Source organism: Vipera ursinii (genome assembly GCF_947247035.1).
Source record: "Vipera ursinii genome assembly, chromosome: 4".
Classification (NCBI taxonomy): Eukaryota; Metazoa; Chordata; class Lepidosauria; order Squamata; family Viperidae; genus Vipera; species Vipera ursinii.
The window spans coordinates 51766793-51910971 of record NC_139514.1 but is presented as its reverse complement, the minus strand read 5'-3'; the positions used below and the strand labels follow the sequence as shown (position 1 = coordinate 51910971).

At 44.0% G+C, this 144179-nt stretch overlaps 5 protein-coding genes and 1 long non-coding RNA gene across 7 annotated transcripts; 4 read left to right on the top strand and 2 right to left on the bottom strand.

Moving 5' to 3' along the window:
• Positions 1–37340: 37340 nt before the first annotated feature.
• Positions 37341–38447, top strand: LOC310640521 (protein FAM243B-like). Its single transcript, XM_083362821.1, has one exon. The coding sequence runs from the start codon at positions 37652–37654 to the stop codon at positions 38408–38410; it is 759 nt and encodes a 252-aa protein (XP_083218947.1). The 5' UTR covers positions 37341–37651; the 3' UTR covers positions 38411–38447.
• Positions 38448–38742: 295 nt separating this feature from the next.
• Positions 38743–43942, bottom strand: LOC310640006. 2 transcript variants are annotated; one of them, XR_014492450.1, is made up of 3 exons: positions 43829–43942; positions 42883–43060; positions 38743–40090 (listed from the first exon to the last, which is right to left on the bottom strand). It is a non-coding gene; the product is annotated as an uncharacterized lncRNA (long non-coding RNA). The 2 variants fall into 2 exon arrangements; XR_014492451.1 differs by lacking the exon at positions 38743–40090 and adding an exon at positions 41899–42625.
• A 31225-nt stretch (positions 43943–75167) lies between these two features.
• Positions 75168–84337, top strand: LOC310639522 (WD repeat-containing protein 73-like; the record flags this gene model as incomplete). Its single annotated transcript, XM_083361272.1, has 10 exons — positions 75168–75173; positions 77723–77790; positions 78253–78320; positions 79915–80079; positions 80856–81091; positions 81942–82031; positions 82326–82397; positions 82662–82740; positions 82905–83216; positions 83781–84337. 10 exons carry the CDS (start codon positions 75168–75170, stop codon positions 84020–84022), a joined length of 1338 nt encoding a protein of 445 aa, XP_083217398.1. The 3' UTR covers positions 84023–84337.
• Positions 84338–84913: 576 nt separating this feature from the next.
• LOC310639521 (uncharacterized protein) lies at positions 84914–90772 on the bottom strand (the record flags this gene model as incomplete). Its single annotated transcript, XM_083361271.1, has 4 exons — positions 84914–85874; positions 88385–88785; positions 88931–89123; positions 90649–90772. 4 exons carry the CDS (start codon positions 90770–90772, stop codon positions 85018–85020), a joined length of 1575 nt encoding a protein of 524 aa, XP_083217397.1. The 3' UTR covers positions 84914–85017.
• Positions 90773–90795: 23 nt separating this feature from the next.
• LOC310639520 (WD repeat-containing protein 73-like) lies at positions 90796–114438 on the top strand. Its single transcript, XM_083361270.1, has 9 exons — positions 90796–90872; positions 93096–93163; positions 94044–94132; positions 96339–96427; positions 104850–104917; positions 106555–106719; positions 107400–107469; positions 107598–107716; positions 113905–114438. Exons 1-9 carry the CDS (start codon positions 90814–90816, stop codon positions 114144–114146), a joined length of 969 nt encoding a protein of 322 aa, XP_083217396.1. The 5' UTR covers positions 90796–90813; the 3' UTR covers positions 114147–114438.
• Positions 114439–118788: 4350 nt separating this feature from the next.
• Positions 118789–130526, top strand: LOC310639519 (uncharacterized protein; the record flags this gene model as incomplete). Its single annotated transcript, XM_083361269.1, has 11 exons — positions 118789–118810; positions 119261–119592; positions 120055–120159; positions 121125–121252; positions 121581–121835; positions 124066–124133; positions 125015–125103; positions 127359–127447; positions 127819–127886; positions 129319–129483; positions 130258–130526. The coding sequence occupies 11 exons, from the start codon at positions 118789–118791 to the stop codon at positions 130500–130502; spliced, it is 1566 nt and encodes a 521-aa protein (XP_083217395.1). The 3' UTR covers positions 130503–130526.
• Positions 130527–144179: the final 13653 nt, after the last annotated feature.

The following is a 144179-nucleotide window of genomic DNA, read 5'->3' as shown; positions in this document are numbered from 1 at the left end:
GTCTTAATATCGTACCATGATATCCAAGTAATCGCACTGATCAGTTGATAACAATATACGCTTTCAAGAGATTTAAAAATTTTTAGAACAGCATATGCCCACAATGTAAGAAAAACATGATTCATTTTTTCAAATTTGCAAAATAAAAAATGGGTTTCATTTTGTGTGAGCACCATCTGCTGGTGGTATGAAAAGGCAACTGCCGAATGTAACATCATCATTATCATCCAAACTGCTGGTAGCAGATGTTTATTTATTCGTTCACTCATTTCAATGTATGTGGTTGCCCATTAAAAACTCTGGGCAGTTAATTTAAAGCTAAATTTTAGAAAATCAATAACAATAATTATAAATGTACATATAGTAGCAGCTGAGGTCAACAACAATCGCTACAAATAACCAGGGCTTTTTTTCTCATAGAACGCTCAGAACGGAGTTCCGGCACCTTTTTTGGATGGAACCTTGTAGGATAGCCAAGGTGGGTTGTATGACATGTGTAAGTTCCGGCACCTTTTTCTTTTACAAAAAAAGCACTGCAAATAACATCCATCTTATGGGCTCCATTGACCTCCCAATCCCCACACTTAGGAAAATAGCCAAAGTCTTTCTCAAATGCTGGCAGAGTTCTGGCCTGCTGAATCTTGAAATTATGATGTTCCAGAAAAACAGGCACTGCAACAGAAAAGGCCCGCTTCCTAAATCCCACCAAGTGACATTCCTTGATAAACAAGAGTTGAACCGATACTTACGGAGGGGAGCTGAATTTCTTTCTGATATAGGAGTCATAACTAGATAGACCTTTCCCACAGACATGCTTGAGTAGTCATTATATGCATGTTGACATTAGTAAAACGTATTTTAATGGTGCTGTGTCACTGAAGATATCACCTATGAAAAAGCAACGTTCAATGTATAGCTTGGAAAAAGTCATATTTTTCTTTGAGTGATTAATGTAACTGAAAGGGAATAACCAGAATTTTAATTTTTACGTAGAAAAGTTAGGCTACATATCAGTCAGGAAGCTAAATTGGAACTTTGCAGAAAAATTCTGACTTGATCTAGTTATAATAAAGTCTGTTACACAATCACATGACACAATCACAAGATCCATATTACAAAATACATTCTAGGACCTTCTTTTGGGGAGGAAGAAATCTCAGCAGGCCTTCTTAAAATACCATGGTCAGAGGTCTTTGCTACAGTGTGTGCTGGACCATCCCATAGTACTAAAATCAATCGACTTGTGCTCCTGATGGATTTTCCCCCCCCTTTCATCCCTTCATGAAGGAAAGAACACACAAGCCACAGATGGCTGTAGTGAAGAGGCAGAAGCACTGGAAACTTACAGCATTTTATCTTATAAGAGTTTTTATTGAATTTTATAGGGTTAGGAAGAGGACATGACCAGGGTAAGGATCAGGATTTGGGATGGGGTTGGGTTCGGGATTGGGGTAGGAACAGGGTTGGGAACAACATTGGGGTTGCTCCCCAATAACATTTTCAAGCTTTAGCAAACAGACTATTGTCCGGGTACATATGTTCAATTAACACTAATTAATATAACAGTAAATAGCTATAATATATATGCTAAATGATAATCATATACGGTATCAATTTGTCAATACATATCATTTTCCTTACTAATATATATTCGAAATAACATATCACATTCATTTCTCGCTAGTTCGCTTTCCTAGCCATTGGTAAAATTTATCCCATGTTTTAAAATAAATTGAATCCTCTTTCTGTTTAATCTCTAAAGTTAATCTGTCCATTTCTGCACATTCTAAAATTTTCTTGATTAAAATCTCAATTGGTAGGTTTTCATTTTTCCAATATTGGGCAAATGCTATTCTCGCTGCTGTCAATACATGCAATATTAGATACTCATTCTCTTTCTCATACTTAGCTCCTAATATTCCTGTTGTGTATATAGTTAGGGGAGTGGTTTCCACTCAGCGGGAAACCAGCGTGCATTCATTGGCTGCAACGTTCCGGCGGGAGATTCTAAGCCGGGGATTGGTTACGTTTGAATGGGAGTTAGTATTTAAGGCAGGGGTCAACGGCTGCTAGCCAGTTGACCCATGTGAGTTCCAATAAACGTTACTTGTCTGACATCGCTGTCTCCGCTCGTCATTCCGGACTTAACAGTGGCGACGAAGGTGGTATAGACGGCAGAACAGCGAAAAGAACCGCGGAAAGCCGACAGAGCGAAAAGCGGGAAATTTGAACCACAGTCAACCGTGCAGCAAGCGAATTCAACAACAGAATGGCACAAGTTGGCTCCCTGAAGGAGTTTGACCCCAACTACCCTGAAGACTGGGAAGAATATGTAGGACAAGTCGAGGGGTACATGCTGGTCAACGGGATCATGGAGGACAGGAAGAAGGCGGCGGCGCTCCTGACCATCAGCGGCACTCCGGTTTACCGGGTGGCCGTTGGCCTGTGCCAACCCCTGCCGGTCTCCAGCGTATCGTACGCCGACCTGCTGGCCAAACTAAAGGTCCATTTCACCCCTAAATGGTCAGAACTGTTCTGGCGGAGGATATTTGAAAAGAGGAACCAGCGGCCCGGCGAGTCAATACAACAATTTGTGGCGGCAGTCCGAGAAGCAGCTCTGCGCTGTAAGTACGACAATCTCGAGATTCGCATCAGGGACCGAGTGGTTTTGGGGCTACGAGATGAACACTTGCAAAACCAAATCATCTCTAAGCCCACCGGCAACCTCCAAGAAGTATTAGACGAGCTACTCACGTACGAGTCTACAGGCAGACGCGACCCCCCCTACAATAGCATGGCAGCCTCAGGCGAAATAAACCAAGAGAGCCATGTGGACAGTGGGGAGGTGGATTACCAGTGGGAAGCCGAGATTGCCGAAGTAGCCAGAAGGTTTGGGAAGATGGCACCGAGACCACAACGAGCCGAAGGCCCAGACCAGAACAGAAGACAACCTCCAGCGTTTCAACGACCCCAGCGGGACAACACAGCCAGACCCAGAGACCCAGAGACCCGGTGCGGAAGCTGCGGCGGGAACCACCAACGATCTACTTGCCGATTCCGAAACGCCAAATGCCGAGGGTGCAGAAAAACAGGCCACATCCAGGCCATCTGCAGAAGCCGACCGCAAGACAACCGCCTCCATGAGCTCGACACTTGGCCCTCAGGTGAGGTAACCCCCGAACGGAGTGGCGGAGAGACCCACAGGCCTAAGGCACGCACTTCCAACCCAGGGGCGGGGGTGGGGGTCAACCACGTGGGAATCCCTAGACAAAAACGCACCCCTAGAATCAACCACATTGTGAGGCCTAAATTAAAAATCGAAGTCCAACTGCAAGGCGTCCCTTGCAAAATGGAAGTGGACTCGGTATCTATAATCTCTAGGGACACCCTTAAATACATTGAAAACAGAAGCGGCCGGAAAATTCCCCTTAAATCCACCCAATTACAATTAGCTGACTTCCAGAAATCACCCATAGAATTAGTGGGAGAGGCTACCATCAAAGTTAAATATAAGGAGTTTAGTGGAGTATTGACTATTTTAGTCATGGAAGGCCAGAGATCTAGCCTTGTAGGCCTTAACTGGTTCTCGGCCCTAGGTATCTGGGTGGGGGGAATTAACACCATTCAAGCTAAAACCCTGAAATCCGTCTGCGATAATTTCGCAGACATATTCGATGGGTCATTAGGGAGGTACAAGGGACCTCCCATTGGTTTTAATTTAGACCCCGAGGTCAGGCCCATTAGGCTTAAGGCCCGGAGGGTGCCTTTCACCCTCAAACAAAAAATCGAGGCCGAACTAGATAAGCTAGTAGGCCAGGGCGTTTTAGAACCCGTAGAAGGGGGCCTGTGGGAGACACCGATCGTCACACCCCTGAAACCTAACGGGGATGTGAGGATCTGTGCCGACTATAAGGCCACCCTGAACCTAGCTATGAAAAAACATGCTTACCCGGTCCCGACAGTGAAGCAGGTCCTCGCGACGATCCAGGACGGCACCATTTTCGCCAAGCTCGACTTGGCGCAGGCGTATTTGCAACTTACTGTTTCTAAGGAAGCCGCAGAGGCTCAAACGATAGTTACCCACAAGGGGGCGTTCCGCGTTCACAGATTTCAGTTCGGGATAGCTGCAGCTCCAGGCATCTTCCAGGAGGTGATGGAGAGAACCTTGAAGGGCATTCCTGGTGTATGCCCTTACTTCGACGATGTCCTCATCGCTGGAAAAACTGAGGACATCCTAGCTGAGAGGCTAGAACAGGTACTGGGGAAATTTAGGGAGGCAGGATTAAAATTTAAAAAAGATAAGTGTTGCATTGGGGTAAAATCAACAGAATTCTTGGGGTTTAGGATTGATGCTCTAGGCATCCACCCTACAGAAGGGAAAATTAGGGCCATAAAATTAGCTCCAGAACCAAAGAACAAGGCAGAGTTACAAGCTTTCCTAGGCTTAATTAATTTTTATCACACGTTCCTGCCTCACAAAGCAGCTATTGCTGAACCCCTTCATAGACTTTTAGATAGAAAGACCCCCTGGCAGTGGCAACAAAAACATAGGACTAGCTTCCAAACTTTAAAGGACATACTGTCAAGCAATTCTACAGTTACTCACTTTATAGAAAATAAACCCATATTTTTAGCTTGTGATGCATCCCCTTATGGAGTGGGAGCTGTAATCAGCCACATGGATGAGCAGGGCCAACAGAGGCCTATAGCATACTATTCCAGGACCTTAACAAAGGCGGAACGGAATTATGCACAGATTGACAGGGAAGCATTGGCCATAGTGGCAGGTGTAAAAAAGTTCCACGATTATCTGTATGGTAGGGACTTTACCATTTACACTGATCACAAACCCCTGCTAGGGCTATTTACCACTGATAGGCAGACTCCACAAATAATGTCTCCCAGAATGCTAAGATGGTCAATCTTCCTATCTGCCTACACATTCTCAATCAAACACAGGCCGGGCAAGGAGATGGGGCACGCTGATGCCCTCAGCAGGCTACCCTTAGAGGATACCGGTACAGACCCAGCACCTGTGGGACAAATCATGTCTCTACAAGAGCTTTCTGAGTGCCCCCTAACGGCCAGGGACATCGCAGCCGCCACAAGGAAAGACCCCATACTCAGCAGAATAGCAGCATGGGTTCAAGGCGGGTGGCCTAACAAAAGCCCTGACCCCACGTTCACACAATACGTTAGAAGGAAGGATGAACTCTCATCACATGTTGGCTGTCTATTGTGGGGCAATAGGGTTGTCATACCAGAGAGGCATAGACAAACAGTAATTGATGAGTTACATGATGGGCACCCGGGCATTGTGCGTATGAAGGCCCTAGCTAGAAGTCACGTATGGTGGCCAGGGTTAGATACAGCCATAGAGGACAAAGTAGCAGGGTGCTACCAGTGTCAGCGTTCGAGACCTGAGCAGGCACACACAACGGTACACAAATGGGAGGAGGCCAGAAACCTGTGGTCTAGAATCCATATTGACTTCGCTGGCCCCTTCCAGGGCTTCACATTCCTTGTAGTAGTGGATAGCTATTCCCGGTGGTTGGAGGTCGTGCCTGTTAAGTCCATGACGTCAGCAAAAACCATACAGGTCTTACGGGGACTCTTTGCCACTCATGGGTTACCTGACGTAATTGTTTCTGACAATGGGCCACAATTCACATCTAATGAATTTCAGGACTTCCTCAAGGCCAACTGGATTAGACACGCAACTTCAGCACCCTTCCACCCCTCTTCTAACGGTTTGGCAGAACGAAACGTCAGAACAACCAAGGACGCCCTCAGACGAATAATCCACGGGGACTGGCATCAAAGACTGGCTCAGTTCCTGCTGGCCCAGCACACCACACCGTGTGCAGCCACAGGGAAGAGTCCTGCTGAAATGAGGTGGGGAAGGCGATTGATAACGAAATTGGACAGATTACACCCTGACAGACTACCTGCTGAACATGATCCGGTTACCCCAACCAGGTCTTTGAACATTGGGGACATGGTGTGGGCCAGGAATTATGGACAAGGGGATAAATGGGCACAAGGGGTCGTGATTGATAAAACTGGTCCCTTATCTTATTTAATTGAGGGGGAAGGGAATCACCTGATTAGAAGACACATTGATCAGTTAAGGAAAAGGGCCCCTGAAGGGGTACAAGCAAACAAAGAGAGGAAAAACACTACAAACGAATCTTCACCTTCCCCAGCCAGGGGTAACAAACCACCAGGGGAGAAAGGGAGGAGATTACATTTCAGGGCAATTGTAGCAACCCCCCAGAATTGTGAAGCAGGGATTGAAATAGCTCCCCCTGACAGCCCACCAGGGTCATCCAGTCAAGCCAATGCACCACCACCACAACAACAGCCTAATAGGGAGACATCACCTGGGCTGTCCACACACACAACAGGGCCAGAGGTGGTAACCAACAGCGGAACTTCAGAAACCCCAGCGAGTAGTATGGCCAACCGTTATCCTGTCAGGCAACATAAACCCCCTAGTTACCTGAAGGACTATGTTAAATAGTAAATTTCATCCAGGGGGGAAGGGGTGTTGTGTATATAGTTAGGGGAGTGGTTTCCACTCGGCGGGAAACCAGCGTGCATTCATTGGCTGCAACGTTCCGGCGGGAGATTCTAAGCCGGGGATTGGTTACGTTTGAATGGGAGTTAGTATTTAAGGCAGGGGTCAACGGCTGCTAGCCAGTTGACCCATGTGAGTTCCAATAAACGTTACTTGTCTGACATCGCTGTCTCCGCTCGTCATTCTGGACTTAACAATTCCTAACAAAAATAGTTCTGTTTTAAATTCAACCTGTATTTTAGTTATCTTTTCCAACCATGTATGTATCTTAAGCCAGAACTTTTTCACTTTAGGGCATACCCACCAGATATGGTAGTAGGTACCTGGCCTTTGTTTACATTTCCAGCAATTATTTGAAGTATGTTTAAACATTTTAGCTAATCTTACTGGTGTCATATGCCATCTATGAAACATTTTATACAAATTTTCTTTATATGAAACTGCTTTAGTCAATTTAATATTTCTATCCCATAATTTTTGCCAATCTTCCAAATCTATAGAATATCCAAAGTTTTTTGCCCATGTTATCGTTGTATCTTTTATTTGTTCTTCTTCCATCTTCATGTTTAGCAGAAATCTGTAAAGTTTCTTAATCAGGTTTTCGTCTGTTTTTAATAATATTTGATCAAATTCTGTCTGTTCTTTATAAAATCCCATTGTCTTTACATCTTTTCTATATCTTGTTTGAATTTGCAAATATGGCCACCATGCTAAGTCAATACCTTGTTGACGTAAGTCTTGTCTGTCTTTCAATTTTCCTTCCTTATCTAGAAACTTACAGCATTTTAGATATTTGTTCTTTTACAGGTATATGTTCAACATTTATGGAGGCAAACGATATACATTTAGCAGACTAGCATTTTTAGAAACATGTACCCCAAAGTGCTTTGTCTCTATCCTTGCCAAAAACTCTACGTTTATCAGGCAGCCACAGCCAAACATACATTAGTGTACGTATCTGATGCTTCACAGAACACATGAAGTTTCCAGTCTCAGAGCTAAAGAAGATGGAATAGGAAGTGAAGATGAGGTTAGCTGGATAGAGCAAAATGGAGTTGTTTCATGCAGCCAATTAGATCTAGTTCTCTTGGGAGTATCTATCCACTGCTCCACATTCATGGCTGAATGGAGCCAGCATTTCTTCCTGTTGCATAAATGCCGTCAGCCCCCGCCCTTCCTCCCCCATTCTTATTAATCTTACAGATTCTCTGCATCTTTCCTACCCTAGTCTCTCCTGTTCAACATCTACATGAAGCCTCTGGGTGAGATCATTTGTGGTTTTGGAGTTGGGTATCATCAGTATGCTGATGATACCCAGCTTTTTATTTCGACCCCAAACCACCCCAGTGATGCCCTCGACGTGATGTCCCATTGCCTGGAGGCGGTTCGGGTCTGGATGGGGAGGAACAGGCTTCGGCTCAACCCTGACAAGACTGAGTGGCTGTACGTGCCGGCATCTGGGTAAACTCAGAGTATTCCATCTCTTACTGTGGGGGGGGTGAGTTATTACCCCCCGTAGATAGGGCCTGCAACTTGGGAGTCCTCCTAGACTCACAGATTTCTTTAGAAGATCATATAGTAACTGTGACTAGGGGGGGGCCTTGCCCAGATTCGCCTGGTGCACCAGTTGCGGCTCTATCTAGACCGGGATGCCTTGCGTACAGTCACTCATGCGCTCGTGACCTCTCATTTAGACTACTGCAATGCTCTCTACATGGGGCTGCCCTTGAGGACCACTCGGAGGCTCCAACTGGTGCAGAATGCAGCCGCGAGAGTCGTGTTGGGGGTCTCCCGATACTCCCATGTTACACCTCTGCTCCGTGAGCTGCATTGGCTTCCAGTTGCCTTCCGGGTGAGATTCAAGGTGCTGGTAATGATCTTTAAAACCCTACATGGCATGGGTCCGGAGTACCTTAGGAAGCACCTGCGGCCGGCATCAACTTCCCTCCGCCCAGTGCGCTCCCACAGAGAGGGCCTCCTCAGGGTGCCACCGGTCAGAGAGTGCCGACTGGTGACCCCCAGGGGGAGGGCGTTCTCTGTGGGTGCGCCGGATCTGTGGAACCGTTTACCGGTTGAGCTCCGGATGGCTCCCGACCTTCGCTCCTTCCGACGTGATCTAAAGACCTATTTGTTTGAACAAGCCGGCCTGGTCTGATGGGTTTGGGTTTTATCACTGTTTTTATGTAATTTATTTGTTGTATTTGGGCACTATGGTTTAATCTTTTCTTAATTTTTGTATCTCTGTATTTTAGTATTTATTGCCCTGTTCACCGCCCTGAGTCCTTCGGGAGAAGGGCGGTATACAAATTAAATTAAATAAATAAAATAAATAAATAGTCAACAGAATGCAACTGAGCTCACACGTGTGGAACCTTGTTTAAATCAATTCCTTCTCTTTACCTGGGTGGAAAGGGTGCTATCATTGAAGTTCTTGTGGCCTCTCCCATTGAAAACACTCCCCAGCCATTTCCTAACGATCTGCTCACATTGAGGAAGCATTTGGTAATTATTTTGAATTACTGAAATGCAATTTGCCTGCCAAAAGAAATGGCCAGCATGCCTGATCAATCACCATCACACTATTATTTCAAACTAATCCAAAAACTGAAAAAGAAGTGCCTTCAGAGAAGGATATTATTCTGTTTCTGAAACTTACCTTCAGTGAACCATTAGGTGACCTGCTAATTCTTAGCCCCTTTTTCTACAATCAGGATTTATCAGTTTTCGATAAAAGAAATAATCTTGCTTTCCTCTAATATGAAGCAGAAAGATTATGACCACAACACAGAATTATTGATAAGTTCATGGAGGAGAATAAACAGGACAAATTTCCATCTTTTTAAAAAACGGATTAAGAATATTTACAAGCGGTGAAGCGCTCCGACCCTCTGCCTTCGACCCAAGGTTCTGGGAGCGGGGATGTGCAGCCACCTGAGCTCCGACTGGTGTACCTAAATGCCAGGTCCGTTGCTAATAAGGCTCCCCTCGTCCGGGATCTAGTCGAGGGTGAGCAAGCGGACCTGGCTTGCATCACGGAAACCTGGTTGGGCCCAGAGGGTGGTATCCCCCTGGTTGACCTTTGCCCACCAGGCTTCCGGGTGCTACACCGGCCTCGGAATCAGGGCAGGGGTGGGGGAGTGGCTGTGGTTATGAGGGAGACCTTATGTCCGCAGGAGGCCACCGTTCCTCAGATAGTCGGGTGTGAATCTCTCTTATTGAGGTTTGGTCCTAGGGCGCAGTTGGGCTTGCTGCTTGCGTACCTTTCGCCTAGTCGCGTAGCAGCAGCCCTGCCTGAGCTTCTCGATATCCTCTCAGGGCTGGTGATTGAGTTTCCCAAACTTATGGTTTTGGGAGACTTCAATCTACCATCCCTGGGAGGAGTATCTGAGTTAGCTCAGGAGTTCATGGCTTCCATGACGGCCATGGACCTGACGCAGGTAATTCTTGGACCGACCCATGAGGGAGGTCACACCCTTGACTTGGTTTTTTTATCTGGTCGGTGGTTAGATGATCTTGGTGGGGGCTCCCCAATTGTTATGCCCCTGTCATGGACCGATCATCATCTCCTGCGGCTGGTCTTCCATTTTACCACTCCCCACCGTGGGGTTGTTGAGCCAACTAGATGGTTCCGCCCCAGGCGCTTAATGGACCCTGAGAGGTTTCAGGCAGCGCTGGGGCCCCCACCTGCCTCCTCAGCTCACAACTCGGCAGATGCCTTAGTGGAAGCCTGGGAAAGGACGGCCACGGAGGCACTTGACCGAGTTGTACCCTTGCGGCCCCTGACCCGGCGCAGATCCCAATGGGCTCCATGGTTTTCCGCGGAGCTCCGGGAGATGAAGCGTCGGAGACGGGGCCTAGAGAGCGTCTGGAGGTCCACCCGATCTGAATCCGACCGATTGCGACTAAGAACCCATATTAGGTCTTATCTCGCTGCGATGAGGGTAGCGAGATCTAACTATTTCGCTGCCCTCATCGCGTCCACAGATAATCGCCCGGCCGCCCTGTTTAGGGTGACCCGCTCCCTCCTCAACCAGGAGGTCAGTGGGGATCCCTTGCAGGGGCGTGCCGAGGAATTTAGTCAACATCTGTCGGACAAAATCGCTCGGATTCGGACCGGTTTGGACTCCGACTGGGCAGTATCGGACGATCAGGACACGAGTGATCTTGTCGATGTCATCTGGGAGGAGTTCGATCCTGTGACTCCGGAGGAAGTGGACAGGATCATGGGGAGGCTGAGCTCCACCACATGTTTATTGGACCCGTGCCCTTCCTGGCTGGTTTATGCAGCCCGGGAGGGGACACGAGGCTGGTTCCAGGCGGTTATAGCTGCTTCTTTGAGTGAGGGCAGTTTTCCCGCCGCCTTGAAGGAGGCGGTGGTGAGACCTCTCCTCAAGAAGCCTACCTTGGATCCGGCTGTTTTGAATAACTTTCGTCCGGTCTCCAACCTTCGCTTCCTTGCGAAGGTTCTCGAGAGTGTGGTGGCGCATCAGCTCCCTCTGGTCCTGGATGAAGCGGATTATCTAGACCCGTACCAATCGGGCTTCAGGCCTGGGTACAGCACGGAGACGGCATTGGTCGCGCTGGTGAATGATCTCTGGAGGGCTCGGGACAGAGGATACTCCTCTGTTCTAGTCCTATTAGACCTCTCAGCGGCTTTCGATACCATCGACCATGGTATCTTGCTGCGGCGTCTCAGGGGATTGGGAGTGGGAGGCACGGTTCTTCAGTGGTTCTCCTCCTATCTCCTGGGATGTTCGCAGTCGGTGTTGACGGGGGGCAGAGGTCGACCGCAAGGCCTCTCGCTTGTGGAGTCCCTCAGGTGTCGGTCCTCTCGCCCCTTCTGTTCAACATCTATATGAAACCGCTGGGTGAGATCATTCGTGGTTTTGGAGTTGGGTATCATCAGTATGCTGATGATACCCAACTTTTCATTTCGACCCCAAACCACCCCAGTGATGCCCTCGACGTGATGTCCCGGTGCCTGGAGGCGGTCCGGGTCTGGATGGGGAGGAACAGGCTTCGTCTCAACCCCGACAAGACGGAGTGGCTGTGCGTACCGGCATCCCGGGATATTCAGGATATTCCACCCCTCATTATGGGGGGTGAGTCATTACCTCCTGTAGATAGGGCTCGCAACTTGGGAGTCCTCCTAGATTCACAGCTCTCTTTAGAAGACCATATTGTAGCTGTAACTAGGGGGGCGTTCGCCCAGGTTCGCCTGGTGCGCCAGTTGCGGCCCTATCTAGACCGGGATGCCTTGCGCACGGTCACTCATGCGCTCGTGACCTCTCGTCTTGATTACTGCAACGCTCTCTACATGGGGCTACCCTTGAAGACCACTCGGAGGCTCCAGCTGGCACAGAATGCAGCCGCGAGAGTTGTGTCGGGGGTCTCCCGATACTCCCGTGTTACACCTTTGCTCCGCGAGCTGCATTGGTTGCCGGTTGTCTTCCGGGTGAGGTTCAAGGTGTTGGTAATGACCTACAAAGCCCTCCATGGCATGGGTCCAGAATACCTTGGGGAGCACCTGCAGCCGGCGTCAACTTCCCTCCGCCCAGTACGCTCCCACAGAGAGGGCCTCCTCAGGGTGCCGCCGGTCAAAGAATGCCGACTGGTGGCCCCCAGGGGGAGAGCGTTCTCTGTGGGTGCACCGGACTTATGGAATCATCTTCCGGTAGAGCTCCGGATGGCGCCCGACCTCCGCTCCTTCCGGCGCGACCTTAAAACCCATCTTTTTAAGGAAGCGGGCCTGGCCTGATGGGACGGGGTGGGTTTTGTTATTATGACGTTAATCTTAAATCTGTACTATGGGCATTGTTTAATCATGTTTTAATTATTTTAACTTTTGTATCTGTCTTTTACGTATTGCCCTGTTAACCGCCCTGAGTCTCTTGAGAGAAGGGCGGTATATAAATTAAATAAATAAATAAATAAAATAAATAAATAATTATTCTTAAGAGCAAAAATAATTACCATTCTGAACAATGAGTGTTGTAACTTGGGGATAGAAATGAACTTGTCTGGGATCTGTTGGAGGATAACATTTTTACGTTCCATTACAATAGCTGCCATTACAGAGAAGGGAAACAAACAGCGAGTCTCATGAAAAAAATAGTCCTTGGAACTTTCTGAATGTAGAATAGATGTAAAAAAAAATATTTTTCTTGAAAATATTTCTTGTGGCTTCTTCTGAAGGCAAGCTGATATCTGAAAAAGGAGCAAGCTAACCTGGAATTTCTGAGAAATTCAGCATAGCCTTCTTGGAAGAATACAGTATATCACCAATGCAGAGTATTACTACCGAAAGACCATTATCCCTGATTAGATAGTATAATGCAGACATGTCAAACACAAGGCCCGGGGGCCGGATCCAGCCCGCGAAGTGGTTTCATGCGGCCCGCAAAGCCATCCTGGAAACAGTGAGGGAACGGCCCCCACTGCCTTGGCCCTGGCCGAGACCCTCCTCTTGCCAGAGACCCTCAGATCTGTCCCATTCCTGCCCGGGCCCCCATAGGCACCCTTGATGCGAACGATGTAGAGCTGGCCACGCCCACCCAGTAGGCCATACACACTCTAGCCACGCCCACCCAGTAGGCCACGCCCACCCTGGCCATACCCACCCGGCCTCCTGAGGGCAACCGCAATGCTGATGCGGCCCTCAGTGAAATTGAGTTTGACACCCCTGGTATAATGTGTAAATATGCAGGCAAGTTAAATCATATATTCCTTCAAAGTCAACAATTGCTTTTATGTGCCTTTGCAGTTATATTCAAACTTCAGTTAAGAAATCGAGACAATAACTGAAAAAAGAAACTTAGTGAAGGTTTGTGTTATGGCAAAGAAGCCAGGAAGTTATGTTAATAAATCCAGATCTTGCAACAAGTAGAATCAGTCAGGTATTCTTCTATAATCACCTATTTCCTTGTCTGGAATTTTCATCCGGTGTTTTAATATTTAAAACAATAAATACTATTGTTTTGTTTCATAACCTTTGTATTTTTTTTTTCTGTACCCAGCTTCTCAGTGCAACATTGTGCAATACTTTATTTTCTTTATGTACTATGTTTCTCGAGTTTCTCAAGTCATTCCATTATAATAAAAAAATTGGAAGACATTGTATTTCTTTTTGTGCTCTCTCTCTCTCTCTCTCTCTCTCTCTCTCTCTCTCTCTCTCTCTCTCTCTCTTTCTGTTTTGGCTTTGTTTTCTTTCCTTTTTTGCCTAAATTATTAATGTGTTAGTTTTTAGTATCTCTTTAGTGTAAACAAATAAGTAAGGTTATCTTTTAAAAAAGTTATTCCATATGGATGCAAATGTAAATGCATCTGTTAAAGTTAACTGTAGCTTATGACATAATAAGTATTTTAATCTTCTGATGCCACCAAGCTTGCATTTTGCTATCTCTAATACATTTACTTTATATTATCTTTGACATTTTTTTCCTTGTCAAATTTCTCCAGTATCAAAAGTTAAGAGGTTTCTTTATTAAAGTTATCTCTTATTGGGCATCTGAAAGAAACCTTTCTCTTCACACAGGTAAAATTCTTTACTTTTATTTTATTTTGGTTTTATGCTATTTCTTATCTCGCTCAATATTTTAAAACTTAATAAGCTTAGTGTAAGTTCGAACCCAGGGCTGACTAAATTATTGTGCAGAGCCTAAATTATCTTTCCAAATTCCATTCTTAATCATACATCCTTAATTTTAACTATACAAGTAGATAAGCATCACATCTGCTTCTGGTAACAGATTGCTCAGAGGAGAGTTGGCAAAGAAGTATTTCCTTCAATGAAGTAAGTTAAGAGTAGAGCATAGGATTCTCACTCACCAAACCTAGGACAAGTGAAGTAAGTAGTTTCTGATACTTATTTGGGTTTTGGATTGATTGCAGAGAACAGGATGGGAAGGCAAACAAATACGATTATTTATTTATTTATTTATTTATTTATTTATTTATTTATTTATTTATTTATTTAATTTATATACCGCCCTTCTCCCGAAGGACTCAGGGCAGTGAACAGGGCAATACATCATAAAACAAGATACAAAAATTAAAAATAATTAAACAGCAATGCCCGTAATAAATTAATACCTATTAAAAAGTTAAGATCAATTTATAAAACCCGACCCCTCCCATCAGGCCAGGTCAACTTGTTCAAAAAGGTGGGTTTTAAGATCGCGCCGGAAGGAGCGGAGATCAGGCGCCATCCGGAGCTCGACCGGAAGATGGTTCCATAAATCCGGCACGCCCACAGAGAACGCCCTCCCCCTGGGGGCCACCAGCCGGCATTCTTTGACCGGTGGCACCCTGAGGAGGCCCTCTCTGTGGGAGCATACTGGGCGTAGGGAAGTTGACGCCGGCTGCAGGTGCTCCCCAAGGTATTCCGGACCCATGCCATGTAGAGCTTTGTAGGTCATTACTAACATAATTTACACCTAAATCAGTGATTTCAGAAATGTCTAGACTGAAAGGCTTTACTCCTACCGACAAAACACTGTCCAACTTTAGGTCCAGCATGATGTTTACACTGGTTTGAACACAGCTCAGCAGATGTATTATGATCTGCAAAGTAGTTGACAAAGTAGTTGAACTTTAGAGGAGACAATGAAAATACAAGGGTTAATTAATGATTCTTTGATAGATTTGGTTCAGTTTAGACCACAGGTTTATGCAGGCATGAATTATCAAGTTGGTAATGTAGTATCTTTAGTTACTTTTTAAGGTACTAATCATGTTATGCTTTCATTAACATCCTTAGTCTACCCATAGAAATAGATATCATTACTTCTGATTATTGTTGTTAATCATTTCTAGCCCCATTCTTCAAAGAGCTCTTTTAATATTTTAAAAGTTGTCGCGTTTCATGACATTTTGTAAATTCCAATCTAAGACAAAACCACAGGCAAGGGTTTTTGGCTTTTTGCCTGCAATCTTTAACCCCCTTAAAATCATACAGTCTCTATTCTATGTTATTAGTTTGGTTCAGAAATAAAAATAAATTCACCAGATGTCTTTTCAAATGTCATTCTGAAGATCTTTAATAGCCTTAAAATAGTTAAACAGGCATTTTTTGAAAGTACTTAGAAAGTTAGCAAATGAATTGTTTAAAAGATTCTGCTGTGCTTATGAGCTTGATTATTGTTCCCTATGCCTCCCAGCACTCAAATCTGTGTGGGACCACTGCCCTGCAGTCTCCTTGCAAGGAGTACCTGTTCAAAGTATATGTGGGTGATCTCCCATCCTCTCCTTGTCCAGAGAGGACAAGGTTCTTCAGTCTTTGCCATGGGTATTATCTCTTTTCTTCACGAAGACCTATGTAATTTCCCATGTCTCCACTGGAAATCTTTTCCTTGTTTCTGTTTCTAAATTCAAAGCAGTTACTTAATATTATAAATCTGCACTAAGAATGGTTGGATGGATGGTTGGTTGGATACACAATAATAGTGAAACATTCAACTAGTTCATTCCTAACTACATTTTTGATAGACTGAGCTGATTATGGCTCTTGGAGATATCAAGAATCAAATTGGGGAACTCTGTTTGGGCGAGACATTTTAGTAACTGAGTCCTTCATTTAATGACTTTCAAAATCATCAAAACAAGTTACAATTTATAAGGAATGGCCTTGTACTGTAGCTGAGATGAATTTATTGGCAATAAATAATGTCAATTGAAATATTTAGCTAAGGATGTCACAGTCAAGAATGAAAGCACAAACTCTACCACTCACATTCTGCTTATGATTGCTGTTAAAAATCATGAGAGAGAGAGAGAGAGAGAGGAAGAGAAATAAAGGAAGGAAGGAAGAAAGGAAGGAAGGAAGGAAGGAAGGAAGGAAGGAAGGAAGGAAGGAAGGAAGAAAAAGAAAGAAAGAAAGAAAGAAAGAAAGAAAGAAAGAAAGAAAGAAAGAAAGAAAGAAAGAAAGAAAGAAAGAAAGAAAGAAAGAAAGAAAGTCAGTCAGGGCAAAATACTGATGAAGCACTGATGTCATGTTCATATGATCTTCTAGTATGAAGGTGGTGACTAGGAGAAATATACTGTAGGTAAAATTCCAAAGTTGTCACAAAATTCTGGACAATAGATACATTATTGTTTGTAAAAAACGAGGTTGATTTAACTGAAGCATGCAAAAAGCTGTTTAAGACACTTGTCCCCTTAAGTAATTAATAATAATTGTTAATCTGCTGTTTCAGAATGTTCAAGGTCTTTATTATACAAATGCAAAATCCACAATAATGTAATGAACCCTAATCTATCCTCAGTTTATACTATCATCATCAACATGACGTGGGGAAAAAGTGGTGATAGGCTGAATTTATCTTGAAATTAAAAACTCTGAATGGTCAAATGAGGCTCTATTAAAATGTTTTTAAATTTCAATTCAGACTGCTGCAATATAGATAACTAAACTATGATTGATTTGTTTTTGGTTACTGTAATTTCCTATCGGAAACTGTATCATTTAATCACCAAATCCTAGCCAAAAGAAAAATGGTTTGTTTAGACAATCTGAATTGTTAAAACGAAGTACAGAATAATGCTGGCTCTCAGGGTAGATAGAAGGCATTATCATTCAGGAAAAAGAAATTGTTTAGGTGGTTGCAACTCTCATGGAAAATATCTGGGCTTGTATCAGCAAATACTATAATCCGTACTGTTAGTCATGAAATGGGTGTATAAACAAAGTGGTGCAATATACAGTGATACGTGAGGGATATGCTAACACTTAGCCAGATGCATAGCAGGAAAAGTGAGTAACAAGAAAGTGCATCACATCATTACTTCATCTCTGTCTCTTGCAGCAATGCTCCTTTCTTTCTTTTTCTCAGTATTTTGGTCTGAGGTATCAGTAAAAAAACATGAACATACCGTATTTTCCGGCGTATAAGACGACCCGGCGTATAAGACGACCCCCTACTCTTAAGAAGATTTTCAAGGTTTTGTCTTATACGCCGGAAAATACTTACATGCCCTGCCCGTCGCAGAGGAGGCGAAGGCCCGACTGGCCCCGCCGGCCCTCCCGCTGCTCCCGCGCTTCTGCCGGCCCCCGAGGCGCAGCGTTTCCCAGGCGGCAGGCAGCACCGGAGGGCAGCCGCCACCCCGCCACGGCCGGTGCCCCTCCTGCTTCCCCCCCAGGCCTTGAACTTCTCCCATTGGGCGCATGGCGGGGCAGCTCCGCCCGCAGCCTCTTTTTTAGAACTCGTGCGCTTCCCTCTCACCGTCGGCCGAGGCGCGCTCGGCCCGGGCTCCCGGTCCCTCTTCCCGGCCGGCTTCCCGCCCTGCCCTTCATGGAGCTGGACTGGGCATTGGCCGTCCTGCCGCTGCCCCTCAGCGCCGCACTCACGGCGGCTGCCTGCTGGCTCTGCTTCTCCCGTCCTCGGCGGCTCGCACTCCTAGTTGCAGCGCATTGGAGTAAGCGCCGGCAGAGGCTGCTCTTTGGTCACCCGCCGGGAAACTTGCCAAACCGGGAGAGCGACTGCCGCGCCCACGCCCCTCCTGGGACGCCGCGCCTGCCTGCCTCTTAAAGTGCCCACCCTGCATCCCTCTGGCCAAAGCAAAGGCGGCTGATGAGGACACCGACCTCGCTCCACGGGCAGCGGGAAGAGTTGCCACGTCTGGGGACTCCTACTCCTCCTCCTCCTTCCCCCCTCCCGCTGCCCTCTCGCCTCACGAAACAGCCTCTTAGTCCGGCGCGCAGCTCCGATCCCGGCTGCCTGCTGGCTCGTCTCGGTTGCGCTGATGCACACGAGCGGCTGCTTCTCCCGTCCTCGGCAGCTCTTCGGTCACCCGCCAGGAAACTTGCCAAACCGGGAGAGCGACTGCCGTGCCCACGCCCCGCCTGGGACGCCGCGCCTGCCTGCCTCTTAAAGTGCCCACCCTGCATCCCCCTGGCCAAGGCAAAGGCGGCTGATGAGGACACCGACCTTACTCCACGGGCAGCGGGAAGATCTGCCACGTCTGGGGACTCTTCCTCCTCCTCCTCCTTCCCCTCTCCCGCCACCCTCTCGCCTCACGAAATGGCCTTTTAGTCCGGCGCGCAGCTCCGATCCCGGCCACCAGGCTGGCTCGTCTCCGACAGCACCGCCCGGTGGAAGCGCATCCCCGCGGGGGGGGGGGAGAGCGGTGCTGGTGACAGGTGAGTCTGGCGGGCGTGAGGCCCTCCCCTCGGGCCAAGAGCCAACGGGCAGCACCGCCTTCACGTGGGGAGAGCTGCCTGACGCTCCCGCCCAGCCGTGTCCCGGAGCCGTGCCGGAGTTAGCTCAGTTGCGCGGGGCGGCCCAGCTTTGTAAGAACGGGGACGCTCGACTGATTTGTTTTTTTTTCCGGCGTATAAGACGACCCGGCGTATAAGATGACCCCCCAACTTTTGAGAAGATTTTCAGGGGTTAAAAAGTCATCTTATACGCCGGAAAATATGGTATTCATTTACTCTGCGCAAATATAGACACCAAGGCCGAGAGAGCAGTGGTTCATTCAAGTACTATTTTTCCTGTAATGGCACTCAGTCTCCAACTCATCACAGTGCTTGAAGATTTCCAATAGGCAGGAATCATTCTGTATCTGTTTCTAGAAGATAAAGCAAGAAGTAACTTGCTTGTATCCTAAAATCCACCAATGAATCGTATTATTGGAAGGCTTTCTGCAAAACTTCCTCAAGCAATTCATAATTGAATTCACCTCATGGATGCTAGTAGGACTCATGCTTATGAGTAAGCATGCTTAAACAACTGTCACATGACTTTCTTGAATATTTCTTAGAATGAAAGACAAGCCACTCCCCCTTTCTTATGCTCTTTCCACCCAAGGCAATTCAATTCTTGTCATAAGTGTCTCTGTAAGGGCAGTTCTTCACACTTGACAGACTAGCATTGAATGTAAGTATATTACTGTGCGTTTTTTCCACCTGCTCCTTTACTAGATTTATACTTAACTTAGATTTCTTTCAATCTCAAAAAGCAAAAAACACAGACAAAAGAAATATAGTAACTTTTTCTTTCTTTTGCTAGAGATCTTAAATTGATTAATTTTGATTGATAATAAACAAAGATGTTCAAACGTTATATTTATATGGAAAACAATCTAATTTTCTTCATTAAAAAATTGGGAATTTTTGACCATCTTTTGAAAGTTTGTTGTTGTTTAGTGATTCAGTCATGTCTAATTCTTTATGACAAAAGGACATTTCAGCAAGATAGTCTGTCAGTAGCTGTTTCTTTGTGTTCTTGGAAGTGCTTGTTTATTTCACCAATTGTAGCATTGAATCACTTTGTCTTCTGAGGTCTCGTTTTCAATTGCCTTCAGCTTTCCTATCATTAGCATGTTCTCCAGTGGCTGTTGCCTTCGTTTCATGTGTCCCAAAGACTTTCGTTTCTTTATTAGTGTTTCCATGGTAGATTTTAGCTTCACTCCATCTTTTAATAATTTTAAATAATTTATTCTTGTAGCTCAAGGTACTATATTCTTAAGATTGTCTCCAGTTTCACAATTCCAAAGCATCTGTCTTTTTCATCATTCAGTTTTCAACGTGATAAGTTACAATTGAAAAAAAACAGTATTAACAATATGTAGTTTTGTAATCAATATGATATCCCTGCAACCGATCTTTTTTTTTTGTCTTTCTGGTCATTGACTACAATATAACTACCAACAACAGGTGGAACAAAATACAACAGTGTGTGACTAACTCATAGATATAGTCAAAGTAGATCTAATTTTGCCAACTGTGGAAACTCAGTCCTACTGGTCTGATACTAATAACTTTGTATAGAATAAATTGAGGTTGCCAGTTTATTCTATAAATTATTAATTGGAGAGTAATACAATGGGCCCTTCCTTCTTATAAAAATATAGCAAGATATAGACAAGTTTTATTTTATTCTATATCAATAGACAACCATTTAATTCTTTATTTCTGGATATTTCTCTTTGTATCATTTTTTATGATGCAACAAATTTTATTTCCTTATTTCTGGATATTTCTCTTTGTATCATTTTTTATGATGCAACAAATTTTATTTCCAATTTCTCTAGACATGTTTATTACTCTAATTCACTTCATCACATAATCATAATGAATATTGCTTTGATCATATCTGATTATTTTGTTTTCTTTATTCTAAGTTATTATTTTAGGTGTTCATAATCTACATTGTGGTCTTGTTTTTCCTGACTGACTAGAGCTTCCATTTTTGCTTGTAACACGGTATAGATAGATAATTTTATTTTGGGTTTTTCTGTTTTTATTTTCTGTTTTTTCTGAAGATCTTGTGTAATCTTTTAGGTCGATAAGAGGAAAAGTATAGCATCTTTTTTTGGCAGAACTGTATTGGTCTCCTGCTTCCCTTCAAATACCAAGGCCAAATATTCCCATTACTCCAGAAGTTATTTTACTTCCAACTTTAGCATTCCAATGTCCTATAATTACTATGGCATCTTTTCTGGTGTCAATAAGATGCTGCAAGTTATAATAGAATTATTCAGCTTCCACTTCCTCTGTATCTGTGGTTAGACCATACATAGATCACTGTACCAGTGATTAGCTAGCCTTCAATTGGAATTGAGATCATCTATCTTTTCTGTGACTGTATCCAAGCATTTGTACATATTTACCTATTTATATAACCAAACATCTACTCAGAAAACTCTAGGTGGCAATCAGAATTTTTTTTAAAAAAATATCCAAATTTTACAAATCAAAAAAAGAAACATTTGCATACATTTTAACCGTATTTTCCGGCGTATAAGATGACTCGGCGTATAAGACGACCCCCTACTTTTAAGAAGATTTTGAAGGTTTTGTCTTATACGCCGGAAAATACTTACCCGCCGGCCCTCCCGCTGCTCCCGCGCTTCTGCTGGCCCCCGAGGCGCAGCGTTTCCCAGGCGGCAGGCAGCGCCGGAGGGCAGCTGCCACCCCGCCACGGCCGGCGCCCCTCCTGCTTCCCCCCCAGGCCTTGAACTTCTCCCATTCGGCGCAGGGCAGGGCAGCTCCGCCCGCAGCCTCTTTTTTAGAACTCACGTGCCGCTTCCCTCTCACTGTCGGCCGAGGCGTGCTCGGCCCGGGCTCCCGGTCCCTCTTCCCGGCCAGCTTCACGCCCTGCCCCTCATGGAGCTGGCCTGGGCGTGCAGCCTCTCAGTGTGGCTGCTTTTCCTGGGCAGCCTGGCGGTGCGACTCCTGCGCTCCGACCTGTTGCTGAGCCGGCGGCTGCTGCTGCGCATGCGCGTGGGGCTGCTGGCCGTCCTGCAGGCGCTGGGCCAGGCTGTCCTACCGCTGCCCCTCAGCACCGCGCTCACGGCGGCTGCCTGCTGGCTCGTCTCGGCCAGCACCGCCCGGCGGAAGGGCATCCCCGTGGGGGGAAGAGCGGTGCTGGTGACAGGTGCGTCCGGAAGGAAGCCTGAGGCTACAGCTTTCCCAAGTTGCTGCTCCCCAAAAGTTAGGCTCCCCAAGTCTCCTTCCTTCCCTCTTTGCCCCATGCGAGTTTGCTCGAATGTTGCAGCTGCTGGAAGGCCCCGCCAAACAGGAAGCTAAGCCTATACCTTCAGAACTGCAAAAAGCCACATGGTTCCTCACGGGGCTTCCCGGAACAAGGGGCCGGCAGCCGCAGCCCCAAGCCAGGCCGAGAAGAGCGGCAGGCATGGGGGAGGAGTGGGGCCAGAGGGGGAAAGCAGGCCCAGGGGGTGCCGCCCCCGCCCCAGGCCAGGCTCCGGGAGAACCTTCAGCACAGGCACGCCCCTCTCACCTTTGTCCACCAGCCCGCCTCGCTCCCCGGCCTCTCCCAGCGCCTCTGCCGAGCCACTCGCATGGGAAGCACCGCTCGGCTTCACGCAGCCCACCCAGCAGTCCCTGGAGAGGCGCACACACCCCCCCATGAAGGGAAAGGGAAAAAGCGCCTCTCCGCCGCAGCTCCGGGTCCGTGGGCGTGCAGAGGGCGCCGCTCCCTAGCCCACGAGTTACCTACAAAGCTTCGCGTGGGGAGCGCTGCCCGACGCTCCCACCCAGCCGTGTCCCGGAGCCGCGCCGGAGATAGCTCAGTTGCACGGGGCGGCCCGGCTTTGCAAGAAAGTACACTCAACTGATTTGTTTTTTTTTCCGGCGTATAAGACGACCCGGCGTATAAGACAACCCCCCAACTTTTGAGAAGATTTTCAGGGGTTCAAAAGTCATCTTATACGCCGGAAAATACGGTAGTAATAAGAACTACTTTTTTTCTATTATTTTGTTGTCTTCAGTAGGATCTGAGGGATCTGCAGAGGGTTCCTTTGATGGGAATTGGCTAATTCCGATATATTTCAGTTCCTTAATTCCTAGAATGTTGATATGCAATCTTGGCATTTCTGCCTGGACGACATCAAGTCTTCTTTGGTTCATAGTTCTGGCATTCTACTTACCAATGATATATTTGCTTTTGAAACATCGAACTGTCCAAATGCCTCTGGGCACATCACATCTAGATGTCCATTCAGCTTTAGTAACCGTAAAATTATTAGTGCTACTTGCCCTCTACTTTTCCCTAGTTGACTGTTCAATACCTTCCAACACAGAGGATGGCTAATTTCCTAGTATCAGGCTGGCATTGCCTTGGCTGTAAATGTCTATTTGTTTCTTGTTAAAATACTGGAATGGTTGCTATTTCATTCTCCAGGGAAATAAGATATTTACATTACAAACGAGTTCTCTGATAAAAATTGAAGGGGAAAATTTGTCTCCCCATTTATAAAGACTGCAAAGATTTCTGGAATGCTTTTTACTGTGTCATGGCAGGATAACAGATTCTTGAAAGCTGTGCATGTTTCTCTCCATCCCATCTTATACTAAAGAAAATCAAGGCATATTTACTTTGAGGGTTTTTTCCCCCCTCTCATCCTCTTTTTCTCAGAGCTGAGTAATCTTTTCACAAACTGTTCACTTAACAGCTTTGCTCATTCCTTCCCTTTTCTCAAAGTTAGCTCTACATTCTTCCATGGATAGTGAGCTTCTGTAGGGTAGTCAAAAATCTAGATCTCTCCACTCCTAATAAGCACCTTAACCTCTGTGTTATGGAGGCTAGTGGACAATAAGAATATGAAAGTAAAGTGCTGTTTTTGTTAAGCGAGGGCTTTTGAGCCTTTAGTTTCTGAGAGTAAGATATTGCTTTGGGTAAACAAGGACTTAAATATTTAGGCATATTTGAAATATTTGAAAAAAATATCTTGAAAATAAATATCCCTTGACTGGAGCACTGAAATGCTTTTTGAAAATAACACGCTCTGCTTTGAATAAGCCAGTTTATTGAGACAAGAGACCTCCGATCAAATCTGGAAGCAGAGCAGTGCTCCAAGACAGCTCAGCAGCTCAGGTCAAGTCTCTCTGCAGTTGGACCTCCAGCACTCCTTCTTTTCCCCTGTTATCACTTGCTGTAAATAAAACAAAAGCAAAACAAACAGGACCGCCTGGGGTGAGTTTTTAAACATGAAGACTCCTCCAAAATAAAGTCTGCCCCTGTTCTGTCCCAGCCTACGTGAGTCCTTGTTATGCTCACAAGGAGAAATCCCTCTTCCAAGAAACAGGCAGGAACCTCAAGAAAAAAAACAAAACCCTTTTTATTCTCACAGACCTGAGTCAATGTCCAAGGCAAACAAACACACTCCACAGAAACTTGATCCTCAACACAAACGGTTGCCTTCGGCAATCAGCACCTCCCACACCTTCCCTTTTATAATTCAGCCAAGACATGGCTTCCTAATGCCTTCTCCTTTGCCTTTGGAGCCATCCCATTACATTCCTCTGTCCTATTCGCTTCTCTTACCTGCGCTTTTGTGCATCCTGGATTTGTCCCAACTGTTCTTCATCACTGTCCAACTCAGGCTCCCAGCACAGCTGTTTCTCAGCCTGAGCATGAGTAGAGGGGCCAGGCTCCTCGACTGACTGTAAGTCTTGGAGCTCCTCAGAGCCTTCCTCTGACTCAGCTGCCGGATCCACTGGCTGGCAAGGAATCTCAACAGCCCCATCCACAGACAGCAGGTATGCAAATGTGCTTGTCATGATTTGAAATGATAAAAAAATATTGGTGATACTGGGGCTAAGATGCTATTAGGATACCCTGATGTCCTACTGTGTTGATTTTACTTGTTACCAACTATTTGTATCCTGCTTTTCAAAACAATGTTCTTCCCCGTGCAATAGAAACATAATATATGGTTCCTCTCACGGGGCCAATTGATGATCTCACATATGACAGGAAGGATTATATTCAGCTTTTATTTCCATGATTGAAAGTGTTCATGGGAGAGACATATTGGGGAAAGGGACAAATGACTAGCAGACACTGAGAGGGGAAGAATTTTATGAATTTCTTTTTCTTTCCCATCTTTCAATTTCAGGAAAGCTGAATGTAATGCTTATGACAAAGCTTTTCCACTCTAAACTTGGTTTTTGCCACCTCTTTGCATCCTGAAAAAAATTCTTGTACCTCTGATGAGTTAGTCCTCTGATGTTATCTGACCATAATTATCTATTACAAAACTATGCTTAAATTAAGAAATCATCAGGAATGAATTGTAAAACTGCAGTGTCTCATACCCCAATCTACCACGTTTGCAGACTGTAAAGTTGGAGTGAACTTCAGCAGTTTTGAAGGGAACACATCTGGGCAAAATATTCACCACATATAGAATATTTCAATTCCGAACAGCTGTTAATAATTCTTTTCTTCCATTATTCTTTGAACAGAAGAGCTCAGATGGACATCTCACCAAAAATATTGCTCGGGTCCTAAAGTTGATATAATGGATAAGGTATTTACAAGGTGAATTTGGCATAATTATCATTATTGTTCTTGCAGTGGGGTATGGTGTGCCCCCCATTAATTTCATATTATCATCAGTAGCTTGCAACAGTGATGAATTTAATATCTGCTGTGCCAGTGTTGTGGTATCCGTGGGCAGGAAAGTGCCAAAACAAATCAGAGAATGACTCTTCATTGGAAGGCATTCTTGGTTTCTTCCTTCTCCCACCTTCTAGGATTAAGAAGCCAAATCCAGAATTACTGCTATACCAGCTATGGGCATCTGCACATTACAAAAGATGGAGCTTTAATTACATTGTCACTTTTTCCATCTTGACTTTTTTTGACACCTTCTACCCAGATACCATGATTAGGCATTTGAAAAGCAATGCGAGTTTGTCATGGTGGTTAACATAGAAACTTTAGGAACACTAGTAGTTCAGTTTATTTTTTATGATGGGAAGGGAAATGGCATGTGTACATACAACTCAGAGGAGGCAAAGTGAAGCACTGAGTTACTAACAGGTGCTTCACTGGACACAAAGCCAATAAAGCCTTGTCACCAGTCTTATCTGATCAAGGAAACAGTGAAATAAACAAGGCATCTGAAGATGATATAGTTTCTTAAAAGGTTTCTATACCATGTGTCAGACAACTCTGTAAACGTTCTCTGGCTCCTGCATTGTTATGATTGTAGGCATAGTAATGTTCATTTCTGATGACTTAAACCTATGTCATTTTGTTTGTTTCATCTGGAAAACCTTTCCTGGTTCATGAAAATAAATAAATAAGCCTATTAAAAGTAGGTTTCATTATAAGAACTAGGAAGTTTATCTGAAATTTCACAATAATATGGTCACGGCCAAACAATATTATCTTCCTGAAAGCCCAGAGACACCATAAACGCTCAACACATTTTTAATTTGGTTTCCTGAAGCTACTATTTCAGCTGACAAATACCTATAGATTCTATAGTATGTAAAACAGTGGGCTGTGCTGATTTTGTTGACTGTTTCTCTCTTGACAGACACAATACTGTCTCACACCTACATATACACAGAGTAAGTACCAAAAGGGGGGATCATATATGGAAGGGATGGCAACATGTGGATTTTGTAGCTTAAAAAAGCAGCAGAGAGACATGACAAAAGTATGGTAATGTAGGCATAGAAAAGATTGACAGAAAAAAATATTTTTCAGTTAAAGCTAAAGAGGATCATGCAGGACGGAGAAAAAGAACCCCATCACGTACACAGCATTTAAGTAAACTATGCAACGTGTTGTCATCAGATTTGATCCATACCAATTTTGGAAGCTTTAAAAGATGACTAGATCAAGTTCTGAAGACTGTGACTACAATGACTACTAGATCTATGGATCCACAACGTCTCCCAAATCCCAGCAGCCCTCAGTTGCTGGCAATGGAAGTAGATTATCCTCAAGCCCTACTTGTAGGCTTTTTAAATGCAGGAAGGTGCTGGGTCATTAAAGAAGGTAGAAAGCTAACCTAAATGGGTGTTTGATCTGATCCATCAGAGCTCTTAGGTTTATATTCACTCAGAACCATCTCTGTCCCCATCCTTTCACCCTTTTGATCAAAGATCCTATTTTAATTTGGTCTTATCCCCAACACCACTCTTTTCCTCCTCCCAAATTATTCTAACACTTTTACCCAATTGCATGGGAATCTTCTTTCTCCTGTTTACCTGTCCTCCCTCACCTGTTACCATCTCACTCCACCCATTTCCCCTTTCATCCCTCACATACACCATTGGTATCACTGCTCACAAATGACCTGGGGGGGGGAAGAGCAAGTAATGTTCTCAACTGAAGATTCTTCTGGTTGTATGCTCCACAATATAGAGGGTCCGTTTCTCTGACAATTTACTATGGGTACAAAACAAAGATAAACTGTGTGTGTCTGCTGTTGTAATTCTGTGAGTTTTACTATTAAGCAACCCTCATGTATGAAGTGGAAAGCTCACTCCTTCAACTCATGGGACCCAGGATCTGTTTAATATTAATAGGTGCTAGATTCCAGTTGGCTCAATCACAAGCCTCATGCAGAGTAAACACTTCCATTAAAGTGTAATAATACCAAAGGAGGAAGATGAATTGCTAACAAAAGCAGAACTGAATCATCCAGGATGTTCCCACAATTCCTCATGGCCAATGATAACTCATATTTGGATCTCACAAAAGGGATCCAAAATAGTCCATGGAAGGAAATGCTATCCACATTCAAAAGTAAGATTTCACATAGAGTCAGAAGAGCAGATGGTACAAAACAAGTGTGGTGACTAGACAGGAAGAGAGCAGGTGAGACAATTGAATGGAAAAGGAAAGATTCCAACTGGAGCTGCAGTAGTGTATATTGAGCTTGCTGCCTCATTATGATCTCTTTCCAAGGCATCTTTGGCCTGCTGTAAGTCTAACATATTTACTTATTTCCATATGTGGCTTATTTCTTAATAGATATCTTAATATATACAACCATTGGGATTTTTTGGGTAATTCTAAACATAAAATTATATGAGTTTTGCGTTATCCCAATGCACAGATCTCTGGATCTACATACGGCATAAGCTGATATTTGGCTTAAGAATTTTGGTGATGATGAATGAGAAGCATATTATTATCAGGATCAGACAACGTATCCGAAAAACAGGGATATGAGAAATAAACATATCCTATAGTTATTATGAGAGGGACGTGGTGGCTCAGTGGGTTAGGACACTGAGCTTGTCGATCAGAAGGTTGGCACTTTAGCGGGTCGAATCCCGAGTGCCGCGTAACAGAGTGAGCGCCTGTTACTTGTCCCAGCTTCTGCCAACCTAGCAGTTCGAAAGCACGCAAAAATGCAAGTAGAAAAATAGGGACCACTACGGTGGGAAGGTAACAGTGTTCCGTGTGCCTTTGGCATCTAGTCATGCCGGCCACATGACCACAGAGAAGTCCTTGGACAAGTGCTGGCTCTTTGGCTTTGAAACGGAGATGAGCACCGGCCCCTAGAGTTGGAAACAACTAGCACGCATGTGCGGGGCAACCTTTACCTTTACCTTTATAGTTATTATGAAAAAATGGTTTCTCCGTATTAATAAAAAAAGGGGGAGGGGAACCTGTTCGTATCCAAGCACAAAGAAGAAAGTAACCCTTTCCAGGAGTTTTCTATGTTGAGCGATGTGATGGAATGTATCTACAAAGTTGGAGATGGTGTGATGGACTACAATGAAGCAGCCTTTTCCCAGGACGACAGGAACACATTGGGGGGATGGGAAGAACAGAAAGAGAACAGTCCAGAGCTGGATCAAACAAAGAGGGAGAGATTGAGCATAATTATTCCCTAGAATCTCCACAAGTTATGTATGTTAAGAGTTAGAGTAGCATAGGTTTAGTTTGGCAAAATTCCATATATATTGTGTTAGCAAATTGTTGGCTGGCTTGTTCTGTTATTCTTGGGTGTGGCTTGACAGTATTTCTTATTCTAGAAACTAATAGTTTTGCTTATAAATCCAGCTTCTGATGTCACAGAACACAGGAAGACAAATCATTATCATGAATTATGTTAAGTTTCTAGACCCAAGGAGCACTTTGAAATAATTTAATGGTTTCCAACTGGCAGCACAAATTTTGATGAGTCCTCTTTATTTATTACATTTACATAGGTTATAGAGTTTTCCTTAATTTTTGCTCCACAATTGTGTGAAGTAAATTGGACTAGGGCAGGGGTCAGCAACCTGAAACAGTGAAAGAGCCACTTGGAACCGGTTCCCTCACAAAAGGAAAAACTGGGAGCCGCAAAAAATGTGTGCGCATGCGCGTACATGCGCGCATGCGCAGAACAGGGTTTGACGGAAGAGTGGAGCCAAGGTGAGATATGCACCTACCCTGCATATTTGAATTGATTGGTTGAACTTTTTTAGTTCTTTTTTTTTTTTTGGACTGCACATGGGAGAGAGGACTGGGAGCCGCAGGAGACGGCTGAAAGAGCCGCATGCGGCTCCGGAGCCGCGGGTTGCAGACCTGTGGACTAGGGGATAGTAAGTACTTTTGTCATTTTGAAAAAATGCTATCAGACTCTTTCTATTATTTGGCCAGTCACCCAGTTGCTCAATAGTCCAGTTAGGGTTTCAACGTGATCCAGTCATAGATTCTCAATTCTCATATCACACTGCTACTATAACAATATTTGTATCTCATATGCAGCTCCTTGAGAAAAAAATGGTAGAAAAAATATGTTTGTGGGTATTTGGTGTGCTTCTCTTATCCTAAAGGGAAGTAGTCAAAACAAGTGACTGAATATTATTTTGTTTCTTTCCTTTTTTCCTTTTTTTAATTTTTGCAGCTCAGATGACATTATAAAATGAATGTCAACCCCACAGAAGTAAAATCTGTTCTGAAGAGTTTGCTATATATCTATATGCAAGACAGGGAAAGGAAACTGAATTATACAAATCCATCTCTTGTACAGCAGGAAGAAATCTCAGCTTCTCTATACATCCTGATTATTATTGGGTTTTTTGGCTTTCTCCTTTTCTCTATGATGCTCAGCAATATTGTTCTCAGGCAGCGGGAAAACTACATGGACTATCTCTTTCAAGATAAATTTCCAGGAAACAGAAGGATAACTTCCTGCAACGGCATAATGATTAATGTTGAAAAGGGTGTTACAGCAGAAGCTAACATAGATTGCCGGTGACAAAAGACTGACAGTTGCCCAATGGCAGAAATTACAAGCATGAAATCAGTGCAGAAAAATGTATGAAGGTGCAGTGTCATGACCTATTTTTAACTGTGGATTATTTTGTTGCGTCTAAAGCATTAGATCTGATTGCATTAACCTGGTCCATTCCTGGCAAGCCTCATTTGGAGCAACCTTCCTATCTACAGTGCAAGAAAAAACTTGTTTATTTCTAAACTGCATTATAGTTTTCCTATTCTAAGCTCCATTAAGTTTCCACTAATAATTTGGTAATCGAGTTCAAACATGTATGATTTCTTTGCATTCATGTTCATATGCACTTTTATGATGTGTCCTAACTGGAATAAGTAAGCCATCTTCCTTGTTTCTTAATTGTGTGTTTTATGAAGATTTTTGTTCTTGTAGCTGTGTTACGTTGTGCAGACCTCTTCACAACCTAAGAGAAATACATAAAAGCTGAAGGAGTCGAATCAAACAAATGTTCATATTGGATAGAAGGTTAATTCTCCTGCCCTGGTTTGTTCTTGGTCCATTATCCATGGAATCCAGGGCTGCAAATATCCCCTGAAAATCAGCAGTCTCTGAAAATTGTCAAATTGTCATGATTAATGTGATAAAAAAAGAATTGAAATCCATGACTGGAGAATAGGCAGGTTAATTATGCTGAAGTTTAATTAAATTTAAATGGAAACAAACTGAAGCGAAGTTTAGATTCTAACTCATCATTCAACAGCGAAGTGTAGCCCTTGTCAAGGAAACGTTATGCATTCCTGGCATTAAATAATGAATCCAGGACATGTGCTTTGTGTACTAGACATTGTCAAAACAAAGATGGATTGAGAAGTTGATCATTTTTTAATATAGCCCACAATTCTTGTAAATATTTCATTCTAGCGACTGCTTATACATAATAAAGAAGGGGAGGGGAAAAACAATTTTGAAAAGAAAGGATTATAATTAGGCATCATTCTTCTGGCTTAGTGGGTTAGGACGCTGAGCTTGTCGATCAGAAGGTCGGCAGTTTGGTGGGTCGAATCCCGACTGCCGCGTAACAGAGTGAGCGCCTGTTACTCGTCCCAGCTTCTGCCAACCTAGCAGTTCGAAAGCACGTAAAAATGCAAGTAGAAAAATAGGGACCACTACGGTGGGAAGGTAACAGCGTTCCGTGCGCCTTTGGCGTCTAGTCATGCCGGCCACATGACCACGGAGACGTCCTCGGACAAGCGCTGGCTCTTCGGCTTTGAAATGGAGATGAGCACCGGCCCCTAGAGTCGGAAACGACTAGCACGCATGTGCGGGGGAACCTTTACCTTTACTTCCCATAATGTAGATCAGCTTTCTTTCGACATGCTGACTGGGGATAATGGGATTTGTACTCCAACATATCTTCTGGGTAGGAAGTTGGGAAAGAAGGTCCTTTCAGGCATTTTTCTCCAGGAGTAAAATGAGACTCAGTTGAAATCTGCTTTTACCTTCCCTGTTTATCATTTATTCTATTTACTATATTCTTTAAATCCTATAGCCAAGTTCTCTGGAGGAATAAAAACAAAAATAAAAGCATGTGCAGTACAGTAAAATGCAAAATAAAAACACCCATAAACTATGCAGCTGAAAACTGGTCGGTCAAAGATTAAAAACAACATAAATTAAAATGGAATTAAAATATATTTAAAATCCAGTTTAAAAGGCAAAGAAAATGAAAAGATTTCCATCTGGAGTGAAAATGATGCTAGCATGGGTGCCAGGCAAGCCTTTCTAAGAAGAAATTCCATTAATGGAGTTCCACCAGTGAAAACCTTGTCCCTCTTGTAGAGACCCATCTTATGGCTTTTGGTGATGAGACCTGGAGGAGGACCTCAATGGAAAATGGGTAGGTATGTATGGGAAATGGTGCTCCTGATCCCAAATTGTTTAAAGATTAAAAGCAGCACTCTCAATCTGGTCCAGAAATGGACCTGCACCCAGTATAGATAGCAAAGAACCACCATAACCAATTTATTGACCAGTCCCAGGACGCAGTCTAGCCACCTTATTTTGAATTAAAATGTTTCTGAACTGTTTTTAAAGGCAGCCCGTTGTGCAATACGCTGCAATAATCCAATCAGAAGTTACCTGAGTGTGAATAACTATTGTTGAGACTGTCCAGCTAAAGTTGCAGTTGATAAATCATGAATGGCACTCCCTGCCACTGAGCCAATCTGGATCTCTAGTGATAGCAATGGAACTAGGAGTATCCGCCCCTCCCCTTAAATTACGAACATGGTCCTTTAGAGTGCAGATGCTCCCAAGATGGATACGACCCCATTTAGCTGAACTGATGCATCGCCCACAAGCAATATTTCGGACTGAATCCTAGTTCATTGGCCTTCATCCAGTCCATTATCCTGCCTAAGAACTGGTTCAGAATGCTGACTACCTCATCTGCATTGGATGAAAAGGAAAAGTAGAACTAGGTGTGCTCTGCATATTGATGTCACCTTAGCCCACTTCCCTGGATGACCTCTTCTAGCCTGAAACTGGCCTGAAATGGATCTAGATCAGTGATGGCGAAACTTTTAGCGACCGCGTGCTCCAACACCCAAAACCCACTTATGTATCATTGGGTGCCGGGTGGACGTGGCCCATTGGGTGGGCGTGGCTGCAGTGGTAACGGCAGACTGGGTGGGACTAAATAGTTCAATCAATCAATTCCAACTTTGCGAATCTTTTTTTTCCCCCGTGAGAAGTTGAAATTGACTGATTGAACCTTTTTTTAATGAACCTTTATTGTCAAAGTACAACTATGTGTACATTGAGATTAGCTGAGCCTCCCTTTGTGCTCCCAAACCCCAACACACAGTGACAACAAACCCTCCATCTTACTACACCATGTGAACCAACTACACCACACACCGGCCTCCCAAGTCAATTCTGCATAAAATTCACAAAAGTTCACAAAAGTTATTTTTCATTCAAAAGCCCAACAGCCCACGGATAAAAGCTGTTTTTCAGCCTGTTGGTGCTATACTCCTATATCTCCTACCGGATGGTAGGAGAGTAAAGAGATACCGTCCAGGGTGTGAGTCATCCCTGAGAATCTTCCTCACTCTTCCAAGGCAACGAGTCCTGGCGATGTCATCCAGTGGTGTCAGGGGACAGCCCACAATGTCTCGTGCTGTACTCACCACCCTCTGTAATACTTTCCTATCCGCGGCTGTCAGACCAGCATACCAAACCACAATACATACGAGAGGACGCTCTCTATAGTAGACCGGTAAAAGAGGGTCATTAGCCGTTGTTCTACCCTGTTCTTCCGCAAGACCCTGAGAAAGTGAAGCCTCTGTTGGGCTTTTTGCACACGGGAGTGGAGGCCTAAAGCAAAAAGCTTTTATAAAACCCAGCTGAAGGACTAGGACTGGGGCAACGGCGCACATGCCCACAGAGAGGGCTCTGTGTGCCACCTGTGGCACGCATGCCATAGGTTCGCCACCACGGAGCTAGATGAATCAGTTTCAATCAAAAGAGCCTGAAGTGGATGAGCCAGCAGCCATTCAAGCAAATTGCTGTGAAAGGAGTATTGGCCACAGGCATGTAAGTTTTATTCTCTGAGTCCAGATTTGGATTCTTTAGAAATGGCCTGATCACTAATTCTTTAGGGAGGCTAGGACTGATGGAATAAATTTAACACCTGGACATCCCCAACTTGCACGGCCATTTATGGGATAGTGGTCTTTTTTCTCCATCTCTGCTCCTATTCACTCCCCGTCCCAGTGTGTTAAATACTATGAACCTTTAATTTAGACATTTTATACAAATTCCTGTTCATCTCAATAGAATAAGGAACAATCTGTCTTCCATGTTGTTGTTTTTAAATATAAATAACAGAAGTTTCTGAACTCAGTCACATGAAGTATCGATAATCTATATTTTATGTGAACCACGCAAGTAAACAGTGCAGAAATTGGCTGTTGGGCTCTGTCACTGATATAGCCCAAGCAATTAAATCAGAGGATAAAATCAAAAAGTCAGTTCATTGTTCAGAGAGTAGCAAAACTGTATCGTGAAACTATTGTAAGAAGTCCTATTTGTGGGCCCGAAGTTCATACAGATAGGATCACAATGGCGACGGCATAAGGAATGAATAGTACAGTATATTGCAATACAACCATTTTACTGATAGAAAAATGATCCTTGAGATAAGGTGTCATAAAAATATGGGAAGGTTCCGATACAAATAGTCTACTTTTTCTTTGGATGCTTCTACAGTATCTGATGGGAAAATTCAGAAAAGGGCAATGGAAACCTGATATATATATATACGATGACAATGTCAAAAATGTGGGGTTTTTTTCATAGAAACAGCTTATTAACACAGAAATATGGTAAATATTACTGTATTCTTTCTTTCACAGTGGAGACAGCAAATTAAGGCAGTCATTTTGATTTTGACAAGAGTGGTGTTTTCATTCAACATGACGAGCTACTTATGTATTGTTCCTTCATTTCAGATTACAACTTTGCAAGGCTTCTTCCATTTATCTGCCTGTACTTTGCTGCTAGAGTGTACTGCCTGGCAGCTTTATTTATGGGATTCAATCGAGAAATATAAGGGGCCCAGGAACACAGAACCTAGTTAATTGACCTGAAGAGAACAAGTATACCTTTACCACATGTATAAACACATCAGCAATTAGACATCTAATTCCTAAAATTCGTACAATTGTCCCTGTACATTTGACTCTTGCTTTCTGCAACGTAGGCATAGGTTATGGAGCAAGAATCTTTGGGATGGCCAGGGAGACAGGATTCTTTTGCACACTAATTACAAGCAGAAGCTGTGAAAGTCAAACTCAGAGAGTTCAAGAAGCAGAGTTAAGAAGGGTCTATTATCTGAAGCAGCCTTTTTTCAATCTGGCATTCTGAGAGCTACAGAATTATAAAATTCTGGAAGTTGTAGATTCAATGAACCTGGAGAAAGCCAAGTTAAATGCTAGCTAAGACTCAAGGGATCTACAACCAGCCCTACTAGATGATCTGGGCTAGGTGGATTAATAAAGGCAGTAAATAATAAAAGGCAGCTGATCACCAGTTCTATGATAAAGAGCTATAAAATCCATCTTCACCTCATATTAACACTTAAATTAATGCAATAAATATTAACTTTAAAGGTTTTGTTTCGATAATACATTTGTATAATACAAATTGTATTATTAAAACATTTTAATAATACAAAACGCTTGTAATCTGATGGTGTAATTGAAATGTTAGACCTATAGGACATAAGACTCAAAGAATCTCTTAGTTAAAAGTTACCTAAACATGTGAAGGAATGTCTTTTCGTTCAGTGCCACTATAACTTTAGTTTCTGAATACGTCATTAAACAAGGATGACCTGTACAGGAGTTGCAGCATAGTAAGAGGGTAAGAAACCCCAACATTCCATCCTCAATCAGCCTGATGACCTTTAACATTCTGTCTCCTTAACAACGGACTTCCTCAGCATTGTTGCCACTCTTGAAGAAGCCATTTTGCCTAACAATAGAAATAACTGCAAATGTATAGACAAGACCTGCCTAGTTTCCCCCAAATGGCCAGCAAACCAGATCCCTAGGATTTCCCACCATGTAGCTCTCAAACATTTTTGCTTTCTCATTTTTCAGGCTTCCTCATTATTGGAAAACAGGCATGCAATGATTGTTGCAATAAATACGGTTCTTTCTCCTCAGTGTTGGGTTCTGAACGTCTAAATTTTCCACAAGAGTTAGTATTCAAGGTGCCTTTGTGCTTCACAAATGTACCCTATTAATCATTCTTCTATCTTGGAAATATTTTTTCTTTGATGTTCACTTTTATGATAAATTAAGACGTACCAAAGACTCAATTCACTGCGCTTGGTTGAAAAAAATATTCTGAATTTAAGACCACACACCATGTCCTCAAAGGAAAAAGTCAGAAGAAAAAGTGACAAAAGTTCTGAGCATTGCTTAGTAACAGCTGACCTTCAGGCAAATCTTCAGATACGTTCTTGCTTTTCAGCAGGGATGTTTGCAGATGTTTGCACAATCAACCCACTCCTTTCTTACCAACTGTTGCTTCAATTCTTATTAGAAAATGTTAAGATTCTGCCTCATTCCACCCCAATTCAGAGGTCATTGGGGTGTAAAATTTTGGCTTCCTATCAGAATAAGTCATGCTGTTTATTCCAATTTACTTTTTTTGAGATGCACTTCATTTTTCCCATTATACTGGACAACATATTTTTCAAGTTTTGCTTTCTTAATTTGGTGATTATGATATACAAACTGAACCTAAATAGAGTTTCAGAATGACTATCACACAGGAGTCTTGAAAAATATGAAAATAAGTTTGAATGACTATAATGTATTTAATCACATAAAGTTTTTGACATGGTGCATGAGTTCAACATGGCTAAAAGTGTTTTGCTGCTGAATTTCATTTCTATTTAGTTTCCCATGCATCTCACTTCAGTGTCCAACCATGGTAAGTCAGCATTGATGGAATCCTGTTGCCCTGATATCATTTTTCTTTTGTGGTGAAACCTTTCACCATGTTTGTGACTGACAGCCCCTAGATTTCCAGGAAAGAAATCCAAGTGTGAATGCAGAAAATGAAACTTCAGTGACATGTTACACTTCATGGTCTTGTATGCTGTAAGATGTTTGTCAACCGGGTGAACGTAGTTGCCAAGAAAATTCTCAAAAACATTTTTGAATGCTTTCCACACAATTTTCTCTGTCCCCACCAACAGATCTTCGAACTGCCCGTTATTGATGATGTACTGTATCTGATCTTTAGACCAACAAAATGCCCTCCTTAATTTTGGCATCAATTATTCTTGAAAACATTTGTCTCAAATAACAAAAACTTTTATTGCTCATCAGTCCAAGATTTACGTGAAGCAGAAGCAAAAATATCTTTGTCACATCAACAAATGGTTCATGTGCCATGCTTTTCTGTCCCAGAACCAAATTCTTTTGGGGTAGCCATTCCTTTTAATATAATGTGACTCTCTTGCATGTTTGTTCCATTTGTCTATGCAACAACAGTACTCAGTATGTGCAAGTTGCATTCTGTGTAGAAGAGCCACTACTTTTAGAAGTCCACAAATATTTTATTTGTACTCTGTGTATTGGGTGTGCTTTAATAATAGTTCCATATTTTCATGTGTGCAGCATAGCCAACAGATACTGAATAGTGTATATTGCCACTGTATAAAAATGTGCAGACTTCTATAAAATGATACTTGATAAGTTAAATTATAGGTTATTTTCAGCCATATAGGTTATTTAGCAGCCATAAACCTATAAAATACACCGAAAAGAGTTCAGGAAGCAAAATCCTTATTGTCCGTGACACATGAATGCATAATTCAGTTTTTGTTTCATTTTTTTTCTTTTGACGACCCTTTAATCCCTTTATTTGGGGTGGAGTTGGGGCGACTGAATGGAGCTGAGCGTTCCCTGGCCAGATGCCCTTCCTGACACCTTTAGTTTTTGTTTCAGTATTACTAAATAATACAGGCAGTGAAATCCATTATGAGATCATCACTAACCCTGTGCATCATTAGAACTTTCTGTGCAATTCAATTTTGCCAGGAAATCCACGATGCATCGCATTGTAAACCCATTATTAAAACACGTTATTCATCGGAGTTCCCACGATGCCACATCAAGAAAACTATGTCTGCAATATTTGAAAAGCTTAAGAACTCTGCATCTTAATGACTACAAGACTATATTTTTAGGTGAAACTGATCTTTCTGAAAGTCTCATAACAGGAGACAAGTTTCCTTATGAAGATCATCTCAACTGGCCTGTATGGACAGTTGTACATGCTGGCAACAGCCAAGGATGGGTTCCTTGGAGATACAGAGTATATCTAAGGGATGACTTACCCTTAAGGCAACAAGACGAGATGTTTCAAGAATTCTGTGACTTTCTCTCTATTACATATGGAAAGTGTGCCATTGTGGTCAAAGAGAAAAAACGCTTAACGCTGAAGACTGAAGGATCTAACCAGGAGGGGGACACAATCGATCCTCAGGCCATTTCTCACCCAAACTTGTTGAACATCAAACGCTGCCCTGAAATTGCCAGGGCTACAGGTCACGAACTTCTTTCAGTGCCTTTTGATTACAATTACTTGCATCCCATGGATGCTGTCTGGTCATCTTTGAAGTGGTTTATTATCAATAACAGAAAAGACTTTTCTCTGACATCCTTGGAAAGGACCTATTCCTACCAATGCATCCTGTTCAGTGACCTGATTGGGAAAGGAATAGAGGCAACAAGCCCAAACAAATGGAAAATGGCTGTTAACAAAGTGCGGAGATGGGAAAATTACTACTTGGATAGGTTTTCCTGACTTTCTCCAGTCGTTTGTCAAGTAATCTTTGGTTGAAAATAGGGTAATTCATATGACCTAAAATGTAAATTTTCACTTTATAATTCTAGGTCAATGGTGATAATAAAAAGAATAGTTTTAAAGTGACTTTTAGTGTTATAGTATTAGATTCATGTATGCCATTTAAGTGGACAAACAGCTATTTGTAGATATGTTGATACTTTAAGGAGAAAAGGAGAAAAAGAAAAATAAGGCCAGTTATTAAGAATTAAGAAATTAAATTTTCTTAAATTACATTAAATTAAATGATTCAATTAAATAAATTAAGAATTAAGTTACTAACAATTAAGAAAAACAAAGATTTAATCTAATCCATATCCCTAATTTATAAGGATGTACACTTTAATTGGATCACATTGATTCTCATATCTTGTGTTAGAACAAAGTATAAGAGCAAAACATTGATTGGCTCCAATGGAGATAAATTCTAGAATCTTTTCACATTTTGAATAGAAAAGAAATAGTCTAAGTCAGTCAAGAGATAATGGTGGTCACCCCAATAAATAGGTGGGTTTGGGGGAGAAGTATAGTTAAATCTTTGTTTTTTACAGACACTCCTCTCTGAAAACCTTTTCTCTCCCTAAACCTAGTTACCAGTCAGAATTCCTGGCCCTTGGCTGCATTATATTTTAAGCTGATATATTTTGGTCAGATTTCATCCAATGATCACCAAACCTCCAATGCTTTTTGAGGTGATTGAGAGATTTATGGATTTCATATTTCTGGCTCATAAAATGACTACACTGTATTTTTGGTAGTAGTACAATTCAGAAGGATAAAATTAAACAGGAGAGTTCAACCAATGCTAAATAAATCTGTGCTTAAATTTGAAACCATTTTGGTGATGCTCAAGTAATAATCAGCCACGATTATACTCTAGCGATGTAGACATTCAAAACAGCTTCTAAAGAGGTCTTGCAGTTATATCCCTGAAACACAAGTTACAGTAAATATGAATACTGTGGTACAGACTCAGCCTCCAAATAGGATGCATGTATCAGGACACTGGTCACATCCAGAGGAGAGTTCCATGGTTTAAAAAACATAAGGCAAAAAGTAAATCTGTGAGATGTTATACAAGGAAAGCAAATTACAGTTAACACAAATTCTCTCTGAGAAATGAAGTGTTGGGGACTCCAGCCATAGAGCATACCTATTCTGCTAGCATTATCTATTTTAATGGGAGAGAGACAGCAGTATATGTAATATCTGGTTCCTTTTCCCTTTCAGTTGAAAGTGTAGTTTTAAAACCAACAGGTCAGGACCAATCTAATTTATTTATTTTCAGTAGGAGGTATTCATGAGCAACACTGACCAGATTAGGCTGCAAAGAAGAACAGTTTTCCTATTGCATGGCAGAATAATCAATTATCTATTTAACTGGGAGGTATTTAAACAAATGGAAAACAACGTGCAAGATTGCAAATGATACCAGTTTTGCAAAGGAAGATTTTACTGAATAAATAACTGACAATAATATCCTGCTACCATCTGAAACAAAACAACAAAATTAAAATACATTGTTGTCCAAATAAATCTTGATCTTAGGAAATTCATTTCTCCAGCAAAGCTCTCCGTTTCAGTGAAATCTTCAATGCTTCCCAGAAAGGCATCCAAGTCAACTGCCGTATGTCTGAAAATCTGCACACAAAATAGAATGATTCTATTTGCAGCAGTTAGTAAGTCTCCATCTTCTCATGCAAAAAGCAACATGCGAATTGGGAAATTTTGCTTTGATGTCATAGGCTCCTAAGGAACATTGCAATCCCTTACATCACAACTCGTAATGCTACTGTACCTAAGGCCCACCTGACTACTCGGCTGCAACTTTACAGCTCAAATCTCAGCCCACCCTATTCTCTGCATAAAAAAACTTAGGAGTGGAAAGGAAAGATGTGGAGCAGGGGTTTCACTTTTCCTTTTCTTGCTAATTCCTCTCAGCCTACTTTTTACACAACTTGACGTCTTTATTTTGTTTGCAGAAGATAGCGCCAAAGTTTTATAATGTTAAGCCAAAGGGCACAGTCATCCTACCTGGTAGGTTATTTTGAAGTACGCAATCTTTATTCATTTGAAAGATGACAATGTTGGAACTAATCTGGAAGCCGCACGCAAAATGGGTGGAATGTGAGTTGCGCAATCTATTCTCTGTTTGGCTCTCTCCCCCCTTCTTTCCTTCCTTTCTTGTTAGAAAATAAAATCAAGAAAGAAACAGAACATTTTTATCAAAAGCCTGAACTGATTATTGATAGAGGGATTCCAAAATTAGGATAAGTCACTAGGAAATAAAGAGAAAGCCTTATATACTGTACATTAATAATAGGGAGAAAATGCTCAGCCCTAGATTAAGGTCTTACTCTTATAGAGTCTTACTCTAGATGCCATTCTAATCTGATACATGAAGTGTAGTCTTATCTTCAGTGGCTCTCTTGATATGGAATCTGCAGTCCAAGAGGTTCAATTAGCTCCCATTCTCCTTTCTCTCAGACGACACAAAATTCTGCATGCTGCTACTCGCCTTTATTATTTTTCTTAAGTTCAATGTGCAAAATGTAATTTACATTTGAGTTTCAAGATTTGTTTCTCGCTGTTGTTTCAGATTTTGTGATGGAATGTTTTAACACAATATTATTTTGTTTTGAAATGTTTAAAATAAAATAGTTCCAGAAACCTAATATATGAATTTCTAATAGCTACCAGAAGGTGGCACTCAAGTCAGTTTACAAATGCACGTGCCATTTGAGGTTCAGAGCACCATATAACATTTCATAATCGCATTGTTTTCCCAGAAAATAAAATTGTTTTGTGTTCTGAAACTCACCTTTGTAAATCTCCCATTCATATGAGTTCTAAATGCAGCAATTATCATGTATGAAATAATAAAATATGCCAATCAAAAGCACTATAGTAAAAGAAGCCTTACACTAGTCTAAGAGATCATAAATTACTGTTCCTAATTGTCAAGAGTGCTAATCACATCTTTGCACATATTTGAAGGTAAATAGTTGGACAAAGTTGTTCTGTTGTAATAGACTGAGGTCTGTATGTGTCTCTGTGTACTTGTGTGTTAAGTGCACATGGATTCGTGACAAATATTCCATATATAATAAAAGGAATTAATTTCCAGTTCTTTATAACGTCTTGAAATTGCAAAGCTGATTCTTTCATTTTAAAAAGAGTTGGAGCTTTTTCAGCCACATTACAAGGTTGCCCCAAAGAGGCCCAGCAAAATAAGCAGTGCAGCTTATTCAAATAAAATGCCTAACTCAAATATATTCTTCTGGTGCTCCTATTCCAACATGTCTTATGTACCAAGTTAAAGGTTTTAGTTGACATTGTTCCCATAGTAAACCTCCAGATGATAATCCTGGCATAAGCCTTCTACTACAATTGAACAGGAAGACTGGAAGATTGTGACCTGAAAAAGGAGACATATGGTTTTTTTTTTCTGTCTTGGAAAAAGTTTTCTCTTTAATCAAGCAAAGTCAGAGAACAGAAGGTGAAAATGGTGACAGGGTCTTTTTCTCATATTAAATATTCCCATAGCAATGTATTTCTGCCCAGGAAAATAAGAATAACTTAACTTGCTGTACGTATTATTTAAGGGGTGATGGTCATATTTAAAAGGGTGGGAGAATAGGAATTTGCAAGCGTTCCTTCTACTATGACAGTTGAAGTTTTCAAACACCTATCAGACATATAAAATCTAAACTGAAGTTCTAAAGAATTCCGGTAAACTCACCAAGCGTGAAATTATTCAGAGGAATGTGAGTTACAACAACACTCCCACACCTTCAAAGAAAGGCTGGATTCAACAATGAGCCACTGATTGTTTAATTATAGTTTACTGTATATGCTATAACAGCCTGTTCCAACTCATACTACATCGTAAACACCAACCCATTTCTAGCTGCATTTTTATTAAGATAGTATGCTTTTAAATGCATTGGGAAGCTGTATACCACTCAGCTGAAAGCACCTTCAGCCCTGGAACAAATCAAGAATTAATAGGTAGGCATTTGTGTATTGAGGCATGGGGCTGCGTATATGGAGATCACCAACATAAGTCATCCAGGTATTCAGAGCTTTGCAAAAGAGTTGTTTATATTCCCAAGTGCAACACTGTAGAATTCTTTCATGCAGGAAAAGGGGGGGGGGAGAGTCTTCTGACCAATCCTGAAAGCAGAATGGGCCATGTCACTTCATAACTCCCTTCATGCACTGTTTCAATCAATGGGGTGTTCCTCTTAACTCTATTGTTATAAAACAGACATGTCAAACTTGCATCGTCACGTGACGTTGCGCGACGTATGAGCTTTTTCTCCATTGCCCGCAATGGGGTGGGTGCGGTTTCCTGATGACGCGTCTGGCCCCGTGGGCCGGCAGTTTGATACCCCTGTTATAAAATATTATTAATTCCAGTGAAAATATACCTTTAGATCTTCACTTTTCTTTTTTCTCCATTTCTCTTTTCTGCTTTTCTGCTTGTTCCTTTTTCAGCTTCCCTTCAAGTCTTTTCCTTTGATATACTTTTGCCGCAGCAAATGCTAAGCAAAGAATTAATGTTTTAGCAGCTAAAATGTACATTAGTAGTGGAAAATTTTCCAGTGCCTAAAACAGAAAAAAAATCACTTAGTTATTTTAATGTAATAATGTAAACAGAATAGCTAGAAAATGAACATTTGGAGTCTGTAAAACTCAAACTAATTCCTTGAAACAGCTATCATGATTCAGAAGGCCTTCAAAGTCATGGAATAGTTACAACTTTCATCATATTAACAATGTCTTATGAAGATGATCTCAGTTAAAATACTGTACATGCACTTTATAATTAATTTTCTAAACATTCCTTTGCTTCATGAGGGTTAATTTGTGACGGTATGCACAACACACAAGGTTCTTTTAACGTTCCAAATAGGCTCACTAAAAAGATAACCATAGTTAGGGAGCCCCCAGTACAAGTTTTGCTGGCTTTAACATAATCTATTAAAAAAGAACAGAATGATTACGTAGTTCTTTATTCAAAAGGCTACAATTTTTAAAAGTGTAAAAGTAAAACACATGCATCAAACCCAAATCATGTAAACAGATTCTGTTCTGTACAGAACCAGGATAAGCTGACCACACAGATAAAGTACAAGAACACACAATCTGAAGTCTGTAGTTATATGTTGTTGCACAGCCACAGCTAAGAAACAAGATAAAGAGTCCATAGGAAGAATCTGCTATAACCTTTTTACAAAACCATTAAAGTACCAACTGTAGTTTTCTAGATATATAGGCATCCATGTATAAATAAAATACACAGGACTGTTTCTTCCAGACTCACTAAGAAATCGTGAGACCAAAACTTAAGATACAAATTAAAATTTCTCTCACCTTCCAATTCAGGAGCACCATTTTAATTCTGTATCACTGTAATCTTCAGTTTAGGATGTTACAAAGAATGCGGGGCAAATATCTAAGAATGCAGTATTTTTTTTTTAAAAAAAAAGCCACCTGGGGAAGGAAAAGAAGTGACATATTCAAAGAACCCATTTGAACTACAGAAAATAGAAAGTTGCTAGGGGCAAGCTCATCTGCCAAAATAGCTCACTGATTTCTTTCATCAAAATGATGGAATGGGATAGTGCTTGCATTATGACTGTCCAAAACTGCTTCTGTCATCACCTCTGTCCCCCATCCCCTCTGAACACCTAATGTCTAGATGCCTGTTAAAATGGTACAGAATCCCAGGGCACCGACTGCTTATTTCTCTCTGAAAAAATATATCTGCCTTTAGATGAATTGAACCAGAAGATTCTAATGGCCACAAGGCAGTTGCAAAAATTTAAGAAACTGCACTTCCCTTACACTTACAACCACTAACTTGGCCAAAGGGTAAACTACCCATCCTCCAAATTTGGTATATTACCTGTCAAGCTGTCCACAAACTGCTTGGAAGTCAACAACTGGGCTTCAGCTTACCCACCCAATTCTTAGCCAACAGCAATAGTTAAGATGAATTCAATGGGCTCTGGCAGTAAACAAGAGAATGAGAATTGCAGTAATAAAAGATCCATGCTGGAGAATTGGAAAATCCTGTGTGTTAATAATGTGTGGCATGGAATAAAATATACAATAAAGAAAAACTACAACAACAGCAATTGAAAACTGGCAACATTTTCACTATTACATTTGAGAACTTGCCCCATTTATATTGTAGGTTCCATATTCAGGCCCCTATTTTCTGAAACCAAAAAATATTTTTATTCTTGGCTGATTTTTTTTCCATCCTAGAGCAAAAACTCTGAAATGGGCATAGCAATGAGCAAACATATTTTTCTACATTGCTCAGTATTATTTTAAACAATCCTGATTTACCTGAATCAAAGCCCCTTCTGAAAATAAAATTCAAGAATTTACACCAATTTATATTTGAAATACATTAAGGAGTTTAAGAGAAGCTAATTCTAAACATATGATTAATATGTTATATATTTCACCGCAAGTTTATTCCAAAAACATTAATTTATATTTATTTCTAGTGATTTTTCTGTCAACTTCTAGGACTTATTCCCAATTCAAACTATTTCTCTTTATTTTTCATTTTTATTTATATGTCTCTGCCAAAGCCCTATGTGGAAAGCCATTTATTTTTTAAAAAAAAATAAAAATGCATCTGATAAGGTTCTCTAGTGATACAATAATAGAAGTATGATTTATTCATAAAGACTTCCCAGAATTATGTTCTTGATACCCTTAGAATCATGTAGACATACCAAATTCCATATTTATCTTTTTCCTCCTAAATGGGTTGATATGAGATAATTATGAGAACATGGTTTCTTTTCTTATACCTGTAAAGTTTTTCCTAATAAAATAGCAAGATCTAATGCTATGCCAGGACTTTATATTGTTTATTTATTTGGATGATTTTATTTATTTATTTATTTATTTATTTATTTATTTATTTATTTATTTATTTATTTATTTATTTAATTGCATTTATATACCGCCCTTTCCCTGAGGACTCAGGGCGGTTTACAGGGAGTTAAAAATCAACCATACAAAAGTTAAAACCCAATTTTAAAAATATTAAATCAACCCTGTACTATTAAAAACCCCAATTAAAATGAGTGTCTCCTCAGCCTGGGCCCGAGAGCTCAAAGAGACAGGTCTTCAGGCCCTGGCGGAATGATCGGAGGTCGGGAGCAGTCCTCAGCTCCACCAGCAGCTGGTTCCAGAGGGCAGGCGCCCCCACTGAGAAGGCCCTATCCCTGGGTGTCACCCGCCGGCAATCTCTTACCGGCGGGACCCTGAGCAGACCCTCCCTGTGGGAGCGCACTGTGCGAAGGGCGTTTGATGCCGGCAGCAGGTGTTCCCTCAAATACCCCGGACCCAGGCCATGTAGGGCTTTATAGGTGATAACCAGCACCTTGAATTTTACCCGGAAGGCAACCGGAAGCCAATGCAGCTCGCGGAGTAGAGGTGTTACATGGGAGTATCGGGAGACCCCCATTACAACTCACGCGGCCGCATTCTGCACCAGTTGAAGCCTCCGAGTGGACTTCAAGGGCAGCCCCATGTAGAGAGTGTTACAGTAGTCCAAACGGGAGGTCACAAGCGCATGAGTAACTGTGCGTAGGGCGTCTCGGTCCAGATAGGGACGCAACTGGTGCACCAGGCGAACCTGTGAAAAAGCCCCCCTGGTCACGGCTCCTATGTGATCTTCAAAACTGAGCCGTGAATCCAGGAGGATGCCCAAGTTGCGAGCCCTATCAACGGGCGGTAACACCTCACCCCCCATCGTTAGAGGTGGAATAACTTGGTTAACCCGAGATGCCGATATGCACAGCCCCTCAGTCTTGGCGGGATTGAGACGAAGCCTGTTTCTCCCCATCCAGACGTGAACCGCCTCCAGGCACCGGGACATCACGGAGAGGGCATCACTGGGTTGGTTCGGGGTGGAAAGAAAAAGTTGGGTATCATCAGCGTACTGGTGATACCCCACCCCGAAGCCACGAATGATTTATATTTCTGCTCACCTCACAAATGACTCTGAGAGACTTACAGAAAAATCAAGTAAACCAAAAGCAAAATACACAAATGCCATGATATAGCCAAGCCACAACATATTCCAGTGCAGTCATTTCAGAATGTGTTCAATCAAAGTTCTGGCCTAAGGAGATAGGAATCAGGTTTCCAAGATCTTATGAAAAGCTAGCAATGTCAGAGTCATCCAGATTAATTCACAAAGTCCTGTTAATGTAACAACCTGGATAGCCTTCTGAATAATTGATATTTATCTATAAATTAAAGCTATACATTGCTTCAAATTTGATTTTCAAGAGATGTTTCAAAGTATATGGGTACTACTACTATTTAAAGCACCCACACGCTTTCTGGGATATAGATACAGAGAGCAGCTATACAATTAAAAGAAAACAGGCTGTTGTTCAAGCGGCAGTTAATATGTCTTTTTAAAAAAATCTTTCTATTTAAGGCTTTCGGCTGAAATTTAGAATCCAAAATGAAAACACTTCAGGCTAGAAGAAAGAAAGTACTGAAAATATATTGGAAAATATATGTTCATTTTAATTAAAATCAAATTTAGTTTTACTTGTGGGTCCATCAGAGAATGACTTTGGTATGGCTGAGTGCAGCCTACATTCAAAAATTTGTTCAGCTCTTATTACTATGGATAAGACAAATAATCAAATGTTGAAGTTTCCAAAATGTGAAGACCTTGATCATTGGGGCCTGGAATATAAGCCATCAGGATAGTAAATCTCCCATGAGATTCTAATAGGGAGGAAAAAATGGCACAATGTGGATTGGATTATATTACCGTTATATGGAATAAGAGCTGACTGAACAATTGTACCCAATTAGTATACTCCATATCAAACTGTATAGAAACATCAAGTAGCTGTCAATGCTGCTAACATCGGATGTTCTTGCTTTGACAACAGATGGAAATGCATCCATTTTCTCTATTGCTTTTAGAATTAGCTGCTGCTGGGAGGGGGAAAAGGGATGAGAGTCCAGCTAGTCATAACAATAATAACTTAATCGTGGGAACCCAAGGACATTGGGCCCAGAGCTGATAGTGTTTTGGTGGGCTGGAGAGCTGAGCAGAAAGCCCACACTTCAAGCTAATTGGGGAATGTGATTTATGACTGTTTATTGGAGGAGGGAATCGCATTTTGTTACTTTGTATCCAGGGGAGGGGAAATTAGTTTCTGGTTAGTTATGTAGTGCCGATACTTTGTTTCTCGAATAAAAGATTCTTTAAGGTAAACCAGACATGTCAAAGCAGCGACATCACATGACGTCGTGCAACGTATCAGAGCTTTTTCCCCATTGCTGGCAATGGGGTGGGCAGAGTTTCATCATGATGCATCCGGTTCCCAGGCCCGCAGTTTGACACCCCTGAGGTAAACAATGCCTCGAAGTTCTTTTGAAGAGTTTCATCTATCGGAACCATGACATTAGCATATTGAAAGCTCTTTTTTTTTGAGTCCTGTACTATTCAACATATTCTTAAGAAACTTGGATGAATGGTTAGAAAGTATTAAAATTTCTGGTCACACAAAAATTGCGGGATAACAAACACCTAAGAGGCCAGTACCAAGATTCAGGAGGATCTTGATAAACTGGAACAACGGGCATAAGCAAGCAACCTGGACATGCTGCTACCAGTAGTACAGTGAATTTCTACCCTGTGCAGGGAGCTGAACTTCCAAGCCCTTCAATTCTATGGCTCTATGAAGTAATACTGTTATTTATAACACAAGTTGTAGATATCTTTATAGGAGTTCTGGAGTGATATACATGTTTTAATATTCATTTTTGATTCTGTAGCTTGTTAGCTAGTTTAGGCCTATTTCCTTTTAATCCCTGGTTTTTTATTTTTTTAAAGAATTGATTTAGTTTAACTCTCACCCAACACTATGTGCAAATTTCCATATAAGGATGTAATATACTAAACTGATCTGATCATTTAATTTAGCTATAGCACATATATTTGCCCTCATAGTTTGATATTCTCCGTCCTGTTTTAATCTGTATAACAGTTCATTCTCTTGGATTTGCAAGACATCCAGAACCATAAACTAGTTATATGTGCTGAATTTTTAAGATGTGATCAGCTACTTTATGGTTCTGTGTGATTTTCAAATTGTTCACGCTAAAAACCCAATGTGATTAACTCATTTGTTAATAGGCACAGAATTGCAAATTTAGACTGCGAGAATGTAAATATTTTAATCCAGGTTAATCGGTAACACAAAATACAAAGTTTCATTGTAAAATTGACATTTATTTCCTAAGAATTCCATAAAATAAACAGAATTGTAGTCCTGAGAACATTTTCAGTATAATTTTCTACATTCAGAAGTCTATTGATTCCTTTACTCCTCCCAAAACTTTAACCACACCACTATGAAACATGAGATAAACGCTAGTTATGAAACATGAGATAAACGCTAGTTATTTCCGGAGAAAACTACTCGGCCTGGTCCGGCTTGCAACATACTCCACTATCTAAAACGATGATTCGAAAAACGGTTAAACCTATGCAAGTCGGAAACAAAGATAACTTCTCTTATGTCTGCCGTGTCTGTATTGTGCAACTGAATTCCACGCATGCTGGTTCAAACTACGTGCCGTGGTGTTCAACAGGTTAACTCCAAATGCAGAGATTCTGAATTGCAGATCAAAGAATTTACAAATCATTGCTCTTACTGTAATGTGTTGTTGTTGTTGTTAGCTGCGAAGTCGTGTCCGACTCATCGCGACCCTATGGACAACATTCCTCCAGGCCTTACTGTAATGTAAAGGTTTTACAAAATGAAACATAAGGTGCACAGCACCGTCCCTTTTCATGACATGCTGCTTAAGTCAGCCTTTCTGGTAAATTAGTCTAACAACGCTGTGTAATTTGTTATGCAAAAGCTACAGTACCTTAATAGCGAGGAGCCATTAAACACAGAAAACTACTAGCGCCTACGACTCCCAAAACCCTTGCTGTTACGGCGTCCAATACGTCAGCAAAGGGGGGGGGAAACCGTAGCGTTTAACCCTTCCGATACTACTACTACGAGGGGAATGAGATTTACTATTCAACTCACTACGTGGGCATGCTGATACACAGAGAGCAATGGACTTGATCTTCCGATGTACTAAATCTACATTGCATGGCTCCAGAAAAACAAACTTTTTTTCTGTAAGATCTAGGCCACTGTTTTCTATTCCCTCTATTTTCACACTCTTCTGTCCACAGATATTTCCGTAACTATCGTATCCTGAAACCAATCTTGCAGCTGCTCCAGTAGCTATTGAGAAGCCACAAATAAAATCCATGCCAATGCAAAAGAGAATGAACAGCAAAAGCCATGGGATATCTGTGCAACTGCGATCCTCCAGAGGCTTCCACTCTCGTTTCGAACTCTGAGAGGCGGCGCTCCCGCAGCAGCCCATGGCGGGCTCGGGGCTAGGTCTCTGTCGCGAGCTCCAGGCATCCAAGCGCCGCGGTCTCCCAGGGCAACGGCGGCAGCGAGGCGACGGGAGAGGAAGGGAAGGAAGCATAGTATCTTAAACTTGTGGAGAGACAGTCCATCCATTCAGTCAGATTTACTATTCGAATCATGATAAAAGAAAAGACTCCCCCGTTTACTACCACCGGTATTGAAGGTAGAAGCACGTTCTCTACTTCTCTCTTAACAGAGTAACAGAACAGAATAACACAGTTGGAAGGGACTTTGTAAGTCATCTAGTCCAACTCCCTACTCAAGCAGAAGACCCTATAGCAGGGGTAGGCAACCTCGGCTCGTTTATGACTCATGGACTTCAACTCCCAGAATTCCTGAGTCAGCTGACTCAGGAATTCTGGGAGTTGAAGTCCATGAGTCATAAAAGAGCCGAGGTTTTCTACCCCTGGGTTAAGACAAAGGCCTCAGAGAGGGAGAAATGGATTTTTGAGAAGGGAGAGATTTTCTGTCTCTCTCTCTTAAATCCTACTTTCCCACCCCACTGATCCTGTCAGTGACGGGGGAAATTATTCCTGAGTTATGCCTCTGCTCTTAAAACAATATAAAAGCGGCACTGGAGAGGAGGAAACAAAAGGCAAGAGCATCAGATAGTTCTTATATTAGCACAAGCAGGGCTTTTTTTGTCATAGAATACCCAGAATGGAGTTCCGGCACCTTTTTTGGATGGAACCTTGTAGGGTAGGCAAGGTGGGTTGTATGACATGGGTGAGTTCCGGCACCTTTTTCTTTTACAAAAAAAGCACTGAGCACAAGGGATATTAATTTTCAATGCTGCCTTATTATTTATTCATGCAGAGGTACAATGACCACGTTTTCTTGGAAAAAGCAAAGGACAAGACTGAAAAGGGCAAATTTGAAGGAGGTCGTGAGAATAAAAAAAATATTTAGATTTATAACTTCGCTTTACAAAGGAAAATTCAAGCGCAAAACCCAGGAAAATCAATAATTACATAATTCTGGGAGTTGAAGTCCACGAGTCATAAAAGAGCCAAGGTTGCCTACCCGTGAACTAAAAAGGTAAAGGTAAAGGTTCCCCCGCACATGCGTGCTAGTCGTTTCCGACTCTAGGGGCCGGTGCTCATCTCCGTTTCAAAGCCAAAGAGCCAGCACTTGTCCGAGGACGTCTCCGTGGTCATGTGGCCGGCATGACTAGACGCCAAAGGCGCACGGAACGCTGTTACCTTCCCACCGTAGTGGTCTCTATTTTTGTGGTCTCTACCTTGTGCTTTCGAACTGCTAGGTTGGCAGAAGCTGGGACGAATAACAGGCGTTCACCCTGCTACCTTCTGATCAACAAGCTCAGCGTCCTAACCCACTGAGCCACCGCGTCCCTTACCCGTGAACTAGACATACCCAATTCCAGCAACCTTTCCTTATAGGTTTTAGCCTCCAGTCCCCTGATCATCTTTGTTGTTTTAAATGCCAACAACTGAGCAGCTGGGATGGAGGGAAAAGGACCTGGGAAGGGGGGGGAGAACCAAACGGCCACTAACACCTTGTTCCAAAAAAAACCAACCCCCAACAACCCCAAAACAAAACAACCCCATCTGGTTGGCAACGGCTTTGCTCCCAGGACGCGTCAGGCAGAAATGCAACAGGCGCCAACTTTCCCCTCGCCACCTCCCCTGCGCGAGCGAAACGACACCCATTCAAGCGTCCAGGTGTAACAAGACTACGTCCTCGACTTACGACTACGACAGGTGTTACTTTTACCACCACCCACCCACCCACACACGTCCCCCCAATCTCCATACGGTCCCAACCCGGGCCTGGAAGGGAGAGGCGGGCGAGGCACTCACTTTGCAGAGCCCACTCGGCGGCCAGGCACAAAGTCAGCCAAGCGAGTCGGACCCGCGGTCGGCCAGGCTGCGGGCGGTCGAAAGGCCTCATCAGAAAGCGGGGAAACGCCGCTAGGGTTCATTCAGACGATCCTACCGGGCGGACCTGGCAGAAATAACGGGTCGGGTCGGGAGGGATGCGGGAATTATTATTTTTTTTCCCCACCCCTCTCCCAAGATCTGCTCCCGCGTCGGCATGGAGATGGCAGAAGAAGCCCGTCTGCGGCGCCGGAGAGGCTCCATGCGCAACCAGCGTTCCTGGCCGCGGCTCTTCCCTTTCCTCCTGGAACTCTGCAACTGTCATAAATATGAACCAGTTGTCAAGCATCTCAACATAAATCACGTGACCACGGGGATGCTGCAACAGTCATAGATGTGAAAAACAGTCATAAGTCCCTTTTTCCAATGCTGTTGTAACTTCAAACAGTCACTAAACAAACTGTTGTAAGTCGAAGACTACCTGTGAGTCTGTTATGGTGGCTTGGCTGTTGCATTATGGTTTTATTGTTATTTATTGTTGTTGTTTTTGACTTTGCTTTCAATGTTGTGATTGGAAATTTTGATATTTACCGTATATAGCCACTGTCCTGGACAAAACCCAGGAATACAGTACATCGGTAAGATGGCTCCCAAAATGGTGTTGAGAATAAGCCTGAGACAGCAGCAGACATGGGAGGAAGATCAAGCAGGAGAAGAGCCACAGCAAGGCATGAGATATACCATCCACAGACAGCTGAGGTGGCAGACATTAGGAAATCCCACCACTGGCCAGGCAGATGGTGGAGGGCAGGGCAACCATGCAGTGGCATCAGGGGCGGGAGCAGAAGCAGGGGGCGGGGCAGCAGTGTGAGGGATCGGGGCAGTAGCGGCCCTCCACAACAGTCCCAGTTCCTCATGTGGCCCCTTGAGAAAATTAACTGCCCACCCTCGGTTGAAGAGTAAAAACTAAAACAAGAACACCTAAACAGTGCAGAAAAGCTCCAAGACACAGAGAGAGACATTAAAAATCCTAGATAAGCTAGAATATAAGAGTTATTGCCCAAGTATATCAAGTGAGTTTCATTTCTACACATCTAATAAGTATGCAGTGACAGACAGGAAAGAGTGTAGTGAGATACGGGAGGGGAAAGGCGATCAGAAACAGCTTATCTCGATTCTGATGTGAGGATAATGAATCATGCCTTTTTCCACAGTGTATGTATGAGGAGACCACCGGAAGAAATCTCAAACCATAAGACTATTTCAGCAATGCGCATTATAAAACTGTTTTCAGGAATGGGGTTATTGACATGGACTCTACAGAGACTCATGAACAAGAAGACTTCCAGGTGTCTATTCATTGTTTCAATACCCCCACCCCCCGCCCCCATTAGTTTAAGAATCTTTTAAAATCTTTACCAACAAGGAGAGACAAAGCAAAGCCAGCTGGAGCTTGAACCCACACCAGTCCTTTTGAAGGGAGGTAGACAATTTCAGCCGTGCCATTGATATAGGCTCCTCCAACCTAGGTTGCTGAAAGAAACCGAGAAAAGGGAAAATAATAATAATAATAATAATAATAATAATAATAATAATAATAATAATAATAATAATAATAATAATAATAATAATAATTTTATTTGTATACCGCCCTTCTCCTGAAGGACTCAGGGCGGTGAACAGGGCAAACATATAAAAGTACAAAGATACAAAAGTTAAAAAGAATTAAACACAATGCCCAAGCTAAAACAAAAGATAAATATATTAAAAAGAACAATAAAATCCCAACCCATCCCCCATCAGGCCAGGCCGGCTTGTTCGAACAAATGAAGTTAATGAAAGATACATGGATAATGGGACTTCCAGTTTGCCGCCACGGCCACCGTGGACGTTTGGATGGCAAGCTCCGTCTTCCACGTCTGATTCCGCATCGCTGGAGGACCTTGGAAAGGGTTGAAAGTCGCCCTGCAGGGGTGACCAGCAAGGAGGGAATCCCAGCTTGATTGCGGGTGGGCAGTAGCCCTTCCACTTGATCCGGGACAGCCCTCCAAACCGGTGGACAGAAGACCGGCCATAGAAATATGGCCCATCACTAGGCTGCTGACAGCTGAAGTCAAATTTACCATCAGGCACCTACAAAGCAGCACGGATGAGACTGGGTGAGATCTACCTCTCTTCAATCCTACTTATTTTTTTTTACCTGTATAAGTTGCCCAAAGTATTTTTGCCCCTGTAAGAGAGGGAAGGGAGATTCTATCCCACCCTCTAAAAACAACGGCGACTGACTATCCAGGGGAGTGTAAAACATTGCAAGAATAACCTGATTCTAACTGTACTAAAAGATTTTTTATTCTTATTGAAGATCTGGATTTCTACCTGCAAAAAAGAAGTAAAATTGGAAAAAGGATTATAAAAAATTCAGACTTAAAAAACACACAACCTAAATGGTATGGGTGACATCTTGTGGCTAAACCTGATATTACAATTTGTTATACAGACTTGGCTCAAGACTTGGTTCGATGCCCAGATTATAGATACCGTATTTTCCGGTGTATAAGACGACTTTTTAACCCATGAAAATCGTCTCAAAAGTTGGGGGTCTTCTTATACGCCGGGTCGTCTTATACGCCAGAAAATACTATTCACCTCTCTGATCTGCAGTCCCCGGCAACGCACTCTGAAGCCGCCTCCCAGCCAGCATGTCGCCGCCAAACTTCCCAGCCCACACCGTGTCTAGGCACTGCAGCCCGGATGGGTCTGGTCCCGGTCAAGGACGCCGCGGAGCCTGCTGGCACCGGGCGAGACCCGGCAGTGTTGTCCTGCGTGCGCGCGTGCTAGCCAGCTGCCGGGAGATCTCCATGGCAGCGTCGGACGGTCAGAAGAAGCAGCCGACGCACGGAAGGCAGGCTCACGACGAGTTGAGGTGGTCCTGCGTCTGTGGCGTGCAGGGATGGCAGGGGTGGCTCCCGTAGTGAGGGAGGCATGTCCATGGGGAGACGGGTGAGGCCCGTGCGGCGTGCTGTGAAGAGGGGCCCCGCTGAATGTCACGCCCGTAGGCCGCGACAGACAGTAGGAAGGGAGCACCTTTGCTCCTGCTGAGGCACCGCCTGACCCACGCCGACCGGAAGAATCTCTTGCCTGGTCACAGAGTGCGGAACAGCGGTACTTCGCGCCCCTCTTGCCCGCAGACCATGCAGCAGCCCTCGCCAGCCGGCCTCGGCATGGCCGCCCCAAGCCTGGCTCTCTAGCGTGTCTTCCGGGCCCGCCTGGCCAACCGTCTCCTGGGCGGGGCTTGGCTCCAGACGCGGTGGCTGCTCCGTCTGCAAATGCTATCTCAGCCGAATCGCGCTTGGCCGTGCAGGCTGCCAAAAGGCGGGGACTCAGAGTTCCTGCGGTGGTTGCGGCTTCTGGCGTGCTGTTTGCAGAGTCTGGCCTGGAAGAGCACGTGGCTTTGCACCATTTGCATCAGACGGGGTGAATCTGAATCAGGCTTGTGTCGGACACTTGGCAACTGGCATGTAAGTATTTTCCGGCGTATAAGACGAAAAATCTTGAAAATCTTCTCAAAAGTCAGGGGTCGTCTTATACGCCGGGTCGTCTTATACACTGGAAAATATGGTAAGACTTTTGCAACCTTGACAGGTATCAGCTGAAAGAAGCCCAGCTGTGTTCTATACTCAGTGACAAAATTATTTTCATTCTCTGATTGTAAAGCTTTTAACTTAACAGTCTGATAAGAGAACATGGATGAAGATCAGGAACAGATTCTCTTTATGTTGAAAGCAATTTATGAAACTATTCTTACAGCTACAGATGAAATAAGAATGTCATGCCTCCGTCGGAGCCTGAATCTGCGAAGGAAAATGAGCTGGAACGGGACCCTATGGAGGGTGAGGGAGAGGTGTCTGTGGCTTCAGAGGAATGTGAGGAAGAGCAGGCCAAGGCAGGCCATGGCCTGTCAGGATTGGGACAGGATGAATAGGAGAGACAGAGTTCAGGCGATGAGCAAGGCCCACCCCCTCCTAAGAAGAAGGGAACAATGCAGGCAGGCTCAACTACTTGGGAGGAGAGTCGCCCGCCTCTCTCCACAAGGCATATCTAGAGACTGAGACTTAAGGAGATGCTATGGGGAGATGCATTTGTTGGGAACAAACGCTAATTCCTTGGAGTTTTGTGTATTGTTGCTGACCTCTTGTTCTGTGACTTCTGCTTGGAAACCTAGAAACTCTGACCATTGGACTGACTGACAACATTGCTTGGATGTTCAAAGATCTCAGACTGTATTTTGGCTTCTTTTCTGAAACTGCTCAGGAAAGCTTGTATTCACACAGACTCGTTAGGTTATGGTGTATGTGTCATTCCTTGTTATCTCCGTGGCCTTGAGTAAATTCCTCTTCTAATCAGACTGTTTGTGAAACTGCTTACAGCCAGAGGCGGCTGAAGGTGTGTGTTTCTTCCTTTGGAGGCCTGCCAGAAATGTGGGAGCATTTGGGGAAAATTTGGAGCAATTAAAGGGCAGTTTGCATTGCCAGCTCACTGCATTGGTTCTGAACAAGATGTCAGCCCAGATATACAAACCCAAACTTTGATTACAACTAAAGAATCAACTACACAGAATATAATAGAAGAAGTGGAGCAATTAAATACTATGATAGAAGATTCAATTGATCATCAAACACAGTTAATGGAAAACCTGGAAAAGAGATTGACAACATGGAAAAAGGAAAAGACTTTCTATATAAACCAGAAGAAACCTGAAGATCAAGAAGAACAGACTGAAGGGAAGATAAACATTTCAGGACAACTACATCAAGATGGAAAAATAGAGAAACGATTTGTTAGTCCTTCCAAAAAAATGGCAACCAGATGGCCTTTTCTACTTCAAACAATATATATAATAACACAGGGAGATCTATTGGATGACTTAAAAGCATGGACATGGAAGGCGAGTTGGCAAAGAAAAAAAGCTAGAATAAGGCTGAGGAAAATTGGGGTTTTGATATATTAGTAAGAATTAAAATAGAACATACTCAGATAAGATGAGTACTTTGAATACTAGATTTTGTATGAGCTGAGATAAAGAAAACTTTGGTCATTTAAAAGTATAAATATTAAAAGTTAAACTCAGATATTGATTTGCTTATAAAGGTTGAATGTAAAAGTAATTAAGATATATATATACATATAAGCTAAAATCTATTGATAAATGTAATAAATATGTTTTTACTTAGCTGTTATAATAAAAATTACTAGCTTAAATATGAGATAGTAGACATCAAGAGAAAAAGAGAGGAAGTATTTAATGTTGAAATAAGAGAAAATTTTGGTTACTAAATTTAAGACTTTTGGAAATTAATAGAAAATAAGAATGTTATAGTGTATTCTTAATTAAGTTGATGTAAGATGGTGAGAAATAGAATATATTTAAATAGATAAGACGTGTATTCTGAATGTTAGATTTTGTGATGAATTACGATAAAGGTAATTGTGGTCATTTAAAACTTGGAAATTATAAATGTTAAATTTAAATATTAATGGGAAACTAAAAATTGGGAAAAACTAATTAGGACATTGATTGTCTATAAAGATTGAATGTTAAAATAAGCAGGATATGTACAAACTAAAAATTATTTTTTTTATTGAAAACTTTTACAATACATTTTTGAATACAAACCCCCCTCCCCCTCCCCTCTCCCCAACCCCCCCAACCCTCCCCTCCCCTCCCCCCTCCCCGACTTCCCAGAGCAAAATACAGGGTATAAAAATACAAACAAACATAATCTAAAATATGCAAACAACAATAAAATATTAAATTCTATCGCACTTTTAACTCTTGGTAAAATAACTACAAGCTAGTTATACATCATATATATCCGCTACTTATTCAAATGCTAAATGAAACTTTTTAGTCCCATATTTATTCTGGATGTAATCAATCCATCTTCTCCACTCCACAATGTATCTCTGTTGCGATTGGTCTTTCAAATACGCTGAGATCTTTGCCATTTCCGCCAAGTTAGAAACTTTTAAAGTCCATTCTTCTATAGTCGGCAGTTCTTCCTTCTTCCAATATTGTGCTACTAAAAGCCTCGCTGCCGTAATTAAATTCAACATCAGTGTCCACAACGGTGGTATCTGTAATAATACCCAGTAAAAACAGTTGCGGAGAAAACTTTATCCTTTTCTTGAATATTTTTTGCATGTTCCACCAAATTTTAATCCAAAAAGCTTTAACCTTTTTACAAGTCCACCATATATGAAAATACGTTGCATCCTCACAACCACACCTCCAACATTTGGGCTAGCAGTTCGGATACATACTTGCTAATTTTTTAGGATCTAAATGCCACCTATAAAACATTTTATAAAAATTCTCCCTTAAATTTTACATTTCTAACCCAATCTTTTCCCAAGTATCCATTGTAATGACCTTGAAAATTCTGAGCCCACTTTATCATACAATCTTTAACAAGTTCCATCCCTGAATCAATTCTATCAATGCAATATATATCCTTTTTATATGTGCTTGACCTTGATCTCTAATTTGCTTTACCAAATTTTCATCAATCATTGAAAAACCAGTTTTCTGGTCCTCTTTCCATCTGCCCATACTGAAACCAGGTTTGTACAATCTTCTCTTCTTTTAAAATGTTATATGACTTTAATTGCCATACATTCCTCTCAAAACTTAAAATTTCCTTATATGTAGTCACATTATGTTTAAATCCAACATTTATATTTTCTATTGCATGTTTAGGTATTGCCCAAATAGGTATCTTATAATTTAACTTATGTCTATATTTTTTCCAAACTCGCAACAGAGCATACCTTAAAATATGTATCTTAAACACATTATCCACCTTCTTATCATACAATAAATATGCATGCCATCCAAATAACAAATCATGACCCTCAAGATTTAATAATCTCGCTTGTGTTAAATTAAACCAGTCGCTTATCGCTGACAAAGCAACAGCCTCATAATATAATTTGAAATTAGACATTTTAAGACCACCTCTTTCACGCGTATCTTGCATTATCTTAAATTTAACTCTTGGCTTTTTCCTTGCCCAGATACAAACTAAAAATTATTGACAAACGTAAGAAAGTTATTTTTATTTAATTGATATAATAAGAATTGTATTAGCTTAAACATGAGACAGTAAATACTAAGGGGAAAAGAGAGGAAATACTTAATGTAGTAGCTTGAAACTTGTACTAAAGATATTTGCATGTTATTGAATTATCAATTAGTTCAGCTGCCACGTTGCTTTTTAAATATTTAAATGTAAAATTAGAAAATTAATAAAACTTTTTTTAAAAAAAAGATACATGGATAATTACAGGAAGTCGTTGACTTACGGTACAACCACAATTGTGTCCCAAAGTTTTGTTGCTAAGCAAGGCAGTTGCTAAGTGGATTTTGCTCCATTTTACAACCTTTCTTGCCACAGTTGCTAAGTGAATCAGTGCATTTATTAAGTCAGTAATTGGATTGTTAAGTGAATCTGGCTTCCCCTTTGAATTTGCTTATAAGGAGGTAGCAAAAGGTGGATCACATGATCCACGGACACTGCAACCGTCGTAAGTATGAGTCAGTTGCCATGTGTCGGAATTTTGATTACATGACCTTGGGGATGCTGCAACGGTCGTAAGTGTGAAAAACAGTCATATGTTGCTTTTTGCAGTGCTATTGTAACTTCAAATGGTCACTAAATGAACTGTTGTAAGTTGAGGACTACTTGTACAAGGCAAACATATATTGTTTTAGTCAGTTTGACTTCCCACTAAGAATCATGGACATTTTCATTGGAGACAACTGCTGTTGAAAATTCTTTGGCTTGTACTGGATGGCTCTGCGTTTGAATGATGCAACTTCTGTCATCCACAATTGTTCTTGTTTTTGAAATCAAAATCTTCCTATCATCAGTAACTTTCTGCTCTGTTCATTTTAGACAACTGAATGGACATTATGGGCACTGGGGAAATGCTATTATTTGATCACCAACAAGAGAAAGTGAATTAGATTAGAAAATAACTCTGAAATAATCATTTATTACGATCTGTTATGATTAAGATCTGAACAACACTGTATTTGATAATACCTGTTCTGTAATGTTTCATGCAGCAAGAAAGAAAAATGTGTTTCATACATTCTTAGGGGACACTGCTAGGCTCCATCACTGGAGGCTTTTAAGAAAAGACTGGACAGCCACTTGTCTGGAATGGCGTAGAGTTTCCTGTTTGAGCAGGGGGTTGGACTAGATGACCTCCAAGATCCCTTCCACCTCTGTTTTTCTGTATTTCTGTAAACACACTTATGAGGCAGTAAACCTCAATGCATTAAATCACCTATTATTTACTTAATATGCTTTGCTGCCTTTCAAAGCTATGGCCTTTCCAAAGTGGTTTATTGTGCATTTTAAAAACAAGCCAGCTGAAATTAAATAAAATATCAAGTATATCAAGTATACCCTCAACAGTAGATGTTATGAAATATTTTTTGTTAACATAAGGAAGTTGTAAAAGCCTTTTCAAATGAACATACATGGCATTATCTCTGCTACGGCAAGTATGTGTGCCTGATTTTAGGAATCATTGAAGGAAAAACTTCCTCTTTAATTCCTAAAGCATAAAAAGATAGGGCAAATATTTCCATAAAATTATTTTTTTGCAGCCAGAAGCCATAGAGATGGGTTGCTGACAATATTACAAAACTGAGCAAGATTTGGAAGGACTTGTGGGTGAAGTTAGGCTTTTAAAAAAAAGAAAAATAGAATTGTAACTCCAATCTTATATTCCATAACTTCCATTTTAGCATTCTCATTTAAATTTACCTATCAATTTACCTATCAATTTAGGACCATCTATCTCACTCTTAAATAGTGAAGATGTGGTGGTTTGCTGCCAAATTTAAATAGCAGCACTATGGCTACGGAGTGTGCAAGATGCAAAGCTGGGAATGTGGGCCACAAATGACCCATGGAATGAGGTGAGAACTCTATAAGCCTTTAAAGGGCAATGCCAACTTTTTAACTTGGGTCTTAGAAATGGATAACATTTATTATATCTTCTTATCAAATCTTATGGGACATTAATTTGGACACTGCCCAGAACCCCTCTGAGAGAGAGTGGTTAAGTATGGTAGTTTGATATTTAAATAAATAAATAAAATAAAAATAATTGCATGAACAATTACATCCAGAGAAGGATGCTTACTGTAATGCTGTTGGTATATTTTCCATCTTTCCCTGTTTATCCATTAACTTCTATCTAATGTAACTTTACTTTCTTTGCTCACTGTTTCCTAAGAATACTTTTTTGCATTCTTCCTGCCTGCCAGTCAGTCAGTCATTCTTTCCCAAAGAGATCAAGTAAGTACCACAGACCCTTCTGTTAAGTTGTGGGGTCTGGTGAGCAGGAATGATGACACGAAGCTGAGTACAGGAAAACTCATTCTTTTATTCTTGCTGGAACTGTACTGGGGCTTGGGCCGCAACCAGCCACAATATATAGCCTAGCCCAGACATGTCAAACACAAGGCCCGGGGGCCAGATCCGGCCCGCAAAGTGGTTTCATGTGGCCCGCGAAGCCATCCTGGAAACAGTGAGGGAACGGCTGCCTGCTGCCTTGGCTCCGGCCCGGGCCGTCAGGAGCCAATGTACAATTTTGTGGTGGTCATCTATGCTAAAATACATTCAGTCTTAGCTCCACAAGGCCATCTGGAAACAGTGAGGGACTGGCCCCTGCCGCATCGGCCCCGCACCCTGGGTGCACGCTAGGGAGATATCACCCTTTGTGAGGAATGAAGAAATGCACCATCGCCTGGAAGTGGCCAGCACACGGCCCTGCCTACTTCGGGCAGGCTAGGGACTGGGCAGCGCTGTGTTTCTCTTCAGATTTGTGCCACCTGGCTCAGCCTCTCGGTGCTGTGAGGAGAGGGCCATGTGCTGGCCACTTCCAGGCGATTTCTTCATTCCTCATGAAGGATGACACTTCCCCAGCTGCGTTTCTTGCCTGTTTTTCTCCCTCCCTCATCTCAAATATTTTCCCATCACTCTGTTCTAAGGAAGGAAGGAAGGAAGGAGAGGGAGGGTCTGAGGGAAGTCCTGCCTTAGTCCTTCCCTGCTGCCCTTTCACCATCCCCTTGCCTCTTCCTCCTGGCCTAACCTGAGTGGTCTCCCATCCTATTGCTAAGGAAGCTTTGAATACAAAGCCAGGTCTCCTCACATGGAGAGGAAGTGGGCCTCCCTCTTGACGTTGCCCTCATACCCATCATGAGCAACCTGGCTAAGGAGAGCAAGCACAGCAGCTGGGCACCTCCTTGGGGAAGTGGGGGTGGGCTTAGTGCTGCGGGTGCTTGAGGGCTAGGCTGGGCATTTGACCTCCGCACCACCGTCCAGCCTCCCCCCCCCGCATGGCCTGAGAGGAACAGTGAGGCTCCTCCAGTGGACCATACCTTGGCACTTGCCCCAGTCCCATCTCCTTCTGCCAGAGACCCTCAGATTTGTCCCACTCCTGCCCAGGCCCCCATAGGCACCATTGACGTGAACAATGTAGAGCTGGCCATGCCCACCTAGTAGGTCACACACACACTCCAGCCATGCCCACCCAGTAGGCCATGCCCACCCTGGCCCCACCCGCCTGGCCCCTCAAGGGTAACCGCAATGCTGATGCGGCCCTCAATGAAATTGAGTTTGACACCCCTGGCCTAGCCCCTGGGTGGCAGCCAATAGGTTTGAACCCACGCTTGCCGCCTGGGGCTGACCAATTGCAGGACCGGAGATGGCCTGTCTGGGTTGCCGGAGAGCCGTTAGCTCCTTCAGCAACGCAGGTGGTGTAACACCACATAACACCTTCAATTTCCAGGTTTTTTTTCCTTCAAAAATCCATGGTGATTAAGAATACTGAAGGTTGTTGTTGTTTTTAGGTTGTTTTTAATCAGCTGGGGAGAGTCAGATCGCTCATGACTGAAAGCATGTTGGTCCTAATCCCCAGACTTTGACTAAACCTGTTTTAGCTCATTTTCTGTTGGCACACAACCCCTGCATTCACTTTAAGAGAATAACAGAATAACAGAGTTGGAAGGGACTTTGGAGGTCTTCTAGTCCAGCCCCCTGCTCAAGCAGGGGACTCTGTACCATTCCAGACAAACGGCTGTCCAGTCTCTTCTTAAAAACTTCCAGTGTTGCAGCATTCACCACTTCTGGAGGCAGGTTGTTCCACTGGCTAATTGTTCTGTCAGGAAGTTTCTCCTTAGTTCTAGGTTGCTTCTCTCCTTGACTAGTTTCCATCCGTTGCTTCTTGTCCTGCCTTCGGGTGCTTTGGGGAATAGCTTGACCCCCTCTTCTTTGTGTCAGCCCCTTAGATGTAGGAACACTGCTATCACACCACCCCAGTCCAGAGTAAGGGTTAGAATAAAGGATCTGTTTATCATTTTGAAGCCTTTGTACTTACCAGTTGCTGTGAACAATCCAATGCAAAAATTCATGTGCCTTCCTCCCACCATGGCAACTTCACTGGGCTTCTGGTGTTCCTTCTGTCTGGTTTTCCGAGAAGCCCATATCCCAATAGCTAAAGTCAGGGCATAGAATAAAAGCAGAGCTACTAAGCCGCTGATATTCAAAGCCATTTTTCATAGAATCTCAGGAATGGACTGAAAATGGATCTGGGGAGTAAGCAAGCGACGCTAGCCAGCCAGAAGAGTCTTGTGGAATGATCACTGGCCTTGTACACACCGTGCAGGAGAGCTGTAACCTTGTGATAAAGACAGTTGTTTCCTTACTAGACAAAACAATCTCTCAAGTCTTTAAATGTTAGATAATGATAATTCTTTTGCAGCTGAGTTTAGTGCTCCAAATTCATGTTGTTGTTTTTTTTTTAAAAAATGACATTGTATCCAGCCATAATGGATTTTTTTACTTTTCTTTTTCCATTTTTATTTTTTGGGGGGGGGGGTGTCTTAGTTTCTGATCCATCTGAAATTGCAAATTGTGTTAGGTGCGCAGCAGTTGTCTGCTGTGATCCCCGCACCCCGTTAAATATTTGTAAGAAGCAGCAGTTGTTGGACTGGACCAGCTTAGGTGTATGTGAAAGCATAGACCTTCTTCCAAGTTCTATGCTCCGGTATAGAAAGTTCAAGGAATTAGATCTTGGGTTCACTATTCCAGACTGAAGACTGCAGATCCACCTGACATTGCTCAGGCTGTTCAACCTGTGGAAGATGACTTAGATCTCAAGCTACTGTTTAACACGGGGGTCCTCAACCTTGGCAACTTTAAGACTTGTGGACTTCAACTTCCAGAATTCCTCAGCCACTGGCTGGGAGTTGAAGCCCACAAGTCTTAAAGCTGCCACGGTTGGAGACTCCTGGTTTAACAGGACCAAGTGACTGGCTAGAAGTTTATATTTCAATCTTTCTTCTTTTCAAGTCATTGTGTGTTGTTAAGGACGTTCTCCCTAAGCTGTGCTATTTGGGAGTACCCTTGGACTGACACCTACAACCATCTGAAGTCCCGTTATTGTATTTACACCTGACCCTCTTGCCTTGGTAGAGATTCTTGTTTTATTCAGTGACTCTTAAGTTCTCCCCCCCTTCGCACAGAAAACAAAGAACTATGATTTAAGCCCCACCTAAGACTCTTGAATCACAAACTACACTGTTGCAAGGAGCATTTCCTGTGCCTTATACAGACCTTGACTGGACCTATTTTTTTTTTCACCATGATCACCAATTATCTTAGACTGATAATTTTCTTCATAATATATCCTCCAACCTTGCAGCTTTACCCTCCAAAATTGCAGCTGACAAGATTGCTGGACTACTTTTTTGTTACATATCATTCTTTCACCACCAAACTGCCCATGAAACTGATTGAGGTCTGGACCTTTACTTCTTTTCTTGATATGTTTATTGTGTATCTGAAAGGCAACTTTTGTTTGAAATGTGACTCGTATTTGGACTTGAGGACTTACAACCTAGACCAGAGATGGCAACTATGGTTCCTTTACGACCTGTGGACTCCAACGTCCAGAATTGAATTCAACTCCCATGCTTGTCCAGGAAGTCCATAGGTCATAAAAGGGCCATTGTTGCCTACCCCTGACCTACAGAAACCCCTAAAGACGGTTGGTATTGGATGTGTGGGACTGTTCCTGAGCCAGCCATCTTTAGGGGTTTGTCTAGGTCAGAGGTGGGCAATTATGGCCCTTTTACAACCTGTGGACTTCAAATCCCAGAATTCCTGAGCCAGCATGATAAAGCCAGCTTCTAATAAAGCCTACACAAAGTGATTCAGATGGACTAGATTAGGTTGAAGTTAATGCAAGTCTCACTTGCGAAAACCTCTTTAATAATTTGCTAATAAATTAAAGTGCCAGGCCCTGATGTGTAGGCAATCAGATGACTGGTTGTTGTTTTTCAAAGGCAAATCAAAATCATTCTTAATGACATCACGAGTTCCTCCTAACCTCATTGGCTGGAGGTTGCCATGGCAAGTGTCAACATTTCTGGCATCGCTGATTCTTTTGCACAGCAGCACTGCCAGATCCAGTTCAAAATAACTGGATCAGAAGAAAAGGGACTCAAAAATCATTTATTTAGTATTTATTTCAATAGGGGGCAAGATCAGAAAAGCAGACAATGTCATTGGAGGATCTTTCAGCAACCAATAGGAATCTCTGTCTCCAGATAGAGGAACTGACCGAGAACGTAGCCTACTTGGAGTCTGAAAACCAGGATTTTCTCAAAGACATGGAGCACATCAAAAAGCAGCAGCGATGTCTACGGGAGACAGTGGATGACCTTAAGTCCACAATGGAACACCTGCAGAAAACAGTGGAGGACATCAGAGAAAAGCTGGACCAGGCCAACATGGCGATCCAAGAATTAGCGCTGCAGAACAAGTCTTTGGTGAAAGCCAACGAAGACCTCAACGAGGAAATGCACGAGGCCACCAGCCAAGTGGTTGTCTTCAAAGACGACAAGCCTGGCCAAGAGGACGACCTCGAAGAGATGCGGAACCTTCCGTCAGAGGTTCAAAAGTCCCTGCATAATCTGGAGGACAAACTGGCTGAGGTGGAGCACAGCTTCCATGTGGAGAAAATCCATTCTAGCCAACTGAAGCAGAAAGTTACAGATCTTCAGAAAGTCAGAGAAGACAGGAGGAAGCGCATCAAAGATTTGCAAAAGCAAGAGGATCTCTGCGTGCAGCAGGCCACGTTTGTGCGGCTGGACCAGGAGAACCAGATGCCAGCGGGCGTCCTGACGCATGAACTAGTGGAGGCCAGGCTGGTGGGGGTGGCCGGGGACTGGCCAAAGGAAAGGAAGGTTCTGCATTGGTTATGGACGGCAGCCAAAATTCTGATGATGTTGCTCTTTGGCTGCTGTCTGTTCCTTGGCCTTGTCTTGGCATACAATCACTTTTTTAATCCGCTGTTCATCTCTCACAGCCTTTTGGTGCTCCTCAGTGACCAGAGCATTGACAGACTTGTGCGCCGTTTCTCCCCTTATCTCGAGTGGAGAAATGATGGCCTTTTACCGTTTTGACAAGCAAAAGGAATCCTTTCTCTCCTGTAGTTGTACATATGAAGAACCTTTGTATATGTGTAATATAATAATAATAATAATAATAATAATAATAATAATAATAATAATAATAATAATTTTATTTATATATTTTATTTATATTTTATTTATTTATATATAAAAATATTTATATATTTTTAAATGTAAAATTAGAAAATTAATAAAACTTTTTTTAAAAAAAGATACATGGATAATTACAGGAAGTCGTTGACTTACGGTACAACCACAATTGAGTCCCAAAGTTTTGTTGCTAAGCAAGGCAGTTGCTAAGTGAATTTTGCTCCATTTTACAACCTTTCTTGCCACAGTTGCTAAGTGAATCAGTGCAGTTATTAAGTCAGTAATTGGATTGTTAAGTGAATCTGGCTTCCCCTTTGACTTTGCTTATAAGGAGGTAGCAAAAGGTGGATCACATGATCTACGGACACTGCAACCGTCGTAAGTATGAGTCAGTTGCCATGTGTCTGAATTTTGATTACATGACCTTGGGGATGCTGCAACGGTCGTAAGTGTGAAAAACAGTCATATGTTGCTTTTTGCAGTGCTATTGTAACTTCAAATGGTCACTAAATGAACTGTTGTAAGTTGAGGACTACTTGTACAAGGCAAACATATATTGTTTTAGTCAGTTTGACTTCCCACTAAGAATCATGGACATTTTCATTGGAGACAACTGCTGTTGAAAATTCTTTGGCTTGTACTGGATTGCTCTGCGTTTGAATGATGCAACTTCTGTCATCCACAACTGTTCTTGTTTTTGAAATCAAAATCTTCCTATCATCAGTAACTTTCTGCTCTGTTCATTTTAGACAACTGAATGAACATTATGGGCACTGGGGAAATGCTATTATTTGATCACCAACAAGAGAAAGTGAATTAGATTAGAAAATAACTCTGAAATAATCATTTATTACGATCTGTTATGATTAAGATCTGAACAACACTGTATTTGATAATACCTGTTCTGTAATGTTTCATGAAGCAAGAAAGAAAAATGTGCTTCATACATTCTTAGGAGACACTGCTAGGCTCCATCACTGGAGGCTTTTAAGAAAAGACTGGACAGCCAATTGTCTGGAATGGCGTAGGGTTTCCTGTTTGAGCAGGGGGTTGGACTAGATGACCTCCAAGATCCCTTCCACCTCTGTTTTTCTGTATTTCTGTAAACACACTTATGAGGCAGTAAACCTCAATGCATTAAATCACCTATTATTTACTTAATATGCTTTGCTGCCTTTCAAAGCTATGGCCTTTCCAAAGTGGTTTATTGTGCATTTTAAAAACAAGCCAGCTGAAATTAAATAAAATATCGTATACCCTCAGCAGTAGATGCCATGAAATATTTTTTGTTAACATAAGGAAGTTGTAAAAGCCTTTTCAAATGAACATACATGGCATTATCTCTGCTACGGCAAGTATGTGTGCCTGATTTCATAGTGTAGGAGTCATTGAAGGAAAAACATCCTCTTTAATTCCTGCTGAATTTACAGATTGTAGATTAGGCTTTGGAAAACTAGCCTAAAGCATAAAAATATAGGGCAAATATTTCCATAAAAAAATTTTGCAGCCAGAAGCCATAGAGATGGGTTGCTGACAATATTACAAAACTGAGCAAGATTTGCAAGGACTTGTGGGTGAAGTTAGGCTTTTAAAAAAAAGAAAAATAGAATTGTAACTCCAATCTTATATTTCATAACTTCCATTTTAGCATTCTCATTTAAATTTACCTATCAATTTAGGACCATCTATCTCACTCTTAAATAGTCAAGATGTGGTGGTTTGCTGCCAAATTTAAATAGCAGCACTATGGCTACGGAGTGTGCAAGATGCAAAGCTGGGAATGTGGGTCACAAATGACCCATGGAATGAGGTGAGAACTCTATAAGCCTTTAAAGGGCAATGCCAACTTTTTAACTTGGGTCTTAGAAATGGATAACATTTATTATATCTTCTTATCAAATCTTATGCAACATTAATTTGGACACTGCCCAGAACCCCTCTGAGAGAGAGTGGTTAAGTAGTTTGATATTTAAATAAATAAATAAAATAAAAATAATTGCATGAACAATTACATCCAGAGAAGGATGCTTACTGTAATGCGGTTGGTATATTTTCCATCTTTCCCTGTTTATCCATTAACTTCTACCTAATGTAACTTTACTTTCTTTGCTCACTGTTTCCTAAGAATACTTTTTTGCATTCTTCCTGCCTGCCAGTCAGTCGTTCTTTCCCAAAGAGATCAAGTAAGTACCACAGACCCTTCTGTTAAGTCGTGGGCTCTGGTGAGCAGGAATGATGACACGAAGCTGAGTACAGGAAAACTCATTCTTTCATTCTTGCTGGAACTGTACTGGGGCTTGGGCCGCAACCAGCCACAATATATAGCCTAGCCCCTAGGTGGCAGCCAATAGGTTTGAACCCACGCTTGCCGCCTGGGGCTGACCAATTGCAGGACCGGAGACGGCCTGTCTGGGTTGCTGGAGAGCCGTTAGCTCCTTCAGCAACCCAGGTGGTGTAACACCACAAGCCCAATACATAACACCTTCAATTTCCAGTTTTGTTTTGTTTGTTTTTCAAAAATCCATGGTGATTAAGAATACTGAAGGTTGTTGTTGTTTTTAGGTTGTTTTTAGTCAGCTGGGGAGAGTCAGATCGCTCATGACTGAAAGCATGTTGGTCCTAATCCCCAGACTTTGACTAAACCTGTTTTAGCTCATTTTCTGTTGGCACACCACCCCTGCATTCACTTTAAGAGAATAACAGAATAACAGAGTTGGAAGGGACTTTGGAGTTCTTCTAGTCCAGCCCCCTGCTCAAGCAGGGGACTCTGTACAATTCCGGACAAATGGCTGTCCAGTCTCTTCTTAAAAACTTCCAGTGTTGGAGCATTCACCACTTCTGGAGGCAGGTTGTTCCACTGGATAATTGTTCTGTCAGGAAGTTTCTCCTTAGTTCTAGGTTGCTTCTCTCCTTGACTAGTTTCCATCCGTTGCTTCTTGTCCTGCCTTCGGGTGCTTTGGGGAATAGCTTGACCCCCTCTTCTTTGTGTCAGCCCCTTAGATGTAGGAACACTGCTATCACACCACCCCAGTCCAGAGTAAGGGTTAGAATAAAGGATCTGTTTATCATTTTGAAGCCTTTGTACTTACCAGTTGCTGTGAACAATCCAATGCAAAAATTCATGTGCCTTCCTCCCACCATGGCAACTTCACTGGGCTTCTGGTGTTCCTTCTGTCTGGTTTTCCGAGAAGCCCATATCCCAATAGCTAAAATCAGGGCATAGAGTAAAAGCAGAGCTACTAAGGCGCTGATATTCAAAGCCATTTTTCATAGAATCTCAGGAATGGACTGAAAATGGATCTGGGGAGTAAGCAAGCGACGCTAGCCAGCCAGAAGAGTCTTGTGGAATGATCACTGGCCTTGTACACACCGTGCAGGAGAGCTGTAACCTTGTGATAAAGACAGTTGTTTCCTTACTAGACAAAACAATCTCTCAAGTCTTTAAATATTAGATAATGATAATTCTTTTGCAGCTGAGTTTAGTGCTCCAAATTCATGTTGTTGTTTTTTTAAAAAAATGACATTGTATCCAGCCATAATGGATTTTTTTTCTTTTCTTTTTCCATTTTTTTTTGGGGGGGTCTTAGATTCTGATCCACCTGAAATTGCAAATTGTGTTAGCTTCGCAGCAGTTGTCTGCTGTGATCCCCCCCATTAAATATTTGTAAGAAGCAGCAGTTGTTGGACTGGACCAGCTTAGGTGTATGTGAAAGCATAGACTTTTTCCCAAGTTCTATGCTCTGGTATAGAAAGTTCAAGGAATTAGATCTTGGGTTCACTATTCCAGACTGAAGACTGCAGATCCACCTGACATTGCTCAGGCTGTTCAACCTGTGGCAGATGACTTAGATCTCAAGCTACTGTTTAACACGGGGGTCCTCAACCTTGGCAACTTTAAGACTTGTGGACTTCAACTTCCAGAATTCCTCAGCCACTGGCTGAGGAATTCTGGGAGTTGAAGCCCACAAGTCTTAAAGCTGCCAAGGTTGGAGACTCCTGGTTTAACAGGACCAAGTGACTGGCTAGAAGTTTATATTTCAATCTTTCTTCTTTTCATGTCATTGTGTGTTGTTAAGGACGTTCTCCCTAAGCTGTGCTATTTGGGAGTACCCTTGGACTGACACCTACAACCATCTGAAGTCCCGTTATTGTATTTACACCTGACCCTCTTGCCTTGGTAGAGATTCTTGTTTTATTCAGTGACTCTTAAGTTCTCCCCCCCCCTTTGCACAGAAAACAAAGAACTATGATTTAAGCCCCACCTAAGACTCTTGAATCACAAACTACACTGTTGCAAGGAGCATTTCCTGTGCCTTATACAGACCTTGACTGGACCTATTTTTTTCCCACCATGATCACCAATTATCTTAGACTGATACTTTTCTTCATAATATATCCTCCAACCTTGCAGCTTTACCCTCCAAAATTGCAGCTGACAAGATTTCTGGACTACTTTTTTGTTACATATCATTCTTACACCACCAATCTGCCCTTGAAATGGATTGAGGTCTGGACCTTTACTTCTTTTCTTGATATGTTTATTGTGTATCTCAAAGGCAACTTTTGTTGGAAATGTGACTCGTATTTGGACTTGAGGACTTACAACCTAGACTATAGATGGCAACTATGGTTCCTTTACGACCTGTGGACTTCAACGTCCAGAATTGAATTCAACTCCCATGCTTGTCCAGGAAGTCCATAGGTCATAAAAGGGCCACTGTTGCCTACCCCTGACCTACAGAAACCCCTAAAGACGGTTGGTATTGGATGTGTGGGATTGTTCCTGAGCCAGCCATCTTTAGGGGTTTGTCTAGGTCAAAGGTGGGCAATTATGGCCCTTTTACAACCTGTGGACTTCAAATCCCAGAATTCCTGAGCCAGCATGATAAAGCCAGCTTCTAAGCCTACACAAAGTGATTCAGATTAGGTTGAAGTTAATGCAAGTCTCACTTGCAAAAACCTCTTTAATAATTTGCTAATAAATTAAAGTGCCAGGCCCTGATGTGTAGGCAATCAGATGACTGGTTGTTGTTTTTCAAAGGCAAATCAAAATCATTCTTAATGACATCACGAGTTCCTCCTAACCTCATTGGCTGGAGGTTGCCATGGCAAGTGTCAACATTTCTGGCATCGCTGATTCTTTTGCACAGCAGCACTGCCAGATCCAGTTCAAAATAACTGGATCAGAAGAAAAGGGACTCAAAAATCATTTATTTAGTATTTATTTCAATAGGGGGCAAGATCAGAAAAGCAGACAATGTCATTGGAGGATCTTTCAGCAACCAATAGGAATCTCCGTTTCCAGATAGAGGAACTGACCGAGAACGTAGCCTACTTGGAGTCTGAAAACCAGGATTTTCTCAGAGACAAGGAGCACATCAAAGAGCAGCAGAGATGTCTACGGGAGACAGTGGATGACCTTAAGTCCACAATGGAACACCTGCAGAAAACTGTGGAGGACATCAGAGAAAAGTTGGACCTTGCCAACGCAGTGATCCATGAATTAGCGCTGCAGAACAAGTCTTTGGTGAAAGTTAACAAGGACCTCAATGAGGAAATGCACGAGGCCACCAGCCAAGTGGCCGTCTTCAAAAATGACAAGCCTGCCCACGAGAATGACTTCAGGGAGATGCGGAACCTTCCATCAGAGGTTCAAAAGTCCCTGCGTAATCTGGAGGACAAACTGGCTAAGGTGGAGCACAGCTTCCATGTGGAGAAAATCCATTCTAGCCAACTGAAGGAGAAAGTTACAGATCTTCAGAAAGTCAGAGAAGACAGGAGGAAGAGCATCAAAGATCTGCAAAAGCAAGAGGATCTCTGCGTGCAGCAGGCCACGTTTGTGCGGCTGGACCAGGAGAACCAGATGCCAGCGGGCGTCCTGACGCATGAACTAGTGGAGGCCAGGCTGGTGGGGGTGGCCAGGACCTGGCCAAAGGAAAGGAAGGTTCTGCATTGGTTATGGACGGTAGCCAAAATTCTGATGATGTTGCTCATTGGCTGCTGTCTGTTCCTTGGCCTTGTCTTCGCATACACTCACTTTTTAAATCCGCTGTTCATCTCTCACAGCCTTTTGGTGCTCCTCAGTGACCAGAGCATTGACAGACTTATGCGCCATTTCTCCCCTTATGTCGAGTGGAGAAATAATGGCCTTTTACCGCTTTGACAAGCAAAAGGAATCCTGAATTAGTGGAGGCCAGGCTGGTGGGGGTGGCCGGGGACTGGCCAAAGGAAAGGAAGGCCCGTGTGTACTTATGCTACTTATGCATATGCTACTGGCAGGATCAACCAGGTAGTCTTTTTTTTCTATCATTATGTCTTTCGGCTTTTGATTAATTAAAGAAAATAAAAAATAAACATTAATGAATCCAATGTATTTTCCTTGGGCACTTCTCTCCCTCCGTTGACTTGCTATCTAGTATGCAAGTTAGCAGAGGGGCATACCTGATAACGGAATTTGATGGACAACAAATGTGGACTCTCCAGCGTTGGAAACATATAACCTTCTTTGGGTATAGATCTTCTTTTTTCTATTGTTGGCCTTGTCTTTTTTTTCTATCATTATGTCTTTCGGCTTTTGCTTAATTAAAGAAAATAAAAAATAAACATTAATGAATCCAATGTATTTTCCTTGGGCACTTTTCCAAAGTGAGAGAAGCTGCTGAAACGGGAGCAAATCTGAACCAATTCTTATGGGATCCAATTCACTTAAAGAAACCATATGCTATCTGAAACTGAATGCAGTTAGGGATAGTAAGCGTGCCACGTGTCAGCTGTCCAGAATGTGTGTATGTATGTATGTATGTATGTATGTATGTATGTATGTATGTGTGTGTGTGTATGTGTGTTTGTAAATGGGTGGACTTAACAACAGTTTCAGAAAGCTGTGATATAGCTTCAAAGGAGCAGCAAGTTATCCAGCTTCATGGTCAGTCTTTGGTGAAAAGTTCTCCTATGTCAGCTGGGAGATCCTGGGAGCAGTATTTCATCTGTGCCAGCTGGGGAATTCTGGTAGTGGAAGCCCACGCATCTTCCATCTGCCAAGGTTGAGAAACCCTAAACTAACCAAATGTCTATGACCGTGGTGGTGAACCTATGGCATGCGTGCCACACGCGGCACGCAGAGCCCTCTCTGTGGGCACGCGCACCGTCGCCCCAGTCCTAGGCCTCCAGCTGGGTTTTCTAAAACACAACGAGGCCAGCCGAGGAGAGACGGGCAATCAGTGGTGTCTCTCCAGAGCCGATTCCTGCACACCAGCTCAGCCTCTCTGTCGGGGCCCAGGGGGTCTGAGCCTCTTCCACAGCTCCCAGAATGCCCTGGTGCTGACGGAAGTCCACAAAGAACAGCTGCCCTTTGGCACCACACACCACAGCAGTGACTTCATCCAGGAAGTCCAGACTGGCGATTTTGTCAGGGCTGGTAGAGGCTGTAGATAGAAAGAGGAAAAAGAGCTGAGTTGGGTTATGGGGGAGAATTCTGCCACCTCCCCCACAAAACCTGACTTTGAACCAGTTATGACGAGACAACGGGTTCTAATCTCTCTTTAGGCACGAAAGCCAGCTGGGTGACTTTTGACCAATCACCAGGAGGCTGTGAATTCTAGCTCCGTGTTAGGTGAGAAAACCGGCTAGATGCCTTTGGGCCAATCATCAGGAGGCTCTGAGTTCTAGTCCTGCTTTATGGATGACTTTGGCCTAGTCCAGGGGTAGGTAACCTCGGCTCTTTTATGTCTCAAGGAATTCAACTCCTAGAATTCCTGAATCAGCTATGCTGAGGGGAAAGGGAGAGGTTTCCAAGCTGAGCCATGCTGACTCAGGAATTCTGGGAGTTGAAGTCCACGAGTCATAAAAGAGCCAAGGTTGCCTACCCCTGGCCTAGTCACTCTCTCTCAGCCCAACCCAGCTCAAAGGACTGTTGTGGGGAAAATAGGAGAAAAATGTGTTACATATGTTTGTTCCCATGAGTTACTTATAAAGTAAAAAAGGTGGGATGAAAATCAAAGATACACACATTAAAGTCTATTCATTCTCCTTCCTGTTCCCTTGAATTTAACCTGAGATCAAGAATCAAAAAGAGAAACAGAAATAAGAAAAAAAAACCACAACTAGCATATCTCCCTATTTCTAACCCCTTGGGAAGTTGTGTTTCTAAGAAATGGACCCTCGGGATTTTGCAGAGGGTTTTCAATCAAATTGTCTACCTGCCACCCAAATATTTTGCCCCGATTCAACTTCCATCATTTGGAGATTGCAGATTCTTTGCCCATGGAGGATGCAGGCTTGTTTGGCACAGCTGGTTGCAATTTTGGACCAGGAAGTATCTTCTGTCTTTGTGGGAGAGATGACACTCAGTAGCTTAATCACATCTAGGGTGGAGGAGAGGAAAAAATAAGAATTTCCACAAGACTTAATTTCCATCTACAAGTAGTCCTTGACTTATGAACCCAATTGGGAACCGAACTTCCCTTACTAAGGAAAGTGGTTGTTAAATGAGACACTCAATTTTATGATAATTTTTGCAATGGTTGTTAAGCGAATCAGTGCAATTGTTAAGCAAATCAGATGGTCATTATGCAAATCCATTTCCCACTCCCATTGATTTTGCTTGTCAGAAGCTGCCTGGCAAAGTCATTAATGGCAACCACGTTACCCTGGAGACCCCAAAACTGTTATAAATACACTCCATCCAAATTTTGATCACATGACTTTGGGGTTATGCTGCGATGGCCGTAAAGCCAAGGAACGGTGGTAAATCACTTTAGTGGCACTGTAAATTTGAATGGTCACTAAACAAACCGTTGTAAGTCAAGAACTGCCTGTAGTTTCCAAAGCATCACTTTTCTCCAATCCCTTTTGGAGATTGCAGCTTAGCTTTTTTTTTTTAATCCTGGTTGTTCTACTGGGTGCCTGGCTGAAATCATACTGACATTGAGAAAAGCACCAGTTTCTGAGCACTGGTGAGCTGCACTTTTGTCAAGAATGATAAGGGCGAGGCCAGACGAAAAGCAATTCCTGCTTTCTTTTGTATCCTCAAAGGAGTAGAATGGGAAAGATGTCAGAGGTGAACAAACATCATCCAACATCAGTCTGGAAGAGATGAGCGATGTGCAAAGCTTTCGGGAAGTTTTTTTTCCCCCCATTCAATTTCACCAAACCAGATATTCCTACAAAATTCACACAATTGGCATTGTTTGTGCCAGTGTGTCTCACAGCTAGCTTTGGAGTTCTGGGAATCGAAGTCCACCCAATCTTCAAGTTTCTAAGGCTGAGAAACACTGGTTTATGCTAACAGTTGGGAGAAATTTTTGTTCTGAAGATAGACTCGGCTGTCTTCTTTAGAAAAGCAATGAATTAAATTGTGGGAACGAGAAAACTTTTCATCCTTGTCCCTGCAAACTTTGAGTGGGGTTTAGGCATCCTAAATTTGAAACCCAGTTGGGAATCAGGGGTTTAAAGGAGAATTGTAAAGAAGATTTAAAGCAGCTGATTTCTGAGGCTCTGGAAGGGGTATTGGGCCAGCCAGCATCTGAAATTGAGGGAAATATGGTCAAAATTTTTCGTGTAAATTCATGGATTGCAAGACAGAGGAAGTTACCCAGAGATGTGGTGGTCTATTTTACAAAGAGAGTAATTAGAGATGAAGTCATTCAAGCTGCTTATGATACTAAATTGGTAGTGGCTGAGCAAGAAGTCTTGGTTTTAAAAGATTCCTCCGAAGATTTTAAGGAGAAGGAAAGATTTTGCATTTTTAGTACAGGAACTTAAGAAATGTGATATTAAGTTTAGATGGGAGATTCCAGTTGGACTGGTGGTGACGCACGAAGGTAAAAGACATTGTCTGGTTACTGTGGCCCAGGCACGTGATTTTTATAGCAATGTGTTGAAAGCAACCCCCCTATCATTTTTGGAAGCTGCAAAGGGATACGGCGAGGGAAAGCTTCAAGATGTTGCAGATAGACAGACAGAGGACAATGGTGTTGGAGGGGATCAAGTTACAGTCTCATTGGTTGTTGCAGGAGGCCAGAAGATGACGCGTGCCGCCCTAAGAAGAGTGAGACGAGAGCAAGAGCAAGACCAGCAGAAAGTTATGGAATCTCCAAAGTGTACTTACAGTGAAGCTGTGGGAGGGGCGCGGTCCAAAGAAGTTATGGGGGTCATGTCAGACGTGCTCCAAAAGCTTTGGAGCGTTAAGATTGGTGATTAAATTTTTAAATTAGAATGTCAATGGATTAAATTTATCATAGAGGAGAAAGAAAGTTTTTTTTTTAATATTTAACACAATTTAAGATTGATGTTATTTGCTTGCTAGAAAAGTATATTAGGGTTATGGACTAAAAGTATGTGTTGAACTAAGAATGGGTACGCAAGCTCCTAATTAACAAGTTGTCTTAGAGACTGCCTAAACCTTTTTTTACTCTTTTTATTTGAACTCAAGGATGATCTGGAACTGCGAGACATTTGGCGTGATACATGCAAGAACTATTTTTGATCATAGTTTAGTTTGGTTGGAGATTATTAAGGTTAACAGAGATAGGCACTTTTGGCGTGTAACTGATAATTTGTTTAGAAATTAGAGAAAGGTGGGAGAATGTAAATAGTAGGTGAACGTTTTTTTTCTTTTTTTTTAAATTAATATGAATAAGGACTGGGATTAAGAAATTCTATTTTGAGTAAAGCTCTTTTTCTGTTTTCCTCTTTTTCTTTTTCTTTTATTTTATTTGTAATATTAATATTGTTTGTATTCATTTTATATGAGCTAGAGGGAGATAGAATTAATAGTTTATTGTTGATAACATAGGGGTGCTTATGTTTGTTTTACGATTTTATACCCTGTATTTAGCTCTGGGAAGTGGGGGGGGGAGGAGGGAATGGGGGAGAGGGATAGGGAGGGCTGGATGGGGGTGGGGGAGGGGGCGATTAAAGTCAAAATGTATTGTAAAACTTTTTAAATAAAAAAAAATTTGGCAAGGAAGGTTGTAAAAATGGGGCAAAATTCACTTAACAAATGTTTCATTTAGCAACAGAAATTTTGGCTTCAATTGTGGTTGTAAGTCGAGGACTACCTGTACTTCAAGCAAGAGTTGTTATAGTCTTAATAAAAAGAAACACATCAGTTACATTGCCATAAAATTTTGATAAAGAGTACAGAGAACTGAGGACTTCAAGGCTGCCTCAATTGCCACACATTCCTTCTATGTTTCTTATCTGCTTTCCTCGTATTCATCCTGGTTTAAGGATACCCAGCATGAATCTCCATGGCCCTCTGTGAATTCAACAGACTCCACATCAAGTCTTTCTGGGTCCCCTTCAGAAGGTCACCAAGTCCTCATGTTTCACGGGACAGAAGTAAGACATAATGAAGCAGTTAAGTTGGTTTCCCACTCTTTTCTGAGCTCAAAGCCCAGGTTAACCCGAAATTGTTGCCACATTGTTCACACATTTCTGAATAAGGTTGGCTCGCATGCTAGTGACTCTCTACTGCATCATTGCCTGTGGAATTCATTGCCACAACATCTGAGGATGGTTCCACCTTGGATGGCTTTGAGAGATATGCAACCAAACAAAACCTATGTTGTATCATAGTAGGTCATCTGTGGTGTTCAGGCTAGAGCTGTTTCCACCAACATCCTAACCCACCAACTGTCCAATCCAGCTTAGCTTTTTTTAGAGCAGTGTTTCTCAACATCAGCAACTTTAAGATCGATGGACGACAGCTTCCAGAATTCTGTGTTTTTTGCCCTTCTACTCCATCCATCTCAAAGTGGAATTATCTTCATCACTTGGTTTCTTCTTGATTTGTGCTTTCAGCTTGCTGGTAACCAGTGGCCCACCAGACAGTGCTCTGCAGGTTTGGCGTGTGGAATCAGATGAAACAGGTAGGTGTTCTGTTCCAGCCTACAACCGGCCCTGTTTGAATGTCAGGGACAACCCCTTTTTATAGTCAACAGGCTGGAAAAACCCAACCATATTTATTTACAAAGAAATCAAAAGTTCAAACAAGAGTTAAACAAGAATAACAGACCAGGACTCTAGCAGAAGATCTTCAAACGGTTGCCTTCAGCAACCAGCACCTCCCACACCTTCCCCTTTTATCAGCAATCCCAAGGCGTGGCTTCTCATTGCCTTCTCCTCTCACAGAGTTGCCTCATTGCCTTTCTCTGTTCTGCTCTGCTAGATTGCCTCCTGCACCTAGCGTCCCTGAATAGATTCAGCTGTGAATCATCTTCATCCAATACCTCGTGCTCACACGGCTGAGTCTGATGAGGAACATGACGGGAGGGGCCAGGCTGAGAGTCCTTCAGTGCATCAGAACCTCCCTCTGACACCAAAGGCTCTCCAAACCCCTCCTCCTCCTCCTCTTCAGAATCATCCGACTCGGCTGCCGGAACCACAGGCTGACGCTGAATCACAACAGTATGCTTCCAAGCAACTGCTTTCCTTCCCAACTGGGTTTCAAATTTAGGATGGCCAAACCCCACTCAAGGTTTGCAGGGACAAGGATGAAAAGTTTTCTCATTCCCACAATTTAATTCATTGCTTCTCTAAAGAAGACAGCCGAGTCTATCTTCAGAACAAAAATTTCTTCCAACTGTTAGCATAAACCAGTGTTTCTCAGCCTTAGAAACTTGAAGATTGGGTGGACTTCGATTCCCAGAACTCCAAAGCTAGCTGTGTGGTTTGGTGAAATTGAATGGGGGGGGGGGAAAAAAAACTTCCCGAAAGCTTTGCACATCGCCCATCTCTTCCAGGCTGATGTTGGATGATGTTTGTTCACCCCTGACATCTTTCTCGTTCAACTCCTTTGAGGATACAAAAGAAAGCAGGAATTGCTTTTCGTCTGGCCTCGCCCTTATCATTCTTGACAAAAGTGCAGCTCACCAGTGCTCAGAAACTGGTGCTTTTCAATGTCAGTATGATTTCAGCCAGGCACCCAGTAGAACAACCAGGATTAAAAAAAAAGCTAAGCTGCAATCTCCAAAAGGGAGAGAAATTGGAGAAAAGTGATGCTTTGGAAACTACAGGCAGTTCTTGACTTACAACGGTTTGTTTAGTGACCATTCAAAGTTACAGTGCCACTAAAGTGATTTACGACCGTTCCTTGCCCTTACGGCCATCGCAGCATCCCCAAAGTCACGTGATCAAAATTTGGATGGAGTGTATTTATAAGAGTTTTGGGGTCTCCAGGGTAACGTGGTTGCCATTAATGACTTTGCCAGGCAGCTTCTGACAAGCAAAATCAATGGGAGGGGGAAATGGATTTGCATAATGACCATCTGATTTGCTTAACAATTGTACTGATTTGCTTAACAACCATTGCAAAAATTATCATAAAATTGAGTGTCTCATTTAACAACCACTTTCCTTAGTAAGGGAAGTTCGGTTCCCAATTGGGTTCATAAGTCAAGGACTACTTGTAGATGGAAATTAAGTCTTGTGGAAATTCTTATTTTTTCCTCTCCTCCACCCTAGATGTGATTAAGCTACTGAGTGTCATCTCTCCCACAAAGACAGAAGATACTTCCTGGTCCAAAATTGCAACCAGCTGTGCCAAACAAGCCTGCATCCTCCATGGGCAAAGAATCTGCAATCTCCAAATGATGGAAGCTGAATCGGGGCAAAATCTTTGGGTGGCAGGTAGACAATTTGATTGAAAACCCTCTGCAAAATCCCGAGGGTCCATTTCTTAGAAACACAACTTCCCAAGGGGTTAGAAATAGGGAGATATGCTAGTTGTGGTTTTTTTTTTTCTTATTTCTGTTTCTCTTTTTGATTCTTGATCTCAGGTTAAATTCAAGGGAACAGGAAGGAGAATGAATAGACTTTAATGTGTGTATCTTTGATTTTCATCCCACCTTTTTTACTTTATAAGTAACTCATGGGAACAAACATATGTAACACATTTTTCTCCTATTTTCCCCACAACAGTCCTTTGAGCTGGGTTGGGCTGAGAGAGAGTGACTAGGCCAGGGGTAGGCAACCTTGGCTCTTTTATGACTCGTGGACTTCAACTCCCAGAATTCCTGAGTCAGCATGGCTCAGCTTGGAAACCTCTCCCTTTCCCCTCAGCATAGCTGATTCAGGAATTCTAGGAGTTGAATTCCTTGAGACATAAAAGAGCCGAGGTTGCCTACCCCTGGACTAGGCCAAAGTCATCCATAAAGCAGGACTAGAACTCAGAGCCTCCTGATGATTGGCCCAAAGACATCTAGCTGGTTTTCTCACCTAACGCAGAGCTAGAATTCACAGCCTCCTGGTGATTGGTCAAAAGTCACCCAGCTGGCTTTCGTGCCTAAAGAGAGATTAGAACCCGTTGTCTCGTCATAACTGGTTCAAAGTCAGGTTTTGTGGGGGAGGTGGCAGAATTCTCCCCCATAACCCAACTCAGCTCTTTTTCCTCTTTCGATCTACAGCCTCTGCCAGCCCTGACAAAATCGCCAGTCTGGACTTCCTGGATGAAGTCACTGCTGTGGTGTGTGGTGCCAAAGGGCAGCTGTTCCTTGTGGACTTCCGTCAGCACCAGGGCATTCTGGGAGCTGTGGAAGAGGCTCAGACCCCCTGGGCCCCGACAGAGAGGCTGAGCTGGTGTGCAGGAATCGGCTCTGGAGAGACACCACTGATTGCCCATCTCTCCTCTGCTGGCCTCATTGTGTTTTAGAAAACCCAGCTGGAGGCCTAGGACTGGGGCGACGGTGCGCGTGCCCACAGAGAGGGCTCTGCGTGCCGCGTGTGGCATGCATGCCATAGGTTCACCACCACGGTCATAGACATTTGGTTAGTTTAGGGTTTCTCAACCTTGGCAGATGGAAGATGCGTGGGCTTCCATTACCAGAATTCCCCAGCTGGCACAGATGAACTACTGCTCCCAGGATCTCCCAGCTGACATAGGAGAACTTTTTACCAAAGACTGACCATGAAGCTGGATAACTTGCTGCTCCTTTGAAGCTATATCACAGCTTTCTGAAACTGTTGTTAAGTCCACCCATTTACAAACACACAGACACACACACACACACACACATACATACATACATACATACATACATACATACACACATTCTGGACAGCTGACACGTGGCACGCTTACTATCCCTAACTGCATTCAGTTTCAGATAGCATATGGTTTCTTTAAGTGAATTGGATCCCATAAGAATTGGTTCAGATTTGCTCCCGTTTCAGCAGCTTCTCTCACTTTGGAAAAGTGCCCAAGGAAAATACATTGGATTCATTAATGTTTATTTTTTATTTTCTTTAATTAAGCAAAAGCCGAAAGACATAATGATAGAAAAAAAAGACAAGGCCAACAATAGAAAAAAGAAGATCTATACCCAAAGAAGGTTGTATGTTTCCAACGCTGGAGAGTCCACATTTGTTGTCCATCAAATTCCGTTATCAGGTATGCCCCTCTGCTAACTTGCATACTAGATAGCAAGTCAACGGAGGGAGAGAAGGAATTTCATTTCTCAAAATGGCAAAAGGCCATCGTTTCTCTGTTCAAGATAAGGGGAGAAACGGTGTACAAGTCGGTTAATGCTCTGGTCGCTGAGAAGCATCACAAGTGTCTCAGAGATGAACAGCGGATTAAAAAAGTGAGTGTATGCCATGACAAATAGACAGCAGCCAAACAACAGCAGCATCAGAATTTTGACTGCCATCCACAACCAATGCAGAAACTTCCTTTTCTTTGACCTGTCCCGGGCCACCCCCACCAGCCTGGCCTCCAGTAATTCATGTGTCAGGATGCCCACTGGCATCTGGTTCTCCTGGTCCAGCCGCATAAACGTGGCCTGCTGCACGCAGAGATCCCGTTGGTTCTGCAGATCTTTGATGCGCTTCCTCAGGTTTTCTCTGACTTTCTGCATAGTTGCAACTTTCTCTTTCAGTTGGCCGGACTGGTTTTTTTCCACACAGTAGTTGTGCTCATTCTCAGCCAGTTTGTCCTCCAGATTACGCAGGTACTTTTGAACCTCTGACGGAAGGTTCCGCATCTCCCTGAAGTCATTCTCGTGGGCAGGCTTGTCATTTTTGAAGACGGCCACTTGGCTGGTGGCCTCGTGCATTTCCTCATTGAGGTCCTTGTTAACTTTCACCAAAGACTTGTTCTGCAGAGCTAATTCGTGGATCACTGCGTTGGCAAGGTCCAACTTTTCTCTGATGTCCTCCACAGTTTTCTGCAGGTGTTCCATTGTGGACTTAAGGTCATCCACTGTCTCCCGTAGACATCTCTGCTGCTCTTTGATGTGCTCCTTGTCTCTGAGAAAATCCTGGTTTTCAGACTCCAAGTAGGCTACGTTCTCGGTCAGTTCCTCTATCTGGAGACGGAGATTCCTATTGGTTGCTGAAAGATCCTCCAATGACATTGTCTGCTTTTCTGATCTTGCCCCCTATTGAAATAAATACTAAATAAATGATTTTTGAGTCCCTTTTCTTCTGAACCAGTTATTTTGAACTGGATCTGGCAGTGCTGCTGTGCAAAAGAATCAGCAATGCCAGAAATGTTGACACTTGCCATGGCAACCTCCAGCCAATGAGGTTAGGAGGAACTCATGATGTCATTAAGAATGATTTTGATTTGCCTTTGAAAAACAACAACCAGTCATCTGATTGCCTACACATCAGGGCCTCGGCTGGCCTCGTTGTGTTGACGGACATCAGATACCCCTCCAGCCCCTTGAAAGTGGCCCAGTGCTGCGTTCCCACCCCTAACCTCCGGGGGGCAGATTTCCTGTCCATCAGCTTTGCTCCTGTACTGGGCAACACCATAGCGGTGTCAGGTAAGCTGTGATGGGGCTTCGTTTGGCAAGGCCGCTAGCTGCTTTTGCCGCCATCAGTCTTATGGGGTCTGCAGGGGTGGGTGGTCCAAGGAGCAACCTAAATGAAGCCCCAATGTTCAGAGGGGCTCAGCTGGGTCATGTCACCTGTGGGTCACAGCTTCCTTCTCCTATTGTCCCCATAAGAACAACCCAATGAGGTAGGTTGGGCCGGGAGAGAGGGACTGATCCAAGCTCACCCAACTGGCTTTCATACCTAAAGCGGGACTGGAACTCACAGCCTGCTGATGACTGACTCAAAGTCACCCAGAAGCTTTTTTGCCTAAAGCGGGACCAGAACTCATAATCTCCTGGTTTCTAGGTCAGGACCTTAACCAATAGACCAAATGCTCCCTTTTCTTGATCCCCCCCCCGTAACCCTCTGGGTTGGGACTTTGGGTTTAATAAAGAACATGTTTTTTCACACCCTTTTCCCCTCATGTGCCAGCCCCCCAGCTTCAACCCACCCTTCTGTCTCTGTTCCACTTTTCCAATGAGGCATTTACTTGCATTTCTCATTTCTTCAAGGTTTTGACGGGACCGTTCAGGTCTACAATACAAAGGACTGGGATTCCTCAAGGCAGGAAGCCAAACCGGTATTCATTCACAAAGGACACACCTTTGGCACCCCAGGCAAGGATGGGGGCAGTCCAATGGTCACCACCCACACTTGGCACCCTTGGAAGCCCCAAACATTACTCTCGGCTGCAAGCGATGGATCACTGCACGTGTGGGACTGGTCTGACCTTCGAGCAAGTGAGCCAGTCTGACCCCCTCTGTCTCCCTTGCCTTGGGGAATGTCCTCTGAGGTCCCCTGCAATCCCTTCCCTTCACCACGTATCCTGGAGTCTCTGAATCTAATGATATTTGGGAATAACCTTGGGAGAGAGAAGGAAGAGCTGGATGGCTGAGCATCTCATAGACCAGTGATGGAGAACCTTTTCGAGACCAAACTGCAACCCAAAACCCACTTATGTATCATTGGGTGCCGGGTGGGTGTGACCCATTGGGTGGGCTTGGCCCATTGGGTGGGCATGGCTGCAGTGGTAATGGCAGACTGGGTGGGACTAAAAAGTTCAATCAATTCCAACTTTGCAAGATTTTTTTCCCCCTGAGAGAAGTTGAAATTGATTGATTGAACCTTTTGGGGTTTTTTGCACACAGCGGCAGAGGCCTAAAGCGAAAAGGTTTTAGAAAACCCAGCTGGAGGCCTAGGACTGGGGCGACGGTGCACGTGCCCACAGAGAGGGCTCTGCATGCCACCTGTGGCACGCATGCCATAGGTTCGCCACCACGGTCATAGACATTTGGTTAGTTTAGGGTTTCTCAACCTTGGCAGATGGAAGATGCGTGGGCTTCCACTACCAGAATTCCCCAGCTGGCACAGATGAACTACTGCTCCCAGGATCTCCCAGCTGACATAGGAGAACTTTTCACCAAAGACTGACCATGAAGCCGGATAACTTGCTGCTCCTTTGAAGCTATATCACAGCTTTCTGAAACTGTTGTTAAGTCCACCCATTTACAAACACACAGACACACACACACACATACATACACACACACATTCTGGACAGCTGACACGTGACACGCTTACTATTCCTAACTGCATTCAGTTTCAGATAGCTTATGGTTTCTTTAAGTGAATTGGATCCCATAAGAATTGGTTCAGATTTGCTCCCGTTTAAGCAGCTTCTCTCACTTTGGAAAAGTGCCCAAGGAAAATACATTGGATTCATTAATGTTTATTTTTTATTTTCTTTAATTAAGCAAAAGCCGAAAGACATAATGATAGAAAAAAAAGACAGGGCCAACAATAGAAAAAAAGACTACCTGGTTGATCCTGCCAGTAGCATATGCTTGTCTCAAAGATTAAGCCATGCATGTCTAAGTACACACGGGCCTTCCTTTCCTTTGGCCAGTCCCCGGCCACCCCCACCAGCCTGGCCTCCAGTAGTTCATGCGTCAGGACGCCCGCTGGCATCTGGTTCTCCTGGTCCAGCCGCACAAACGTGGCCTGCTGCACGCAGAGATCCTGTTGGTTTTGCAGATCTTTGATGCGCTTCCTCCTGTCTTCTCTGACTTTCTGAAGATCTGTAACTTTCTCGTTCAGTTGGCTAGAATGGATTTTCTCCACATGGAAGCTGTGCTCCACCTCAGCCAGTTTGTCCCCCAGATTACGCAGGGACCTTTGAACCTCTGACGGAAGGTTCCGCATCTCTTCGAGGTCGTCCTCTTGGCCAGGCTTGTCGTCTTTGAAGACGGCCACTTGGCTGGTGGCCTCGTGCATTTCCTCGTTGAGGTCTTCGTTGGCTTTCACCAAAGACTTGTTCTGCAGCGCTAATTCTTGGATCGCCATGTTGGCCTGGTCCAGCTTTCCTCTGATGTCCTCCACCGTTTTCTGCAGGTGTTCTATTGTGGACTTAAGGTCATTCACTGTGTCCCAGAGAGACTTCTGCTGCCCTTTGATGCATTCCTTGTCTTTGAGAAACATCTGATTCTCAGCATCCAAGCAGGCTAAGGTCCCTCTCAGTTCCTCTACCTGGAGACGGAGACTCTTGTTGGTTGCAGAGAGATCTTCCAGGGGCTCCGTCTGCTTCAGAGTTTTTTCAAGATGCTGGTCTGTTTGAGAAATGGAGACACACAGTCACACCCTCCCCTCAGTCCAGAGGTGATTTTGGGCCATTTCCCCCTCCCGCTCTCTCTCTCTCTCCCTCTCCTTCTCTCTCTCCCTCTTTCTTTCTCCCTCTCTCTCTCTCCCCTCTCCCTCTCTTTCTCCCTCCCTCTCTCTCTCTCTCTCTCCCTCTCTCTCTGTCTCTCTCCTCTCTCTCTCACCCAACCCACTTCACAGGGTTGTTGTGGTGGGGAAAATTGGAGGAGGAAGGAGCATTAGATATTTCACTGCCTTGAGTTATTTATAAAAAATAAAAGTGAGATTAAAAATCTAATAAGTAAATAAAAAATAGTTCAGTCACAAGGGTGAGTTCTTTGGGAAATCCCCAGTGACACTCCAAAGGTAAAACTAATCTTCAAAGACCCTGTTTGTTTGTTTTTCTGCACTTCTTTTCCATCAGGCTGACCTGGACTGACAGGGATTTTAATTATGTTTCTAATTTTTAACTTATTTTAATTTTAAATTTAAATTTATTCTACAGGGGCCATTAATTTAATTTTCTTTTAACTTCTGTATTATTGTATTTTATTGTTGTTAGCCGCCCTGAGTCCTTCGGGACATAGGGCGGCATATAAGTCCCATTAATAAATAAAATAAATAAATAAATAATTGCATCAGGGTGGGGTCGCGGCAACTGAATGGAGCTGAGCATTTACTGCCCGGATGCCTTTCCTGACACCTATGTGGAGCTCACAACAGATATTTTCTCCTTGTGCCGCCTGACCCTAACCCTCTTACGGAGATTTGTACCTTTGCCATTGTGGATGGTGCGATTCAGTCAGAGGTGTGGAGGTTGATCTCAAAGCAGGTGTGACCACTTTTCTGGGGTAATGCTGAACCCCACTTTTCTAATCTCACCCCCTATATAAATAAATATTAAATAAAACAATTTTGCAGTCGCTTTTCTTCTGATCCAGGTATTTTGGACCTGATCTAGCAGTGCTGCTATCCAGAATAGTCAACAATGCTGGAAATGTTGACACTTGCCATGGTCACCCAGCCAATGAGGTTAGGAGGAGCAAGTGATGTCACAAAGAATGACTTTGATTTGGCTTGGACCTGAAATTTGGGGGAAATCAATCCTCTGGTTGCCTTCCCATCAGGGCCTGGCCCATTAATTTTAGTAGCAAACTACTGAGAGGTTTTTGCAAGCGAGGCCTGAATTAGCTTCAACCAAAGCTAGTCAATCTAAATCACTATATTTGGACTTTGGCTTGATAGAGCCATTATTAGAATCAGCTAATTGCCTATTTTGTCAGTTACCCAAAGAAGCTAAAAGGCTAAGAATGAACACATCATGAATAGGAAGTATTAGTGTAGCTCGGGGGTCTCCAAATGTGACAGCTTTAAGACTTGTAGACTTCAACTCCCAGAATTCCTCAGCCAGCTGAGAAATTCTGGGAGTTGAAGTCCGCAAGTCTTAAAGCTGCCAAGCTTAAAGATCCCTGGTGTAGCTGATCGATTGTGAGTTTGTGACTGTGCTGAAGAATTTTGCAAGTGGACCCCAATACAGCTAGCCCTCGGTTTATAGCCATTTGTTTAGTAACCGTCCGAGGTTACAATGGCGCTGAAAAAAGTGACTTAGGATCATTTTTCAAACGATTGTTGTGGCATCCCTGTGGTCATGTGATCAAAATTTGGATGCTTAGCAATTGACATGTATAGTATTTATGACAGTTGCAATGTCTCAGAGTCATGTGATCATTTTTGCGACTTTCTACCATGCAAAGTCAATGGGGAAGCCAGATTCACTTAACAATGGCGGCAGGAAATGTTGTAAAATGGGGCAAAACTCACTTAACAACTGTCTTGCCTAGCAAGAGAAATTTTGGGCTCAGTTATGGACATTAACTCGAGGACTACCTGAACTTAGGGAAGGAAAGGGAAGGTGGCATTTGCGGTCAAGAATGTCCGGGCAAAGATGTGGAGAGAGAAAGCTCAACACTGATCATGTTTTTTTAAAAAAATGCCTAGACCAGGGGTCGGCAACCCAAAAAAGGAAAAGAGCCACTGGGAACCGGTTCCATCACACACACAAAAACGTGGGAGCCGCATGCGTGCGTCCATGCACGCATATGCGCAAAAAACGTCTTGCGCATACGCAAAACGGTTTTTTCTTGGGCATGCGCGGACACCCGCGGTTGCCACCTTCCTGTGTGTGTGATGGAACCGGTTCCCAGTGGCAGCGGCGCCGCACGTGCCGCGGCAGCTCTCCCAAAGAGAGGAGGGTGGCGGCCTGCAAACGGGCTGCGGCGGCTTTCCTCCTCTCTGGGGGAGCTGCCGCGGCACCTTTGCAGGCTGCCGAAGGCGGCAGCTCTGCAGGCGGGCCGCGGCAGCTGTTGCGGCCTATGGGCGCGACATTCGGCAGGGCCCCTCTTCGCAGCACGGCGCGAGGCCCTCACCCCCCCACGGACGCGCCCTCCTCGCCACGGGAGCCACCCCCGCCATCCTCGCACACCACTAGCGCAGGCCCACCTCGTCTTGGGGGCCTGCCCTCCGCACGCCGGCTGCATCCTTCGATCCATCGACACCGCCAGGGAGACTGCCCGGTGTCGGGCTCGACACGCCCGACACCCGGTGAGGCCGCGGAGGGACTCACCGGGCCCCGTGACCAGCTGCCGGCGTCTGTATGCAGCCCCCACGTTACTGCGGCCTTCCACCGACCGGCCGCCGGGACGACCCAGCAGCCACCGGCGCCTCTCTCGATGCCTCAGTAGCCACCGGGGCCTTCCGGCAGGCCGGGGAACAGCCGTGGAAACGCGCAGCCGGCTGACATGACCCAGCGCCGACGCAGTGGGCCGAGGAAGAGCGCAGGGGTGGGGCAGGAGCGAGCGTGCCTGTCCTGCTCCTTTTCTCTTCCTAAGCGGCGTTGCTCAGCGGAGACTGCGGAGACGACATCGGGGCTTGAGATCTCGCTTTCCCCCCCCCTCTTCCTCCCTCTCTCGTGCTTTACACACACACACGCACATACACACAAGAAGAGAGTTCCCCTTCCCCCTTGTACAGGAGTGAAAGGCCCCCCCGAAGGAAGCCCGGCCTCTTCACCGCACCGATCCGCTGAGGAGGTTCTTTCAAGCGGGAGACGGGCAGAGCAAGATAGCCGAAGAAGAGACTCCTCAGACGGCGCCGTCTTTTTCTTCCCCTCCAGCTGCTGGCTCTGAGCCCCAGCTCGCGGGTCTGCCTGGCTTTGCGCGAAGCTTGCCGGGGTCGTTTTGAGATTTACACGTGTCGTTCTCGGGGGGGGGGGAAAGGGGTACCCAACCTATTCCCACCCCCCCCCCCCGTTGAACGAGCCAAGGGAGGGCAAGAGCCTCTGCGGGCAGGGAGGGAGGAGCGGCGAGAAAGGGACGTTTGGGGTCTCTCGCTAATGGGTGTAAGCCGAGCAACCCCGAAAATCGGTTTGAGTAGAAAAGGAGGAGCTTTGGGAGGGAGGGAGGTGAGGTTGGAAAAGCAGGCCGGGCGAAGGAAGGGAGCGGAGGCGGCAGCGGAGAGCCCATCAAGCAGCGCTCTGAGGGAACAGGGGAGCGGGACGAGATCGGGCTTTTGCCCTTCGGCTGAAGGCGAGGCGCTCTCGCCTCTAGTTGCAGACCTGGCAAATGGGGGATAGCCAGAAGTTGCGCGGGGGGGGGGAACGGGGCCCGCTACGAGTCGCTTCAAGCGAGTCGCGGCACTTTGGGGAAAGGCAACTTTTTCCCCCGGCTCCACAAACGAAAAGCGCCGCGCGCCTGAGTCTCAGAGCACGCCTGAAGGGGAAGTGAGAATCCAGGCGACGGGGAGGCCGAGAGTGTGTTTGTGTGTGTTCATTTTCCCCATTTCTCACAACCAGGTCGCAAGGGGTTTTGCCCTCGTTGCCTGTGGACGCGCAGGACAAGTCCTCCGTCCCAGCCACCCTCAAAAAAAAAGTTCCTCCTTAGCCGAGCGCCTCGGGAAACAGCATCGGCGGCAAAGATGGGCGAAGACGAGAGATGTTTCCCCTCATGTAAAACGCCTAGTCTAGTGTTATACTGTGTTCCTCTCGGGCGGCGAGGTGCGGGGGGGGGGGGTGGAAGGAGGGGAAGGGGAATCCATTTTATTTTATTTTAAAGGAAATGTAAGCTTGTCATCAACATCAGGTTTGGAGAGCTGCCTCCGAATGGAAAGTTGCCGGGGCCCGTTACTAAACTCTACATATTGCAGAGCACACATATGTCCACCCCCATAGGGCAACTTCCCCTCACAAATCTTCCCTTCCCTTCCAAGCGGGAGCCCCGCAGCAAACGACCAGTGTCGCCATCCCCAAACAACGCAGTTCTTTGGAGCGATGCGGACAAGTGGAAAGGAAGCCCGGCGGCCGGACCGCGCTCCTGCCCCGCCTCCCCGCTGGCTCCGTCTCTCTCTCTTCCTCCCTCCCTCGGTCATCCCTGGAGGTTTTGAAGAAAAGACTGGACATTCACTTGACTGAAGTGGTATAGGATCTCCCGCTTGAGCAGGGGGCTTGCACTGGAAGACACCCCCCCTCCAAAGGTCCCTTCCAGCTCCGTTCTGACGTGCCCGCGTGTATGGTGCAAATCCAATGCGTTGGGCTGGCTTAAGAGATCAATTTTGCAAGCGAGTAAGTCACTTCTGCACGCAGGCGAAGGTGTCGCGGGAAGGTAAATCTCTGCGAATGTTAGCCCGGACCAGATCGCAAACCCCATCATCCACAGGCAACGCGCTAGCGACACCAGCAGAGCCGCGAAAGACCCGCGGTCTCTGCAGCCCCCGCCTGCCCGGGGACTGGAAGGACCCGAGGGGGCGGAGCGGATGGAGGAAGGGGGCGGAGCTTCAGTGTCCCCGCCTCGGAATTCCCAGGAAGAGGCGACGTCATTCGTTTCGCCGAACGCTCGCGTGGCCGCGGCTGCTTCCGCCATGGAGGAGGAGGAGGAGGAGGAGGAGGAGGAAGCATGGTTGATGGACTCTCTCAGGCTGTGAGTCGCCTTCCCTGGCCCGGAGGGGAAAGACAATTCCCATCCTCCCCAGCCAAGCCTCCTCCCCGACCTGCCCCAGAATGATGGGAGTTCTACCCTCGTGCCTGGGAGGGAGGGAGGGAGGGAGGGGATCCTCGGTGGGTGTGAAGCGCCCCCCCAAGCCTTCCCCTCCCCCATGTCTCCCCCCCCCACACACACACACTCGACTTCAGTCTCTCATTTTAGCCAAGCGGGGTTTCGTTTCCAAATTCGAGCAAAAAGAAAAGAAGAAATAGGGGAGCCGTGATAGCATGTTCCAGTATCTGAGGGGCTGGGCCAGGTTGTTCACCAGAGCACCAGAGGGCAGGACGAGAATCAATGGTTGGAAACTGAGCAAAGAGAGAATTGAGGAGAAACTTCCTAACAGTGAGGACAATTAACCAGTGGAAGAGCTTGCCTCCAGAAATTGTGGGTGCTCCATCACTGGAGATTTTTAAGAAGAGACTAGACAATCACCTGTCCCAGATGGTGTAGGTTCTCCTGCTTGAGCAGGGGGCTGGACTAGAAGACCTCCAAGGTCCCTTTCCATTTCTATTACTCTATTCTATTCTATTCTATTCTATTCTATTCTATTCTATTCTATTCTATTCTATTCTATTCTATTCTATTCTATTCTATTCTATTCATCTTGGATCCCTTTCCGATCCTTTCAATGGGCGATGCATTGAACGCCACCCTGAGAAACAACTGGCTGATGGGAGGGAATGGATGGGGTGGGGCGGGGAGGGGGGGTGTCTGTTCCTGGCTTTGCCATTGCATTAGTCCTTGCGATATCATTGGATTGCTAGACTAATGAATGGGGTGCTTTCAAGGTGCCTCCCACCCACCCCTCCGAACCCCCCCTTTGCCATTGGAGTGGTCAAGCAAAGGTCAGTTGCAAGCCGGCTTTCCCACCAACTGCTAACCTTGACTGGCCATCTTGGTCTGTTTTTTTCTACTCCCAGTCTAGCTTGTTGGCCTTTCCATTCATTATGTGCCTTCAAGTAGATGTCGACCATTAACTACCCCATAGTAGATTTTCTCATGACAAACCAGGTTATGTTGTGGCTTTTCAGTACTGTGTGAACTCAGAAAATGGCTTAATTTGGGGACCTGTTTTAAGTGTTACTTAAAACCACAATAGAGACCAGAATTTCCACTGCTAATCAAATCACTTGTTAAGTGAGTCGAGTTTAGCAATTCACTGCCATAGCTAACTGAATCACCTGTTCCTTAAGCAAATCTGGCTTCCCCTCGTTGATCCTGCTTGTCGGAAGCCAGCTGGGAAGATTGCAAATGAAGATCACATGACCCCCTAGTCAGCACAAAGTCAGTTGCCAAGCACCCTAATTTTGATCACCCACAGGCAAGCTGTTATGGCTGTAAATGTAAGGACCGTCCATAAGTCACTTTTTTTTAATGCCATTGTAACTTTGAAAACACAGGGACGCGGTGGCTCAGTGGGTTAGGACACTGGGCTTGTCAATCAGAAAGTCGGCAGTTTGGCGGGTCGAATCCCGAGTGCCGCATAACAGAGTGAGCGCCTGTTACTCGTCCCAGCTTCTGCCAACCTAGCAGTTCGAAAGCACGTAAAAATGCGAGTAGAAAAATAGGGACACCTACGGTGGGAAGGTAACAGCATTCCGTGCGCCTTTGGCATCTAGTCATGCCGGCCACATGACCACGAAGACGTCCTCGGACAAGCTCTGGCTCTTTGGCTTTGAAATGGAGATGAGCACCGGCCCCTAGAGTCGGAAACGACTAGCACGCATGTGTGGGGGAACCTTTACCTTTACCTTTAACTTTGAAAAGGTTGTTAAATGGTTGTAAGCCAAGGACTATCTGTAGTTACCAGCATGAGTCTTGCCTTGAAGTGCTCCATCTACTGATGATCTTGCTTATTATTGCACTATTCCAGGAGTCTTCAAACCTGGCCCTTTTGTGACCTGTGGACTTCAACTCCCAGAATTCCTCAGCCAGGCACATGTGCCTGGCTGAGGAATTCTGGGAGTTGAAGTCCACAAAGTCATAAAAGGGCCAAGTTTGAAGATCCCTGCACTATTCAGACAACCCCAAGGTTTGCAGGTCCAGGTGATGCTCCCCTGTTCTAGCCTCAAAATGGGAGCATTGCTGTCTTCAGTGGGGCAGACCATTGATTCTTGACCCTTCTAAATATTCCTCCCCCCCCCCTTTCAACTTGCTTAGATACAACGGCCTCCATCTCTTTGAACTTCCCGGGCCCACCAGAGTCATCGAATGGACAGGGGACCAACGTGAGTGACCGTTCATTGCCTTTCAAGGTTTGACCTGGATGAGTTGGGGGCAGCTGCTGTGTGTGGGGGGGGGTTCCTGAGAAGGGTTTTTTTTTCCCAGGGTTCCACATTTCCATGCCATGGAGATGGATCGTGATTTCCTCCACCATCTGCCTCTCTGGTAGAGTAGATCATGAAATGGGATCCCCTTTCTGGGAAGGCTAAGTTGAAAATAATTGCTCCGATGGGCTAGGTAAGAAGAGGGCTTAAAAATGTGGGTTCCCAGTAAGCACAGGTAGTCCTCAACTTACAACCAACACTGGAACCAGAATGAGTGTAGCTAAGAAGGGGTTGTTAAGCGAGCTGGAGTTTATGAACTTTTTTTTGCCATGGATCAGTGGTGGGATTCAGCCGGTTCCCACCACTTTGGCAGAACCGGTAGCTAATTTTTTTGTTGCCCAGGCCCAGAATGGACTTCCAGAAGCGGCATCCACAGAGAGAACCAGTGGTTCACATATTTGAATCCCACCACTGCCATGGTTGTTAAGTGAATCGCTAGTGGTTAAGTAAATTATGTGGTTGTTAAGTGAATCAGGCTTTTACCCATTAACTTTGTGTGTCAGAAACTGGCTGGGAACATTGCAAACGATTATCACGTGATCCCAGGAGCCATAAATATTGCAAATATGTGTGCCCATAGCCAAGCACCCAACTTTTGATCACATGACCGTGGGAATGCTGCGATCATTGTAAGTGGGAGGACAAGTTGTAAGTCACTTTTTTCAGTGCCATTGTAACTTTGGTTCCTAAATGATTGGTTGTAAGTTGAGGACAACTTGCAATGTGGCCACCTTGCCTGATGACATTGCAACACTGAGAATGACTGTGATTCTCTCCCCAGGCATTTGTGTCGCTGGATACGAGAACGGGAGCAGGAACGAAATTTTGCAACTCCTTCTGCCTCCCAGGCTGCTTGCAAAACAAAATAAGGTAGAGACCACACTGGAAAGGTTGTCTGCAAGGTGGCGGCTGCAAAAGGGTCGTGTGGAACTCACCTCCACTAAATGGAGGGACTGCTGTTAACTAAGCTGTTAACTTAGATGGCTTTTTAGGGAGACTGGATGAATTCACCCAGGATAGAAAACCCAATATCTGGATTTGCATTACGGGTAATGCTTGGCAATTGAGCAAGACATTTTCAAGTTAGTTTTGCCCCATTTTACAATGTTTCTTGCCACTGTTGTTAAGTGAATCACTGTCGTTGATAAATTAGTAACGTGGTTGTTAAGTGAATCTGGCTCCCAATAATAATTAGTCCTGTAATTCTATAGTCCAGTGATGGCGAACCTTTTTGACACCGAGTGCCCCAAAAACGCGCCCCGCCCTGCCCACCCACAAGGCCGCCTCCCGCCTCTAAGGCCTAGGCGGCCCTGTAGCACCATGGTGGCCACGCCCTCTGCCCGTGACATGCAGCATCATCTGCGCGCGATGGGGCGTGAGGGCGGAGTCTTGTCCCTGCTGCCCAGGTGCCATGTCCTTGGCTGCACTGCTCCGTGTGGGCCGTGCCTGGGGGCAACTCTCCAATGGGGGGGTTGCTGTTGTGGAGGGGGCCGCGGGGGGAGGCGGGGCTGGGGCGACGGTGCGCATGCCCACAGAGGGCTCTGCATGCTGCCTCTGGCACGTGTGCCATAGGTTCGCCACCACTGCTATAGTCCATATAATGGCTTTGCTTGATTTTCTCTTCTTCCAATAACATTCCCTTTTGCCAACCTTAAATTAATACAGTTCTTATTATTTGAATAAATGACCACTAAATATAAACATTTTCTCATGTTTCTGTAAATAATAGCCACCGGAATATAAAGCTTCTTTTCTCATTGATCATCTTGATTGCCTTGTCATAGATCCTGTTTACAATTTTTTTTAAAAAAAATATAAACCCAGACAACGCGCTGTCTACCAAATATTAAGGAGATTTATCTTAAAAATCAATAAAACATTTAAAAAAAACCAAGAATCTGGCTTCCCCCTTGATTTTGCTTGTCAGAAGGTCGCAAAAGGAGATCGTGTGGCCCTGGGACAGAGCAACGGTCATAAGTGTGAACCAGTTGCCAAGCGTCTGGATTTTGATCACATGATCGTGGGGAAGCTGCAAAGGTCGTAACTGTGAGAAATGGTCCTAAGTCCCTTTTTTTAGTGCCGCCGTAATTCTGAACGGTCACTAAATGTTGTAAGTCGAGGACTACTTGTATATAGGAAGTATCGGAAGACAGAAGTATCACCCCAAGCTTAGCCAGCAACCCAGAGCCTCTTGCCCAAACTGATACTCTCCAAATATGAGGATTACAACTCCCATCATGCTGAATGGTTATTGGACCCGTATGTAGCCCAGGGTAGATATAACAGCTCTCGGGGTCCCCACGGTCACATGATCAAAATTTGGGCACTTGATGATCAGCGTGTATATTTATGACAGTTGCAGCATCCTGGGATCACGCGATTGCCCCTTGCAAACTGCCCAGCTAGTCTTTGACAAGCAGTGGGGGGAAGCCATGTGATTCACTTAACAATGCAGTGATTCACTTAACCACGGCAACAAAGGTAAAACAAGGTGTGACTCATTTGACAACCACCTTGTTTGAAGCATCTAAAAAGTATAAATCATTCCCCACCATTCAGTTAGAACTGAAGAAGTGTCTTGGATGAGAAGCGAAATGTTTTCAAGGCAAAAAAACACACAAGAAAGTCAAGTTGTCTTTTGGAAAAGCCATGCTTAGCAACGCAAATTCTGCTCTCATTCGTGGTCGTAAATCAAGGATTACCTGTACTCAGCTATCCCAGTGGACCAAGAGGGACTCTGCTTCTCTTTCCCACAATCAGCCAAAATCATCTCGATGCTACCAGTAGCCAGAAGCACCAGCAGGGTACAGCCAGTGCAGATGTTAACTTTTTCCTTTTTATTTTATTTATTTTATTTTATTTTATTATTTTATTTTATTTTATTTTATTTATTTATTTATTTTATTATTTTATTTTATTTTATTTTATTATTTTATTTTATTTTATTTATTTTATTTTATTTTATTATTTTATTTTATTTTATTAAAAAGTTGTACCCAATGTTATCTTGCTTTTCTGGTCTGTTTTATTTTCTTTCAATATGATGAGTGGATCCTTGGACTTTTTTTTTTTGCAGGGCTTATGTCCGGAGAGAGATTTCAAGGTTGAAAGGGGTGGAATCTGTGATCGCCCCATCTACAGGCTCAAACACGTCCCGGGAACCAGGTAGGTGATTTAAGAGCCTTGTTGATGACTTGAGTTAGGAATGCCTTGGTAAGGCTACACTTGGAATACAGTATCCAGTTTTGGTCACCACGATGTAAATAAGATGTTGAGACTCTAGAAAGAGTACAGAGAAGAGCAACAAAGATGATTAGGGGACTGGAAACTAAAACATAAGGAACAGCTGCTGGAATTGGGTATGTCTAGTTTAACGAAGAGAAGGACTAGGGGTGACATGATAGCAGTGTTCCACTATCTCAGGGGCTGCCACAAAGAGGAGGGACTCAAGCTGTTCTCCAAAGCTCCCAAAGGCAGGACAAGAAGCAACGGATGGAAACTCATCAAGGAGAGAAGCAACCTAGAACTAAGGAAAAAAATTCCTGACTGTTAGAACAATTAACCAGTGGAACAACCTGCCTCCAGAAGCGGTGAATGCTCCAACACTGGAAGTTTTTAAGAAGAGACTGGACAGCCATTTTGTCGCGGAACAATTAACAGTCTGACCAGAGATGGATGGACAGTGGTTGATCTGCATGGTCAATATCAAAGAAAAGAAATCCAAGACATATTCTATAGTAAAACTTTTAATGAGAAAACAAAAGACCCAGACTGACCACATTCTCTCATGAGGCAGAAGGAGAAAGGTAAAACTGAAACTGAACTTTTTTTTTTAGGCCTGCGCACAAAACAGTTTAAAACGAAAACATTGGCTGGACATAGCTGGAGTCACTATGGTTACAAGATAAGATAAGGTGCAGAGCAGAAAGATGTACAATTAGGAATGAGCGAAGCTGGCAAAACTAAAAAAACATGCAGTGACATCCCCTTCTTTTGTCAGCGAAGCAGAAAATCAGATAAGGCACATCTTCATGCGCAGGTACTCGTGTTGGGCTGTAGGAAGTGGTTTGTTCAGCATATCAGCAATTTGGTCATGTGTAGGCACATACTGCAATTTGACAAAACCTTGTTTAACTGCTTGTCTTATATTTTGGTAACGGATGTCAATGTGTCTAGACCTGGAACCTGTAAAGCGATTCTCAGATATATAGACCACAGATTCGTTGTCCTCCATCACAGTGATTGGTCGAATCGGAGGTTTCCAGATATCTGTGACTAAGGCATCAAACCACGTTAGAGAATTACATGCATCTGAAACACAAGCATACTCAGCTTCTGTAGAAGAACAAGAAACAAAATTCTGTTTACGCACATGCCAGTAAACAGGACATCCATTCAAAAACATCATATAACCTGAAGTGCTTTTACGTGATTTCTTATCAGTTGCCCAATCTGAATCTGCATAACAACATAACTCTGCATAGTCAGTATGTGTGGGTTCTAACAATAACTTCATGTCTTTGGTGTGTTTTAGATATCTCAATAATTTCTTAACACATGTCCAATGAAACTGTTTTGCCTTTCCTACATGTCGTGATAGGACATTAACACTAAGTGCAATGTCAGGTCTAGTCCAACTACTAATATATAGCAGCGACCCAATGACTGAGCGATAAAGTGTTTGATCCTCGAACTCAGGACTCGGTTCATGTGTCAAGTTATGAAAATCAGTTTGCATGGGTATACTCACAGGTTTAGCATCCTTCATGTTGCAGTGATGCAAGAGTTGTTCAATCTTATCTTCCTGTGTAAGACTGAACCCCTTCTGAGTTTTGGTAACTTGAACACCTAAATAAGTGTTAATATGTCCTAAAGACCTCAATGTGAAAAACTGTTGTAAAGCGTTAGCAAAACATTCACTCATCTGCTTATTTGGACCAATATAAACAATATCATCAACATAAACAAGAATTATCTCATATCTATTATCAGATCTTTTTGTAAACACGCATTCATCTGTTTCGGACTTAATAAAGCCCATTGAATTTAGTTTGTCAGAAAGACATAAGTACCACATTAAACCAGACTGTTTCAGACCATAAAGACTTTTGTGTAGAAACCAAGTATCCCCTTCTTGCTGTCGGAAACCTGGAGGACCTTTGACATAAATTTCTTCATCAAGATCAGCGTGTAGATAAGCTGTTTCAACATCAAACTGGAAAACCTCTAGACCAGACATGTCAAACACAAGGCCCGGGGGCCGGATCCGGCCCGCAAAGTGGTTTCATGCGGCCCACGAAGCCATCCTGGAAACAGTGAGGGAACGGCCCCCTCTGCCTTGGCCCTGACCCAGAGACCCTCCTCCTGCCAGAGACCCTCAGATCTGTCCCACTCCTGCCCAGACCCCCACAGGCACCCTTGATGCCAACGATGTAGAGCTGGCCACGCCCACCCAGTAGGCCATATGCACTTTAGCCACGCCCACCCAGTAGGCCACGCCCACCCTGGCCATACTCACCCGGCCCACTGAGGGCAACCGCAATGCTGATGTGGCCCTCAATGAAATTGAGTTTGACACCCCTGCTCTAGACCAAGGATAGTTGCGGTGGCTAAGGCGATTTTCACACTCTCCGTCCGCACTGTGGGTGAATAGGTATTTGTATAGTCCTCAGGATAAAGTTGAGCGAAACCCTGGGCTACAAGTCTGGCCTTGTACAACGACTCACCATTTGGCTTCTTTTTAATTCTGTAGACCCACCGAGTGCCAATAACTTTCTTGTTTGCTGGAGGGTTTGCAGGTGTAAACACCTGAAGTTTCTTTAGACTGTCCATTTCAGCCTGCATTGCCTCAAACCATTTATCTTGCTCTGATTCAGGAAGATGTTTGATTTGTGTGAATGTCTCAGGAGGAAGTGTAACATTACAGATCAAAGGTAAAGGTGCTTTCGTTACTTGCCACGAATACCATTTTGGAGGAATTCCCTTTGTGGTCCTCTTGGAACGTCTTGGAACAACTGTCCATTCTTCTTCCGTTTCGTCCTCGTCTTCATCGCCAGCAGCATTGGCGGCTTGCGGAGACGGAACAGTGGGTTGAGAAGAACTCATGGAAGGAACATTCGCCTGTGCATCATGACCATCAGGCTGCGTGGCATCAGCAGCATCATCTCTAGGAAAATAAACTCCAGGATCGTTAGAATGAATCCTGGACCAGACAGCATCTTCCTCAAAAATAGCGGATTGTGAAATCACTATTACATGATGAGAGTCAATATATTTGCTCCATTTTGAATTATCATCAATGCCCATATATCTCATCCTTTTTGCTGCAGGACCCCCTTTCTTTCTTTGGGCTAAAGGAATATTGACCATAGCATAGGAACCAAAAATATGGAGACGTGAGAGGTCAGGCTTGTGTCCATATAACATGTAATAAGGGGTCTGATTTATCACACTACTCCAAGTGCGGTTGATGATATGGTTAGCATATTTGATAGCTTCACCCCAGTATGGAAGACTGAGGTTAGCATCTTCAAGAAGACAACGCATCATGGTTTGCAGAACTCCATTTCTGCGTTCTGCCACTCCATTCTGAGCTGGAGTGTAAGGAGCTGAGGTCTGGTGTAGTATCCCACTCTTAACGCATCCAGTCCTGGAAACGCTGAGACATGAATTCAGCACCACGATCACTCTGAATTCTGGTAATGCTGACTTCGAATTGGGTATAAACAAGATTGGCAAAGTCTTTAAAGATCTGAAAGGTCTCAGATTTTTCTCTCATAGGAAATACATAACCATATCTAGAGTAATTATCAACAATTGTCAAGAAATATCTTTTACCACCAATTGTTGGTGGAAAAGGACCCACTATGTCAGTGTGAACCAAATCAAAAATGCGTGTTAACAGGCGTGTAGCACGTTTTGGAATTGCTGCTGCTTTAGATTTGGCTTTCTTGCAGACAGCACAGTCCAAGAACACCTTACACCCCTTTAGATCCAAACCTCTTATGAACTCTGGCATCTTCTTCAGAACACGGAAACTGGCATGACCCAATCTTCTATGCCACTTATGGATACACCTGGAATGCAAGGGTTTACCTGTTAGTGAATTCTCAACATTAGCATTTTTATTAGGAACCTCAGGCTTGCTGTGAGCAACCTGTGTCTTATTTGTCCTTTTATTGGCTTTAGGAGCCTTTGAGTTAGCAACAGGATCTCTCTCTGGGACATCTCTCACTAGGCCTGTGCTCTCCCTTTTTGGAGCTTGTATACTTGCCTGCTCTTGCGGCTTAGACTTTGGTTTTAAGTAATAAACACCACCAATCAACATGGTTTCAGCAACAATTTCTCCATCTTTAACTACGTAACTTGCTCTTTTGAGATGGTGTACCTGGAATTTTGACACCCTAGACAAGTGACTCTGACTAAGCAAACTATTATTAGCTGATGCTACGTAGTACACATCGGGAATGAATGCACCGAGCTCTTCAATGTAGACAGTTCCTTTTCCCATGACCTGAACAGGATGATTTGAAAAAGAGTACAGTTCACAAAGTTCAGGCTCGTGCATCTCTGTGTAAAGCTCTTTTCTGTAGGTAACATGTAATGCTGCTCCGCTGTCCAAAGTCCAAAGCAGGCGTCTGTCATACTCTGGTTGAGGCTGTGGATCGTTTCTTACAACCAATGTGGCAAGTGGAGCTTGAGGATCATGCCTGGGACCACGACCACGACCTTGTCGTCCGCCTCTACCTCTGCCTCCTCTGGAATCTGTTCCTCTGGGCTGGTACATGGCGGGTGCGGGAAACCGTTGGGGACAATCCCGGGTGGCATGTCCCACACGATTGCAGATGTAGCATCTTGGCATCCTTGGAACGTAGGCTCTTCCACGGAAGGGACGCTTCACTGGAGCCTTCAATGCAGGTGGTTCCCTTAAATATGGCGCGGCTTGCATAAGTGCCTCTTCTTCGGTTAAAAGTCTGCATACATGATCCACTGTGCGTTGAGCAATAGGCACTTGATTAATCTTAGAAATAGCATCTTTCCATTCATAATTCAAAGAGTTAATGATAATGCTGATCATTTGAAAGTCATCAATAGGATAGCCTTTTTTACCCAGTTCTTTTCTTATTCCTCTCATTTTAGTTAAGTGTTCTCCAATATGCTCACCAGGTTTTAATCTAGAACCACAGAACTCAGACAAAAGCAAACATGTAGACTCAATGGACGTAGGCCGGTAGCATGCTTCTAATTGAGCCCAAATTTGTTGGGCAGTTGCATCTTGTGAAAAAGTGAGCTGCAATTCAGTGTCCATGGACATCAATAACGTTGTGCATGCTCTATTATTCAAGTCCCATATGTCAGGAGGCCATGGCTGGGCAGGAGGATTAAACACCATCACATGGGTACCTTCTCTACAAAGCAAAAGTCCAACTTGACTGACCCATGCCCTGTAATTCTGTCCTGACTGCTTCAGTTTTAAATCACCAGCCAGTGGTACAATAGAGGGTGCCTGTTGAGGAACATGCAATTGGGGTACTGGCTGTGCAGGTTGTGCAATTGGGACTTGGCCTGCAGGAGGCGCTGGTTGTGCAGGCTGTGCCATCCGGACATAACCAGCAGGGGGCACCAGTGGCACCTGTGCCAAGGCCTGTGGCAGTTGCATTGAAGCTGCTACAGGTACTGGTGCTGGGGGTGGCTGTACTTGAGTTGCAATGCCACCCTGGCCAGCAGAGGGTGCTGGCGCTTGAGCTGCTACATTAAGTTGGCCTGCAGTCAGCACTGGCCTTTGTATTTGAGGAACCAGTGGAGGCTGCAGTTGGGGTGAAGACTGCTGTGCTCCATCTGAGACAGGAACTTTAATAGTAGCAGTATTAATAGGCATTCTAGCTGAAGCTCTCAATGAATGAGAAGGTGTGGCAGCTTGGAGCGATGCCTGCTGAAGGGATATCTGTGAAACTGCATTCTGCATTCTTTGAAACAGAAAACAGTCAGGCTCCCATTCGTCTGACACAAGATTCCACTGTGGGCGTGCCTCTGTCTTTGAGGGAGAAGGCAAAATGGCGATCCCTTGTGGGTGTGGCTTTGCTTGTGAAGAGGGAGGCAAAATGGCTGATTCTGAAAACTGAATGCCAGCAGAGGTTCTCCCATGCTTTTCATACCATGCTGCACACAACTTTGCGTTTAGCAGATCCTTCTCTAAAATTTCAATTTGTTCATAATAACTGCAAAGTCTTTGCTCAGGGCTTGAAGGATAATGGCTCACCTCCTTCCCTAGTGAAGCCTTAGGTCTAGCACCAAATCTCTCATAATCAGCCTGATCCCCATGAGCAGAAGTTACAACTTGGGGCATCAGCTTGAGAGTCTGTAAAAACAGAAAATGGTGAAACTGACCTTGGCTCAGATGCTGCTTCTCCAAGACGTTTAGCCGATGACAATGGAGTCTGTAAACTTAAAGGAAGATCTCTCTGTGGAACGGCTGCCTCCTCAGCAGAGGGATAACCGGCCTTTTTCTTTCTGCTTTTCCTGGGCATATTTGCAATTAATCACAGCCTCCTCTAATTGCCTATCAATAAATCTTGAAAATAAAAATAAACCATCCTCAGGGACCAAATGTCGCGGAACAATTAACAGTCCGACCAGAGGTGGATGGACAGTGGTTCATCTGCATGGTCAATATCAAAGAAAAGAAATCCAAGACATATTCTATAGTAAAACTTTTAATGAGAAAACAAAAGACCCAGACTGACCACATTCTCTCATGAGGCAGAAGGAGAAAGGTAAAACTGAAACTGAACTTTTTTTTTTTTAGGCCTGCTGCACAAAACAGTTTAAAACGAAAACATTGGCTGGACATAGCTGGAGTCACTATGGTTACAAGATAAGATAAGGTGCAGAGCAGAAAGAGATGTACAATTAGGAATGAGCGAAGCTGGCAAAACTAAAAAAACATGCAGTGACACATTTGTCCGAAATGGTATAGGGTCTCCTGCCTGAGCAGGGGGTTGGACTTGAAGACCTCCAAGGTCTCTTCCAACATCATTATTGTTCTTATTGTTGTTCTTATTATTGTTATTAGAAGGCCTAAAAGGAGAAGCAAGAACTATATTTGAAAGAAACATTACCGGCCCTTAGGCATGGGTGCTAGCCTGGGCCAGAGATATGGTGGTCTTGTGAATACACTGGTGACTTTCCCATATTGCACATGCCATGAGGTGGTTGACGGGACTGTGATTTTTAGGCTCTCAAACATTCAGGATGCTAATGTGCGAGTAGACACAGGACCCTCCCCCAAACCAATAATCAAGGCTCACTGCAGTATTTGTGTAACTCTGTGCACTATAGGAACTCCTGCAGACAAAAGAATGCCCTTATATTTATATATTTCAGGAAAGGAGGAGAAAATTATAGTCACACATATGCGTAGCTAATAGATGATGTAAGCATGAATATTAATCCGCAAACCTCATGTTACAGATAGTCCTCGACTTACAACAGTTCATTTAGTGACCAAAGTTACAATGGCATTGAAAAAAGTGACTTATGATTGCTTTTGACTTACAACTGTTGCAGCATCCTCATGATCACGTGCTTAAAATTCAGATGCTTGGCAATTAACTCATATTTATGACGGTTTCAGTGTCCCGGGGTCATCTGATCGCTTTCTGACAAGCCAAGTATCGGGGAAAGCCAGATTCACTTAACAAACCTGTTACTAACTTAACAACGGCAGTGATTCACTTACAAATTTTGGCAAGGAAGGTTGTAAAAATGGGGCAAAATTCACTTAACAAATGTTTCATTTAGCAACAGAAATTTTGGCTTCAATTGTCGTAAGTCGAGGACTACCTGTACTTCAAGCAAGAGTTGTTATAGTCTTAATAAAAAGAAACACATCAGTTACATTGCCATAAAATTTTGATAAAGCGTACAGAGAACTGAGGACTTCAAGGCTGCCTCAATTGCCACACATTCCTTCTATGTTTCTTATCTGCTTTCCTCGTATTCATCCTGGTTTAAGGATACCCAGCATGAATCTCCATGGCCCTCTGTGAATTCAACAGACCCCACATCAAGTCTTTCTGGGGCCCCTTCAGAAGATCACCAAGTCCTCATGTTTCACGGGACAGAAGTAAGACATAATGAAGCAGTTAAGTTGGTTTCCCACTCTTTTCTGAGCTCAAAGCCCAGGTTAACCTGAAATTGTTGCCACATTGTTCACACATTTCTGAATAAGATTGGCTCACATGCTAGTGACTCTCTACTGCATCATTGCCTGTGGAATTCATTGCCACAACATCAGAGGATGGTTCCACCTTGGATGGCTTTGAGAGATATGCAACCAAACAAAACCTATGTTGTATCATAGTAGGTCATCTGTGGTGTTCAGGCTAGAGCTGTTCCCACCAACATCCTAACCCACCAACTGTCCAATCCAGCTTAGCTTTTTTTAGAGCAGTGTTTCTCAACATCAGCAACTTTAAGATCGATGGACGACAGCTTCCAGAATTCTGTGTTTTTTGCCCTTCTACTCCATCCATCTCAAAGTGGAATTATCTTCATCACTCGGTTTCTTCTTGATTTGTGCTTTCAGCTTGCTGGTAACCAGTGGCCCACCAGATAGTGCTCTGCAGGTTTGGCGTGTGGAATCAGATGAAACAGGTAGGTGTTCTGTTCCAGCCTACAACCGGCCCTGTTTGAATGTCAGGGACAACCCCTTTTTATAGTCAACAGGTAGGAAAAACCCAACCAAATTTATTTACAAAGAAATCAAAAGTTCAAACAAGAGTTAAACAAGAATAACAGACCAGGACTCTAGCAGAAGATCTTCAAACGGTTGCCTTCAGCAACCAGCACCTCCCACACCTTCCCCTTTTATCAGCAATCCCAAGGCGTGGCTTCTCATTGCCTTCTCCTCTCACCGAGTTGCCTCATTGCCTTTCTCTGTTCTACTCTGCTAGATTGCCTCCTGCACCTAGCGTCCCTGAATAGATTCAGCTGTGAATCATCTTCATCCAATACCTCGTGCTCACACGGCTGAGTCTGATGAGGAACATGACGGGAGGGGCCAGGCTGAGAGTCCTTCAGTGCATCAGAACCTCCCTCTGACACCAAAGGCTCTCCAAACCCCTCCTCCTCCTCCTCTTCAGAATCATCCGACTCGGCTGCCGGAACTACAGGCTGATGCTGAATCACAACAGTATGCTTCCAAGCAAATGCTTTGCTTCCCAACTGGGTTTCAAATTTAGGATGGCCAATCCCCACTCAAAGTTTGCAGGGACAAGGATGAAAAGTTTTCTCATTCCCACAATTTAATTCATTGCTTTTCTAAAGAAGACAGCCGAGTCTATCTTCAGAACAAAAATTTCTCCCAACTGTTAGCATAAACCAGTGTTTCTCAGCCTTAGAAACTTGAAGATTGGGTGGACTTCGATTCCCAGAACTCCAAAGCTAGCTGTGAGACACACTGGCACAAACAATGCCAATTGTGTGAATTTTGAAGGAATATCTGGTTTGGTGAAATTGAATGGGGGGGGGGGAAACTTCCCGAAAGCTTTGCACATCGCCCATCTCTTCCAGGCTGATGTTGGATGATGTTTGTTCACCCCTGACATCTTTCCCGTTCTACTCCTTTGAGGATACAAAAGAAAGCAGGAATTGCTTTTCGTCTGGCCTCGCCCTTATCATTCTTGACAAAAGTGCAGCTCACCAGTGCTCAGAAACTGGTGCTTTTCTCAATGTCAGTATGATTTCAGCCAGGCACCCAGTAGAACAACCAGGATTAAAAAAAAAAGCTAAGCTGCAATCTCCAAAAGGGAGAGAAATTGGAGAAAAGTGATGCTTTGGAAACTACAGGCAGTTCTTGACTTACAACGGTTTGTTTAGCGACCATTCAAAGTTACAGTGCCACTAAAGTGATTTACGACCGTTCCTTGCCCTTACGGCCATCGCAGCATCCCCAAAGTCACGTGATCAAAATTTGGATGGAGTGTATTTATAACAGTTTTGGGGTCTCCAGGGTAACGTGGTTGCCATTAATGACTTTGCCAGGCAGCTTCTGACAAGCAAAATCAATGGGAGTGGGAAATGGATTTGCATAATGACCATCTGATTTGCTTAACTATTGTACTGATTCGCTTAACAACCATTGCAAAAATTATCATAAAATTGAGTGTCTCATTTAACAACCACTTTCCTTAGTAAGGGAAGTTCGGTTCCCAATTGGGTTCATAAGGACTACTTGTAGATGGAAATTAAGTCTTGTGGAAATTCTTATTTTTTCCTCTCCTCCAGCCTAGATGTGATTAAGCTACTGAGTGTCATCTCTCCCACAAAGACAGAAGATACGTCCTGGTCCAAAATTGCAACCAGCTGTGCCAAACAAGCCTGCATCCTCCATGGGCAAAGAATCTGCAATCTCCAAATGATGGAAGTTGAATCGGGGCAAAATCTTTGGGTGGCAGGTAGACAATTTGATTGAAAACCCTCTGCAAAATCCCGAGGGTCCATTTCTTAGAAACACAACTTCCCCAGGGGTTAGAAATAGGGAGATATGCTAGTTGTGGTTTTTTTTTCTTATTTCTGTTTCTCTTTTTGATTCTTGATCTCAGGTTAAATTCAAGGGAACAGGAAGGAGAATGAATAGACTTTAATGTGTGTATCTTTGATTTTCATCCCACCTTTTTTACTTTATAAGTAACTCATGAGAACAAACATATGTAACACATTTTTCTCCTATTTTCCCCACAACAGTCGTTTGAGCTGGGTTGGGCTGAGAGAGAGTGACTAGGCCAGGGGTAGGCAACCTTGGCTCTTTTATGACTCGTGGACTTCAACTCCCAGAATTCCTGAGTCAGCATGGCTCAGCTTGGAAACCTCTCCCTTTCCCCTCAGCATAGCTGATTCAGGAATTCTAGGAGTTGAATTCCTTGAGACATAAAAGAGCCGAGGTTACCTACCCCTGGACTAGGCCAAAGTCATCCATAAGGCAGGACTAGAACTCAGAGCCTCCTGATGATGCTGAAAGATCCCCCAATGACATTGTCTGCTTTTCTGATCTTGCCCCCTATTGAAATAAATACTAAATAAATGATTTTTGAGTCCCTTTTCTTCTGATCCAGTTATTTTGAACTGGATCTGGCAGTGCTGCTGTGCAAAAGAATCAGCGATGCCAGAAATGTTGACACTTGCCATGGCAACCTCCAGCCAATGAGGTTAGGAGGAACTCATGATGTCATTAAGAATGATTTTGATTTGCCTTTGAAAAACAACAACCAGTCATCTGATTGCCTACACATCAGGGCCTCTCCTTGGCTGGCCTCGTTGTGTTGACGGACATCAGATACCCCTCCAGCCCCTTGAAAGTGGCCCAGTGCTGCGTTCCCACCCCTAACCTCCGGGGGGCAGATTTCCTGTCCATCAGCTTTGCTCCTGTACTGGGCAACACCTTAGCGGTGTCAGGTAAGCTGTGATGGGGCTTCGTTTGGCAAGGCCGCTAGCTGCTTTTGCCGCCATCAGTCTTTTTTTTTTATTGAAAAGTTTTAACATACAATTTTTCTTTAAGAATCCCCCCTCCCCCTCCCTCCTCCCTCCCCCCCTCCCTCTACCCCCTCCCCCCCTCCCCCCCCCGACTTCCCAGAGCTAAATACAAGGTATATATATAAAAAAACAATCATAAACAACCATATACTAACAACCATAAACTCTAAAATCCATCACTCTCTAGCTTATATAGGATAAGACAAACCTTAATAATATTAAATATATATAAAGAAACTAAAATAGAAAAAGAAAAAAAGAAAGAAGACTTATTCAAATGCTACATGAAACTTCTTAACCCTATACTTGTTCTGGACAAACTCAATCCATTTTCTCCATTCCATAATATAACGTTCTTGCGAGTGATCTTTCAAATAGGCCGAAATCTTCGCCATCTCTGCCAGGTCGGAGACCTTTAAAGTCCACTCTTCTATGGTCGGCAGTTCCTCTTTCTTCCAATACTGACCTATCAAAAGTCTTGCTGCCGTAATTAAATTTAACATCAACTTAGTGTCCACAACCGTAGCATCCGTAATTATTCCCAACAAAAAGAGTTGCGGACAAAACTTTATCCTTTGCTTAAAAATCTTCTGCATATTCCACCAAATTTTTATCCAAAGAACCTTGATCTTTTTACAAGTCCACCATACATGAAAATATGTTGCATCTTCATCCCCACATCTCCAGCATTTTGGCTGATAGTTCGGATACATACTTGCAAGCTTTTTAGGATCTAAATGCCATCTATAAAACATTTTATAAAAGTTCTCTCTTAAGTTTTGAGCTTGTGTAAATTTTACGTTCCTCACCCAAATCTTTTCCCACGTGTCCATTGTAATAACTTCCTGGATGTTTTGGGCCCATTTTATCATACAATCCTTAACGAGTTCTGTTTCTGAATCAATCTCTATCAATGCAAGATATATCCGTTTAATATGTGCTGGTCCCTGATTTCTAATTTGCTTCATCAGATTTTCATCAGTCATTGTAAAACCATTTTTCTGATCTTCTTTCCACCTGGCCCGTAGCTGAGTATATTGAAACCAATTTTGAACAATCTTCTCATCTCGCAAGAGAGTATATGGCTTCAAACACCAAACATTTCTTTCCAAGCTTAAAATCTCCTTGTACGTAGTCACATCATGTTTGAAACCAGCATGTATATTTTCTATTGCGTGTTTTGGAATTGCCCACAATGGTATCTTACAATCTAACTTATGTCTGTACTTCTTCCAAACTCTCAGCAAAGCCTGTCTTAAAATATGCACTCTAAACACATTATCTACCTTCTTATCATACAACAAATATGCATGCCAGCCAAACAGCAAGTCGTGGCCCTCAAGATTTAATAATCTCTCTTGTGTCAAATTAATCCAATCACTTATACCTGCTAACGCAGCAGCTTCATAATATAATTTAAAGTTAGGCATTTTAAGACCATCTCTTTCATGAGTATCCTGTATAATCTTAAGTTTAACTCGTGGCCTTTTCCCTGCCCAAACAAATTTATTGATACCTCTCTGCCATTCCTCCAAATTGGAATCTCTTAAGAACCGGTATCATTTGAAATAAAAATAAAAATTTAGGCAGGACATTCATTTTTACTGCTGCTATTCGCCCCAACAAAGACAATTGCAGTTTTTCCCAACTCCCCATTTCTTTTTGGATTTTTCCCCATAATTTTTCATAGTTATTTTTATATAATTTTGTATTAGAGGGCGACAAAAACACCCCCAAATATTTAACCCTTTTGACAATCTCAAATCCAGTTAACCCTTCTAAAAGGGCCTTTTGCGATGCTGTCATGTTTTTAGCCAAAATTTTAGTTTTCTGTACATTAACTTTAAATCCATAAACCTTCCCATATTGCATTATTATCTCCATCAGGTCCACAACAGAGTTCTCCGGCTGGGTCACTGTAACAACCAGATCGTCTGCGAACGCTCTCAATCTATAATCCTGGTCTCTAATCTGTATACCCTTAATTCTTTCCGAATTTCGTATTTTTACCAATAATATCTCCAATGTTAACACAAATAACAAGGGCGATAACGGACACCCTTGCCTTGTGCCCTTCTCAATATTACATACTTCTGTCAAACTATTGTTAACTATTATTCGGGCTGTTTGTTTTTGATATAATGCCCATTTTGTCTAAAACTTTCATCAAAAATTGCCAATTCAATTGATCAAAAGCTTTTTCAGCGTCTAAAAAAATTAGCGCCGCAGGGATCTGGTTGTTCCTTTCCAAAAATTCCAACACATCTACTATATGCCTCACGTTATTTTTCATTTGCCTACCACTAATAAACCCAGTTTGATCCCCATGAATCACCCGTTGCAGAACCCTCATCAATCTATTAGCCAACACCTTAGCAAATATCTTATAGTCTGTATTTAAAAGTGATATCGGTCTATAGTTTTTAACTTGAGTAACATCTTGGTCTTCCTTCGGAATCAAAGAGATAAAGGCAGTTCTCCAAGATGGAGGCACCTTTCCCCCTCGCTGGATTGTCTGGAACAGTTCCTTTAACGGTTTAACCATCTCTAATTGTAAATTTTTGTAGTAGGCCGCCGTCAAACCATCTGTACCTGGCGCTTTATCTACCTTCAGTTCCTTAATTACTGTAAGTATTTCTTCTTCTGTAATCAGTTGATTAATCTCCTCTTTTTGTACTTGTGTAAGCACCGGGATGCTAGCATTCTCCAAATATTCATCAATGTCTTTTTCATTAATCTTCTCCTTAGCATATAATTTAGAATAAAAATCCACAAAGGCTTTCTTAATAAAATCCTGTTGAAACACCATTTTTCCCTTGTGTTCAATTTTGTCTATGTTAGAAGCCCTCTGCTTTTTCCTTAGTCTATAAGCTAGCCATCTGCCTGGCTTATTAGCATTGCAAAAAATATTATGCCTGGCAAACCTCAAATTGGTTGCCACTTGATCAGCCATTAATTTATCAAATTGTCCTCTTAATAGCTTAATAGCCTCCTTAGTCTTCACATCCAATGGATTCAGAATCAAAGCATTCTCTTTTTCCTTAATTTCATTCTCCAATTCTTTCCTTCTAGCTTCCAAAATACGTCTATGTTTATTGTTCATATATATCAACACTCCTCTTATATAGGCCTTGCTAGCATCCCAGACCATATCCATAGATGTATCCTTATTCATATTAAGTTCAAAAAAATCCTTCATTCGCTGTTTACACTCTTCAACATTTTTCTGGTTTCTAAACAAATTCTCATTTACGCGCCACGAGCGCCTCTCTCTATTATCCTTATTAATCTCTAACCATACTGGGCTATGGTCAGAAATAGCTCTTGCACAAATCTTCACCTTTTTAATCCTAGAAAAAAAATCATTAGTCAACAAAATAAAATCAATCCTAGAAAAAGATTGATGTCTATCAGAAAAAAAAGTATAATCCTTTTCATGCGGGTGTATGTCACGCCAAATATCTCGCAATTCCAAATCATCCTTCATTTCAAAAAAAGACTTTGGCAATCTGGCATGACACGGAATACGCTTAAAAAAGCCAGCCTTGTCCATCTGTACGTCCACTACACCATTCCAATCCCCCATAAAAATAAACGATTTGTAATCCAACTGGGTAAGCTTTGTATGAAGTAAACTAAAAAAGTCAGCCTGTTGTTGTTGTTGATTAGGGGCATACAGTCCAACTAAAAGCGTTTTTTTGCCTTCTAGCAACAAGTCTATCATTACGTATCTTCCATGCTTGTCTGCTTCAATTAAGTCCGCTGTTATGGCACTTTTAATATAAACAACCACTCCATTTTACTTATTCATTGCAGAGGCAACAAAGTGCGTACCCAGTCTTGAGTTCAATAAAAGCTTTTGGTCCATAGCCCTAATATGCGTTTCTTGCAAACATATAACATCAGTCTTAAATTGTTTTAAATATAAAAAAACTTTCTTTCTCTTCTGAGGCGAGTTCAATCCATTAACATTCCAAGTCAAAAATTTAGTCGCCATTCTTATCGCCCCGAAGCTTTTGGAGCACCTCACCAATGGCCTTGCCGTCTTTAGGCCGCGCTCCTCCCACTGCCTCGCTGTAAGTGCGTTTTGAAGATTCCAAAAACTTCTGCTGGTCTTGTTCTTTTACTTGTTTTGCTCTTTTTAAAGCAGCACGCGTCACCCTCTGCTCTCCAGCGTCAGCCAACAAAGTTATAGTTTGATCCACTCCTACACCATTCTCCTCTGTCTGTCCATCTTCAGCCTCTTGAGGTTTCCCTTCTCCAGATCCCTTTGCTGCTTCCAGAAGTGATAGTGGGGTTGCTTTTAAAACATTATTGTAGAATTCACGCGCCTGTGCCACAGTTACCAGACGGTATCTTTTACCTTCATGCATTACCACCAGCCCTACTGGAATCTCCCATCTGAACCTTATGTCACGTTGTTTAAGTTCCTGCACCAAAAATGCAAAGTCCTTTCTTCTCCTTAAGATCTTTGGAGGGATTTCCTTTAAAACCAAAACTTCTTGGTCAGCAACCACTACTTTAGTATCATAGACAGCTTGAATAACTTCATCTCTAATTTCTCTTTTTGTAAAATAAACCACCACATCTCTGGGAAGCTTCCTCTGTCTGGCAATCCATGAGTTTACATGAAAAACTTTATCCATACATGCCTTTATTTCAGATGCTGGCTGACCCAATACTGCTTCCAGGGCTTCAGAAATCAGCTGCTTTAAATCTTCTTTAATATTTTCTTTTAAGCCCCTAATTCTAATAGCATACTGCATCTGGTAAAACTGAACAAGGCTTAACTCTCTGTCCGCTTTGTCTTCATTCTCCAATACCTTAACTTCTAGTACAGCATTTTTTGAGTCAAATCTTCCACTTTTTCTTCCAGGCCTTGTACACATTCAGCCACACTTTCCACTGTAGACAGAATGTCTACCCTCATCGCACTAAATTTCTCTTCCATCCTCTCATCTATTCTCTCCTCCATTTTCGCCAGTTTATCACTCAATGTTACTAAAATTACCTGGGCATGCTTTTCAAGGGCATCTTCTAAATCTTTCGATGTCAATGCAGCAGGAGGAAGCAAGGCTTGCAACGATGTCTGTTGCACCGGAGAAGTTCCAGCACTCCGAAGAGTTTTTGAAGGAGGTTTAGCCGCCATCTTTTACTTTCACTTGTGACGCACTTTCACTTTAAGTTTAAAAAGTCCATCAAGCTCGAGAGTAAAATATAATAATCCTCTTCACCTTTTCCTCTTGTACCACTCTGCCTGCTCCTTTTATTCCATAGTCCTTCCTTCAGGCAGGGGTGGTCGCAAACGGCTGGCTCTGCTCCAAGAAATCCGGAGCAGAGACGCTGACCAGCTGGGAGCAACCCAGGCTACGGGGGAGTTCGATCCTTCAGCCGCCCAAGCTACAAGCTCAGGCGGCCCCGGAGAACTCGACCCCTACCTGGGGCCTCACCCCCTCCTCTTCTCCCGAGGAGGGGGCTTCAAATTCACCTGAACAGCTGATCGGCGCTGTTTCGGGTGAAAATTACTCAGCTGAGCCGCGGGCAGCCCGGGAAGGCTGTCTCCGGCGCCGCGCAGCCACCGGAAGTCCGCCGCCATCAGTCTTATGGGGTCTGCAGGGGTGGGTGGTCCAAGGAGCAACCTAAATGAAGCCCCAATGTTCAGAGGGGCTCAGCTGGGTCATGTCACCTGTGGGTCACAGCTTCCTTCTCCTATTGTCCCCATAAGAACAACCCAATGAGGTAGGTTGGGCTGGGAGAGAGGGACTGATCCAAGGTCACCCAACTGCCTTTCATACCTAAAGCGGGACTGGAACTCACAGCCTGCTGATGACTGAGTCAGTCACCCAGAAGCTTTTATGCCTAAAGCGAGACCAGAACTCATAATCTCCTGGTTTCTAGGTCAGGACCTTAACCAATAGACCAAATGCTCCCTTTTCTTGATTTCCCCCCCCCCCCGGTAACCCTCTGGGTTGGGACTTTGGGTTTAATAAAGAACATGTTTTTTCACACCCTTTTCCCCTCATGTGCCACCCCCCCAGTTTCAACCCACCCTTCTGTCTCTCTTCCACTTTTCCAATGAGGCATTTACTTGCATTTCTCATTTCTTCAAGGTTTTGACGGGACCGTTCAGGTCTACAATACAAAGGACTGGGATTCCTCAAGGCAGGAAGCCAAACCGGTATTCATTCACAAAGGACACACCTTTGGCACCCCAGGCAAGGATGGGGGCAGTCCAATGGTCACCACCCACACTTGGCACCCTTGGAAGCCCCAAACATTACTCTCGGCTGCAAGCGATGGATCACTGCACGTGTGGGACTGGTCTGACCTTCGAGCAAGTGAGCCAGTCTGACCCCCTCTGTCTCCCTTGCCTTGGGGAATGTCCTCTGAGGTCCCCTGCAATCCCTTCCCTTCACCACGTATCCTGGAGTCTCTGAATCTAATGATATTTGGGAATAACCTTGGGAGAGAGAAGGAAGAGCTGGATGGCTGAGCATCTCATAGACCAGTGATGGCGAACCTTTTCGAGACCAAACTGCAACCCAAAACCCACTTATGTATCATTGGGTGCCGGGTGGGCTTGGCCCATTGGGTGGGCTTGGCCCATTGGGTGGGCATGGCTGCAGTGGTAATGGCAGACTGGATGGGACTAAAAAGTTCAATCCATTCCAACTTTTTAAGATTTTTTTTCCCTGAGAGAAGTTGAAATTGATTGAACCTTTTGGGGTTTTTTGCACACAGCGGCAGAGGCCTAAAGCGAAAAGGTTTTAGAAAACCCAGCTGGAGGCCTAGGACTGGGGCGACGGTGCGCGTGCCCACAGAGAGGGCTCTGCGTGCCGCGTGTGGCACGCATGCCATAGGTTCACCACCACGGTCATAGACATTTGGTTAGTTTAGGGTTTCTCAACCTTGGCAGATGGAAGATGCGTGGGCTTCCACTACCAGAATTCCCCAGCTGGCACAGATGAACTACTGCTCCCAGGATCTCCCAGCTGACATAGGAGAACTTTTTACCAAAGACTGACCATGAAGCTGGATAACTTGCTGCTCCTTTGAAGCTATATCACAGCTTTCTGAAACTGTTGTTAAGTCCACCCATTTACAAACACACAGACACACACACATACATACATACATACATACATACATACATACATACATACACACACACATTCTGGACAGCTGACACGTGGCACGCTTACTATCCCTAACTGCATTCAGTTTCAGATAGCATATGGTTTCTTTAAGTGAATTGGATCCCATAAGAATTGGTTCAGATTTGCTCCCGTTTCAGCAGCTTCTCTCACTTTGGAAAAGTGCCCAAGGAAAATACATTGGATTCATTAATGTTTATTTTTTATTTTCTTTAATTAAGCAAAAGCCGAAAGACATAATGATAGGAAAAAAAAAGACAGGGCCAACAATAGAAAAAAAGACTACCTGGTTGATCCTGCCAGTAGCATATGCATAAGTAGCATAAGTACACATGGGCCTTCCTTTCCTTTGGCCAGTCCCCGGCCACCCCCACCAGCCTGGCCTCCACTAATTCAGGATTCCTTTTTGTAATGTCTTGAGGGACGACAGCGAGACAGCAGGGAGGTTCAAAACAACAGCGTTTATTTGGGCAGAGGTCCCGGGCGAAACAATGCCGGGAATCTCTCTTATTTATAGTAAACTGGGATAGCAACAGTAACTCTCAAAACCAATAAACAGGCAAGAATCTCCGGCCAGATTAGGACGCCCAATAAGCAGGGGACCGGCTGCGGCTGAGGCGGCTTGTTGCCGGGGCCAGCTGGCAGTTTTGACAGCTCCGGCCGAACTGCGCATGCGCGGCTCTGTGGAGTTTGACAGCTGTCAGTGTACTGCACATGCGCGGCAGTTGGACAGCTGTCAGAGTCGGCCGGTTTGACAGCTGTCATTGCACTGCGCATGTGCGGCAGTTTGACAGCTGTCAGAATCGGCCGCTCGCCGCGTGTGTGGGGGGGAATGCCGCGGCAGCCATTTGACGGCTGTCAAACGGCTGCTGGGGATGCCTTATGAGTGTGAGGGGTTGTTTTGTGTCTGAATATATAACACCTTTGCTTGTCAAAGCGGAAAAAGGCCATCATTTCTCCACTCGACATAAGGGGAGAAACGGCGCATAAGTCTGTCAATGCTCTGGTCACTGAGGAGCACCAAAAGGCTGTGAGAGATGAACAGCGGATTTAAAAAGTGAGTGTATGCGAAGACAAGGCCAAGGAACAGACAGCAGCCAAAGAGCAACATCATCAGAATTTTGGCTGCCGTCCATAACCAATGCAGAACCTTCCTTTCCTTTGGCCAGGTCCCGGCCACCCCCACCAGCCTGGCCTCCACTAGTTCATGCGTCAGGACGCCCGCTGGCATCTGGTTCTCCTGGTCCAGCCGCACAAACGTGGCCTGCTGCATGCAGAGATCCTGTTGGTTTTGCAGATCTTTGATGCGCTTCCTCCTGTCTTCTCTGACTTTCTGAAGATCTGTAACTTTCTCCTTCAGTTGGCTAGAATGGATTTTCTCCACATGGAAGCTGTGCTCCACCTCAGCCAGTTTGTCCTCCAGATTACGCAGGGACCTTTGAACCTCTGACGGAAGGTTCCGCATCTCTTCGAGGTCGTCCTCTTGGCCAGGCTTGTCGTCTTTGAAGACGGCCACTTGGCTGGTGGCCTCGTGCATTTCCTCGTTGAGGTCTTCGTTGGCTTTCACCAAAGACTTGTTCTGCAGCGCTAATTCTTGGATCGCCATGTTGGCCTGGTCCAGCTTTTCTCTGATGTCCTCCACCATTTTCTGCAGGTGTTCTATTGTGGACTTAAGGTCATTCACTGTGTCCCAGAGAGAATTCTGCTGCCCTTTGATGCATTCCTTGTCTTTGAGAAACATCTGATTCTCAGCATCCAAGCAGGCTAAGGTCCCTCTCAGTTCCTCTACCTGGAGACGGAGACTCTTGTTGGTTGCAGAGAGATCTTCCAGGGGCTCCGTCTGCTTCAGAGTTTTTTCAAGATGCTGGTCTGTTTGAGAAATGGAGACACACAGTCACACCCTCCCCTCAGTCCAGAGGTGATTTTGCTAACCTGCTTTGGGCCATTTCCCCCTCCCGCTCTCTCTCTCTCTCTCTCCCTCTCTCTCTCCCTCTTTCTTTCTCCCTCTCTCTCTCTCCCCTCTCCCTCTCTTTCTCCCTCCCTCCCTCTCTCTCTCCCTCTCCCTCTCTCTCTTTCTCTCTCTCTCTCCCTCTCTCTCTCTCTGTCTCTCTCCTCTCTCTCTCACCCAACCCACTTCACAGGGTTGTTGTGGTGGGGAAAATTGGAGGAGGAAGGAGCATTAGATATTTCACTGCCTTGAGTTATTTATAAAAAAATAAAAGTGAGATTAAAAATCTAATAAGTAAATAAAAAATAGTTCAGTCACAAGGGTGAGTTCTTTGGGAAATCCCCAGTGACACTCCAAAGGTAAAACTAATCTTCAAAGACCCTGTTTGTTTTTTTTTCTACACTTCTTTTCCATCAGGCTGACCTGGACTGACAGGGATTTTAATTATGTTTCTAATTTTTAACTTATTTTAATTTTAAATTTAAATTTATTCTACAGGGGCCATTAATTTAATTTTCTTTTAACTTCTGTATTATTGTATTTTATTGTTGTTAGCCGCCCTGAGTCCTTCGGGACATAGGGTGGCATATAAGTCCCATTAATAAATAAAATAAATAAATAAATAATTGCATCAGGGTGGGGTCGCGGCAACTGAATGGAGCTGAGCATTTACTGCCCGGATGCCTTTCCTGACACCTATGTGGAGCTCACAACAGATATTTTCTCCTTGTGCCGCCTGACCCTAACCCTCTTACGGAGATTTGTACCTTTGCCATTGTGGATGGTGCAATTCAGTCAGAGGTGTGGAGGTTGATCTCAAAGCAGGTGTGACCACTTTTCTGGGGTAATGCTGAACCCCACTTTTCTAATCTCACCCCCTATATAAATAAATATTAAATAAAACAATTTTGCAGTCGCTTTTCTTCTGATCCAGGTATTTTGGACCTGATCTAGCAGTGCTGCTATCCAGAATAGTCAACAATGCTGGAAATGTTGACACTTGCCATGGTCACCCAGCCAATGAGGTTAGGAGGAGCAAGTGATGTCACAAAGAATGACTTTGATTTGGCTTGGACCTGAAATTTGGGGGAAATCAATCCTCTGGTTGCCTTCCCATCAGGGCCTGGCCCATTAATTTTAGTAGCAAACTACTGAGAGGTTTTTGCAAGCGAGGCCTGAATTAGCACTATATTTGGACTTTGGCTTGATAGAGATTAGAATCAGCTAATTGCCTATTTTGTCAGTTACCCAAAGAAGCTAAAAGGCTAAGAATGAACACATCATGAATAGGAAGTATTAGTGTAGCTCGGGGGTCTCCAAATGTGACAGCTTTAAGACTTGTAGACTTCAACTCCCAGAATTCCTCAGCCAGCTGAGAAATTCTGGGAGTTGAAGTCCGCAAGTCTTAAAGCTGCCAAGCTTAAAGATCCCTGGTGTAGCTGATTGATTGTGAGTTTGTGACTGTGCTGAAGAATTTTGCAAGTGGACCCCAATACAGCTAGTCCTCGGTTTATAGCCATTTGTTTAGTAACCGTCCGAGGTTACAATGGCGCTGAAAAAAGTGACTTAGGATCATTTTTCAAACGATTGTTGTGGCATCCCTGTGGTCATGTGATCAAAATTTGGATGCTTAGCAATTGACATGTATAGTATTTATGACAGTTGCAATGTCTCAGAGTCATGTGATCATTTTTGCGACTTTCTACCATGCAAAGTCAATGGGGAAGCCAGATTCATTTCACAATGGCGGCAGGAAATGTTGTAAAATGGGGCAAAACTCACTTAACAACTGTCTTGCCTAGCAAGAGAAATTTTGGGCTCAGTTATGGCCATTAACTCGAGGACTACCTGAACTTAGGGAAGGAAAGGGAAGATGGCATTTGCGGTCAAGAATGTCCAGGCAAAGATGTGGAGGTAGAAAGCTCAACACTGATCATGTTTTTTTAAAAAATGCCTAGACCAGGGGTCGGCAACCCGAAAAAGGAAAAGAGCCACTGGGAACCGGTTCCATCACACACACAAAAACGTGGGAGCCGCATGCGTGCGTCCATGCACGCGTATGCGCAAAACGGTTTTTTCTTGCGCATGCACGGACACCCGCAGTTGCCACCTTCCTGTGTGTGTGATGGAACCGGTTTCCAGTGGCAGCGGCGCCGCCGCCTTCGGCAGCCTGTAAACGTGCCGCGGCAGCTCTCCCAAAGAGAGGAGGGCGGCGGCCTGCAAACGGGCCGCGGCGGCTTTCCTCCTCTCTGGGGGAGCTGCCGCGGCACGTTTGCAGGCTGCCGAAGGCGGCAGCTCTGCAGGCGGGCCGCGGCAGCTCTTGCGGCCTATGGGCGCGACATTTGGCAGGGCCCCTCTTCGCAGCAGGCGCGAGGCCCTCACCCCCCACGGACGCGCCCTCCTCGCCACGGGAGCCACCCTCGCCATCCTCGCACACCACTAGCGCAGGCCCACCTCGTCTTGGGGGCCTGCCCTCCGCACGCCGGCTGCACGCCGGCTGCATCCTTCGATCGATCGACACCGCCAGGGAGACTGCCCGGTGTCGGGCTCGACACGCCCGACACCCGGTGAGGCCGCAGAGGGACTCACCGGGCCCCGTGACCAGCTGCCGGCGTCTTTATGCAGCCCCCACGTTACTGCGGCCTTCCACCGAGCCGGGGAAGAGCGCGGCCGCCGGGACGACCCAGCAGCCACCGGTGCCTCTCTCGATGCCTCAGTAGCCACCGGGGCCTTCCGGCAGGCCGGGGAACAGCCGTGGAAACGCGCAGCCGGCTGACATGACCCAGCGCCGACGCAGTGGGCCGAGGAAGAGCGCAGGGGTGGGGCAGGAGCGACCGTGCCTGTCCTGCTCCTTTTCTCTTCCAAGCGGCGCTGCTCAGCGGAGACGGCGGCGACGACATCAGGGCTTGAGATCTCGCTTTCCCCCCCTCTTCCTCCCTCTCTCGTGCTTTACATACACACACACACACACACACACACACACACACGCACAGAGTTCCCCTTCCCCCTTGTACAGGAGTGAAAGGCCCCCCCGAAGGAAGCCCGGCCTCTTCACCGCACCGATCCGCTGAGGAGGTTCTTTCAAGCGGGAGACGGGCAGAGCAAGATAGCCGAAGAAGAGACTCCTCAGACGGCGCCATCTTTTTCTTCCCCTCCAGCTGCTGGCTCTGAGCCCCAGCTCGCGGGTCGGCCTGGCGGCTTTGCGCGAAGCTTGCCGGGGTCGTTTTGAGATTTACATGTGTCGTTCTCTGGGGGGGAAAGGGGTACCCAACCTATTCCCACCCCCCCACCCCGTTGAACGAGCCAAGGGAGGGCAAGAGCCTCTGCGGGCAGGGAGGGAGGAGCGGCGAGAAAGGGACGTTTGGGGTCTCTCGCCAATGGGTGTAAGCCGAGCAACCCCGAAAATCGGTTTGAGTAGAAAAGGAGGAGCTTTGGGAGGGAGGGAGGTGAGGTTGGAAAAGCAGGCCGGGCGAAGGAAGGGAGCGGAGGCGGCAGCGGAGAGCCCATCAAGCAGCGCTCTGAGGGAACAGGCGAGCGGGACGAGATCGGGCTTTTGCCCTTCGGCTGAAGGCGAGGCGCTCGCCTCTAGTTGCAGACCTGGCAAATGGGGGATAGCCAGAAGTTGCGCGGAGGGGGGGAGAAACGGGGCCCGCTACGAGTCGCTTCAAGGGAGTCGCGGCACTTTGGGGAAAGGCAACTTTTTCCCCCGGCTCCACAAACGAAAAGCGCCGCGCGCCTGAGTCTCAGAGCACGCCTGAAGGGGAAGTGAGAATCCAGGCGACGGGGAGGCCGAGAGAGAGAGAGTGTGTGTTCATTTTCCCCATTTCTCACAACCAGGTCGCAAGGGGTTTTGCCCTCGTTGCCTGTGGACAAGTCCTCCGTCCCAGCCACGCTCAAAAAAAAAAGTTCCTCCTTAGCCGAGCGCCTCGGGAAACAGCATCGGCGGCAAAGATGGGCGAAGACGAGAGATGTTTCCCCTCATGTAAAACGCCTAGTCTAGTGGTATACTGTGTTCCTCTCGGGCGGCGAGGTGCGGGGGGGGGTGGAAGGAGGGGAAGGGGAATCCATTTTATTTTATTTTAAAGGAAATGTAAGCTTGTCATCAACATCAGGTTTGGAGAGCTGCCTCCGAATGGAAAGTTGCCGGGGCCCGTTACTAAACTCTACATATTGCAGAGCACACATATGTGGGAAACTTCCCCTCACAAATCTTCCCTTCCTTTCCAAGCGGGAGCCCCGCAGCAAACGACCAGTGTCGCCATCCCCAAACAACGCAGTTCTTTGGAGCGATGCGGACAAGTGGAAAGGAAGCCCGGCGGCCGGACCGCGCTCCCGCCCCGCCTCCCCGCTGGCTTCGTCTCTCTCTCTCTCTCTCCCTCCCTCCCTCCCTTGGTCATCCCTGGAGGTTTTGAAGAAAAGACTGGACATTCACTTGACTGAAGTGGTATAGGATCTCCCGCTTGAGCAGGGGGCTTGCACTAGAAGACACCCCCCATCCAAAGGTCCCTTCCAGCTCCGTTCTGACGTGCCCGCGTGTATGGTGCAAATCCAATGCGTTGGGCTGGCTTAAGAGATCAATTTTGCAAGCGAGTAAGTCACTTCTGCACGCAGGCGAAGGTGTCGCGGGAAGGTAAATCTCTGCGAATGCTAGCGCGGACCAGATCGCAAACCCCATCATCCACAGGCAACGCGCTAGCGACACCAGCAGAGCCGCGAAAGACCCGCGGTCTCTGCAGCCCCCGCCTGCCCGGGGACTGGAAGGACCCGAGGGGGCGGAGCGGATGGAGGAAGGGGGCGGAGCTTCAGTGTCCCCGCCTCGGAATTCCCAGGAAGAGGCGACGTCATTCGTTTCGCCCAGCGCTCGCGTGGCCGCGGCTACTTCCGCCATGGAGGAGGAGGAGGAGGAGGAGCAAGCATGGTTGATGGACTCTCTCAGGCTGTGAGTCGCCTTCCCTGGCCCGGAGGGGAAAGACAATTCCCATCCTCCCCAGCCAAGCCTCCTCCCCGACCTGCCCCAGAATGATGGGAGTTCTACCCTCGTGCCTGGGAGGGAGGGAGGGAGGGAGGGGATCCTCGGTGGGTGTGAAGCGCCCCCCCAAGCCTTCCCCTCCCCCATGTCTCCCCCCACACACACACACACACTCGACTTCAGTCTCTCATTTTAGCCAAGCGGGGTTTCGTTTCCAAATTCGAGCAAAAAGAAAAGAAGAAATAGGGGAGCCGTGATAGCATGTTCCAGTATCTGAGGGGCTGGGCCAGGTTGTTCACCAGAGCACCAGAGGGCAGGACGAGAAACAATGGTTGGAAACTGAGCAAAGAGAGAAGCAACCTGGAATTGAGGAGAAACTTCCTAACAGTGAGGACAATTAACCAGTGGAAGAGCTTGCCTCCAGAAATTGTGGGTGCTCCATCACTGGAGATTTTTAAGAAGAGACTAGACAATCACCTGTCCCAGATGGTGTAGGTTCTCCTGCTTGAGCAGGGGGCTGGACTAGAAGACCTCCAAGGTCCCTTTCCATTTCTATTACTCTATTCTATTCTGTTCTATTCTATTCTATTCTATTCTATTCTATTCTATTCTATTCTATTCTATTCTATTCTATTCTATTCATCTTGGATCCCTTTCCGATCCTTTCAATGGGCGATGCATTGAACGCCACCCTGAGAAACAACTGGCTGATGGGAGGGAATGGATGGGGTGGGGCGGGGAGGGGGGGTGTCTGTTCCTGGCTTTGCCATTGCATTAGTCCTTGCGATATCATTGGATTGCTAGACTAATGAATGGGGTGCTTTCAAGGTGCCTCCCACCCACCCCTCCGAACCCCCCCTTTGCCATTGGAGTGGTCAAGCAAAGGTCAGTTGCAAGCCGGCTTTCCCACCAACTGCTAACCTTGACTGGCCATCTTGGTCTGTTTTTTTCTACTCCCAGTCTAGCTTGTTGGCCTTTCCATTCATTATGTGCCTTCAAGTAGATGTCGACCATTAACTACCCCATAGTAGATTTTCTCATGACAAACCAGGTTATGTTGTGGCTTTTCAGTACTGTGTGAACTCAGAAAATGGCTTAATTTGGGGACCTGTTTTAAGTGTTACTTAAAACCACAATAGAGACCAGAATTTCCACTGCTAATCAAATCACTTGTTAAGTGAGTCGAGTTTAGCAATTCACTGCCATAGCTAACTGAATCACCTGTTCCTTAAGCAAATCTGGCTTCCCCTCGTTGATCCTGCTTGTCGGAAGCCAGCTGGGAAGATTGCAAATGAAGATCACATGACCCCCTAGTCAGCACAAAGTCAGTTGCCAAGCACCCTAATTTTGATCACCCACAGGCAAGCTGTTATGGCTGTAAATGTAAGGACCGTCCATAAGTCACTTTTTTTTAATGCCATTGTAACTTTGAAAACACAGGGACGCGGTGGCTCAGTGGGTTAGGACACTGGGCTTGTCAATCAGAAAGTCGGCAGTTTGGCGGGTCGAATCCCGAGTGCCGCATAACAGAGTGAGCGCCTGTTACTCGTCCCAGCTTCTGCCAACCTAGCAGTTCGAAAGCACGTAAAAATGCGAGTAGAAAAATAGGGACACCTACGGTGGGAAGGTAACAGCATTCCGTGCGCCTTTGGCATCTAGTCATGCCGGCCACATGACCACGAAGACGTCCTCGGACAAGCTCTGGCTCTTTGGCTTTGAAATGGAGATGAGCACCGGCCCCTAGAGTCGGAAACGACTAGCACGCATGTGTGGGGGAACCTTTACCTTTACCTTTAACTTTGAAAAGGTTGTTAAATGGTTGTAAGCCAAGGACTATCTGTAGTTACCAGCATGAGTCTTGCCTTGAAGTGCTCCATCTACTGATGATCTTGCTTATTATTGCACTATTCCAGGAGTCTTCAAACCTGGCCCTTTTGTGACCTGTGGACTTCAACTCCCAGAATTCCTCAGCCAGGCACATGTGCCTGGCTGAGGAATTCTGGGAGTTGAAGTCCACAAAGTCATAAAAGGGCCAAGTTTGAAGATCCCTGCACTATTCAGACAACCCCAAGGTTTGCAGGTCCAGGTGATGCTCCCCTGTTCTAGCCTCAAAATGGGAGCATTGCTGTCTTCAGTGGGGCAGACCATTGATTCTTGACCCTTCTAAATATTCCTCCCCCCCCCCTTTCAACTTGCTTAGATACAACGGCCTCCATCTCTTTGAACTTCCCGGGCCCACCAGAGTCATCGAATGGACAGGGGACCAACGTGAGTGACCGTTCATTGCCTTTCAAGGTTTGACCTGGATGAGTTGGGGGCAGCTGCTGTGTGTGGGGGGGGGGTTCCTGAGAAGGGTTTTTTTTTCCCAGGGTTCCACATTTCCATGCCATGGAGATGGATCGTGATTTCCTCCACCATCTGCCTCTCTGGTAGAGTAGATCATGAAATGGGATCCCCTTTCTGGGAAGGCTAAGTTGAAAATAATTGCTCCGATGGGCTAGGTAAGAAGAGGGCTTAAAAATGTGGGTTCCCAGTAAGCACAGGTAGTCCTCAACTTACAACCAACACTGGAACCAGAATGAGTGTAGCTAAGAAGGGGTTGTTAAGCGAGCTGGAGTTTATGAACTTTTTTTTGCCATGGATCAGTGGTGGGATTCAGCCGGTTCCCACCACTTTGGCAGAACCGGTAGCTAATTTTTTTGTTGCCCAGGCCCAGAATGGACTTCCAGAAGCGGCATCCACAGAGAGAACCAGTGGTTCACATATTTGAATCCCACCACTGCCATGGTTGTTAAGTGAATCGCTAGTGGTTAAGTAAATTATGTGGTTGTTAAGTGAATCAGGCTTTTACCCATTAACTTTGTGTGTCAGAAACTGGCTGGGAACATTGCAAACGATTATCACGTGATCCCAGGAGCCATAAATATTGCAAATATGTGTGCCCATAGCCAAGCACCCAACTTTTGATCACATGACCGTGGGAATGCTGCGATCATTGTAAGTGGGAGGACAAGTTGTAAGTCACTTTTTTCAGTGCCATTGTAACTTTGGTTCCTAAATGATTGGTTGTAAGTTGAGGACAACTTGCAATGTGGCCACCTTGCCTGATGACATTGCAACACTGAGAATGACTGTGATTCTCTCCCCAGGCATTTGTGTCGCTGGATACGAGAACGGGAGCAGGAACGAAATTTTGCAACTCCTTCTGCCTCCCAGGCTGCTTGCAAAACAAAATAAGGTAGAGACCACACTGGAAAGGTTGTCTGCAAGGTGGTGGCTGCAAAAGGGTCGTGTGGAACTCACCTCCACTAAATGGAGGGACTGCTGTTAACTAAGCTGTTAACTTAGATGGCTTTTTAGGGAGACTGGATGAATTCACCCAGGATAGAAAACACAATATCTGGATTTGCATTACGGGTAATGCTTGGCAATTGAGCAAGACATTTTCAAGTTAGTTTTGCCCCATTTTACGATGTTTCTTGCCACTGTTGTTAAGTGAATCACTGTCGTTGATAAATTAGTAACGTGGTTGTTAAGTGAATCTGGCTCCCAATAATAATTAGTCCTGTAATTCCATAGTCCAGTGATGGCGAACCTTTTTGACACCGAGTGCCCCAAAAATGTGCCCCGCCCTGCCCACCCACAAGGCCGCCTCCCGCCTCTAAGGCCTAGGCGGCCCTGTAGCGCCATGGTGGCCACGCCCTCTGCCCGTGACATGCAGCATCATCTGCGCGCGATGGGGCGTGAGGGCGGAGTCTTGTCCCTGCTGCCCAGGTGCCATGTCCTTGGCTGCACTGCTCCGTGTGGGCCGTGCCTGGGGGCAACTCTCCAATGGGGGGGTTGCTGTTGTGGAGGGGGCCGCGGGGGGAGGCGGGGCTGGGGCGACGGTGCGCATGCCCACAGAGGGCTCTGCATGCTGCCTCTGGCACGTGTGCCATAGGTTCGCCACCACTGCTATAGTCCATATAATGGCTTTGCTTGATTTTCTCTTCTTCCAATAACATTCCCTTTTGCCAACCTTAAATTAATACAGTTCTTATTATTTGAATAAATGACCACTAAATACAAACATTTTCTCATGTTTCTGTAAATAATAGCCACCGGAATATAAAGCTTCTTTTCTCATTGATCATCTTGATTGCCTTGTCATAGATCCTGTTTACAATTTTTTAAAAAAAAATATAAACCCAGACAACGCGCTGTCTACCAAATATTAAGGAGATTTATCTTAAAAATCAATAAAACATTTTTTAAAAAAACAAGAATCTGGCTTCCCCCTTGATTTTGCTTGTCAGAAGGTCGCAAAAGGAGATCGTGTGGCCCTGGGACAGAGCAACGGTCATAAGTGTGAACCAGTTGCCAAGCGTCTGGATTTTGATCACATGATCGTGGGGAAGCTGCAAAGGTCGTAACTGTGAGAAATGGTCCTAAGTCCCTTTCTTTAGTGCCGCCGTAATTCTGAACGGTCACTAAATGTTGTAAGTCGAGGACTACTTGTATATAGGAAGTATCGGAAGACAGAAGTATCACCCCAAGCTTAGCCAGCAACCCAGAGCCTCTTGCCCAAACTGATACTCTCCAAATATGAGGATTACAGCTCCCATCATGCTGAATGGTTATTGGACCCGTATGTAGCCCAGGGTAGATATAACAGCTCTCGGGGTCCCCACGGTCACATGATCAAAATTTGGGCACTTGATGATCAGCGTGTATATTTATGACAGTTGCAGCATCCTGGGATCACGCGATTGCCCCTTGCAAACTGCCCAGCTAGTCTTTGACAAGCAGTGGGGGGAAGCCATGTGATTCACTTAACAATGCAGTGATTCACTTAACCACGGCAACAAAGGTAAAACAAGGTGTGACTCATTTGACAACTACCTTGTTTGAAGCATCTAAAAAGAGTATAAATCATTCCCCACCATTCAGTTAGAACTGAAGAAGTGTCTTGGATGAGAAGCGAAATGTTTTCAAGGCAGAAAAACACCAACAAGAAAGTCAAGTTGTCTTTTGGAAAAGCCTTGCTTAGCAACGCAAATTCTGCTCTAATTCGTGGTCGTAAATCAAGGATTACCTGTACTCAGCTATCCCAGTGGACCAAGAGGGACTCTGCTTCTCTTTCCCACAATCAGCCAAAATCATCTCGATGCTACCAGTAGCCAGAAGCACCAGCAGGGTACAGCCAGTGCAGATGTTAACTTTTTCCTTTTTATTTTATTTTATTTTATTTTATTATTTTATTTTATTTTATTATTTTATTTTATTTTATTTTATTTTATTATTTTATTTATTTTATTTTATTATTTTATTTTATTTTATTTTATTTTATTTTTATTTTATTATATTATATTATTTTATTTTATTTTATTTTATTTTATTATTTTATTTTATTAAAAAGTTGTACCCAATGTTATCTTGCTGTTCTGGTCTGTTTTATTTTCTTTCAATATGATGAGTGGATCCTTGGACTTTTTTTTTTTTTTTTTTTTGCAGGGCTTATGTCCGGAGAGAGATTTCAAGGTTGAAAGAGGTGGAATTTGTGATCGCCCCATCTACAGGCTCAAACACGTCCCGGGAACCAGGTAGGTGATTTAAGAGCCTTGTTTTTGACATGTCTGCTCTACTGCATCATTGCCTGTGGAATTCATTGCCACAACATCAGAGGATGGTTCCACCTTGGATGGCTTTGAGAGATATGCAACCAAACAAAACCTATGTTGTATCATAGTAGGTCATCTGTGGTGTTCAGGCTAGAGCTGTTCCCACCAACATCCTAACCCACCAACTGTCCAATCCAGCTTAGCTTTTTTTAGAGCAGTGTTTCTCAACATCAGCAACTTTAAGATCGATGGACGACAGCTTCCAGAATTCTGTGTTTTTTGCCCTTCTACTCCATCCATCTCAAAGTGGAATTATCTTCATCACTCGGTTTCTTCTTGATTTGTGCTTTCAGCTTGCTGGTAACCAGTGGCCCACCAGACAGTGCTCTGCAGGTTTGGCGTGTAGAATCAGATGAAACAGGTAGGTGTTCTGTTCCAGCCTACAACCGGCCCTGTTTGAATGTCAGGGACAACCCCTTTTTATAGTCAACAGGCTGGAAAAACCCAACCAAATTTATTTACAAAGAAATCAAAAGTTCAAACAAGAGTTAAACAAGAATAACAGACCAGGACTCTAGCAGAAGATCTTCAAACGGTTGCCTTCAGCAACCAGCACCTCCCACACCTTCCCCTTTTATCAGCAATCCCAAGGCGTGGCTTCTCATTGCCTTCTCCTCTCACCAAGTTGCCTCATTGCCTTTCTCTGTTCTGCTAGATTGCCTCCTGCACCTAGCGTCCCTGAATAGATTCAGCTGTGAATCATCTTCATCCAATACCTCGTGCTCACACGGCTGAGTCTGATGAGGAACATGACGGGAGGGGCCAAGCTGAGAGTCCTTCAGTGCATCAGAACCTCCCTCTGACACCAAAGGCTCTCCAAACCCCTCCTCCTCCTCCTCTTCAGAATCATCCGACTCGGCTGCCGGAACCACAGGCTGACGCTGAACCACAACAGTATGCTTCCAAGCAACTGCTTTGCTTCCCAACTGGGTTTCAAATTTAGGATGGCCAAACCCCACACAAACAATGCCAATTGTGTGAATTTTGAAGGAATATCTGGTTTGGTGAAATTGAATGGGGGGGGGGAAAAACTTCCCGAAAAATTTGCACATCGCCCATCTCTTCCAGGCTGATGTTGGATGATGTTTGTTCACCCCTGACATCTTTCCCGTTCTACTCCTTTGAGGATACAAAAGAAAGCAGGAATTGCTTTTCGTCTGGCCTCGCCCTTATCATTCTTGACAAAAGTGCAGCTCACCAGTGCTCAGAAACTGGTGCTTTTCTCAATGTCAGTATGATTTCAGCCAGGCACCCAGTAGAAAAACCAGGATTAAAAAAAAAAAGCTAAGCTGCAATCTCCAAAAGGGAGAGAAATTGGAGAAAAGTGATGCTTTGGAAACTACAGGCAGTTCTTGACTTACAACGGTTTGTTTAGCGACCATTCAAAGTTACAGTGCCACTAAAGTGATTTACGACCGTTCCTTGCCCTTACGGCCATCGCAGCATCCCCAAAGTCACGTGATCAAAATTTGGATGGAGTGTATGTATAACAGTTTTGGGGTCTCCAGGGTAACGTGGTTGCCATTAATGACTTTGCCAGGCAGCTTCTGACAAGCAAAATCAATGGGAGGGGGAAATGGATTTGCATAATGACCATCTGATTTGCTTAACAATTGTACTGATTTGCTTAACAACCATTGCAAAAATTATCATAAAATTGAGTGTCTCATTTAACAACCACTTTCCTTAGTAAGGGAAGTTCGGTTCCCAATTGGGTTCATAAGTCAAGGACTACTTGTAGATGGAAATTAAGTCTTGTGGAAATTCTTATTTTTTCCTCTCCTCCAGCCTAGACGTGATTAAGCTACTGAGTGTCATCTCTCCCACAAAGACAGAAGATACTTCCTGGTCCAAAATTGCAACCAGCTGTGCCAAACAAGCCTGCATCCTCCATGGGCAAAGAATCTGCAATCTCCAAATGATGGAAGCTGAATCGGGGCAAAATCTTTGGGTGGCAGGTAGACAATTTGATTGAAAACCCTCTGCAAAATCCCGAGGGTCCATTTCTTAGAAACACAACTTCCCCAGGGGTTAGAAATAGGGAGATATGCTAGTTGTGGTTTTTTTTTCTTATTTCTGTTTCTCTTTTTGATTCTTGATCTCAGGTTAAATTCAAGGGAACAGGAAGGAGAATGAATAGACTTTAATGTGTGTATCTTTGATTTTCATCCCACCTTTTTTACTTTATAAGTAACTCATGGGAACAAACATATGTAACACATTTTTCTCCTATTTTCCCCACAACAGTCGTTTGAGCTGGGTTGGGCTGAGAGAGAGTGACTAGGCCAGGGGTAGGCAACCTTGGCTCTTTTATGACTCGTGGACTTCAACTCCCAGAATTCCTGAGTCAGCATGGCTCAGCTTGGAAACCTCTCCCTTTCCCCTCAGCATAGCTGATTCAGGAATTCTAGGAGTTGAATTCCTTGAGACATAAAAGAGCCGAGGTTACCTACCCCTGGACTAGGCCAAAGTCATCCATAAAGCAGGACTAGAACTCAGAGCCTCCTGATGATTGGCCCAAAGACATCTAGCCAGTTTTCTCACCTAACGCGGAGCTAGAATTCACAGCCTCCTGATGATTGGTCAAAAGTCACCCAGCTGGCTTTCGTGCCTAAAGAGAGATTAGAACCCGTTGTCTCGTCATAACTGGTTCAAAGTCAGGTTTTGTGGGGGAGGTGGCAGAATTCTCCCCCATAACCCAACTCAGCTCTTTTTCCTCTTTCGATCTACAGCCTCTGCCAGCCCTGACAAAATCGCCAGTCTGGACTTCCTGGATGAAGTCACTGCTGTGGTGTGTGGTGCCAAAGGGCAGCTGTTCCTTGTGAACTTCCGTCAGCACCAGGGCATTCTGAGAGCTGTGGAAGAGGCTCAGACCCCCTGGGCCCCGACAGAGAGGCTGAGCTGGTGTGCAGGAATCGGCTCTGGAGAGACACCACTGATTGCCCGTCTCTCCTCGGCTGGCCTCGTTGTGTTTTAGAAAACCCAGCTGGAGGCCTAGGACTGGGGCGACGGTGCGCGTGCCCACAGAGAGGGCTCTGCGTGCCGCGTGTGGCACGCATGCCATAGGTTCACCACCACGGTCATAGACATTTGGTTAGTTTAGGGTTTCTCAACCTTGGCAGATGGAAGATGCGTGGGCTTCCACTACCAGAATTCCCCAGCTGGCACAGATGAACTACTGCTCCTAGGTTCTCCCAGCTGACATAGGAGAACTTTTCACCAAAGACTGACCATGAAGCTGGATAACTTGCTGCTCCTTTGAAGCTATATCACAGCTTTCTGAAACTGTTGTTAAGTCCACCCATTTACAAACACACAGACACACACATACATACATACATACACACATTCTGGACAGCTGACACGTGGCACGCTTACTATCCCTAACTGCATTCAGTTTCAGATAGCATATGGTTTCTTTAAGTGAATTGGATCCCATAAGAATTGGTTCAGATTTGCTCCCGTTTCAGCAGCTTCTCTCACTTTGGAAAAGTGCCCAAGGAAAATACATTGGATTCATTAATGTTTATTTTTTATTTTCTTTAATTAAGCAAAAGCCGAAAGACATAATGATAGAAAAAAAAGACAGGGCCAACAATAGAAAAAAGAAGATCTATACCCAAAGAAGGTTATTATGTTTCCAACGCTGGAGAGTCCACATTTGTTGTCCATCAAATTCCGTTATCAGGTATGCCCCTCTGCTAACTTGCATACTAGATAGCAAGTCAACGGAGGGAGAGAAGGAATTTCATTTCTCAAAATGGCAAAAGGCCATCGTTTCTCTGTTCAAGATAAGGGGAGAAACGGTGTACAAGTCGGTTAATGCTCTGGTCACTGAGAAGCATCACAAGTGTCTCAGAGATGAACAGCGGATTAAAAAAATGAGTGTATGCCAAGACAAGGCCGACAAATAGACAGCAGCCAAACAACAGCAGCATCAGAATTTTGACTGCCATCCACAACCAATGCAGAAACTTCCTTTTCTTTGACCTGTCCCGGGCCACCCCCACCAGCCTGGCCTCCAGTAATTCATGTGTCAGGATGCCCACTGGCATCTGGTTCTCCTGGTCCAGCCGCACAAACGTGGCCTGCTGCACGCAGAGATCCCGTTGGTTCTGCAGATCTTTGATGCGCTTCCTCAGGTTTTCTCTGACTTTCTGCATAGTTGCAACTTTCTCTTTCAGTTGGCCGGACTGGTTTTTTTCCACACAGTAGTTGTGCTCATTCTCAGCCAGTTTGTCCTCCAGATTACGCAGGTACTTTTGAACCTCTGACGGAAGGTTCCGCATCTCCCTGAAGTCATTCTCGTGGGCAGGCTTGTCATTTTTGAAGACGGCCACTTGGCTGGTGGCCTCGTGCATTTCCTCATTGAGGTCCTTGTTAACTTTCACCAAAGACTTGTTCTGCAGCGCTAATTCGTGGATCACTGCGTTGGCAAGGTCCAACTTTTCTCTGATGTCCTCCACCGTTTTCTGCAGGTGTTCCATTGTGGACTTAAGGTCATCCACTGTCTCCCGTAGACATCTCTGCTGCTCTTTGATGTGCTCCTTGTCTCTGAGAAAATCCTGGTTTTCAGACTCCAAGTAGGCTACGTTCTCGGTCAGTTCCTCTATCTGGAGACAGAGATTCCTATTGGTTGCTGAAAGATCCTCCAATGACATTGTCTGCTTTTCTGATCTTGCCCCCTATTGAAATAAATACTAAATAAATGATTTTTGAGTCCCTTTTCTTCTGATCCAGTTATTTTGAACTGGATCTGGCAGTGCTGCTGTGCAAAAGAATCAGCGATGCCAGAAATGTTGACACTTGCCATGGCAACCTCCAGCCAATGAGGTTAGGAGGAACTCATGATGTCATTAAGAATGATTTTGATTTGCCTTTGAAAAACAACAACCAGTCATCTGATTGCCTACACATCAGGGCCTGGCACTTTAATTTATTAGCAAATTATTAAAGAGGTTTTTGCAAGTGAGACTTGCATTAACTTCAACCTAATCTAGTCCATCTGAATCACTTTGTGTAGGCTTTATTAGAAGCTGGCTTTATCATGCTGGCTCAGGAATTCTGGGATTTGAAGTCCACAGGTTGTAAAAGGGCCATAATTGCCCACCTCTGACCTAGACAAACCCCTAAAGATGGCTGGCTCAGGAACAGTCCCACACATCCAATACCAACCGTCTTTAGGGGTTTCTGTAGGTCAGGGGTAGGCAACAGTGGCCCTTTTATGACCTATGGACTTCCTGGACAAGCATGGGAGTTGAATTCAATTCTGGACGTTGAAGTCCACAGGTCGTAAAGGAACCATAGCTGCCATCTCTGGTCTAGGTTGTACGTCCTCAAGTCCAAATACGAGTCACATTTCAAACAAAAGTTGCCTTCCAGATACACAATAAACATATCAAGAAAAGAAGTAAAGGTCCAGACCTCAATCAGTTTCATGGGCAGTTTGGTGGTGAAAGAATGATATGTAACAAAAAAGTAGCCCAGCAATCTTGTCAGCTGCAATTTTGGAGGGTAAAGCTGCAAGGTTGGAGGATATATTATGAAGAAAATTATCAGTCTAAGATAATTGGTGATCATGGTGGGAAAAAAAAATAGGTCCAGTCAAGGTCTGTATAAGGCACAGGAAATGCTCCTTGCAACAGTGTAGTTTGTGATTCAAGAGTCTTAGGTGGGGCTTAAATCATAGTTCTTTGTTTTCTGTGCGAAGGGGGGGAGAACTTAAGAGTCACTGAATAAAACAAGAATCTCTACCAAGGCAAGAGGGTCAGGTGTAAATACAATAACGGGACTTCAGATGGTTGTAGGTGTCAGTCCAAGGGTACTCCCAAATAGCACAGCTTAGGGAGAACGTCCTTAACAACACACAATGACTTGAAAAGAAGAAAGATTGAAATATAAACTTCTAGCCAGTCACTTGGTCCTGTTAAACCAGGAGTCTCCAACCTTGGCAGCTTTAAGACTTGTGGGCTTCAACTCCCAGAATTCCTCAGCCAGTGGCTGAGGAATTCTGGAAGTTGAAGTCCACAAGTCTTAAAGTTGCCAAGGTTGAGGACCCCCGTGTTAAACAGTAGATTGAGATCTAAGTCATCTTCCACAGGTTGAACAGCCTGAGCAATGTCAGGTGGATCTGCAGTCTTCAGTCTGGAATAGTGAACCCAAGATCTAATTCCTTGAACTTTCTATACCGGAGCATAGAACTTGGAAGAAGGTCTATGCTTTCACATACACCTAAGCTGGTCCAGTCCAACAACTGCTGCTTCTTACAAATTTTTAATGGGGGGGGGATCACAGCAGACAACTGCTGCGCACCTAACACAATTTGCAATTTCAGGTGGATCAGAAACTAAGACACCCCCCCAAAAAAAAATGGAAAAAGAAAAGAAAAGAAAAAAGAAAAAAAAATCCATTATGGCTGGATACAATGTCATTTTTTTTAAAAAAACAACAACATGAATTTGGAGCACTAAACTCAGCTGCAAAAGAATTATCATTATCTAACATTTAAAGACTTGAGAGATTGTTTTGTCTAGTAAGGAAACAACTGTCTTTATCACAAGGTTACAGCTCTCCTGCACGGTGTGTACAAGGCCAGTGATCATTCCACAAGACTCTTCTGGCTGGCTAGCGTCGCTTGCTTACTCCCCAGATCCATTTTCAGTCCATTCCTGAGATTCTATGAAAAATGGCTTTGAATATCAGCGGCTTAGTAGCTCTGCTTTTACTCTATGCCCTGACTTTAGCTATTGGGATATGGGCTTCTCGGAAAACCAGACAGAAGGAACACCAGAAGCCCAGTGAAGTTGCCATGGTGGGAGGAAGGCACATGAATTTTTGCATTGGATTGTTCACAGCAACTGGTAAGTACAAAGGCTTCAGAATGATAAACAGATCCTTTATTCTAACCCTTACTCTGGACTGGGGTGGTGTGATAGCAGTGTTCCTACATCTAAGGGGCTGACACAAAGAAGAGGGGGTCAAGCTATTCTCCAAAGCACCCGAAGGCAGGACAAGAAGCAACGGATGGAAACTAGTCAAAGAGAGAAGCAACCTAGAACTAAGGAGAAACTTCCTGACAGTTAGAACAATTAGCCAGTGGAACAACCTGCCTCCAGAAGTGGTGAATGCTCCATCACTGGAAGTTTTTAAGAAGAGACTGGACAGCCATTTGTCCGGAATGGTACAGAGTCCCCTGCTTGAGCAGGGGGCTGGACTAGAAGACCTCCAAAGTCCCTTCCAACTCTGTTATTCTGTTATTCTCTTAAAGTGAATGCAGGGGTGGTGTGCCAACAGAAAATGAGCTAAAACAGGTTTAGTCAAAGTCTGGGGATTAGGGCCAACATGCTTTCAGTCATGAGCGATCTGACTCTCCCCAGCTGACTAAAAACAACCTAAAAACAACAACAACCTTCAGTATTCTTAATCACCATGGATTTTTGAAAAACAAACAAAACAAAACTGGAAATTGAAGGTGTTATGTATTGGGCTTGTGGTGTTACACCACCTGGGTTCTCTCCAGCAACCCAGACAGGCCGTCTCCGGTCCTGCAATTGGTCAGCCCCAGGCGGCAAGCGTGGGTTCAAACCTATTGGCTGCCACCTAGGGGCTAGGCTATATATTGTGGCTGGTTGCGGCCCAAGCCCCAGTACAGTTCCAGCAAGAATGAAAGAATGAGTTTTCCTGTACTCAGCTTCGTGTCATCATTCCTGCTCACCAGAGCCCACGACTTAACAGAAGGGTCTGTGGTACTTACTTGATCTCTTTTGGAAAGAACGACTGACTGGCAGGCAGGAAGAATGCAAAAAAGTATTCTTAGGAAACAGTGAGCAAAGAAAGTAAAGTTACATTAGGTAGAAGTTAATGGATAAACAGGGAAAGATGGAAAATATACCAACCGCATTACAGTAAGCATCCTTCTCTGGATGTAATTGTTCATGCAATTATTTTTATTTTATTTATTTATTTAAATATCAAACTACTTAACCACTCTCTCTCAGAGGGGTTCTGGGCAGTGTCCAAATTAATGTTGCATAAGATTTGATAAGAAGATATAATAAATGTTATCCATTTCTAAGACCCAAGTTAAAAAGTTGGCATTGCCCTTTAAAGGCTTATAGAGTTCTCACCTCATTCCATGGGTCATTTGTGACCCACATTCCCAGCTTTGCATCTTGCACACTCCGTAGCCATAGTGCTGCTATTTAAATTTGGCAGCAAACCACCACATCTTGACTATTTAAGAGTGAGATAGATGGTCCTAAATTGATAGGTAAATTTAAATGAGAATGCTAAAATGGAAGTTATGAAATATAAGATTGGAGTTACAATTCTATTTTTCTTTTTTTTAAAAGCCTAACTTCACCCACAAGTCCTTGCAAATCTTGCTCAGTTTTGTAATATTGTCAGCAACCCATCTCTATGGCTTCTGGCTGCAAAAATTTTTTATGGAAATATTTGCCCTATATTTTTATGCTTTAGGCTAGTTTTCCAAAGCCTAATCTACAATCTGTAAATTCAGCAGGAATTAAAGAGGATGTTTTTCCTTCAATGACTCCTACACTATGAAATCAGGCACACATACTTGCCGTAGCAGAGATAATGCCATGTATGTTCATTTGAAAAGGCTTTTACAACTTCCTTATGTTAACAAAAAATATTTCATGGCATCTACTGCTGAGGGTATACGATATTTTATTTAATTTCAGCTGGCTTGTTTTTAAAATGCACAATAAACCACTTTGGAAAGGCCATAGCTTTGAAAGGCAGCAAAGCATATTAAGTAAATAATAGGTGATTTAATGCATTGAGGTTTACTGCCTCATAAGTGTGTTTACAGAAATACAGAAAAACAGAGGTGGAAGGGATCTTGGAGGTCATCTAGTCCAACCCCCTGCTCAAACAGGAAACCCTACGCCATTCCAGACAAGTGGCTGTCCAGTCTTTTCTTAAAAGCCTCCAGTGATGGAGCCTAGCAGTGTCTCCTAAGAATGTATGAAGCACATTTTTCTTTCTTGCTTCATGAAACATTACAGAACAGGTATTATCAAATACAGTGTTGTTCAGATCTTAATCATAACAGATCGTAATAAATGATTATTTCAGAGTTATTTTCTAATCTAATTCACTTTCTCTTGTTGGTGATCAAATAATAGCATTTCCCCAGTGCCCATAATGTTCATTCAGTTGTCTAAAATGAACAGAGCAGAAAGTTACTGATGATAGGAAGATTTTGATTTCAAAAACAAGAACAGTTGTGGATGACAGAAGTTGCATCATTCAAACGCAGAGCAATCCAGTACAAGCCAAAGAATTTTCAACAGCAGTTGTCTCCAATGAAAATGTCCATGATTCTTAGTGGGAAGTCAAACTGACTAAAACAATATATGTTTGCCTTGTACAAGTAGTCCTCAACTTACAACAGTTCATTTAGTGACCATTTGAAGTTATAATAGCACTGCAAAAAGCAACATATGACTGTTTTTCACACTTACGACCGTTGCAGCATCCCCAAGGTCATGTAATCAAAATTCAGACACATGGCAACTGACTCATACTTACGACGGTTGCAGTGTCCGTAGATCATGTGATCCACCTTTTGCTACCTCCTTATAAGCAAAGTCAAAGGGGAAGCCAGATTCACTTAACAATCCAATTACTGACTTAATAACTGCACTGATTCACTTAGCAACTGTGGCAAGAAAGGTTGTAAAATGGAGCAAAATTCACTTAGCAACTGCCTTGCTTAGCAACAAAACTTTGGGACTCAATTGTGGTTGTACCGTAAGTCAACGACTTCCTGTAATTATCCATGTATCTTTTTTTTAAAAAAGTTTTATTAATTTTCTAATTTTACATTTAAAAATATATATTTTTATATATAAATAAATAAAATATAAATAAAATATATAAATAAAATTATTATTATTATTATTATTATTATTATTATTATTATTATTATATATTACACATATACAAAGGTTCTTCATATGTACAACTACAGGAGAGAAAGGATTCCTTTTGCTTGTCAAAACGGTAAAAGGCCATCATTTCTCCACTCGAGATAAGGGGAGAAACGGCGCACAAGTCTGTCAATGCTCTGGTCACTGAGGAGCACCAAAAGGCTGTGAGAGATGAACAGCGGATTAAAAAAGTGATTGTATGCCAAGACAAGGCCAAGGAACAGACAGCAGCCAAAGAGCAACATCATCAGAATTTTGGCTGCCGTCCATAACCAATGCAGAACCTTCCTTTCCTTTGGCCAGTCCCCGGCCACCCCCACCAGCCTGGCCTCCACTAGTTCATGCGTCAGGACGCCCGCTGGCATCTGGTTCTCCTGGTCCAGCCGCACAAACGTGGCCTGCTGCACGCAGAGATCCTCTTGCTTTTGCAGATCTTTGATGCGCTTCCTCCTGTCTTCTCTGACTTTCTGAAGATCTGTAACTTTCTGCTTCAGTTGGCTAGAATGGATTTTCTCCACATGGAAGCTGTGCTCCACTTTAGCCAGTTTGTCCTCCAGATTATGCAGGGACTTTTGAACCTCTGACGGAAGGTTCTGCATCTCTTCGAGGTCGTCCTCTTGGCCAGGCTTGTCGTCTTTGAAGACAGCCACTTGGCTGGTGGCCTCGTGCATTTCCTCGTTGAGGTCTTCGTTGGCTTTCACCAAAGACTTGTTCTGCAGCGCTAATTCTTGCATCGCCATGTTGGCCTGGTCCAGCTTTTCTCTGATGTCCTCCACCGTTTTCTGCAGGTGTTCCATTGTGGACTTAAGGTCATCCACTGTCTCCCGTAGACATCGCTGCTGCTCTTTGATGTGCTCCATGTCTTTGAGAAAATCCTGGTTTTCAGACTCCAAGTAGGCTACGTTCTCGGTCAGTTCCTCTATCTGGAAACGGAGATTCCTATTGGTTGCTGAAAGATCCTCCAATGACATTGTCTGCTTTTCTGATCTTGCCCCCTATTGAAATAAATACTAAATAAATGATTTTTGAGTCCCTTTTCTTCTGATCCAGTTATTTTGAACTGGATCTGGCAGTGCTGCTGTGCAAAAGAATCAGCGATGCCAGAAATGTTGACACTTCCCATGACAACCTCCAGCCAATGAGGTTAGGAGGAACTCATGATGTCATTAAGAATGATTTTGATTTGCCTTTGAAAAACAACAACCAGTCATCTGATTGCCTACACATCAGGGCCTGGCACTTTAATTTATTAGCAAATTATTAAAGAGGTTTTCGCAAGTGAGACTTGCATTAACTTCAACCTAATCTAGTCCATCTGAATCACTTTGTGTAGGCTTTATTAGAAGCTGGCTTTATCATGCTGGCTCAGGAATTCTGGGATTTGAAGTCCACAGGTTGTAAAAGGGCCATAATTGCCCACCTCTGACCTAGACAAACCCCTAAAGATGGCTGGCTCAGGAACAGTCCCACACATCCAATACCAACCGTCTTTAGGGGTTTCTGTAGGTCAGGGGTAGGCAACAGTGGCCCTTTTATGACCTATGGACTTCCTGGACAAGCATGGGAGTTGAATTCAATTCTGGACGTTGAAGTCCACAGGTCGTAAAGGAACCATAGTTGCCATCTCTGGTCTAGGTTGTACGTCCTAAAGTCCAAATACGAGTCACATTTCCAACAAAAGTTGCCTTTCAGATACACAATAAACATATCAAGAAAAGAAGTAAAGGTCCAGACCTCAATCAGTTTCATGGGCAGTTTGGTGGTGTAAGAATGATATGTAACAAAAAAGTAGTCCAGCAATCTTGTCAGCTGCAATTTTGGAGGGTAAAGCTGCAAGGTTGGAGGATATATTATGAAGAAAATTATCAGTCTAAGATAATTGGTGATCATGGTGGGGAAAAAAATAGGTCCAGTCAAGGTCTGTATAAGGCACAGGAAATGCTCCTTGCAACAGTGTAGTTTGTGATTCAAGAGTCTTAGGTGGGGCTTAAATTATAGTTCTTTGTTTTCTGTGCGAAGGGGGGGGAGAACTTAAGAGTCACTGAATAAAACAAGAATCTCTACCAAGGCAAGAGGGTCAGGTGTAAATACAATAACAGGACTTCAGATGGTTGTAGGTGTCAGTCCAAGGGTACTCCCAAATAGCACAGCTTAGGGAGAACGTCCTTAACAACACACAATGACTTGAAAAGAAGAAAGATTGAAATATAAACTTCTAGCCAGTCACTTGGTCCTGTTCAACCAGGAGTCTCCAACCTTGGCAGCTTTAAGACTTGTGGGCTTCCAGTGGCTGAGGAATTCTGGAAGTTGAAGTCCACAAATCTTAAAGTTGCCAAGGTTGAGGACCCCCGTGTTAAACAGTCGCTTGAGATCTAAGTCATCTGCCACAGGTTGAACAGCCTGAGCAATGTCAGGTGGATCTGCAGTCTTCAGTCTGGAATAGTGAACCCAAGATCTAATTCCTTGAACTTTCTATACCAGAGCATAGAACGTGGGAAAACGTCTATGCTTTCACATACACCGAAGCTGGTCCAGTCCAACAACTGCTGCTTCTTACAAATATTTAACGGGGGGCGGGGATCACAGCAGACAACTGCTGCGCACCTAACACAATTTTCAATTTCAGATGGATCAGAAACTAAGACCCCCCCAAAAAAAAATGGAAAAAGAAAAGAAAAAAAATCCATTATGGCTGGATACAATGTCATTTTTTAAAAAAACAACATGAATTTGGAGCACTAAACTCAGCTGCAAAAGAATTATCATTATCTAACATTTAAAGACTTGAGAGATTGTTTTGTCTAGTAAGGAAACAACTGTCTTTATCACAAGGTTACAGCTCTCCTGCACGGTGTGTACAAGGCCAGTGATCATTCCACAAGACTCTTCTGGCTGGCTAGCGTCGCTTGCTTACTCCCCAGATCCATTTTCAGTCCATTCCTGAGATTCTATGAAAAATGGCTTTGAATATCAGCGCCTTAGTAGCTCTGCTTTTACTCTATGCCCTGACTTTAGCTATTGGGATATGGGCTTCTCGGAAAACCAGACAGAAGGAACACCAGAAGCCCAGTGAAGTTGCCATGGTGGGAGGAAGACACATGAATTTTTGCATTGGATTGTTCACAGCAACTGGTAAGTACAAAGGCTTCAGAATGATAAACAGATCCTTTATTCTAACCCTTACTCTGGACTGGGGTGGTGTGATAGCAGTGTTCCTACATCTAAGGGGCTGACACAAAGAAGAGGGGGTCAAGCTATTCTCCAAAGCACCCGAAGGCAGGACAAGAAGCAACGGATGGAAACTAGTCAAGGAGAGAAGCAACCTAGAACTAAGGAGAAACTTCCTGACAGTTAGAACAATTAGCCAGTGGAACAACCTGCCTCCAGAAGTGGTGAATGCTCCATCACTGGAAGTTTTTAAGAAGAGACTGGACAGCCATTTGTCCGGAATTGTACAGAGTCCCCTGCTTGAGCAGGGGGCTGGACTAGAAGACCTCCAAAGTCCCTTCCAACTCTGTTATTCTGTTATTCTCTTAAAGTGAATGCAGGGGTGGTGTGCCAACAGAAAATGAGCTAAAACAGGTTTAGTCAAAGTCTGGGGATTAGGGCCAACATGCTTTCAGTTATGAGCGATCTGACTCTCCCCAGCTGATTAAAAACAACCTAAAAACAACAACAACCTTCAGTATTCTTAATCACCATGGATTTTTGAAGGAAAAAAACCCTGGAAATTGAAGGTGTTATGTGGTGTTACACCACCTGCGTTGCTGAAGGAGCTAACGGCTCTCCAGCAACCCAGACAGGCCGTCTCTGGTCCTGCAATTGGTCAGCCCCAGGCGGCAAGCGTGGGTTCAAACCTATTGGCTGCCACCTAGGGGCTAGGCTATATATTGTGGCTGGTGGCGGCCCAAGCCCCAGTACAGTTCCAGCAAGAATGAAAGAATGAGTTTTCCTGTACTCAGCTTCGTGTCATCATTCCTGCTCACCAGAGCCCACGACTTAACAGAAGGGTCTGTGGTACTTACTTGATCTCTTTGGGAAAGAACGACTGACTGACTGGCAGGCAGGAAGAATGCAAAAAAGTATTCTTAGGAAACAGTGAGCAAAGAAAGTAAAGTTACATTAGGTAGAAGTTAATGGATAAACAGGGAAAGATGGAAAATATACCAACCGCATTACAGTAAGCATCCTTCTCTGGATGTAATTGTTCATGCAATTATTTTTATTTTATTTATTTATTTAAATATCAAACTACTTAACCCATCTCTATGGCTTCTGGCTGCAAAAAATTTTTATGGAAATATTTGCCCTATATTTTTATGCTTTAGGCTAGTTTTCCAAAGCCTAATCTACAATCTGTAAATTCAGCAGGAATTAAAGAGGATGTTTTTCCTTCAATGACTCCTACACTATAAAATCAGGCACACATACTTGCCGTAGCAGAGATAATGCCATGTATGTTCATTTGAAAAGGCTTTTACAACTTCCTTATGTTAACAAAAAATATTTCATGGCATCTACTGCTGAGGGTATACTTGATATTTTATTTAATTTCAGCTGGCTTGTTTTTAAAATGCACAATAAACCACTTTGGAAAGGCCATAGCTTTGAAAGGCAGCAAAGCATATTAAGTAAATAATAGGTGATTTAATGCATTGAGGTTTACTGCCTCATAAGTGTGTTTACAGAAATACAGAACAACAGAGGTGGAAGGGATCTTGGTGGTCATCTAGTCCAACCCCCTGCTCAAACAGGAAACTCTACGCCATTCCAGACAAGTGGCTGTCCAGTCTTTTCTTAAAAGCCTCCAGTGATGGGGCCTAGCAGTGTCTCCTAAGAATGTATGAAGCACATTTTTCTTTCTTGCTGCATGAAACATTACAGAACAGGTATTATCAAATACAGTGTTGTTCAGATCTTAATCATAGCAGATCGTAATAAATGATTATTTCAGAGTTATTTTCTAATCTAATTCAATTTCTCTTGTTGGTGATCAAATAATAGCATTTCCCCAGTGCCCATAATGTTCATTCAGTTGTCTAAAATGAACAGAGCAGAAAGTTACTGATGATAGGAAGATTTTGATTTCAAAAACAAGAACAGTTGTGGATGACAGAAGTTGCATCATTCAAACGCAGAGCCATCCAGTACAAGCCAAAGAATTTTCAACAGCAGTTGTCTCCAATGAAAATGTCCATGATTCTTAGTGGGAAGTCAAACTGACTAAAACAATATATGTTTGCCTTGTACAAGTAGTCCTCAACTTACAACAGTTCATTTAGTGACCATTTGAAGTTACAATAGCACTGCAAAAAGCAACATATGACTGTTTTTCACACTTACGACCGTTGCAGCATCCCCAAGGTCATGTAATCAAAATTCCGACACATGGCAACTGACTCATACTTACGACGGTTGCAGTGTCCGTGGATCATGTGATCCACCTTTTGCTACCTCCTTGTAAGCAAATTCAAAGGGGAAGCCAGATTCACTTAACAATCCAATTACTGACTTAATAACTGCACTGATTCACTTAGCAACTGTGGCAAGAAAGGTTGTAAAATGGAGCAAAATTCACTTAGCAACTGCCTTGCTTAGCAACAAAACTTTGGGACTCAATTGTGGTTGTACCGTAAGTCAACGACTTCCTGTAATTATCCATGTATCTTTTTTTAAAAAAAGTTTTATTAATTTTCTAATTTTACATTTAAAAATATATAAATATTTTTTATATATAAATAAATAAAATATAAATAAAATATAAATAAAATTATTATTATTATTATTATTATTATTATTATATATTACACATATACAAAGGTTCTTTATATGTACAACTACAGGAGAGAAAGGATTCCTTTTGCTTGTCAAAACGGTAAAAGGCCATCATTTCTCCACTCGAGATAAGGGGAGAAACGGCGCACAAGTCTGTCAATGCTCTGGTCACTGAGGAGCACCAAAAGGCTGTGAGAGATGAACAGCGGATTAAAAAAGTGATTGTATGCCAAGACAAGGCCAAGGAACAGACAGCAGCCAAAGAGCAACATCATCAGAATTTTGGCTGCCGTCCATAACCAATGCAGAACCTTCCTTTCCTTTGGCCAGTCCCCGGCCACCCCCACCAGCCTGGCCTCCACTAGTTCATGCGTCAGGACGCCCGCTGGCATCTGGTTCTCCTGGTCCAGCCGCACAAACGTGGCCTGCTGCACGCAGAGATCCTCTTGCTTTTGCAGATCTTTGATGCGCTTCCTCCTGTCTTCTCTGACTTTCTGAAGATCTGTAACTTTCTGCTTCAGTTGGCTAGAATGGATTTTCTCCACATGGAAGCTGTGCTCCACTTTAGCCAGTTTGTCCTCCAGATTATGCAGGGACTTTTGAACCTCTGACGGAAGGTTCCGCATCTCTTCGAGGTCGTCCTCTTGGCCAGGCTTGTCGTCTTTGAAGACAACCACTTGGCTGGTGGCCTCGTGTATTTCCTCGTTGAGGTCTTCGTTGGCTTTCACCAAAGACTTGTTCTGCAGCGCTAATTCTTGCATCGCCATGTTGGCCTGGTCCAGCTTTTCTCTGATGTCCTCCACTGTTTTCTGCAGGTGTTCCATTGTGGACTTAAGGTCATCCACTGTCTCCCGTAGACATTGCTGCTGCTCTTTGATGTGCTCCATGTCTTTGAGAAAATCCTGGTTTTCAGACTCCAA

Coding starts and splice junctions, on each gene's coding strand:
- LOC310640521 (XM_083362821.1), top strand. CDS start 37,652: ATGCATCGCATTGTAAACCCATTATTAAAACACGTTATTCATCGGAGT.
- LOC310639520 (XM_083361270.1), top strand. CDS start 90,814: ATGGAGGAGGAGGAGGAGGAGGAGGAGGAGGAAGCATGGTTGATGGAC. Junction 96,428..104,849: donor AAACACGTCCCGGGAACCAG/GTAGGTGATTTA, acceptor TTGTGCTTTCAG/CTTGCTGGTAACCAGTGGCC. Junction 107,717..113,904: donor CAACACCTTAGCGGTGTCAG/GTAAGCTGTGAT, acceptor CATTTCTTCAAG/GTTTTGACGGGACCGTTCAG.